The 144,179-nt window shown below is 37.5% G+C and overlaps 1 protein-coding gene across 1 annotated transcript; it reads right to left on the reverse strand.

Annotated features, from left to right (window-relative positions):
• Positions 1-45,665: 45,665 nt before the first annotated feature.
• Positions 45,666-106,634, reverse strand: LOC134747412 (uncharacterized). Its single transcript, XM_063682036.1, has 2 exons — positions 104,440-106,634; positions 45,666-45,704 (listed from the first exon to the last, which is right to left on the reverse strand). Exons 1-2 carry the CDS (start codon positions 106,624-106,626, stop codon positions 45,666-45,668), a joined length of 2,226 nt encoding a protein of 741 aa, XP_063538106.1. The 5' UTR covers positions 106,627-106,634.
• Between the last annotated feature and the right edge of the window lie 37,545 nt (positions 106,635-144,179).

The raw sequence follows: 144,179 nt of genomic DNA on the forward strand, positions 1-144,179 counted from the left end.
TGGTTTCCTTTGTCTTCGATTGGCCCGGTTTTTGTCCAATGTCAAGATGTAATCCTTGTGTTATACTACTAATTAACAGGGTATCAAGCTTCTGTGATCCGGATCAACTAGCTTCTGAATATCGATTCGGTAAATATTGTTGGTATATCAATATTTACAAGTTACTGTAAGTATGAACATATGCACCAATAGAAAATATCCGAACATTCTTAAGTATGGAAAGGGATTTGGATTCTGGGGAATAATTCCGAAATTAACTTTGTTTTTCTGCAAATTTTGTGTTCCTCATTAGCTATTGCGGTTCAATACTTTCAACTTCAAAACAAGTAAACTAGACCTTTTTGGGGTCTCGTTTCTTAACGACGACTTCGCCAAAAAAACCACGAGCATACGTTTTTATACATCTTACTGAAATCATAGTTAGGTAGTAACATACATGATTGGTACGAGTACGTCCGAGAAAGTCTACGACTCGCCTTAAGAAATAGCTTGCTGCACACAAGAATAAATGTTATTGGAGCTTTTTCTACCCAATTACATACAATTTAAAAAACCGTACGTTAACGCTCACCTCACTAATCCAGGCTGTGGACACAAAAGGCAGGTCACATCGGCTTAATTCTCTTAATTCTCAGTTGGCCGCGCAACCCTTAGCTTTGCGGCCAGCGGACAATGCGGTAAGCCTGCCATTGTTGTAAACTTACCTCCTACACATTTACGTCTTCCTAAGACATGAATTACACGGCGAAATATGTACGTAGGTAAACATCGGGTTTCGGCGCATGCACAATCGATTAGAATAGAATAGAATGGAATGGAATGGAATGGAATGGAATGGAATGGAATGGAATGGAATGGAATGGAATGGAATGGAATGGAATGGAATGGAATGGAATGGAATGGAATGGAATGGAATGGAATGGAATGGAATGGAATGGAATGGAATGGAATGGAATGGAATGGAATGGAATGGAATGGAATGGAATGGAATGGAATGGAATGGAATGGAATGGAATGGAATGGAATGGAATGGAATGGAATGGAATGGAATGGAATGGAATGGAATGGAATGGAATGGAATGGAATGGAATGGAATGGAATGGAATGGAATGGAATGGAATGGAATGGAATGGAATGGAATGGAATGGAATGGAATGGAATGGAATGGAATGGAATGGAATGGAATGGAATGGAATGGAATGGAATGGAATGGAATGGAATGGAATGGAATGGAATGGAATGGAATGGAATGGAATGGAATGGAATGGAATGGAATGGAATGGAATGGAATGGAATGGAATGGAATGGAATGGAATGGAATGGAATGGAATGGAATGGAATGGAATGGAATGGAATGGAATGGAATGGAATGGAATGGAATGGAATGGAATGGAATAGTTTTTATTCGTAAACACTCATACAATAGACATACATTAAAAGAACATAGTGAAAATAAAGTGTCACAAAATGGCCCCGTCAGCATGCTTGCATGCATTACAGACAAAAGTACAGTTTTTTCGTAACTGTAAAAGCTACTATTACAAGTATTACAACCTGAGTTTGATAAACAGAGGCTGGAGCATTAGTAATTTATGCACCTCGCTTCGAATGATAGCCCTTATGAGAGTTCATTTTTTATATGCTGTCACGTAAAATGTTTGTAGACATTTTTTGCACATGTATTAAAGAAATGTATCTAACGTTTAAGTAATAAAAATACGATAAAAACATATTTCTACAATTATGCCCAACCAAATGAGATTTGTAGGAGCTATCACCATTCACCGCGGGAGGTATAGATTATAGACTATAGTTAGGTTCAACTTAGACTACAAGTACACGAAAGATGATTGGGGACAATAAAAAACTTCAATTATTTAATTTCTTCTTGTTACAATTCTGGATATTACGAATACGTTTCAGCAAAAAGGTGACGTGACGGCGAAGGTTTGAACGAAACTAAAAGATACGAACAATGTTTAGATTCGATAGTTGAGAAAACTTATATTTTCTTTTTCAGTCCAGTTTCGTCAATACACACGACGAATAGTAGGTACTAATATAAGTAAATAGACCTAATTATACAGGTCGCCAAACATCATGAGATCATACTCATGTGCATAGTGAACTGCTTTGTTTGCCCTGGGATTACAAAGCTCAATACAATACAATACAATAATCCTGAAGAAAGGCCAGGTCAAGAGCACCCTAAACCGGCAAGCGTGTATGAGGAAAGTTATGAAAGTGAAGGAAGCGAAAGAGGTATGTCAGGATCGTAGCAAGTGAAAATCCGTGGTCTCTGCCTACCCCTCCGGGAAATAGGCGTGATTATATGTATGTATGTACAATACAATAATTTTTATTTGCAAAAAAGGGTAACGTTTACAGGTCTTAATGTAAGTAAACAGTAGTTTGTTTCACCTTTTCAGCTGTGTAAACAGCATGCAAATTCACGAAGGTATCTTAAAAATATGTAATTACATTTGAAAATGTAATTACATGCTCATGGGCAAGCCTAAGTTCATATCTTATGTGAACGAGCACTAAGGCAGACTAGCCAATATAGTTTAAGACTTAAATTACCTAAAAAGGTGGAATTAGAGAAAAGGCATTTAGGATAAATTATGTCTAATTGATTTACTTCGAACTTATTTAACAGACAACTGGTTCTATTCGAAATAAGTAATCACACGAATTTAGCGCGAAATTTGAAGAAAATGTTGATAGGAGCCGTGTCGCCAAACAAACGGCAAAAGTTTTTGAGATAAATATCTTAAATTGGTTGTACCTAGATTAATTGAACACGGTGTTTGCTACAAATTTTCTTCTTCTAGCGGTGTCTAGGTGTCTAGGTTTTTCCTACGGCTAGCCATAAGATCCAGGGCAGGGACCGGAACCGCTCTGTGGAATGAGCTCTCTGCCGAGGTTTTCCCGGGGGGCTACAGTATGGGGTTCTTCAAAAAAGAAGTGTACAGGTTTTTAAAGGGTCGGCAACGCGCATGCAATGTCTCTGGTGTTGCAGGCGTCCATAGGCTACGGTGGCTGCTTATCATCAGGCGGGCCGTACGCTGGTTTGCCACTGACGTGGTATAAAAAAAATGAAATTTCTTAAGGGCTTATGGCGTTCTCTGGCCAACTTTAAGATAGAACGGTATGGTTTGTTCGTGGTGGGAATAATTCGAATAGAGAATATTGTAAAAGAAATGAATAAATCGTGAGTGTGGGGGGGTAATTCCACAGAGCCTGTGCGCAGACTTTATCTAGCAGTAGACAAACTAGATAATAAATCCTAGAGTAATTCAGAAAGATTTAAACCAACTTCAAATTTGGCATAAAATGCACCCCAAGCAATCTCGAAGTTTCTACATTGTGCAGTATTCGGGACATACCGCCCGTAAAGTAGGAAATTTATGTACGTCTTTTGTCCGAGTAATAATAAAATTTACGTACGGCCCGTAAAATTACCCCTTGACTTAAATCCTGTGGCACACTGCACAAGGCCGAAACGCCATTGTCACAGGGCGGACAATCAAAAATCATTTGCGTTTCTACGTGTACACGCGTCATGCGTCATTGTGTAAGTTGCTTCTGAGCGGTTGGCAAACGGTCGTCAATCTGCTGTCGCGGGGCGAGGTAGGGGCAAGGTAATTCGCATCGGGGCGGGGCGGTGCGTGGCCGTTCTGTATGTTAATACTGTTACTTATTCTGTGCCATTATACTAAGGTGTGCTATAGTATAGATAGTATGTAGAAATAAGAGAGGAGATAGTTTGTAAACGAGTTAGTCTTAAACTGGTTTTGATACAACCTTGACGCTTGTCTAAAATCTAGACTTGCATGCACCAGTCAGCGTGAGCGATCTTCAAGGTCGTATCAAAATAAGATCAAAATCATAACAAATTGTTAAATCAGAACAAGATAAATAAATAAATAAATATTGGGGACATCTTACACAGATCGACCTAACCCCAAATTAAGCATAGCTTGTATATGTTTCTATGTGTGAACGGCACGTCTGTACACGCGTCATGCGTCATAGTGTGAGTAAGTTGCTTAAAATAGTACTGAGCGGCCGGCAAACGGCCGTCAATCTACTGTCGCGGGGCGAGGTAATTCAAGTCGGGGCGGGGCGGTGCGTGGCCGTTCTGTATGATAATACTATTACTTATTCTGTGCTACGGGTACTAGGCGACAATATAAACACACTTACGAGTATATAGATAAATACGTAGTAATGTACACAGAAAACAACCAAGTATCTGTGTTCATCACACAAATAAATGCCCTTACCGGGATTCGAACCCAGGACCATCGGCTCCCAGTTTGTTTGCACTTCTGTGCTAACTTTATAGCCCTATATCAACACTTAAGGATTGATCGAGAGATATTAATTAAAAATTGTGAACTTAAACAATATATACCTAAAGATCCTAACATATTTACATTTATAAATATCACTACAGATATCCATAACAGGTAATAATTACTATCGGTCGCTTTACATTTGTGTAACTACAACATCACCATAACTTTATTACGTTATCGTTAAAAACGCTCCATAATTTCGCAAATGAATACCGACCCTCATACTTTACATAAAAAGGCCACCGAATGACAAAATTCTTAAAATGATACAAGCATAAAAATGCCATAAAATTCTCCTCATGGCCCACAAAAAGGGCGCAAGTGTTGTGCCAACGAAGAAAAGGTCATGCCAACAAAGGTAGATGATATATAGGGGGTTGAAAGACATTGAGTTCAAAGGCTTTTGTGGAGTTTTGAGGTCAGGTTTGCTTCGTAATGATATGATGACGCGACTTTAATGATGGGAACAGAAATAGATTCGACTTTATTTACTTATAGTTTAATTAGCAAAATTTTCAAATAGACTAAATGTGTAGGGATAACAAGTTAGAGCTCTTTCCCACTGACGTCCAGTTTTTTGCGGGTACGGATTTATGCAGGATCCGTTTTAGTAGTATGCGTGCAGTATCCCGTAAACAGTGCTCGTGTGAATGTTACTATATTAGCACGTATACACTACTAAAACAGGATCCTACAGAAAACCGTACCCGGCAAAGCTATGATAGGTAGGTACGTATATTCCTACTAATGTTATAAATGCAAAAATAACTCTCCGTCTCTCTGTCTATTACCCTTTCACGCTTAACCTCCTGAGTCCCAGACACAAGTTAATTGAAATCGAAATTTCAGCCTTATTGCGTCAGAGCTTTATTTTTCTTTCGGGAAACGATGCCTTCTCCGGAAGACATCGTGGCCCACAGATGGTAGACTTGGTGTGGTTGATCAGTATGTTTTTGCGGCATTTTCGTCCCGATCAAACTCGCTGTGGCACGTCGGACAGACTCCCCAGCACAGTCGGTGATTCATGCCGATTTTCCGATACGCACCCGTTCTCTGGTTGCACTCCGAGCATTCCTGTGACGTAAACGACTCGTCTCGACTCGAACGTTGGATTTACTGTGCAATCTCTTTAGTATCGAATTGTGTAGAAACTTGCGCCCCGAGAACGACGCCGTGTTTATAAACTTGCTCCCGGCGCCGTACAGCACCAGCACGTCGCTCACCGCTCCACTGTCAAACACTTCACTCACAATTTTTTCCTCGCTCTTGCCGATGCCAATGTACTTGTCCAATCCGAGTCGCGTCAGTTTGGAGTGAGTCTCGTACGGTACTTGCATGGCTTCGAACCACTTGATGCGTTTTGGAAGAGACTGGAAAATGAAGTGATACTCTATCTGGTTTCATTGCCTTCCAGCCGCCCGGTTAGCATGGACTTTGACCTTGATGATTGCGCTGGTTCAGTTGCACTGATTCTGGTCAGCACCTCGTATAAATCCACACCCGTTTCTTGCACGCAAAGGATGATAAACTCAAAAGGATAAATATAGGTAAATAAAGGCCCTACACACTCACCCCCGTGGCGCTTGTCTTCGGTTTGCTCCTTGTGCAATGCTTGATAAATATGTTGTTAAAAAACCGCTGTGTAACTTCACTTCACAACAAATCTGCCGCAAGTCTCACTTTCTTTAAAAAATATTATATATTATCATTAAATATTATATCATCTTTAAAAATATTTAAATAACAAATTCTTCCACCTTTTTACAAAATTCACCGCACCAAATCAAAAGTCGACCACGCAGATCTCTGACATTTGCTTTCTTCTGTCTTTTTCCATCAAATTCAAATTTCGTTCTTTTCTTCTGCATTTTGTACGCATCCCCCGAACGAAATATATATATTTATAATAAAAGGTGAGAATGAAATGAGTTCCGAACATAATATTATTAAAGCTAAACACTATCCTTTTGCATCTCGGCTGTATCGGAGCGATGAGTTTGTTGCGTACGCGGTCTCTCTTCCATTCGAGCGTGTGAAAACGTAAATTTAAATCGAAATTTCAGCCTTATTGCGTCAGAGCTTTATTTTTCTTTCGGGAAACGATGCCTTCTCCGGAAGACATCGTGGCCTACAGATGGTAGATCTGGTGTGGTTGATCAGTATGTTTTTTGCGGCATTTTCGTTCCGATCAAACTCGCTGTGGCACGTCGGACAGACTCCCCAGCGCAATCGGTGATTCATGCCGATTTTCTGAAACGCATCCGTTCTCTGGTTGCACTCCGAGCATTCCTGTGACGTAAACGACTCGTCTCGACTCGAACGTTGGATTTACTGTGCAATCTCTTTAGTATCAAATTGTGTCGAAACTTGCGCCCCGAGAACGATGCCGTGTTCATAAACTTGCTCCCGGCGCCGTACAGCACCAGCACGTCGCTCACCGCTCCTCTGTCAAACACTTCACTCACAATTTTTTCCTCGCACTTGGCGATGCCAATGTACTTGTGCAATCCGAGTCGCGTCAGTTTGGAGTGAGTCTCGTACGGTACTTGCATGGCTTCGAACCACTTGATGCGTTTTGGAAGAGACTGGAAAATGAAGTGATACTCTATCTGGTTTCATAGCCTTCCAGCCGCCCGGTTAGCATGGACTTTGACCTTGATGATTGCGCTGGTTCAATTGCACTGATTCTGGTCAGCACCTCGTATAAATCCACACCCTTTTCTTGCACGCAAAGGATGATAAACTCAAAAGGATAAATATAGGTAAATAAAGGCCCTACACACTCACCCCCGTGGCGCTTGTGCAGGTCTTCGGTTTGCTCCTTGTGCAATGCTTGATAAATATGTTGTTAAAAAACCGCTTCACTTCACAACAAATCTGCCGCAAGTCTCACTTTCTTTAAAAATATTATATATTATCATTAAATATTATATCTTCTTTAAAAATATTTCAATAACAAATTCTTCCACCTTTTCACAAAATTCACCGCACCAAATCAAAAGTCGACCACACAGATGTCTGACATTTGCTTTCTTCTGTTTTTTCCCATCAAATTCAAATTTCGTTGTTTTCTTCTGCGTTTTGTACGCATCCCCCGAACGAAATATATATATTTATAATAAAAGGGTAGAATGAAATGAGTTCCGAACATAATGGTATTAAAGCTAAACACTATCCTTTTGCATCTCGGCTGTATCGGAGCGATGAGTTTGTTGCGTACGCGGTCTCTCTTCCATTCGAGCGTGTGAAAACGTAAATATTTGTGCGTGACGCGTTTGTAGGCGTACCGCTTAGATTCGACGGGGGCCAGGGGCACGCGCGAGCCGAGATCCACCGCTAGAACTCTGTCGTACTCGACGCGCCGCTTCTTCTTTTTCTCCGTCCTCTGTGTTTTGACGCATCGATTCATCGAGAGACTCACGCTCACGCCGTCCGTCTGAAGGCAACCGCTGAATCGATTTATATGAAATTTGGTAGGCAGATAATTTGAGGCCCGGAAAAGAACATTGGATAGTTTTTATCAAGCATCATTAACGCATAAGTGGCAAATCTGATGTTGCTTATGTCCATGGGCGGCGATGACTGCTTCCCATCAGGCGGTCGTCTGCTCGTTTGCTTCCTATTACATAAAAAAAATTCTACGCAGACGAAATCACGGGCAGAAGCTAGTATGATATAAAGGGGATCATATAACTGACCATTATCATATTATTGACTGTTCATATCTGTATATGGAATAGTACGAAACTGTTATTGTTATTATTGCCCCCGGGCACCATGTGTCGAACTCCCAAGTAGAGTGACTTATAGAATTATAGATACACTCGTATTGTATCATACAAGTATAACCCGAATAATTATGTATTTACTTGTGTTACAGGATAATGGAAACACCGTACGGTCACAGACTAATTGTTGACCCAATTACGGTTCAAGCTAATTTAGTTTGGTTTGGTTGGGTAGGGTAGGAAACAGTGGCTCAGCTCGAACAGTGGCTCGGTCGCCCCAATATCGCCTATATCTCATCATCATCATCAATCATATCATGTGTATCATGTTGGAATTAGGTTGAGTGAGCCACTGTACCCGGCTATTTTTTTCGAGGCACTGTCCTACCCTACCCTACTAACGGTAGGAAATGTCCAATGTAAAGTAAACCCTAAATGGCTCAACAATTAAAGTCTGTGATTATACAACACATCATTTCATGGCGGCCCTAACAGTTGTTTAGCCATTTCAAGTTCATAAGCATTTAATTTGCATTTGTAATCACTCTGTCCACCTAAAACTCGTTAAATTATACCCAACCATATATTTTTGTTAATCATAATCATAATCATTTTATTCATGAAACTAATTTACATGTCAAAAACTTAAAATTAGAATACAGTTAAAATATAAATTGAGATAAAACTTAAAATAATATCTAACTCAACAATAAATGTACAATTAGGTGTACCAAAAATAAAAATAAAATAAAGTAAATCAAGATCGAAATTAAAAATTAATATCAAACAAGTAATAGTAGGTATTATCATACAGAACGGCCACGCACCGCCCCGCCCCGACTCGAATTACCTCGCCCCGCGACACCAGATTGACGGCCGTTTGCAGGCCGCTCAGTACTGTTTAAGCAACTTACATTATAACGCATGACGCGTCAGACGTGCCGTTCACACATAGAAACTCAAGTGATTTTTGATAGCGTGTCCGCCCTGTGTCGTTGCCTTTTGGATCCGGAATAAACAATTACATACCTATGTATTTTCTATGTGCAAACCATTTTGACGTGATTGGGGAACAAACATCAAGGTGACAATCGCTTGCGTAGAAACGCTTTTACTCTTACTATACTCCATATTAATGCGATAGTGACAGTTGCGTTTCGTTCGCTACGGAGCGTAAACGATTCGCATGTTGGCTACGCAAGTACGCACCCAGATATCTTAACATATCAACTCACATTTATAATGTTATTAATAGGCCTATGATTTTTTTACGGGGTTCGGCGCAAAGTGTGAACGCCACATTAACATAAAAAGCCCGACCAGCATCATCAGGCTTCTTATGTCGGCGTAATGGAGTTTTGAATGGATGTCGATAATGCAAGGAGGCAATTAATCACCGCTGATGGATGATGCCTCGATAAACAAGCGGTTTTAATAACCTTCCAATTCCGCCATCTTGGGCGGTGCAATACTAGCTTTTGCAGGCGACTCTGGCCTTAAAATATGTTATGTTTATTAAGTTCGTCTCCGCAGGTTAGCCGGGACAGAGGCAGACCGAAACAGAGAGACGCCCTCGACGCATTTTGTAGCGTAGAGGGCTAGCATACTCTCCGGTACTAGCATGTACCAAAACGTGAAAAATTGGCGGAAGAAAGAGGAGGGCTCTGCCTAGCAGTAACACACAAAGTAGGCTGTTTAAAAAACAAATTCGTCTACGCTGTCTGCAGTTCTGCACCGATTTGGCAGTGTATCATAGCACTTAGCGCGCACACCTTTGCGTAGAAGGATTATGTATAAGTGCTTGATTTTTGCTTTACGTTTTTTTTACACGGCTTAGTTATTAACTTACTACACACTTTACTGTTTTAAAGATAAGGACCCACCCATGTAGCCTTATAATACAAGACATACAAGACAAGACAAGGTTTCAGGTAGGTATAGGTATTGTACCGATTTCAATAAAATTTGGAATGAACATTTAATCTAGGGATGAACAAACGCAAGCCACATTATTTTTGGAAATTATCCCCCTAGGGCGTGATGAGAAAATGACAAAGACCAAATCCTAGGTGAGCTTTTGATCCTACGGTAATAAAAGGTTGGCGAATTAAACAAACTTTACCTTATCTTTTGAGTAAATACAGAAAATCAATTAGGCACTTTTAAAAATCCTACGATAATATTGTTCAGTAAATGAAAGTTGGCAACTGGTGCAATACAAAAAAAGACTGCACTTAACATGAGCAATCCTAATTTTATTCTTGAAATTTAACTTAAGTTTAATATGAGTGGCACCACTTTACAGTGTTAATTTAGTTTTTAATTGAGTAGTAATTTACTTTTGTATGTACTATGGGTACTGACTGCCTGAATTAAAACATTTTTATTTATTTATTAATTTTTTGATACCTGATGAAAATGTTGATGACACCGACCAAAAAAACACTCTGTATCTATTCTATGTTGTACTGTGACTGTAAAAACGCATTTAAACTTTATTATTTATCTACTCATAAAACCTTAACCAGCACTCAGGTAATAACATTTAGGTAATAACATTTAACCTCTATCCATTTTTAATATTGAAGGATTTTACAAGCCCACTGACTATCAGTCCGCCGGACGATGTCGGAACTGTAAAAATTTTGACAGACTGACAGGCCGATATCGTCCGGCGGACTGATACTTAGTCAGTGGGCGGTTAAGAACGTAGGTGCGTTCAAATTATGAACATGGTATGTACCATTGACTTGAAAGAATAAATGACATGCTGCTGCATGACAAAGGGCTGAATGTCTGAATACCTGATGTACTAAATAAAATAGGAATATTTTTATTGTAAAAAAGTGATCCATAAGATTGAAGACCTAGTGCCTGAACCTACATGGGGCAGACTAAAGCTCACAAACTCCGTTGGTTAGGCTATCTTGAGATAATGGATGAAGATCGTAACGTGAAAAGATCATACCGGGGCCACCCAGCAGGAAGACGTTCCATCGGACGCCCCAAGGATTGCTGGTGCAACATGGTGGAGGCGGATCTGCGCGAACTTCGAGTCAACAATTGGCGAGAGATCGCACAAGACCGAGAAAAGTGGCGTTGTCTTGTGTCGGAGGCCAAGTCTCATTTTGGGTCGCTGAGCTAACGGAGTAAGTAAGTAAAAAAATAAGTACTCCCACCTTCAACTTTTCCGGAGGTCGCGCGGGTTCAAACCTTGGCTCGTACCATGAGTTTTTCTGAACAAACTGTTTCAAATACAATATGTGTAGCTGCCAAAACAAGAGTGATGGTAATTTCCTGTTACGCAGGTGTGTTGTGACGGATCGCTCTGAACTGAACGCACGAAGAAGCAAATCCAAGGACGGCCTATGACTACGGGAGGCCGGTTCAGATTTAACAACTTGTTACGGTTCTGATCTTATTTTGATACGACCTTGAAGATAGCTCATGCTGATTGGTAAGAAATGAAGTGAAAGTCTTGCGTGAGATGCGCGTCAATCACCAAGACGATGGTATAGGTCGTGTCAAAACCAGTTAAACCCAGAACAATCTATCACAGCGGTTCTCAAACTTTTTTGGCGACGAGCGAAATATTTGACGGAGCCTCAAATAATTTTTAGGGTTCCGTACCCAAAGGGTAAAAACGGGACCCTATTACTAAGACTCCGCTGTCCGTCTCTCCGTCTGTCACCAGGCTGTACCTCATGAACCGTGATAGCTAGACAGTTGAAATTTTCACAGAATATGTATTTCTGTTGCCGCTATAACGACAAATACTAAAAAGTACGGAACGCTCGGTGCGCGAGTCAGACTCGCATTTGGCCGGTTTTTTTTTTGGTTCGTTACTATTTATCTATGGACCAGAGATATAGAAGAGCTGGTTATTGATTTGTTTTCGGTTTTTCTCGCGGAGCCCCCACAGAAGCTTTGCGGAGCCCTGGACTCCTAGGAGCGCACTTTGAGAATCTTATTTTGATACGACTTGAGTCTTGTCATAAGGCATCTCACGCTCACCAATACGTGCGAGCGAGATACCTCAGACGATTCCTGATTGCATTTGGTGATCACCAATCAGCGCCCCCTAACGAATTGCTGGCTGATCACAGGGTAGTATAAAAACCATTTGAAATTATTGAAGCAGAATTGGCCTTCTGCTCTGGTTGACTGTGTATTTGTCGGTACACTACTTTGTAGCAACCGAAGTAGTGGAATAGTTCGGTACACCATATATCTAGTATGGTTTACCGTACTATTTGGCCACTTTGACTGCTACAGAGTATTTGACGCTGAGTGTACAGTGTTAATTACCTGTAATAATAACAAAGCGGGCAAAATTATATGGCACTATTAGAGTATTTGCGCTAAGAATAATTATGTCTCAGATATTTTTGCGAGCTTCGCAATTATTATAATATAAACGCAACTAAAATTCTAACCGTAAAATATCAAACAAAATCAATTCAAAATTAATGTTATTAAATAATTATCATTCGAAATCATCATTTAATAGTCAATTTTACCTGCCAACATAAGAAAACAACTCAAAATTTGCATTTGATTACTTTGCCACACATGTGGATAAAATGCAACTTTCTTATCAGTTTTTGAACAATTCAGAGAAGCCTTTTACCAGCTGGTGCGGTGAAAATACTATTTTAGTAGGTAATGAAGGAGTAAGATTGACCTATGAAGTTGAGACTAACACAAAATACAAATTACCCTTTTTATACCTTTCACTCACCTTAACTAGGTAATCTAAGAGTATAGGCATAAAAAACTACAAAACAGGCCCCAATATTTTCTTCAAACTGAATATTTTCCTTCCCACGCATCAACGCAGGCAGTTACTCTCGCCTTTTTATAAATCCATCTTTCTTCAAGCAAAATTAAACTCTCATCGCCTTTTCATAGGACTTATATTTCTTCGTTCTAACATCTACTCGAACTTTTGAGAAGTCGTATCTGATTGGATTTTGATATTAAAAAAGCAACTTTACTCGAGGACCTTAGAGCTCGAAGTCGTTGAAAGTAAAAATGGATTGTAAAACCTTCTGATGATGGTTATGGGTAATGTTTTAAGCTATGCGGCCTGGTGATTTATGAGATAGTACGCAAGAGAGACGGATTCGTATTAGAGATAACCGCGTAGAGGGTAATTGCATTTTTGTTGTGTATGTATTTTGCCATTAGCGGACTTTCTCATTCTGTTGTGAATAGAAAGAGACAGAAAAATAATTAATAACAAAGTCGAGAGACTTGTTGGCCAGAGTTGAAGCACTGGGCTAATAATAGTTTGGCTTTTAATTGGAGCCTAGACATACTTTGAAATTCTAAAAAGGTATTTCAATTGATCATTTAAGCGTTGCAATCAAAGTCACAGGTTCTTTAGAGTATGTTGTAGCAGTTTTTAATAAAAACCGATTTCCGGTAAGTTTCGATAGTTTTGAGTAAACTGCCAAATATTAATTTAAATTACTTATAAACTACTGTTATAACTATTCATAACTTCAGATAATTCATTTATCTAAGCGTTATTTATAATTTTTTACACCACAAAATTCGGAAACTAGAATCGACAAATTGGGACCACTTTGACACATTTACAAACTAAACAACAAAACTTCGACGAAAACTAACCTGACCCGAGACATTGTCCAAGACAGTGTCCGCATTGCCCCGTTGTCTGACTAGCGTTTAGGCGTTACCTGTCGACATTATTCTATATTAAATTGAATAGAACCATTTCGTCTAAGCTGACTCTGCATTGACTATGACGTAAAAAAGCCCACACTTTTCGCCGAGCGCTGAAATCGTGATATCTTCATAGAAATTTTACATTTATGGTGACACTCCCTCACTTTGATATTACACTCTGTGCAGGCAGAGCTAGCTTTGTCCGGCTCTAACTAATCATCGTCTATAAGCGCCAGTGTCTACTATTCTCCATAAGATTCAATTGGTGTCGCGATCCCTAATCTGATTAAAGATTTTCAGAGGCATTGGTAAACGGCCACGCGTCCTTTCCTCTAAATAACCGTATCTTAAAAGTCAATTAAAGTTTTCATAAATCTCCTGCACCTGTTACGCTTTACTTACGATTGAGGGCACTTGTCAAACGCTATTAAGAGGCCGTAGTCGATTTTGGAGCAAAAATGTAAAATTGATAGATTTAGTCGTTGAAATTATACACGTTTTGTTACGTAATATCTAAATAACAAGTATTGATTTCTATTAGCACGTCTTCTTATCTTGCCTTTTAATAATGAGGTCGCGAGCGTGCGTCACCGGTAATGCATGAAGAGAAGGGGCAGTTTTTAAAAATTCATCAAAAAATCATGGTGGTAAATTATACAAATTGATGTATAAGTATAGTTTCAACAAATGTTGTAGATTGTTTAAGTATCAAAATTACGTTGAAATTAAGTCGATTTTCAGAGAAATTGTCACTTGTTTTGAAGTAATTTCTGGAGAAAATTGATTTCGTCTAACTTTCATTTAAACTACTTCAAAGTCATAATAATAAAAATGTAGTCTGATAAACGTCAAGTACAGGATATGTGAAATACAAAATTACCATGTTTAGCAGTCCAAACTTTACGAAATTTACAAATAAGAGCGACAAAATCAGTGCTTTACGCGCATTTACCTAAACGTCCATCAGAAAAGCAAACATTACTAATTTAGTGAGTCTGTTTTCTAAAAACTGATCTGATAAAAGGTAAGATAAGAAGACGTGCTAATAGAAACCAGTACTTGTTATTTCAATTAGGTAACAAAAGGTGTAAAATTTCACGGACTAAATCTATCAATTTTACATTTTTGCGACTAAAATCGACACCGGCCTCTTAAAACCCGGACGCAAGCGTGACTTTGATAAAACATCTTCAATGCCCCGAAACCTCCGGTGTCAAGCCAAGAAAGACGTTATGACACTGCACATTGTATTCAAAGGCGTTATTGAAATCACTCGCCGAGCGCTGGAGAGTTTCCCAGGAGTTCCGAGTTCCGAGTCGGAATGCCACGGAACGCACATTATACATTGGTTAATGGTGACGTTCAGATGACAACACGTCGTTCTTATCGCCGCTGTATCTGTCAATTACCTTGATAAAATAAGTGACGGAATGAACACAATCGCGGCATTACTGCGACGGCGAACGTCACTCATTTTATCAAGGGAATTGACAGATGCATTCACTTGCTGTGATACTTGTACAGGTCCAATCTCGACCGAACGTCAGCAACGAAATTTATCAAGGAATTTGACAGTGACAACGCCTGCGTCAGTGTTGCAGCTAAAATGATGCGACAGTAACCCTACTGCTGTCACCCTCATCATTTTCCTGTCGTCCTTTTTGCCACAGCTCATGGGATTCTGGGGTCCGCTTGCCATTTGGCAACTAATCCTAATGTAAATTCTCCGAACATAAATTTTAAAATTAGAGTACTCGGATATCTCCAGGACACGCTAATGCTCGCCCATCCTTTGGGAACACACTGCTAGGCCTGCAGGCTCGGCCGCCATTATGGAGCGCCATTGAGGCCCCCCGGGACGGCGGTGCCGAAAAATGGAACACGAATTACAATAGTGCAGGTTCGTTGGGGATGGATATTTGGAATATTCGGATTGCCAGCTTTTTGGAAATATAAATTGTGAAAAAAAAATTAGAAGATACATGTTGATGAAGATTGTCGTAAAAGGCTATTAGAATTTTGAGGAACGAACTGGATAATCACGGGAACTGATGCCGATACTGCCGTGTTCCAAATTTTAATTTAGATAGAAATTTGGTACTCGCAGGTGACTACCCCGTTAGTCCGTAGTCCTCGTCTATATTTCCAAAACTTAATCTTCTTGAGCAGGTTTTTCAACTTTCTTGTTAGAGCGGCAGGCGGAGATAATTAACTTAATCGGGCTTTGCTTCTTGTTTTAATATGTAAGTGAGCGGTGGGCCAAGATCGCCACAGAGTGGCAGACTCGCTCAAAACTGGGATGTGGCAGACCACGTCGGTGATGGCGGGACGAGCTAGATTCCTATTTAAAAGAATGTCCAAAGAATGCACAAAACCGGGAGGAATGGAACAAGCAAGAGGGGCCTTGATTACCATATTCTCTCGATAATCGATCGATAATAGTTTTTAATTTTCTATTATTATCGAAAGACGTTCACTACTGATCAAAGGCCTTCCTATTCGTCATTCATTTTGTGGTAAGCTTCGGCTCAGTTGGTTAAGAGCTATCGGACCGGTGTTTCGAAAGGTCGCAAGTTCAAATGTTGCCCCAAGGGGTGATTTTTTCTATTTTCCTTTAATAAAATGTAGTAGGTAGGCTTCTAGACGTTGATAAAAATTTGTTTGTTATAAAGGCGTCAGTGTACTTACTTTTTTTATTTAATTTTCATTTGCATTTATTTATTCTAAAACAATACAATCATTGTGTCAGTATTCACATCTCTATCGTACCATTCAAAAAGTTTCAGATCACCTTAGCTATCCTGATTCCCGTTTTTCTCGAGATTTATTGAGTTGTCAGACCCTAGGTGCTTGTTATAAAAGGGGATATTTCGCGCGTCGGTTATCCGGTTAAATGCATTAAAGGAACGGGTCAAATGGGTCCTTTAAAATCCTGTTTTTACGACTTCTTTCCAGAGTTCTCAATCTGATTGAATTGTTTTGTTCTGTAATATCTATTGACTCCTAGGCGCCAATCATTTATTACGAACAACGATTTTTGTCAGATTTTGACCCCCTCCCTCTCCTATGTAAGAAAAAATAAGAATAGGCCGACCCTCACCCCCTTGTCTAATATTTATTACGTAAGAATCCGAAGGAAAAATTATTACAAATCGAGTTTGTTTTTATTTAGATTTTGAAAGAAACAATTTTAGGAACTTTTATTTTGTATCTGCAAAAGTACGAAAAAAGTTTTCTTTTTTACTTTGGCTTAATTATATAGGTAGTTTTTCTTTGTCGGCACTCCTCAAGACTCCCTTACACCCCCTGTAGGAAAAAAATAAGACACGGTCGACCCCCTCCCCCCTATATTGCCTTACGTAATAAATGAATGCCGCCTTATTGACTAATAAACTGATTCTCTCGGCTCGCAAAGTTAATCAATATGGGTTATCTATATAGTAATAGTAGTAGCAATGTGCAAGAACCTTTTTAAAAATTTCCGAGAATTTCTGGAAACTCATAAGAAAATTCTCATGCTACTTTCCTCTTAGAGAGTTACCCGTTCGAAACTAACTGCAGAACAATACTGAGAATATTTCATGGGAACTGCAATCTTTGAATATTCTCTTTGGCACAATGCTAAGTAGTATTTAGTAGTAAATTGTACAAGAAATAATATAATCTTTACTACGTCATGTTAGCATTTCCCAACTATGGGTCGCGATATTGAGTGGGCAGTTTTTGTTAGATGGGTCGGAGCTGTCAACTTTGGGAACCAGTGCGCTATACGTAGCGCAGTGGCACGGCAAAAATCACGTTTGTTGTATGAGAGCCCCACTTAAATATTTATTTTATTCTGTTTTTAGTATTTGTTGTTTTAGCGGCAACAGAAATACAACATCTGTGAGAATTTCAACTGTCTATCACGTTTCATGCGATACAGCCTTGTGACAGACGGACGGACAGACCGCGGAGTCTTAGTAATACGGTCTCGTTTTTACACTTTGGGTACGGAACCCTAAAAAAAGGGGGCATAAAATATAATTGTTAGCGCTCAGATGTTTTAGGGTCCTCTCAATATTGGGAAATGCTTCAGCGTATAGTAAAGAAAAAGTGACCAAGCCTTTCAGTGCCCGTTCATTTTAATATTAAATTTCACCTAGCATCACAAAATAGGTCGTAGAATATTCTAAAAGCTCTACAAAGCTTAAACTAAAAAAGGTTAAGCTGTAAAAAGTTAACTACGCTGAAAGTCTAAAGCGATCCCTAGCCGCTGCTGCCCGACACGTATGCGTCTGTGTCGGTTTTCGCTTTGAAACTAGCTCCACTAAACTAGAACCATAGATTCTTCCCTACTAGATAGAGTTTTGCCCCGAATTAAATATAACAAATGTTATAATTGAATTCAAATTCAATCTAACTATCAGTGAATATCGTTCACTTCACTGGAGAAAGGAAGCACGCATCAAATACATTTTCACCTCAGCAGCTCGAACAAGCCTACTTTAGTCACTCCCTGGAGTGGTGTGACATTCCTCACTCCAGGGAGTGAAACAAAGTAGCTTTTTAATTTAGTAACGGCCATGAACTGCCACTTCATACTTTTTTTTTCTGTTTTATTTTGTGTAATTCGAAATACATTTTAACCTTTAATATGTTCTCACTACTGAGGTGAAAAATTATATGTGCAACACGAGAGCAAAGTTACTTTACATCTCGTGTTTTTGAGTCCCTCGCTACGCTCAAGATTCTAACTTTAGATTCACTCGCTTCGTTCGTGGTTCAATTATAGAATCTTTCGCTTTCTCGGGACTCAAAATAAACACTCGCAAGAAAAACCAACTTTTCTCTCTTGTTGCACAAATAACTATTTCTTCTGCCCGCGACTTGGTCTGCGTGGGATGATAATGATGATGATTGATAAAAACTCACCTAATATGTCCTTCCTCTGGCTTTATATCTTCATACCATTATCATTAAATGTGAAGAGGTAACCAGGCAGGCAGAGTTACATTCGCATTAATAATAATAGTAGGGATTCTTTCAATACGTGCTCAGCAAATAATAAACAACCTTCTAATCACCGACACGGCCCTTTACGCGCTGGTTCAGAATAGTACATTATGATACAAGTGTGCTAAGTTGGTCATTACACACGAGGCGATATTGTGCGCGCGAGCTGTAAGCGAGCGCGCAATAAGAAAGCCGATGTGTGTAATGACCAATGCACACGCGTTTCATACGACGTTTTTCAACACACTTGCGAGAAAAAAAAGAAACTTTCATATTAATCAAATTTTAATAGTTAAAACAGTTAGTATTGTGTGTTTCGTTTCATCTGTCATACTCGTACTGCCAGCCGGCCCTCGCTCGCCCCGGCCGCGGGCGGCGCGGCGGGCGGGCCAGCCGGGCCGCGCACTGCGCAGGCGCGAGGAGCGCGCAGGTGCCCGCCAGTCCGACCAATTAAAGAAGGCTCCCTTTCCATGCATATTATTAGCAATCAGTTAGCTTCTTAACTCAGTCGGATAATATAATGAAAAAGCACGAGTGGAATAATACACTGAAAGAGCACGCGTGTTTAATATCTAGGATTATGAGCCAAAAATCGGTGGAATAAAAACGTCGTTTTGAGCAAGTGTGTTGAAAAATGGACTTATTATAGGGTCTAGTAAAAACTTTGTGGTTTATTGAGATAATATAACAAAAACTGCATTGACATGTAAACAAAGTTGGTTTACTAAATTTCAGCTCAAAACCAGTTCCAAAGTTACGTAAGATTTGACCTAAACAATCACACTAATTATTGACCTTAATCTAACCTTGAAAAATACACATTAATAAACCGAAATCAGATAACAACTCCAAATCTATAAATCGTGTAGGAATACATAGCTTAATCATCCCCCTGAGCCCGCAATTCACTTAAAACAGGGCCTACAAAGGGCCAGATAAAACTGTCTATTGGGACGGATAATGATTTATTTTGGGCCCGAATATCTGTGAATTTCCCCAACGCCCGCTTTTTATAAAAATAACGAGGATGCCAGAGTGCCCAGAGTATATGGAAAAAAGTAACATCGTTGGAAACACGTATTAAAAAAGTCATAAATAAATATTTGTGGACAATATTACACAGATCAACCTAGCCCCAAAAAACTAAGCAAAGCTTTAAGTGTGATATAAAATAATAGTTACAAATAGCGAATGAGACGAAAAACGAAAGTGACGAAATCTTAAATCTTAACCAAAAACTTAAGAGACTAAATTACGAATGTGACCAGCACCGAAAGTATAGTTGGTCAAGCAAATCTTGTCAGTAAATAGAAACAAAAAAAAACTACACTCATCCCCTTCTTCTGGGCGCCAGCACCAGTGCAAGACGAAGACAGTATGACTCTCTCCGTCTACCCCCGAAATGAGACAATCCCTTGACAAACTATACAAAAGATTTTTCGGCGAATAAGTAAATGAGAAAAGAAACGAAAGAGACGAACGACGTATGGGACTAAGGAAGACCATGATGAAAAACGAATAAGACTCGTGAGTCTAAATGATGTCATTCAGTTATTGTGCATTTCGCTTGTACTTGTCTGTACATGTATCGGCGCGAGCGAGACGCAAGACAACTAAATGGCATCGGTCAGATGTCATTCCGATGTCAGTGTACGTCCGAATTGGCCTGTCTTTCGGCCTGATTCGAACTTTAAGATACGTCAAAAATTTACTAGATACGATATAGATCAGATGATTTTGTTGGTTTTTGCAACAAAGGCAGGCAGGGCAGGAAAGAAAGCTCCCTAGTTCGTCAAAACTCGCTTACAAGACGAAACAAACGAGTCGCTCCGAACTCCCCCCCGGCATCGGCATCCCCAAAAGACCCGGTTTCCAAGGACGACGTCCAGGACGTCGTTGAAGACGTCCTACAAGCCCAAATGTCTAGTTTCCTCATGCAAGTTAGCAATCAATTGAAGGTGTTCATCTCTAATGAACTACGTCCCATTAGGGAAGAAATTCGAGATCAATTAAGTGAATTTAAGTCACTCTCAGAAAGCATTAAGGAGACACAATCGCATGTTAATGCCAGCTTGTCTGATTTTGAGAATAGAATTACTTCGGCCGAGAAAAAAATTGCCTCTGCAACTACAATGACAAAATCTCTTGATGAAGCTCAGGAAACTATTAATCGCTTAGTCATCGAAAATAACTCAAACAGACAATACTCAATGCTCAATAATTTGGAGATCTCTGGCATACCGTACTCCAAGGGAGAAAACTTAATGACCATCCTTCGTGACATATCTACCAAGGTCGGTTTTCAACTAGGAAACAGTGATGTTGACGTTATTCACCGGGTACGCCGCTTCCAATCTAACCAGGATGAAGCGCTAAAGAATAGCAGACCGCCGGCCATTATTGTTAGATTTACGCAGCGAAATCGTAAAAATGAATTACTCGTTGCCGTGCGAGCGCGCCGCGGCCTGACAACAGCTGACATCGGCCTGCCGGGGCCCGCCGCCGCTGTGTACGTCGGCGACCACCTGACCCCAGCTAATAAGTTATTACTGAAGCAGGCTAGACAACTGAGGCTGGAACACAATTATTCTTATCTATGGATTCGCGACTGTAAAATTTTTGTTCGAAAAACCGACCAAAGTAAGGTTATAATAATAAGTAACGAATCTGATCTCAAAAAGATCAAGTGACTACCTATAACTATAATACTATCGGCTATATATCTATTGTTGTACCTATATCCCTCTGTCATGTTTCACATTTTGATATATACATTCACATTCTACACCGGTTTAAAATGCACTCAATATCATTATTGCATGTTCCATTATATGGCCGTTGAATACACACTATATAAACGTAACACTAGTAATATTGGAAACATTTTATTACGTCGATATATTTTTTATGTACTGCTACGTAAATTCTGTGCATGCACGTCTTTTAAATATATTATTCAACACTATAATATATTTTTCCTTACCTACAACAATGTGTCAAAATTAAACCCCTATTTATTATTTCTGACTGGCGCTATGTACTTAATAAATCTAATATCAAGTTTAGAAACTTTTTTCCTAAATGAAAATGGCTAATACTGTTTTTAATGGTTATTACCAAAATGTGAGGGGATTACGAACAAAAGCTAGTGAGTTTTTCTCTAAAGTGGCTCAGTCAGACTACGACTTCATCTGTTTGACGGAAACCTGGCTAACTGCTGATTTTTTTGATGGAGAATTTTTTGATTCAAGTTTTAATGTTTTTCGATGCGACCGGTCGGCGGAGGAAAGCGGCGCGATGCGCGGCGGTGGCTCAGCGGTGGCGGTGCGCGCGCGCTGCCAGCCGGTGCACCGCGATTGGCCAGTGCCGCCGCGCGCCTATTGTGATTGTGTATGGGTGTCTGTCCCGCTCGACCCGTGTGAACGAAGCGCTCACAATACACAACAACAATCCTTTTTCAATATAGCTTGTATTTATATCCCTCAAGGTACTGGGCATAGGGATACACTAACCTCATTTTTTGTTGAGAGCGTTAGCGCACAAAGCGTTAACCATAGATATAATTTTAAGATTTGAACCCACTCTTAAGCCGATTCCTAGTTTTATTTATAATTTTAACTGTGGTGACTATAGCAAGATTAACTTGGAATTATCTAAAATAAACTGGTACTCACTCTTTGAAAATAGTGATTTGACTGGCTGTGTTACAAAATTCTACGATATTTTAAATAAACTTATTAATAATCACATCCCTAGGCGTAGGATTAATGTGTCAGCTTCCGTCCCGGTGTGGTACACCAAACCATTAAAAAAGTTGCTAAGTGAAAAGCGTAAGTTCCATAGGTTATGGAAAAAATACCGTAATCCTTTAGACTACGAGACCTTTAAAATATTACGTAAACGCGCAGAAAAAATGGAATTACAATGCTACAACGGTTATATATACTACGCGGAAAACAAAATTAAATCATATCCAAATTATTTCTGGTCGTATATTAAGTCGATTAATACTAAAAATAAAATACCTAAGACTATGAAATATAAAGATCGCACAACCTCAGACGGTGCAGAAATTTGTAACTTATTTAATGATCACTTTCACTCCGTTTTTGAAACGTCAGATACTAATTTGCGAGTTGATACATTGGTGCCACCAACTGAACCCTTAATTGACGCAAGCAGTATATATATTGACCGTGCTATTGTCCACGGGATATTGAACACAATCAATACCAACAAAGGTGCAGGCCCGGATGGTATCCACCCAATTTTTATTAAAAATTGTTCAGCGAACTTATCGTCCCCACTCACTATTCTTTTCCAAAAATCCATTAAAACTGGTTTCGTTCCTGAAATTTGGAAAAAAGCTTTCGTAACTCCAATCCCCAAGGGTCAAGTTAGCCAAAATATTGAACAGTATAGGCCGATTTCAAAATTATGCCAATTTAACAAAATTTTCGAAAAGATAGTCACAAATCAACTCTCCCAAGTAGTCAAAAATCACATTAGCCTTAATCAACACGGTTTCTACAAAGGTCGTTCAGTAGATACTAACCTATTGACTTTCACTAATGATATATTAGTAGCGATGGATGGAGGCGCATGTGTAGAGGCCGTGTATACAGATTTTGCCAAGGCTTTTGACAAAATATGCCACAATACACTTTTACTCAAGCTTTGGCACCTTGGAATACACGGAGACTTATTCCGCTGGATAAAGTCATATATTGAGAATCGGAGCCAATGTGTTGTTCTAGCAGGTTACGCCTCTCAATGGAAGTCTATTAGTTCCGGAGTACCACAGGGATCTCATTTAGGCCCTTTACTGTTTACGCTTTTTATTAATGACATAGATAAATATATTAAAAACTCGAAAGTGCTGCTCTACGCAGATGATACAAAAATTTATAAGATTATCAATTCTGTTGAAGATTATTATTTGCTCCAAGATGATTTGAAAAATTTTGAGACATTTTGTACTAAAAATAATTTATTTTTAAACTTAAATATATGTTGTGTCATCAGTTTTTCTAAGAAAAAACATAATGTTAACTATAATTTCACATTAGGCAACAATAATCTGAGTAGAGTAACACAAATCCGCGATCTTGGAGTTATTATGGACTCAAAACTAACGTTTATACCTCATTTAGAATCGGTTATAAAAAGGGCGTACAAACAACTAGGTTTCATTTTACGGGTGGGAAAGCCATTTAAAAATAGTGTCACTTACAAAATCCTTTTTAACAGTTTTGTTCGCAGCCACCTAGAATTTGCCTGCGCAGTATGGAAACCCTATCATAATGTTCATATTGAAAGAGTGGAGCGAATACAAAAAAAGTTTGTAAGAACCCTCGATTTTAGAACTGGTCATACTCACCTTAACTATAACGAGTCGCTGATACATCATAAGCTCCAAACTCTTGCTAGTCGACGAGACTGTGTAGATTCTGTCCTACTTTTCAAAATTATGAACAATGTATTAGATGTCCCCTCACTACTACATCAAATACGTTTGAGAGTTCCTCGCAGACGTCAGCGCCACTGTCAGAAGAAAAAAATGTTTTCCATTCCCTATAGTAGAACATGCTATGCACGAAATGTATTTATAAGACGTGTTTGTAAACTTTTTAACGAAAATGAAAAACTTAATAATTTGGATTTGTTTAACTGTTCCATTAATTCATTAAAATGTGTTTTTCGGTAGTTAATTAATTATGTAAATTTTTCTTATGTATACTTATGTCACATTCCGGAAATCATGTCATTACTTATTAATTCCTACATTACTTATTAACTTTATTACCTGTACCTACTCATGGGTCGATTCACGAGAATCGGCGAGGATTTTCTTTTAGATATAATTTACAGTTTCAGTACAAATCTTCCGCCGGCTCTCGTGAGTTTTACCTATACCTACCTTCAAACTATTACTACCTAGTACCTACCTACTTTATGTTTTTGTTGTTTTATAGACTGCAATTTATATACAATAATGAAACTCCAGGTCTTAATTTAAGAAATATTTGTAAACTTGTTTGTAAACGACTGTTTGTTTCTTAAAAAAAAAAATAAAAAAAATTAAAAAAAAAATTTTGATTGAAGAAACGTCACTTTTGACACTGACATATCCGATCCATGTCGTATCTTGAGCAAATTTTTGACGTATCTTAAAGTTCGAATCAGGCCGCTTCTCAATTTTTCGTAACAAATGTTCTTTCTCACAATTTGCCGAACATTCTGGTCTGAAATTTGATAATAGATGCAACAAGCTACAAATCAGCTACGAGTCTACGGAGTAGCAAAACTTTGGCGTAGCTAGCGTCATAACCTTCGCAACATCGCATCAGACACACGACATTCATTCAAATTTACTCTCTATTCACCTAAGCTAGAGGTAGCTTTTGGTTTTGCAAATAAATTAGGTTAGGAACACGCTAGCGTATCAAGTAGTATTATATCAAGTTTCTTAATGCATACGGGCATTTCTCTATACGTATAACTTTAAGGTTTAAATTGGTTTGTGTGGTCGATAAAATATAAACCATGTGAGATATGTAGAGGAATAAAGTTGAGATAGTGAGGATCGCATCTTCATTATAGTATATTGGATAAATTGACGTTTTCTGTGGAATAGACGCCTCATTAAGAGAGATACATGCGTTTGTTGAACTTGTGTCGATATTAGTAACTTACCGAGGTCAAAGAAGATTGAAGTTTGGTAGCATTGTAATTATTTTGTCCCATTCGTAAACTCAAAGGAAAATAGTTTTATAACCTGTAACGGATTTTATGCCATTATTATAACATTCCTGTAAACTAATGGGCAAACCATAACCATTTGAAACTATCGGCATTCACGCGAGGTTGCGAGACTAGGTATTATAAAAATTTACTAATCTTTAAGCTATTTGCATGCAAAGCTAGGTATTGCAGATCTTAATGTTTATTTCTTTATACAAATGCTTCAAATATTATTAACCGAGCGTTAGCGAAGCTTGGGCAAAATTTATTTCGTATATCGTTATGTTCTCTTGAAATGCTGTGAGCAGGTTCGGTAGTTAGATAGAATTTTTCCTTTCGTTTTTTGGAAATAAATCTAAATGGCGGAAATTGGCATAAATAACACTTCAGACAACTGACTAATGTTGAGACAGCTCGCCTTGTGTATTATAGTTATTTTCATAGTGTAATGTCATATGGTATTCTGGTTTGGGGCAAAGCAGCTGACATACATACAGCCTATACACACTATACAGACACACAGACACATACAGACTATATTTGTCTTATAAAAGAGAGCCATTTGTTCTATATATAACTTAAGAACACGAGAATCACTAAGGAAACTTTTTAAAGAAATTAATATTTTAACCGTAGCTTCCTAATACATCTATGATAGTATTATTTATGTTGTTAAGAATCTAGACTCCTTCACTAAGAATTCTGATGTCGTGATGTCCATAACTATAACACTAGAAATAAAAATATGTTTACTATCAAAAAGTTTCGTGTCCTTAAAGTACAAAGTGCGTTCTTGATTAAAAAAAGTGTGTTAGAGCGGTATGCGGAGCTAAGCCGAGAGACTCTTGCCGACCTTTGTTTAGGAAACTTGGACTGCTAACTTTATTTGACATGTACATACTAGAATTAGGTTGCATTGTACGGAAACTTCCACTTTATTTTAAACCGTCAAATTACATACATAAAAGTCATTCGTTGGGCAATGCATTCATTTTTAACAAGTTAAGTTAATTTAAGTTAAGTATTTATAACAAGTTAACTGACGCGATGCTTTAGGATTAGGCTTTCCAGCTCTTAAGAATTACTTAAAAAAGTCTTTGATGTTGAAGGCTTATTACAGAATAAGCCTTCAACTTTTTTTAAGCCAAACACTTTTTAAGTAATTTTTAAGCTTATCGCGAGGTCTACAGCTCACAGAACCACTAGTATGTTTATATATTAATGTCTATTTTATTCGTAAACATAAACGAGAAAAATTACATAATTATTATAGGAAATATTTAAAATTAAATGAACTAATCTCCAAAACTAAACTAAACTTATAAAACTTAAAAAACTTATAAATAAAAAATGCTCCCCAGGTCGCTATCATGTGTTATGGTGCCCAGAAGACTGGCAGCGTTACCTCTTTGGATGGCCAGACTATGTCTATTTATATTTCTTATACCTAAGCGTATTTGTTTACTGTTATTTGTGTGCATGAAAGTGGGCTTATGCAACACCTACTTTTTTGTTTAACTCTCTGTTTTCGTTACCCAAAGATTGTCTGGAAGAGATAGCTCTATAGCGATAGCATGTTATCTGCCTCTATCTTTAATCGATTTCTAAGTGGTATCTGTTACTAAGGTGTATCAGTAAAGAGCATTATGTATACCTATCTATTTATATTATAATAATGCTATGCTAGTAGCAAATTTTTACTACTATTTTATTGTTTTTTTTTTTTTTTTTTATTTTTTTTTTTTTTTATTTTTTTTTTTTTTTTTTTATTTTTTTTTTACATTCAATACCAGCAGCCACATACCTACTCAATTCAGAAGCATTTTCTTAGCACGTTCGCTGCCCCATCCATTTGACTCAGCCCCCTACAATTATGCTAATTGCGCTGCCAAATGATTGCTACAGCACAGCGAGTGTTAATTTTTGAAAATTGTGCGTATATCGCAGTCAAACTTAGAATATTTTAATTTCAAATGGATGATACGAGGGGAGAAAAAAGTTCCTTGTCGATAGGTGTTTTTTAACACACGTTTCAGTCCATACGTTTTGAGTTTTCAGTGTAATGAAGTTTCAGTACAAAGGCCAGGGCAAACAAAACGGCGCAGAATCGCAGATGGAGAGCAAACGCACTCCCGATATAGCTTTGCTTTCAGACCGAGGGCTGAGTGACGCGGAATGACATGTAGCGATTTTGATAAGGTTCATTTAGGGCTCATTTAGACGGCCCACGAACTCGCATGCGAGTTTAGTTACATTGCGGACTATTGTAGTCACATTTAAACTGTTGTGAGACATACTAACATTAAAACAAGTGAGTCTAAGCCGTGAAATTGTTTATTATTGAAGTCACATCCAATTCGGCCCACCCATCAAATGCCGCAATATAATGAAATTCGCATGCGAGTTCTCGCACTCTCTGAATGAGCTCTTAACGGTTTTACATATACTATACCTGTGCATAAACTGTAGGTGTCCTGTTTGCCTCTTACGCCCTTTATGCTTACATCTTTTGGCATCTTTGGTCAGCAGGCGTATGACGGGCTTGAGGCGATGACTTGTAGTCATTGAATTTAAATATTTGTTTATCGACATACACGCACGGTTGTAGGTATTTGTTGCGTGGAACCTAAATGGGAAGTTTTGTACCTTCAAACGCCTGACCTTGAAGTTTATTAATAGGCTTTAACAGGCTTTAATTAGAACAATTAACTTTAATTGCACTTTGTTTGTTTACAATTTATCCATTTTTGTTTTATTTTTCCATTCTTGTTTTATTTTTGTTAATATGAAAGAGTATTTTTGTAACATTGTTTTGACAACTTGGAGTTTCTATTTCTAGTTTAATTTAGTATTTATATAAGTCACATGGTTTTTTTGGTCTGTAGGTCTATCAGTCTATTACCCTATATTGTAACAACTTATTAATATAAAAGACTGTTTGTTTCTAAATAAAATAAAATAAAACACAAAGGGAAGAGAGTACAAACGCGCGACGTTTCTACGATGGCCAAACAGCCGCAACGTATGCTTCCCCGCCCGCTACAGCTATCAACATATCCACGCGCACTCCTCGCAAAGCAACGTATAGCTCACAATGCAATGCCATCATAGACGTATTTGCATACATTTTCCGACTTCAAAAAAGGCGATTTTTTTTCAATTCAGCGGGAAATTGTGTAGCGATTGGGGCTTTGTTCCATGTTGACACCATTTCGTGCCAAAGTTGGACCAATGTATGTAGATTTAATTTTAAATCAAGAGTCCGTCGCCTGTTGTTTTGAGCAATCATGTAACAGGTACCAAAAACAAATGGAAATGTTTTTACTTGCTTACGATGTTGCAAACATTTTAATATAACTTTAGGGCTAAATGAAGTGAAATCGAGGGACATAAGGGAGCACAGATTCTCTGTGCCAGTTATATACGTTAGTAATAATTCAATGGCTGCAGTTGACATCCGAACGTCATATTAATATACCTGTCAGCTTCGCTACCGTCGACTTGATTTTAAATTCTTTAACTCGGTACCTCCCTTGACATTTTCCATTTTAAAAACTCTCAGCTTGAATAAAGCTCTAGAAACTACAACATTAGGAAAATAAATGCTATAAATTTTGTCCCTTAGTTTAGTTTTAGGACAGAATAAGTAATAGTATTATCATACAGAACGGCCACGCACCGCCCCGCCCCGACTCAAATTACCTCGCCCCGCGACACCCGATTGACAACCTTTTGCCGACCGCTCAGTACTGTTTTTAAGCAACTTACTCACACAATGACGCATGCCGCGTGTACAGACGTGCCGTTCACACATAGAAACGCAAGTGATTTTTGATGTATAGCGTGTCCGCTGGTTTTAGTCTAGTTATTAACGTGCGTGTACTTACTGTTTTATAATAGTTCTTGTTTGATAAAAAAATTAAGCAGAAACCTCTGCAAACTATAGTGTTTTCACGAAAAAACGTTAAAAGATCTATTATGCAAATTTATTAAACAACAAGCTTTATCATACAAGTCCATAACGTAATACAGGCCTTTGTAAACTCTAAACCTTTCTTCACAATAGCCTAACTTTGTCCAGCGTCGCATATAAGTACCGTGCCAAAGACTGGCATTGCATAGATAGAGCATGCACAAAAAAAAACAATGATTTTACACATTTATAAATGTGTGTGTGTCTCTGTGTGTGTTATAACACAGATTAATTGATTGAAACGGCCAAGCCACATATTTTGAGTAATGTCTCTAGGAGGTAGGGTAAGGTCTCTATGCTAAGTTATAGAGTTTGTGAAGTTAGGGCTTGTAGAGTCAGGGCGTGTAGAGTTTGGCTCTACCTGATAACTTTTTCACAGTGCGAGCCATTTATGATCTCGTCTTGGCAACATTTTACATGAAAATGTTTTTGCTGGGGTTTCACTTCGTTTTGTAAGTTGCTTATGACAATATTTTTTATTATCTTGTTAATTTTTCTTTTCTTTATGTATATTTCTTGCACGTCAGAGGTGTCTTTTTTGATACAATTTTGCACGATCTATTTCCTCGTACTCTGCTCTAGCGATGCAGCCAAATATTTCGGCATAAGCACTGCAAACTTGCCCTGACCAAGTGCCCAACTTGCAAGATTTATGCGCGAGTTCTGAGGTATCGGATTAATTTCACCCGTATTTCAACCGGCTGTTCTGCCTGCCGTGATTTTGGGTGCGGTTTAGTATGTTCTTCAACTATACTGTACTAGTTGAAGAACATACCAAACCGCACCCTGTACTTACTACTAACTTATTAATTGTACAGTAAGTAAGTTACTTGTATAGTAAACTGGTACTGGTTGGATAAACAGTTTATTGATATACATAATATATGTTTTAAGCATTTTTTTAATTATTGGTCTGCACAAAAATGACAAGCTTACGCACCGTCTATAGCCTCGGACAAAAAATATCTGGAGTTTGCGTTTTGCGAACTGGAGTTTTCTTTTTTTTTTAATACTACGTCGGTGGCAAACAAGCATACGGCCCGCCTGATGTTAAGCAGTCTCCGTAGCCTATGTACGCCTGCAACTCCAGAGGAGTTACATGCGCGTTGCCGACCCCAACACTCCTCTCCCTCGAGCTCTGGCAACCTTACTCACCGGCAGGAACACAACACTATTAGTAGGGTCTAGTGTTATTTGGCTGCGGTTTTTTGTAAGGTGGAGGTACCTCCCCAGTTGGGCTCTGCTCTAGATCTGGAATGACATCCGCTGATTTTCTTCTTGATTTGGATTATTAATAGTCATTCAACCCGCAAATCATGTAATTTAATAAGCATATCGTTTGAAAACGAGAACGTAATTTCGATTGTAAGTCAGCGGCTAGTTTTGTGTGACTTAAGTTTGGACAGCGTGTGCAAGACGGTCGTGCTTTTATCGTCTGTGAACGTCCTAGCTTTCTAACAAATATTACATAAACGACAAACATAAAACGATAGATGTATAGTCTTCATCATCTCAAATGACTTTTTCGTCTAAGACGGTAATCTGTTAAACAAAAGCCATTGTCTCTTTTATGCGAGCGGTCGGCTATAGTGTGCCATTGTGTATGAGCACCGCACGCGCCGTGGCACGCGCCACCACACAATGGCACACAAAGGCCGACAAAAGAGACAATGGTCTTTGTTTGTTTGTCTTAGACGAAAAAGTCATTTGAGATGATGCAGGCATTATTTCCGCAGTGTTTCTTGAGATATACATCTTTTAGTAGCAATGATACAGCAATGCTTCGTAGCAATATTACTTTGATCATTGTTGCTAATGTACAAGTTTTACCCGATTCCAATCACAATTCTAGACATAACGTTCTCCCAAAGAGAGATGGCTTTCATATACCTATAAATTAAGCTAGTCGAACCCCGAATTTGGCACAAAAACAGAAGGCAATTCACCGTAGTTCGTAACGAACAATTGGCCTGCTCACAGAAATAGTACGTTGGTACAGATAGAAAAGAAAATTATTAAACAGTTATTTCATCACACTTGCTAGTAAAAGATAACAAGTAAGTGCACTAGTAAGTGCCTAGGGCTGTAATGTACGGCCGAAATCAGGCATTTTGTTTTTTTCCTCAATAGTGTGATGAAAAACATTGTGTGTGCCATGAGCGGTACAGCAGGAAGTACTAACTCGTGCTAACTAAAGCCCTCGCCGTCGTCTTCGGGCGTCATTTCACACTCGTTCGTAATTTCTTGTTTACCGCCCTTAATACACAATGCGCTAAGGTGAGTGCTATAGTTATTGGCCACTACATAGTAATTGGCCACTCTTAACAATAAGGCTTCTCTCTCTTCTTTTGGTTTTGCCTGTGTTTTCTCTTCCTTAAACTATATTGCCTCACAACTGCTACATTAAAATAATATTCACACCTGAACGAAGATATTCGAGTCAGTTTTGGACCATAATTGGGAGCTTTTAAACTATAGTTGGGTGGTTTTACGGAACTCAGTTTATTTGCCAACGGTATCAAAGTTAAGTAATTCTGAACGGTGCATGAAACTAGTGTGTCTATGTCTATGTTCAATTGAAAGCACTAGACAATGCACCGAACTTATGTACAACTGTGTCGAACTTCGAGCAAACATCTGTGTTGGACTAATACTAAATTTATTGGTGCTCCTCTTTACCATACCTACTTAAGAGGGGGCGATTAGAAGGAAACAAAAGATGCACGCCGTAAGAAATTTACTACGGAAATTTGGACATTGCGCGGGTTTTTACTTTTTACTCCGAAAATATACCTTTGTTTAAAATTTTGCTATTATCACTAGCTAGTTTACACAAAAATAACGTTATACAACTAAAAAAACCGACCCAGTGCGAGTAGGACTCGCGCACGGCCGAAAAATCACGTTTGTTGTATGGGAGCCCCACAAGCATTTATTTTATTCTGTTTTTAGTATTTGTTGTTATAGCGGCAACAGAAATACATCATCTGTGAAAATTTCAACTGTCTCGCTATCACGGTTCATGAGATAGGTACAGCCTGGTGACAGACAGACGGACAGCGGAGTCTTAGTAATAGGATCCCGTTTTTACCCTTTGGGTACGGAACCCTAAAAATGAAAGACATTTTTAACATTTGGGAGTGCCCTTGCAAATTTAGTATAGTTTTCAAAAAACACATACACATCGAGTTTAGGCTCCTGATAAAAGCCTCGAGAAGTAGATAGACATGCAAATGAGAATAAGTACAGTCTTGCACTTCTTTTAATTTAATTTTAATGACCTCTAAGACACGTCCCATTATACGTACTACGTACAATAACTAAAGGGGCCCACTGACTATCAGTCCGCCGGACGATATCGGCCTGTCAGTTGTTCGGAACTGTCAAACTTTTGTTCTAACTGACAGGCCGATATCGTCCGGCGGACTGATAGTCAGTGGGCCCCTTAAGGCTTAACAATATCTTACCTAAAGTCTACAGGGCCGCACTAATATGTAAGAGTGATAGAGAGACAGAAAGCGTTTCGTTGTCGTAACGCAAATGATTGGCATCTTCGCTAAGCCCCCTGTTACGTCTCCGAATCTACCTCACTCGTCGATATTTGCATACATTACACATGTAAGCAAGTTCCGGGGAAATGCATCTTGATCGAGGCTAATTTATTCTCTGTGTTCCACTATACATAAACAACAGTTAGGTCACTACACAGATATAAATATACCATAGATGACGCAAATGCATCTACTTGATGTCCGCGTGTCCGAACCCCGAGAAATCCTCGGGGTTGACTGTCGCTCTTGACAGTCCACACGCGTCAGTTGTTGCAGCCGAACGTCCGTGAAAACTTAAAAAATGCCTCGTTGCATGATAATTAACGGCAACAGCCTAAAAATTGCGAGCACCCAAAGGCAAAAACATATTTCCTATCACAGGTAACAGGTAAGTAATTTTAAAATTATATTATGCGTAAATTCTGTATGAAAACCGGTTAAGTGAGAGTCGGACTCGCGGACGAAGGGTTCGTCTGTCTCAATTTTTCCACGTTCATATAATGAAAACGACGTACGCATGCAAAATCTAAAATTATAATTCATTCTATAAATATAATTCTTATTAAAATAAAGACGAAATAATTGTTTTTGAACATCGTTAAGATAAGATAAAGTTAGTTTATTATTCAAGTAGGCATATTACAATGCGCTTATGAACGTCTTGTTCCATTCTCCTCTACAGTCAGCAACGCATGTAATAACACTCATAACTAATCTCAAAAATTCGGTATTTAAAACCATCCGAAATACAAAATTAAGCACAAAAAGCTTACTGTGAAACGCAATAACAATACAAGTAGACTTTCCGAGCAAAAACACCGGCAAAATGTAAATTAAGCAGAGTTTTAAGTCAAGTTTAAAATTACACTCATTTGGAACTTTAAATCCTAGATTTCTCGCGGAATAAAAACTTAAATGAACGACGACGTGCCAAGCATAGTCTGTGGACAGAACCACGGGTGTGGGCCAAGTGACAAGCGGTCCCTATAAGGCTGGAAACAGTGCTCGACCGACAGTCAGCGCTGACCGTCGGTCGGCGTAGCTATATCTATGCAAGTCTATGAACGCGCACACAGCTACGCTGACGGTACACGCGTGATTTGGTTGCTGGATTTGGTCAGGACCGACGGTCAGCGCTGAGCACTCGAGCACTGTTTCCAGCCTTAGTCTTTGATGATATGACCAAACGGAGACGCCTTGTCTGTAATTTTCTGTACAAAAAGTCTGCCGATTTTTGCTGAGGAGGGGAACGTCAAATGTATATGTAACGTAAAAATAGCCCTGTCAGATAAACGTCAGTCCATACATTGTGTATGACCGTTGGTCGACTATTTTCGACAGAGGGGAACGCCTGTTAATGGCTACTCCGTTTGGTTATATCCTCTAAGCTATTTGTAGGTACCTACCTATATATATACCTATTGAGGTTTATATCAAAAGCAAGGTTTCTTGCTGGCCGCATTACTTACCTACTATGATAACTAGGACATTGACGTGTTCTATATTTACTTACTATTTTTCATTGATTGACAGGTGTACTGATTTTCTTGCTTATTATAAAAATTGTATTTACTTACGTGATGATTTATTATTTATGTGCAACCTAAACGCCGGACCCCTTTGCGCTGCTCTGCCGTAACCTGGACAATACCTAACCTCCTTTTGTAAGGAACTACTATCGGCCTGATTCGAACTTTAATATACGTCAAAAATTAGCTCCAAATACGAAATGGATCGGATATGTCAGTGTCAAAAGTGACGTTTTTGATTGAAGAAAGCAAATGAATGATGAGATGACGAACGACAGAGAGGTATGAAGGAAGAAGACGTGCTACGCTGACCCCAAGAAATGGGAAAAGGGCAATGACGATGATAAGTGAAGCAGAACTGATTCTACCACTTCAGAGGCGGATTATAATTTTACCAGCCATATTGAACCTAAAAAGAGAATGTAAGAAACAATATGTTTTTAAATTAATTTTTAACAAGCAGAAACGTCTGCAAACGATCCAATTAAGCTTAGAATAAATTTAAAAGTGGAAAAATTACTGCCTTGGGTGGGAATTGAACTCACGGCCTTTGGATCGATACTCCAGCGCCAACTCCGGTGGCCGTTTAAGAACTGTAACGCTCTTACGGTAGATGTCGTTAGGGTCCCCTAGACCCATATAGTGGGAAGATTTGCTGACTATGGATGAGGTCTTGGTGGCTCAGTTGGCAGAGCGCTGGAGTATCGATCCAGAGGCTGTGAGTTCAAGTCTCAACCAAGGCAGTAATTTTTCTACAAAAAAAAATTAAACGATATAAATCTTCAAACGCTGATCTCTTATGATTTAAATTTTACAACTCCCAGGAGCAAGTTGCAGACAGGAGGAATAGTGTAGAACATCTGAACGAGGTGCGGGCCGCATACAAGAGAGCCGGCTGTTATTTTTTTATTGTTCAGACCACATACAGTCATACATAAAGACATAGATATGTTACAAAAAAATATAAAAACAGACCTGTAGGTTCATAAATGTAAATGTAAACCTAAACATCAAAAGATACAAAAGCGTTTTTGTGAATAGGAAATAAGTAAAATATTAAGTATAAATTAATTTATCAACAAAAGTTTGGATCTCGTATGTTATAGTGAAGAATAGAAGATGCTGCCCAGGTAGCATTTATACGTCATTATGACTTCCGTTACGTCATTGTGACGTCACTTGTACGTCGCTGACGTCACTTTGCTATCTGGGTTTGGTAGTCTAGCGGTTAGAGCGTGCGATTTTCAATCCAAAGGACGCGGGTTCAACGCCTTGGCTCGTACCAATTTTTTTTTTAATTTTTTTATCACAAAGTACACAACAATTTGCTGACAATTATATTCCTCGCCAAACTGCAAGTGCAGTCACTCATTTTTATATTTTAAGCATTTATTTATGCTATGCACTATGCCCTTTCGGAACTTATGTATGATATGTCATTTGATATTTACTAGTCACTTTTCAGCTAGGAAAAACATAGTGAGGAAACCGGAGTAATCCTAGATATTCATGTCAAATATAGACGCTGTATTCACCAGTATTCGCAGCACGTTCGCCAAATCAAAATGCACCTTTAGGGCTCTACTGTTTCTAGCTATCACAGCGGATAGAACGCGCGTCCCAAGTGTCCTTCCAAGCCAGGTAAAACTTTCCTGTCAGGTGAACAAGAACATTTAATCAATGCAATCGCAGTTTGGCGAGGAATATAATTGTTAGAAAATTGTTGTGTACTTTATGATAAATAAATTTAAAAAAAATAGGAAATCGGTTCTAATTTAACAATTTGTTTGGCTTTGAAATGGTTTTGACACGACCATGACGATGGTCTTGGTGATTCATTAGGCCTGCACCAATCAGCATTAGGGATATTCAAGTTGCGGAAAGAAAGACCTAAGCCCTCCTACGTGTACGTTCAACGCAGCTGGCCAACTTTGTTGTCACGCGTGCAATAGAGTATTTAAGAGCAAGTTCGGCCTGGCCAGCCACATTAGGGCTCACGCTAGACAACGTCCATAATGTTTATTTAGGGTCGCCGTCATCGAAACCGATGAGGAGGACTATATAAACGGTGGCTAAAAATAAGTGCATTCCCGTTGCCAGGGAGGTTTTGGGATTATACTGAGCAACTTTTACTAAGGGACCAACTCCGAAATTGCGAAAAACAATTTGGCTGTTTAATACATTTTGGCTGGTCCATTTTCTATGGGAGGGTATATATTTTTTCGCGATTTCGTGGTTGGTCCAACCAAGTAAAAGTTGCTCAGTATAATCCCAAAACCTCCCCGGCAACGGGAATGCACTTATTTTTTTGCCAACCTGTATATATATTCAAGTCGTGTCAAAACCAATTAAAAACCACAACTAATTGTTATATCTAAAGCGGCACTTTTAGTGTTCTCCGGTTTGTATTTGTAGCCATCACAGCGGATCGAACGCGCGTCCCAAGTGTCCTGTATCCATTAATCCAAACGAATAGCGCATACATATCAACAGGGAGGCATTTTATCCCGAAACGCCGTGTACAGTCGCCATCAGATATATCAAGCCGGCACAGGTACTCAAAAATATCTGAACATGCACTCTAGCGCCTTGATAATAGAGACATGTTCAGATACTTTTACCACCTTGGCCGTTCTCAATTTATTACAACTACAGCCACCAGAGCCAGGAAACTTTCATGTAGAATATTAATAATATCCACGGATTATTTTCGTAAGCCAAGCATACGTGTATAGATATATAATTATGTATATCGTGAATACAGAAAGCAGCAAACAATCGATAATTCAAGGAACACACAAATCATAGCAGTAAAACATAACAAAAACAAACAACTAAATTAGCAGATACGAAAACGAGAGCAGAAACCGTTACAAAACAAAGGACATTCATTTTCATATAATTTCAACTTTAAATAAGTCAGCTACAAAACGAAATTCAGAAGTGGAGAGCGTTAAATAACTTGTGACTTAAAAACATTTCAGCTGACCGGTCGTAGCTAGTAAATTTAAACACAGATTGTTTCCCGAATAGATGGGGTACAGAAGATAACGCTTAAATCTCATAGGTTTCAAAGTATAGAAAGGGTACTTGCGTCTAAGAGTATGTCTTTTATTCTGTATTGAAACTTGATTATTTACATTAAGTATTTGTCATCATCATCATTTAGCCTTCAATCGCTGCTGAGCATAGGCCTCTCTTCGTGTACGCCACTTATCCGGGTCCTGGGCTAGTCTCATCCAAAAGTGCCCCGCTATTTATCGAACGTCATCCACCCAACAAGCCAACGGACGCCAGGCGCTTCTTTCATCCGAGTATTTGTACTATGTGGAAAGTCAATTGTAATATATTATTATCTCTGTTGCCTGTTGTCTACCATAATTTAAGTTATTAAGCATAATATAATTATGCTTAATTTGTATGTCATGTCCTTTTTCTTATTAGTGAGCAATAAAGAATATTTGTATTGTATTGTATCTCGTTAACTGCGAGTATAATTTATGTAGGTATTGTTTGTGTTTATTACATTTCACTGACACTGCTGCGGTTTAAGGTTTTTCTTTTAGCGTCCACTTCTTTAACCTGCTCGCGCATAATCGATACCTGCCAATATTTATAAGGAACAGGGAGAGTATGGACTGCTGTAGTAAAACTTTAAAAAAGTGATATGGCTCGCAACGTAGTACTTTGTACGTGTAAGCACATATTTGAAAGCTCTTATACATAGGACTGAGAGTCTTCTATATGGAGTCTTATTCCACAATATGGAGTCTTCAGGAGGCAGTCTATGGTTTAGGCAGTCCAAGTTCGGCCATTCGTGAACTATTTAACACTTTATGAGAATATAAATCAAATCAACAAGACTCGCCCTCGAGTTACAGAGTTTTTAGCGTCAAGTTTATGTGAATCATAAAAGATAGCGGTTTTTTGTAATTTTTGACTTATGAACACTTTTGCCTCTAGTCAGTCTGTGGTTAAACTTATTTTTCCTTTGTATCCCTTATACTATTACCAATATAATTGGTGCCTACCACTACTAGCCTTACTGCCTTTTGCTTTAGTTAAGTCCTATTTGACTAGTCAAAACAGTAGGAGTTCTGTCCGATACATTTTGGAGACAGGTACTCCTCCTCGATGAACACTTTTGCTTCTAGTCAGTCTGTGGTTAAACTTATTTTTCCTTTGTGTCCCTTATACTATTATCAATATAATTGGTGCCTACCACTACTAGCCTTACTGCCTAGCTGCCTTAATTAAAAAATGTTAAACGATACGCTCGAGTGACCGTCTGTTGTATGTTAAATAGATCCATCATTGGATGTATCTGAACGTGTATCATTATTTGATACACGTTCAGATGATTCATCATCTGAATTACCAGAATCTGATGATGAATACGCAACGAGTCTTTCCTCATTTGATAACTCAGAGAAGACGCAAATTCTCCTTTCTTGTTGCGAGCGTTGCTAATATAAACAGCTTTTTTTAGAAAATCGAAAACCGAAATGTTCTCTTTTTCTAGTTAAATTTTTTAATCTTTTATCAAATTGAAGGTCAACACGTCTCCATTTTTTTGTTTGTAGGTGAGCCTCGGATTGTTTTAATTTTATGTCACAATGTTTGGCTTCTTTTTGATCACATATATGATGTGGTATATGTTTGGCTGTTTTGTCAGTTTTCTATTGATTCGGTGGTTGTAACCCTCTACGTGGCTGTTTGATCGGTATTGCTGTTTGGAACATCCAAATATTTCAGGAGTGATTGTTGTTAGCCAGAAGTTCTAATAATATTGTACATAAACCTTCTTGGCTGTGTTTTGAATGAAAATGGGGTGTTTATCTAAAACAGAAACCCATCCCGAGCGAATGAGTTCTGTTGGCAGAAGAGCATTGTAAGAAATCAATCGTACAACCTCCTTATCCGATTTGCTTTAGTTAAGTCCTATTCGACTAGTCAAAACAGTAGGAGTTCCGTCGGATACATTTTGGAGACAGGTACTCCTCATCGATGAACACTTTTGCCTCTAGTCAGTCTGTGGTTAAACTTATTTTTCCTTTGTGTCCCTTATACTATGTATTATCAATATAATTGGTGCCTTACTGCCTACTAGCCTTACTGCCTTTTGTTTTAGTTAATTCCTATTTGACTAGTCAATACAGCAGTTCTGTCGGATACATTTTGGAGACGGGTACTCCTCATCGGTTCTATCACCATGCGCCTGATGAGGAGCGAAAGCTTAATGTTGTCGATAAGCCACTACTAATAACGCATAAGTATGAATATTAGTAGTAGTAGAAAATAAAACCTTTTATTGCATAAAATAAATACATGTGAAATATGGGGCGACGTATTCGTTCGCTCGAAAAAGCCCTTTAGTAAAGCGAAAAAAAAATAGAAGAGAAATACAGATCCAGTATCTTTATTCCGCTTATTATGCCACTTTTTTCTTAACTATCATTAGAATAGTTTGAGCGTCCAAGTGGCTTGAATTTACTTTGGCTATTTCATGCGCTTGTACTATGGGTGCTAAGGCGACGATATACGTGTTTATATGGATAATTACATACTTATATGCATAGAAAACATCCATGACTCAGAAAGAAATATTTGTGTTCATCACACAAATAAATGCCCTTACCAGGATTCGAACCCAGAACCATCGGCTTCACAGGCAGGGTCACTACCCCTAGTGATAGTGACCAAAGAGCAGTCGTCGAATATGTACTTGTACGGGGTCGGACATTAAAGTTGACATTCTGATGTCGACTATCGCCGCACTGTTGCGACATTACTGATCAATTTCCTTGATAAAATGGTTGAAATTTGTCGCCGTATTCAATCCGTCAGTTTATCACGGAAATTAACACACACAGCAGAGGCACCACCACCGCAGTAATGTCGCAACAGTAATTATGCTGCAGTTGTCATCCAAATGTCATCTTAAGACTAGCTTATATAACTAACGCAGCGTCTTACGTAAGCGAACAACCCGCGAACGCGAAGCGAAGCGGCGCGGCACGGGGCGGCCGGTTCGGGTTCGCAAAGAGATCGCCCACGTAGGACACTATAGGTATAAACCTACTTCTAAGGATTGATTCACCCCGCGCCGCATCGCTTCGCGTGTTGTTCGCTTACGTAGTACGCTGCGTAAGTAATTTCAAGCGGAGCATCGTTGAAACTCAACAAGATACAAATTATCGCAACACCATTGTAGACAAAGTTTCAAGAAGTGTAATCATTTATAACTTACACCACGCGGACGCCTGCAACCATAGATATAGGATTTTTGGTAAATGGACCATAAGTAGTGAGCAGAACATACGCAATGCGACGAAATTGAATACACGTTTTAACATTCCTGACAACATACCAAAGACAACCTACGTAACTTAATCGGGTTCATTGTCAGTTGTCACCCACTAGGATAACATCAATACGTCTACCGTTTTGATCAAAAGTTAAACTATGACAAGAACAAACGACAGTAACGCTTTCTCTGCTACTCCTACTGAAAGTTCCATAAGACCAATGTTCGGTTATTTCTGACAACTTCCTTGTCATATCCAGGAGATACTATACCATGCCTGCAAGTCGGCGACATCTTTGATTTAATTCTTGCCTTACATTATGCTCGGGCCAAATGGTACTAGCCAAGTTTGATCTGACTGAAAAGTTATTCACTAAAATATGGGTTTGTGAAATCAGACAATGTAAATTTTGTAGCAGTGGCAGCATTGTTGAGGAACTTTCTTTATAATCTAATATCTGAGAGACCGAGCTTTGCTCGGAAAACATAAAAACTCAAAAATGCGCGTTTTCGCCAGAGATAATACCTAGCTAGATCGATTTTTCGCCCCCGCAAACCCCCATATAGCAAATTTCATCGAAATCGTTAGAGCAGTTTCCGAGATCCCCGAAATGTATATATATATATATATATGTGCATATATACAAGAATTACTCGTTTAAAGGTATAAGATTTTGTCTTAGTTTGACACAGCAATTAGACACTTTTTATTTATTTTATAAAGCAAATACAAATTAATATGAAGACGCATAAAGTTACATAAATTATTATAGCTGGTAAATATAATCCGCTTGACAACGAAGTGCTAACGTTTGAAAATCGATAGGGACGATCTAATAGTTAGTCATACACGCACGGATTTGCCCGTCGGATCTGCCTGAAAGATGTGTCTGGCGGACACATCCGTCAATGTGTGGCGAGAAATAGACACAGATGGGCAGCGGACGGGCATCCGGCGGACAAATCTGTGTCTATTTCTCGCCACACATTGAGGGATATGTCCGCCAGACACATCTTTCAGGCAGATCCGACGGGCAAATCCGTGCGTGTATGGCTAGCTAATGCAGTACAGCAGCATCCACTTACTTCTGCCGTATTTTGCATTTTAATATTCCTTTGCTATTTCTTTCACTTTATTTTATTAGTGGCTATGCTGCTCATATGAAATGTTAACAATAAGATGAATAAGCTCAATGTGGAGAAGATCGTCTACAGGCTTGTTCGTCGCTTTTAACCCTTGCAATAGGGTAGTTGACACATGTTGAATTTAAGAACTAAATCTAGTTAAATAGATAGAAAATGAGCAATTTATCACAATAAATTGGAAACTTAAAAAATATATGGGAATAATAAAAAAATACAAGACCTCAGTCTCGAAAAAAAACTTTGTTTTTACTTTCGAATAGGAAAAAATTACCTTGTTTTCCATACATCGAAACGGCTTCTAAGCAAAGCAGCTTCTAAGCAAAGTGACACAGTAACGTCACGACGTGTTGTCATTTAGTTAAAGCGTTGGCTCAGTAAAGTGCGGGTGCCAGACTTTGACCATCATTTGCGACTTTTGTATTTCTTTAAGACAGTGGGTCCCATACAGACATTTGATCCTCAAAACAAACCTGATCGACTGATACCTTTCATAAAAAAAAATCAACTACCTACCCAATTGTATATTTAAACACTCCGCTTACAGAAGGTCGGTAGAACAGGAGGAGTGAAGTTCTTCCATTCTGACAGTGTCTGAGCGACGCACGTATACAAATACCTTACGAGAGTTCTCGCCCTATGACAGTCTTACTGGCAATACATTATATATGCCGGTCTTCCCCACATTCACCTTACTTATGTTCTTTTCGTCTATCCCATGTCCCTGTGAATTATGAAGATATCGAACGTAGAAAGTGGAGAAAAGCAGGAGGCTATGACCGTTGAACGAGATGAACTTTTAAGTCGAGGGATCTGTGAATAAACTGGTACTGGTACAATAGACGGACTGGCGTGGAAAACTTATTGAAAGGTCTATGTCCGAATTCAAGTTTATAAAAGCTTTCAAATGTAAAATAAACAATTAAACCATATTTTAGCAAGACATCCACGTGTCTGAAACAAAACAATAGGAGCCGGAAAACAAACTTATTGTTATTGTCATTTTATCATTTAGAAGAGAGAGCAACGAACTAACTTCATGTTTAATTCCACAAAAAGTTGAAGAGTGCTCCAAAGGCGCTACAATTGTAAACAAACGAAGCCTTGAGACAGTAAACAGTTTTAAACAGTAGGTACGTATATTTTGCTCTACATTATCATCATCATCATCACATCATCATATCAGCCCTGCCATAGGCCTGCCTGCTGGTCATAGGCCTGCCCATTATAAAGCAAAAGCCTTAAAATCTTCTTCTTCTTCTTCTTGTCCTAAGCCTTATCCCATCATCTGGGGTCGGCTCTCCTTGTCTGCATTTTCCACTGTTCCCGGTTTTGTGCTACGGTGTTGTCTATTCCTATCTCTTTTAGGTCCTTCTGGACCGTCGTCAACCAGGTGGCGGGCCATCTTCCGGCGCCTCGCGCTGTCGAAAAGCAAAGCCAAAGCAAAAGCCTTAGAATGTCTTATTATATTATTTTATAACACAAAAGTCTTGGGCTGCAACGCCGTCGGTATCGGTATGATTAGCACACAATGACAGCGGGATTCACTTGCACCATCCCACTAACCCGGGGTTAAACCTGGAGTTACCATAGTTACCAGTACAATTTGACACTGGGTTAACGGTTTAACCGGTTAACCTCGGGTTAGTGGGATGGTGCAAGTTGCTCTTATTGAGTTCTAGATGTTCTATTCTATTCTATTAGTATGATAGAGAGGCAGATAGCGTTTCGTGTCGTTTTTTGCGAACGATTTTCATCTTGGCTATGCCCCCTGAGCTGAGCTTGTGATATATTATTTTAAGAGCCAAAACTGCATATCATTTTTTTAAAGTAAACGAAGTGTCGTAACTGTGGTTAATGGTACATCAAATTGATTTAAAATATTTTTACATAATGTCAATAACTAGAGGAAAATAGCGACTACGTTTGTATGTAGAAGCGGTCCATCACCGTCCACTATTCTTCTAATCTTATGCGTACTGTTTTCAAGCTGTCGAGTATTAGGCCTCGGCTTCCGATCCATTTCCGAAACAAACGAGCGACACCCGGGCACAAACAGCGGCTCATTAGCTTTGCCGCGTTTATTTTTATTCTTGCCTCCTGCCTCCTGCCTCTTGCCTCGAGGCTGGAGTAATATATATTTCTTTGTTATAGAGTTACAAGTAGGGTCACCAATAAAGTTTAGAAGCCTGGACAATATTCCTGACTTTATGTATCACGTCGTTGATCAAATGAGTAGGTAGGTATGTTGTCTCATATAATAAATACACTTCTCTACATTTAAACGACGTTATTACATTAGAAAGAAAGAAAGAAAATACATTTATTTGACGCCACAACATAGTACACAAAAAAGAAAGGCATGCAGACAAAAAAACATTTGGACGCTAAAAAGGACTCCCCACTCAGCATAATGCCGCGGGAAACCGTGGCGCTGGTTTCCTGTGGGGACCTGTCTTAATCCAAAAATTATGGCGACACGTACGCCAACGACACACAAATAAAACTGACATTTGACATAAAAACACAAACATTATTAAACATAGAAAATTAAGACAAGTAAAATATTAACTACAGCTACTACATTAAACACATAAACAACTTTTTAGTGGAGGTTCAAAAGCAATGCAGAAAAATGCGCATACTACAACCTACCTATACTACACGTGATACGATAAAAAAAAATACAATTGCATAATTCTGAAAAAACTTCCATCCTACCTACATTAACTAATTTCATGCAAAAACGGGACCCTATTATTAAGACTCCACTGTCCATCTGTCCGTCACCAGGCTGTACCTCATGAACCGTATTTATTTATTTAATCGTATGGTATACATACAAAAACGGCCGTGACCCGTTCTAAGCCTATTGAGCCGACCATTGTTTTCTCGGGAGGTCGCCGCTATAACAACAAATACTAAAAAGTACGGAACCCTCGGTGGGCGAGTCCGACTCGTACTTGTCCGGTTTTTCTCCTCATCTTAACGCTTTAGTGGTTGTATCCTAATCGCAAGAAATGGTACAGGTACTGGATTTCACGATTTCATCTCACCATCTAACATACCTAGAGACGAAACTAAACTTTAATAAGCCATGATAGTTCATTCAAGATTGCCAACCATGCAATGGTTTTCATGGTTAAGGGAATTTAAAAAAAAAAACATGCAACCTGTAGCATACTATTTTACTCAGTTTAAATACGATTGAATTGAAAAACATTATAAAAGATGTCCTAAAAGCGATCCATAGAACCGGACTAAAAGTAATATGTACAGTATGCGACCAAGGGGCGACTAACGTCAGCGCCATCAACAGTCTCGTGAGAGACACAAAAGAAAAATATATGCAAGCTGGCAAACAATGTCAAAAGGAATGCTTCGAAGTAGACGGGCAGCAAATTATACCCCTATATGGCACACATCTACATCTTCTTAAGGGTTTAAAAAATAACCTTTTAAACAGACTTGCTATATAAGGATTCCGATCAAATCGAAAAAAAAAATGGGAATACTGGACAAAACATGAGGAGAGCTTCGGTAAGACAGCATGAATAATTACATTATATGTAGGGATATTTCTAATGTTCGTGCATTCATTTCTTGATTGAACTGTCAAATAATAAAATAATGTAGTCTAAAAAACCGTAATTAACAATGTTTTTTTTTCAGGAGCCTTCACAAACTGACAGAAGAACATGTAAATCCGATGAAAATAAAAAAAGAGAGTCAAAATGGCTGCCTAAATATTTAGCCACAACGTGGCAACTACCACAGATCATTTGATTGCCAGTAGAAAACTCTTGGCCGAGGAGTGCCGGCTCCTGATTACCCCAGTGCTTTTATTTGACCAACTATTTCATAGTTTAAATAATGGCACTCTCCATGAGCCGATTGGAAAAAATTGCAAAAAGCAGTAAAAAAAACGGATGATCATAAATTCTGGAGAAAATAATATTATTTTTCAAAAATTAATAGTAAAAAAGAAAAACGGCAACAAAATCCAATTAGTAGACGACAATACCGTCAACAACTAAAAATATTGTAAAAACTTTAGAGGGAATGCAGGATTTTTGGAAAATTTTAAATCAAAAATATTCTTATAATGTCATATCATATCATCCTTGCTAAACTTTAAAATTGTATAAGTAACAGCGATCTGACCATCTGTATCTGTTTTTAACTTGTGTACACAACCAACCTTTGCTGCATTGCTAGAACTGGCGGTGGTTTATTCCCTGATCCCTATAAGACAGGTTTACCTAGTTTAGGGCTCAGGACACTATTCCTAGGCTGTCTAACAATAGAATAGAATACTCCTAAAAATGTAATTCTACTTTGTAATAAGCTGCATTTTTGATACACAAATAAATCATTTTTCATTTTTCATTTTCATTTTCATTTTCATTTTCATTTTCATTTTCATTTTCATTTTCATTTTCATTTTCATTTTCATTTTCATTTTCATTTTCATTTTCATTTTCATTTTCATTTTCATTTTCATTTTCATTTTCATTTTCATTTTCATTTTCATTTTCATTTTCATTTTCATTTTCATTTTCATTTTCATTTTCATTTTCATTTTCTTTGGACTGTATGTTGACACAAAATTTTAATCAGGACCCGGTTGAAGTATTTTTTTTGAAATATCAGCAGTTTGGGGGCAAGAAACAACTCACCAACCTGTATTTCATTTGAAGGTGTATTTAAATCGCTCCTTTTAAATAATTTTAGCTCGCATCAGTCTATTAATGCTAATTGTGAGGAAGATTTCAATTCTTATTTACAATCTTTAGATTTTTTTTTATGAGAAGAAGGTAACAGAATAGTCACCAAAAAATACACAACTAGAAATAGGCGAAAATCTAGTAGAAACTTTAGTAAGTACAACAACAAATAACTCCTACGCAGGTGCGATATGTTTGTGGCTGGGTCCTGACCCTGACTAAATTTGAAAAAAAAATAGTAAAAACAATATTGGGATAAATCCGGATACTCTATATTTTTTTACCTTTTTTTTTGTAATATTATTATTATTGTAATATTATTATTGTAATTTTAATTTTAAGTTGATTTCTAATCTAATTGTAATGTAATGTAATTTCAATTTATTTTATGTATTATTAAGTTTAATTTGTAATTTTTATCTATGGGTTTTTTGCCTGCAATAAACATATTGATTGATTGAAAAAGCGACTGATAAAATATAAAATAATGTTTTATATCTATGTTCCAAGAAAGTTATTCGACTGAGTTAAAACCCGAAATAAGCCCGAAAAGTCCTGCCGTTGTGGAATCCCTAGTTGTAAGGACCCTTTCAACGTCCGCCTTTTTTCGTCTCTTCACAACCTTTTCCTGTACTATAAGGATAATCTGAACATCTTGACTGAAGTGTTTTCTACACTCGTCGAGTCAATGGTTTTTTTGTGCAAAACAGAAAGACCCGCCGGCGAGGCTCGGGTTTCCTATGGCTATCCGGTTCGAAGGACCTTGTTTACAAAGTAAGATAATTGACGAATATTTGTTGGGCTTCCAAATATAGAATTTTGTAACACATTCCAATTCATTAGATAGAAAATGAGCAAGTAATCACTAAATAAATTGGTCATTAAATAAATATATGGAAATGAGATAAAATATACGAGACCTTAAATTTCAAAATATGGCAATATTTTTTACACCAACTTATAAAAATAGGCACAGTATTTTTAACATTGCCGTGGAAAATACGACCTAAAGTTATGCTTATTTTTGTCATAGTCGAGTAAAGTCTTTTTACTTAACATTTACACAAGCCATAGATTTAATACCTAATGTTGACCAACTCTTTCAATCTAAAATGAACCTTAAAGCACAGTAATACAAATCAAAAATAAAAGCGGTAACTCAAGAATGCCATCTAAGAGATAGATCAATCTTCCTCTATTTCGCTGAAACACAAGGCTATATGTCTTTTATTTATTTATTTTCTACTCGCACCTACCTTCGCTTGAATAACAATTATATTTAGATATAAATAACATTATTACTTATTAGGGTAGGTCAAAATAGCGGCGGGGATCCCTGGCTTTCCAACCAGAGGTCGTGGATTCGAGTCTCGGCTGATGAAATTAATAGAATTTATTTTTCTACGAAGTACTATTTACCGGTTGTTCTTGAGCACAATATTGTGTCAATTCTTGGTATCATTTTGCAAAAAGCAGACCTCGATATAAGGATGGATAATATATACAAAAATCGACAAAACCAACAGTCTAACCCTAACCTAAAGCTCCCAGCATGTCTACCAACAAAGAGTTTGTTGTTTGTTATATCCCTGTATTAAGTTCATGGAATAAACTCTTTGAGTATCGGCGAGATAGCGGTGCATTTTAGATCAGCCACAACCACGGCTTTGCCTCAAAGGCAGTTTGCTTTTAATATCGTGAAGTAGAGACTAAAAACGACGGTGGGTTGAAATTTTCAAGAGTTAACCGAGAACGTATGTTCGAAGTTATTTTGAGAGAAAATGAGAGATAAGATTTGTAGACAGGGTCACTATAGGCTAAGTTCCTACTTAGATAAATAGATAGATAGATTTTTATTTGGTATTGATCATACACTGTCCGTTACATTAAGTTACATAATAATTGATAATAATAATTAATTACAAAAATATCATAAATTAATATTCACATTTCAATCAATTATTCCAATTCACATAATGATTAATGTCAACGATTTTAAAAATTACAATGTATTACCGGCCTCCTTTAATTCGCCAATTGATTCGAAATAAAATAAAGGTCGGCGGTTTTTTTATGTGTGTGAAATTCGAGTTTCTGACCGGGGCGCGTAGCCAATGTGCAATCGTTAACGCTCCGTAGCGAACGAAAGGCAACTGTCACTGTCGCACTAGTATGGAAGAGTGATAGAGAGAGATGACTACGATACGCTACGGAGCGTTAACGATTGGCACGTTGGCTACGCGCCCTGCAAAGCCCGCGGGTCATTGTCAAATCTTCATCAGTTCTCCTCTTTTTCGGATCTGTCAGATCTTTTTTTCCCTATCCCTATTAAAGACTTATGTTACGGTAAAAGTCACTTAACAGACTAAATTTGCATCAAAATGAGTCTTATTTGCTCTTAGATATATATTTCATATTTCATATATCTTTATTGCGTCCATGTTCATTTTACATAGGATGGTATTGAAACATTATAAAGTCGGTACATGGTACCCTGATAGGGCATGTCAACATAATCTTAATACTAATGGTGACTATCTATACATATAATAAAGCGGAAGACGGTCGAAAGTCTGTACATGGAAGATATTCGAAAAAAAATTGGCTGGGGATACTTAGAATCGATAACAGAACACATTCCAACAGTTTTTAGAATTTTTGTCTGTTTATCTGTTTGTCTGTTTATCTGTTTATCTGTTTATCTGTTTATCTGTTTGTCTGTTTATTTGACCGCGCATAAAATGAAAACGGCTGAACGGATTTTGATGCAAACTTTACTAATCTGTCGAAAAAATCCACGGCCAGGTTATAGGCTATAAAAATTTAAGAAATTTTACCCCTAAGGGGGTTAAAAAGGGGATGAAAGTTTGTATGGGGTTCAAGATTTATTTAAAGCTAGCAATTTGAAACTTCGTAAGAAGATATATTATTGAAATACAAGAAAACTAATTTCAGCGTTTTTGAAAATTCATCCCCTAAGGAGGTGAAATAGAGGTTGAAAGTTTGTATGGAGATCAATTTTTTTGAGTGCGTTACTTGAAACTGTATAATGGGCATATTATTATAATACAGGAAAAGTGCTTTTAGCGTTTTCAAGAATTCGTCCCCTAACAGGGTTAAAAGGGGGTTGAAAGTTTGAATCCATTACAAATGCTTTGAAACTTCTTAGAAAGGTATGATAGACGATTACAAAAAAACTAATTTTGACGTTTTTGGAAATTTAACCCCTCAGGGGGTTGAAAAGGGGATGAAAGTTTGTCTTGGGGTGCAATTTTATTTTAAGCTAGGAACTTAAAACTTTGCAAAACGTTAATTATATTAAAAAGCAAGATTTTTTTTTCAGCGTTTTTAAAAATTCATCCCCCATGGTGGTGAAAAAGGGGTTAAAAACTTTATCTTGATAACTATATCATTTTAGCTACTGGGCCGAGTAAGGTATCGTTTTTGTATAAATCGGGTATGCCGAATTCATTTATGATATCAAAATGACACCATTCCCGAGTGAAAACACAAAAAATATGAAAAAAACTTTTTTTAATTTCTCTTCACGCTTAAACCGCTAAACCGATTTAGATAAAATTTGGTATAGAGATAGTTTGAGTCCCGTGGAAGAACAAAGGGTAGTTTTTATCCAAAAAATGGAGACTACGTTTGCATGGAGAAGCGGCCGTGCCCTTTCCTCTTAATAATGGTCACGAAGGTGGGTACTTTAAAAAAAAAACATTTTTCAGTAAATGTCAAACGATTTGGGACTTATACGCGTTACCATGCTTTCCCGAAAAAAATCGAATCTTTCGCGAAAGTCTCGCAATGCATTGCGGCCAAAAGGGGCACGGTCTCAGGAGTCTGAGAAAAACCACGGTGAGAGACTCAGTGGCGCTCTAGCCAGGCAGGTCGCTTCGCTTTCGGCTGACACGGCAAGCCAGCGCGAGTTTCGATTGTGATCCCAAATACATCGTACGCAATACATATGTAGGCGCAGATCCTGACGGAGTGTGGCGCCGGAGAAGCCGTGTTCATCCTGCGTATCCCCCTCATTCCGAGCAACTTCCCGTTCCGCTTCAAGCGCCTACAGGTCCCCGTGAGCGTCTGCTTCGCTATGACCATCAACAAGTCGTAGGGGCAGACGCTACGCAGTTGCATTTTCCACTCCGAAAACAAAAAAAAGGGGCAGACGCTGCCCGCCGCCGGCGTCATGCTTAGACTGATTTGACTGGAGGACCGATTTGGATGACATGATTTTGATGATAACACCCAAATATTCCGAAATACGTTTTTCCGATTTTTATAACCACGACTTTCATAATCCCGATTATTTATAAGTCCGAAATATCAAAATTACGATTTTTAAAAATACGATGGAATAAAATCACGAATGTGCTATTTCCGAAAACTTTAAATCCGATTGTCACTTGACAGAAAGCTTAAAGTTCCGATTTTACACTTTTCCGAAAATATTTTTTTCCGAATTCCTAAATTCCGAAAAATCATTGTCCGATCGGAAATAAAATAATTCGGTATTCAGAAATTCGGTTTTGTACAAGATCGGAAAAATGAAATCCGTGATATTCAAATGAAGACTCACGTTTTAGTAATTATTTAGGGTACCTTACCTGTCGTGCCGCGTCATGTTAAATTCGGCATAAAATATTTTTGCATAAAAATTCGGCATAAATAAATTAGACAGAACTGCGAACCCGAACTGTTGCTAGAAGTGGGTTAGGTTAGGTTAGAACTGCGACCCCCAAGAAAACGAACTGTTGCCAGAAGTGGGTTAGGTTAGGTTAGAATTGCGACCCCCAAGAAAACGAACTGTTGCCAGAAAAGTGGGTTAGGTTAGGTTAGAACTGCGACCCTCAAGAAAACGAACTGATGCCAAAAAAGTGGAAATTTAAAAATTGGGATATTTAAAATAGGAATCACGTCAATTCGGAATAAGGGCAATTCCAAATTCGTGATTTTGAAAATCGTAAATGTTAAATTCGGTGTTTACCACCATCGGAATTGTTATAGTCGGAATTATGTATTCGGAATTTACAAAATTCGGCTTTTTGGGTTTTCGGAAATATAAATATTCGTGATTTTCATCATTCGTAATTATGACAGTCGGAATTTTGAAATCGGAATGATAAAATTCGACATTCTAAAATTCGGAATAAAAATTTTCCGAATTATGTAGTGTACCCGATTTGGATAGGTACAGTCAAGGTCGTAAAAATACAAAAATGGTACTGCATCGTTCGATATACACCTACTACTCTATGGCGTTTAAATCACGTCAAAAATTTGAATAAGGGCCAAAAAAAAATTATTTTGGAGTGTAATTTTATTTAGTGGTAGCAAAGAGGATATAATATTATAGAGCGGTACTGTCATAGTAAATATTGTAACCACAGTAAATTCACTGCCATCTATCGACACACTTTAAAACTAAAAATGAAGATTTATAAAAATACGATAAAATGTATTTAAATATGGATAAATGATTTTTTTTATTTGAATTAATTATTTTTATTAATTGACCCATGTTCTTTCACTGATATGCGTTAAAATTGTTAAATAATAACTAACGAAACCGTTAACGCCCTCTATACGAGAGTAGGCAAAAGGTAGTAGCGACATCTGATCGAGAATCAAATTTTCGTGATTTTCGAGGCACGTTTTTTCCTTAGACTGTATCCATCTATTACGGAGTTATATCTATCTTTGGTGGTAGGTACCTAATTGTAAAATATTTTATCTGGACTACAGTCCTCTAGCGTATCCATCTGTCAACTTTACTTTAAGTTCCGTCTCCAGGGGACAGGGAGATAAATTAGGCGTGAATTAGCCGCTTACTGACACAGACCGGATTCCACGCAGGCGAAGCCGCGGGCACAGCTAGTTTACAAATAATACTAGACTTGATGTAACATTTTTTCAGAGATTTCTGAAAGGTCTTGAGATACAGCTGTCCAAAGTGACTTGATTTTTTTAAATGTCAGTAATATATGTCTGCGGTGTGTGTGTTGTAAATGCTCTAATATTTTTCTGGAAATAAACTATTTGTATTTGTCTAAGAGATACCCCGTTTAATTCCTACATTTTGCCTTGTAATCTTATATAACGATATTTCTAATAAAAATATGTGATAAAATATGTGATTTACCTTGTTATGTAGCTGAGGTAAATCACATATTTTTATTAGAAAGATAGCTTTGTAGCCAAAACAGCCTAATCTAGCACAAATCAATACACGAGCCCCTGATCCCCCGCATTAGGGTAATCCTTCATTAGCTCAGTTTTGGCGTCTGATACCGCTGTAAGCTGGGGTAAGCTTACTACCGGAATCAGGTATGATGCATTAAAAGTTAACTTACAACTAAAATAATGGTATAATAGATGACTGTTAGGTATGAATTCCCTTTTTTGTGTCTAATTAAGGGTTAGTTAATTAGACACAAAAAAGGGAAGGTCGTGAATTCAACGATCCATGGGGCTCAAAAGGCGTAATGACTCTGATAAAAAAAAACATGGGATCAGGGTTAAAGGTCATGTCCACTATTTAAAAGGACGTTGTCGAGTTAAAAGGGTTATAAAAAGTGCTTAGTATTGTATATTGATTGTTTGACAATCCAGAACACTACATGTATACAGCTTCGTCAACACATCTATTTTGGTCAAAGACGCCTAAACTCTCAAAGATTGCAATATTCTCGAGAATTTGGGACGGGTACCGCCGTGGCTGGATGGCTTAGAGGCGCAGGCTTTAGCCATGTAAGCTGAAAACGCCGGTTCGATTCCAGAATTCCTCGGTCACTTTTTCTTTAGTATGATACCTATTTCACTTTAATCTAAGGAGTTATCTACAATATTTTACTGATGGATATGTACCTAGCCAGGTAGGTGTTGGTAAGTACTTAATGAAAACACACGCGTCTTAATTTAATTTTAAGTATTTTAAGTTTGTTTGTACTTACTAACAAAAATAAATACTTAATAAATTGAATTGAAATTGAAATTGAACTAATAAGACTCCATACTCGAAACTTTATGGCAGGTTGTTTATCTTAGAATAGGAATTCAGTTAATAATGTGAGATAAGCCGATGCAGCGACAACAAATACATTGCAATCATTTGAATATATATAGGCCTAGGTATATAATAGTCTGACAAACCAAAGTATCAAGTATCAAGTACGTAATTCGAAAACCGTGTCCACCTTTAAAATTCACCTCCGTAAATTCATACTGGCTAAGCAAAAATGCAACACTTAGGCAACCGTGCACACTCAGTCACTCACACACAAATCGCATAGACACTTACATACATACATACACACAAACATTCATAAGACTTAGGTATAGGCTAATTTTAATTAAGTAATTTGATTGTTATTTGTATTTAAGCTTTCCCTTGTTTATTTTTTACATTGTGTTTACTAGTCCATCTACTGGGCCTTACTGAAAATCAGCGTCGCAGAGTGTGCCATGTTGGCTCACACCGTGACACCAAGCTGAGTAAGGACCATTTAGCGCAACCTCATTCTGTTTAATTATTTCTAGTTTTAGTCTTGTTATGTTGTGCTAATAAATGCTTTTTCTTTCTTTCTTTCTATCAGTAGAAAATCGTAAATTAAAAAAAAATGGGAGAACGTGCCTTCACTTCACTCCTGTGTTTTTCAAATTTGCCGCCTTTTCCTACTAACAAAGTTGGCAACGTATATACGTCATGCGCAGGGAAAGGGTTAGACAAATACTGACGCACCTGTCCGTCGCGTCGGCGGGTCTAATTAATGTGCCCACCCAACACGGCACGGCGGGGGAAATCTGCCCACGGTGCAGATTAAATAATAACAACAAATATGCCACTTAAAAGAGCTTCTTCTAAAACCAAAAATAACTCAAACTACTAATCTTCGAAGTATTTAAACGTAGTATGTTGTTTGTAACGAATACTTGATTAATTTTGAAATCTCGAGATATACGATGTAATGTTTTCTTAATAGAAGCGAAGTGAAGTTCTTACATTCAACTTTGAACACACGGCTGGCTAGAAGCACGTCCCGGCATTTCAATGTTTTTAAGCTGAACTGTGAGAGGATAGTTTGATGGACAATAACTTAAGTAAATTTGTTCTAATTTAAATGAAATTCGGTAAACGTGTAGATGAAGGCATTATATTTTAGTCATTAAATTATGAGGAGATCAGGGGTCTTGATATTCTGGTTATTATTATACCAATTTCAATATTTGGGGATAAACTTCTATAAAAAAATGCTCAATTATATGCAAGAAAGTATGGTCGACTTTTGTATCAAATGAAAGTGCTCGGTTTACACATTTATAATATTTTTTTACTTTACGATATTAAAATAATTGGCAAGATTTATAAAAACTAAATAAAATAAACATACATCTGACATTTGACAAGAAAGATTACGGCTTACCACAGATACAGTTTATTTTAATCTCTATGGTGACGTAAATCTATCAGTTAAGAGCTCCACAGACCTTGCAATAAATCGCACGTAGTTTTCGATCTTTTGCCGACTAGGTAGGTGCATTCAATTTATCTTACTTTTTGGCGAACCGCGAGTTCTCAGTTTGGGGAAAACTACTAGTTAGGTAGTGTCGTAACGTAGGTACTTACTTTAAAGCCTGTCTTCGTCTCATTAGCATAGGGCTGGTTAGTGGCGGCTTAATCTTGCACGCCACCTTTCTCGCGTATTGCGTGTCCACAGTACCTAACTATAATGTCCCTTATTATTTGGAAACTAAAATAAAACTAACAGCAAAGTTATAAAAATCAAAATCACTGTTGGATATTCGCGTGGTATTCTGGTATAATTCATTTTACAAAAGGTATCGTTCGTGGATAATAGGTACATTAAAAGTTAACGATTCGGGTACATATATCAGGATTGTATTATTTGAGTTTTAAGTTTTGAAAGAATGTAGGTATTACGCCTGTAAAGGTGCAGCGTAAAGAATAACTAGAATCACTTAACTTTGCGAATTCTACAGAAAATACGCGATAAAATTAACCATACAATAAAATGTGCATAACCTATTCATTCTTCGGCAATAATACTTTTCGATGACATATCTACCACGTATTAATTAATCTGTACACCTCAGCGGACACTATTTAGTATTCGCGTATTAGATTATACGTGTTTGTGATGGAAATTATGCATACAATGTGTACTGAGCATGTAAAGCCTTCCACTCCCGAAGGTTTCGGAATTAGGGCGTCAAGTTAGTGTACACTGTACAAAATGACGGAGCTAAACCATTTATTGAATTTAAAACTATGCAAAGATAGACTCGAGAAGTCCACAGCTTTTAAAGCCACTAGTTTATTTTCTTCATCTATAGTCGTTCGCTCAATGCTGAGGATTGTGACATCATTTCCTTCTGTTGGAGACCAGATTTCTCCATAGGCTTGTGTTTCTAGCTAACCGTATGGCCTCATCCAGTTTTAACTGCATAGGTATAGTAATTTAAGCACACCATCTAGCAGGGGGAATGCTCTGAGTTCAAGTGCCTTTAACTTTGCCCATCATTATAATTCTCTCCAGGCTTCTCTCTGGCTATCCGGGACGTGAGAGTTGTTTAGTTTCTGAATTTTTTAAGCACCTCAGATTTTACCGCCTAATGTCATCTAATCGAATTCAACACCCTCGGCCACAAAGGCCTTGTATCTATTAAGCTACACCTGTCAAATGTCAAATTAACTTAACATGCAACAAGTTTAATCATGTTGCACAGCATGTAACGCCACGCCGTTGGGAAATCAAGTCTTATTGCTCTGATGGATTGACAACTTGTAAGACAATATTGAGATTATTGTACCGACAGCACCGACATGTGAAGCTACTTTATGAGTATGTTCTATAGTCTACGTAGTTGTTTTGAGCGTAGAATGACACTTTGCATTAAATCCATCATTTGTAATTGATATATTTTGTGTAATATAGCTCAAGGCCGTTCCATCGGATTACCGCTGTCTTTGTCACATTTCGCAAGAAAGAACGGGAAAGAACATACGCGCCAAGTGTCAATTTTGATAGAATTTTGTCGGTTTTTATTTATTTTAAAAACGTTACCTTACAATATCGAAATTCTAAAGCTATGAAATTACTATTTACGTTAAGATTGTTTTTTCTTCTTTTTTTGTTTATAATATCACATAATAAATAACCGAGTAAAGTAGGATTAAAAGTCCGAGTTAGAGGTTACTTAGGGAATTAATTGTATCGAGCGAAGTGTGAAGTGTTGTTAAAGAGAATATAGTCAAGAACTACATATATTTTTTCCACGTCTACGAATATCAACGCTTCTTAGAAAAACATGATCATATAAGGAGATTTTTCGCCTTCTGGCTCAGGGAACCGCCTTAAATTATTAAATACTTATAGTAAAACGTTTTTCTCTGCGTTGCGTTGGTTTTTCATTTTTTCGGGCGAGAAACGGCACAGGACCGGGGTTCAGTGGCGAACTGTCATATTGGAGGCCAAGACACACAGAGGAGTAAGTGAGTAAGTAAGTAAAACGTTTTTCTAGAAAGTCAACTTTGACAGTAGAAAAAGGAGGCAAATATGAAACGTCGGACTGAAGACACGATTTCCCATTAATTTTAGGGTTCCATACCTCAAAAGGGAAAAACGGAACCGTTGTAGGATCACTATTTAATTTTGTTGCCCGTCCGTCCGTCTGTCTGTCAAGACCCTTTATCTAGGGAACTCGTGGAGGTATCGAGCTGAAATTTAAACCACATACACGGTCCCTTGAGGCTGTGAAAAAATCAAACTTCTAAGTTAACGTAAAAAAAAGATAAGGTCATTTATGCCGCAAAAATCGACTATTTCGACATTCAAGGGATTAAAAATTTATAGGGTACTTCCCGTTGATCTAGAACTATTTTTTTATTTCACGCCTTTTCTACTTAGCAGCCTGATATGGTGCTGGAATGCAACGGAGTGGCAAAATATCTCGGATCTCCAAGAAATCTCCCCGAAATCCTAAAGGTTTGATAGGATTCCTTGAGGGGTCGCGCTTCCTGCAAAATAGGCGCCAGCCGCCGAGTAGCAGAAACCTGCCCGTGCTACAATACAATCATATAGCCATACAGCCATAGTCATAGGACGTATTTATATACTATATAGGTCTGGAAGATAAATTACCTAACTAGCTAAGTCAAATGAACTTAGATTTGCTCAACAAATGTTTGACGCGTCGCCACTAATGTGTACTAGGGCAGCATAATACGTAACATCATGACGTATATTTATGTCACATATTAGATGCGAGCCCATTACGTCTGCCTTTTAGGCTACAATGGCGTTACGCGCCATTAACAGTAATTATGCTTTGACGCGTAAGTGCGCCGTGTTACGTAAATATTAATTGAATATTCGTTAATCGAGTCGTAAGATTGTGAAGTGCACTTATGGTAGCAATTTTGTACTGTCCACGCTGTTAACTGACAATTTGTACCTTATTGCTAAGGCATAAGATCTATCGATGATTACGATCACGATCTGTTAAGGGTATTGCTGCTAGCAGGTAGGTACATACGTGCGGGAATCGACCAATATAATATAATTAACATATGTATTAGGTCTCTACTCGTAATTCTTTCAATAACGATTTCTTTAGTTGTAAATGCACCACCTACAGTCTTCTCTGCTTTGCCATAAGGCTGGGTTGACTGGTAGAGAATGCCTCATGGCATTAAGTTCGCCTTTTGTAAATTAAGTTTTTCTTTTGTGCAAAAAGTTTAAATAAATAATTGGTTGTAATCCAGCGTAGCGGACAAGCGATTTGGATTACAATGAATGCTATTCGTTGATTTCCACAGACGTGTGGGCGGGCGAAGATGAGAGACGTCTCAGTGGAAATGCAGCCTTACTGTTATATGCGTGAACGCTGGTAGTCACAATGTGCGACTTCCAAACAGAGATCTTAAGTTCGAATCCTAGTTCGGAGTGTCATGTAATGCTCTAAACATACATGTATATACTTATACTTACTTTTGGAATTGACGTAATCGCATTATAATTATTAGGTAAAGCCTGACCAGGAATATATGATCACGCGCCACACTTAAGTTATAAATTATATCAACTTAGTTATAAGATAGTGACGTGTAAACTGTATTTAATGTATGTTTATAAATAAATAATCTGAATCTGAATCTGAATCTGCCATGTTGCGGAATTTCACTGGAACTAATTTTTTCATACTATACTGAACTGTCACCCTATACATGAGAATGAACAGCGCCCTCTTGACAATGATCATTTATTACTGGTCAGGCTTTACGTAGAGTTGGATATGTCAAATTTTCGATGAGATTTTCTATATAGCGAACCATACTAATTGTGCTAAAATACCATTCTTAAAGCAATATGTTTAAGTTTCGAACTTACACAAGTAAATTAAAGAAAATTAAATCAGAAATGTCACATATACACGGCCTTACCCCAGTGAATTATTTCAAAAAGTCTCCGCAAAATATTCAAAAAACTATCCCCATCAAAGCAGCCATTGTCACCTTGGGCATGCAAATGCCCCATAAAACGCAGCGATTTGTCCGCGTTCGAGGGCCAGTGTAACACTTCTTATCTGCGCCGTTTTTATCCCGGACAATGTGAGGGAGATTTAGGTGTTCCGAACCCGGAGGGGATGGCGCAAGTGCACAATAGATTAGGTAGTTGTATCTTATAAATATATAATTTAACGAAATCTTCATGTTTTTACTATAATGATTCCTTGTATTTTGTATGATAAATTTTGCCATATGGTCATAACAAAAAACAAACAATTGAGGAAGCATCAGGAGGTTCGGCGGAACGACTTCAATCATACTCATAATCTTTATTTCATCATTCACAAGAGCATCGGGAGGTTTCGAACTACTTCGAAGTTTCATGCTAGCGCAGTTGGCAATAGAATGACAGCTGCCGACCGATCGGTGCCTACCTGCCAGTGCTTGCCGAACGTTAGTTGCAATTAACCATAAACCAGTCGATGTGAACCGTAAACCGTAACGGACGGTTACAGTTTACGGTTCAATTTGTACTGGTTATGGTTAATTGCATTAACGTTTCGGCCAACACTGCTACCTGCTAACTGCTACCCTTTGGGGGAAAACATGAATCAAGTATAACTGGATCTTAATACCTTCAACATTCGCCGTCACACTTATATGCATACCCTGGATTTTTGGGGGCAGGAATGATTTCGTGTGTTTATAACTTTGTTTATCTATACATATAATAAAGCGGAAGACGGTCGAAAGCCTGTACATGGAAGATATTCGAAAAAAAATTGGCTGGGGATACTTAGAATCGATAACAGAACACATTCCAACAGTTTTTAGAATTTTTGTCTGTTTATCTGTTTGTCTGTTTATTTGACCGCGCATAAAATGAAAACGGCTGAACGGATTTTGATGCAAACTTTACTAATCTGTCGAAAAAATCCACGGCCAGGTTATAGGCTATAAAAATTTAAGAAATTTTACCCCTAAGGGGGTTAAAAAGGGGATGAAAGTTTGTATGGGGTTCAAGATTTATTTAAAGCTAGCAATTTGAAACTTCGTAAGAAGATATATTATTGAAATACAAGAAAACTAATTTCAGCGTTTTTGAAAATTCATCCCCTAAGGAGGTGAAATAGAGGTTGAAAGTTTGTATGGAGATCAATTTTTTTTGAGTGCGTTACTTGAAACTGTATAATGGGCATATTATTATAATACAGGAAAAGTGCTTTTAGCGTTTTCAAGAATTCGTCCCCTAACAGGGTTAAAAGGGGGTTGAAAGTTTGAATCCATTACAAATGCTTTGAAACTTCTTAGAAAGGTATGATAGACGATTACAAAAAAACTAATTTTGACGTTTTTGGAAATTTAACCCCTCAGGGGGTTGAAAAGGGGATGAAAGTTTGTCTTGGGGTGCAATTTTATTTTAAGCTAGGAACTTAAAACTTTGCAAAACGTTAATTATATTAAAAAGCAAGATTTTTTTTTTCAGCGTTTTTAAAAATTCATCCCCCATGGTGGTGAAAAAGGGGTTAAAAACTTTATCTTGATAACTATATCATTTTAGCTACTGGGCCGAGTAAGGTATCGTTTTTGTATAAATCGGGTATGCCGAATTCATTTATGATATCAAAATGACACCATTCCCGAGTGAAAACACAAAAAATATGAAAAAAACTTTTTTTAATTTCTCTTCACGCTTAAACCGCTAAACCGATTTAGATAAAATTTGGTATAGAGATAGTTTGAGTCCCGTGGAAGAACAAAGGGTAGTTTTTATCCAAAAAATGGAGACTACGTTTGCATGGAGAAGCGGCCGTGCCCTTTCCTCTTAATAATGGTCACGAAGGTGGGTACTTTAAAAAAAACATTTTTCAGTAAATGTCAAACGATTTGGGACTTATACGCGTTACCATGCTTTCCCGAAAAAAATCGAATCTTTCGCGAAAGTCTCGCAATGCATTGCGGCCAAAAGGGGCACGGTCTCAGGAGTCTGAGAAAAACCACGGTGAGAGACTCAGTGGCGCTCTAGCCAGGCAGGTCGCTTCGCTTTCGGCTGACACGGCAAGCCAGCGCGAGTTTCGATTGTGATCCCAAATACATCGTACGCAATACATATGTAGGCGCAGATCCTGACGGAGTGTGGCGCCGGAGAAGCCGTGTTCATCCTGCGTATCCCCCTCATTCCGAGCAACTTCCCGTTCCGCTTCAAGCGCCTACAGGTCCCCGTGAGCGTCTGCTTCGCTATGACCATCAACAAGTCGTAGGGGCAGACGCTACGCAGTTGCATTTTCCACTCCGAAAACAAAAAAAAGGGGCAGACGCTGCCCGCCGCCGGCGTCATGCTTAGACTGATTTGACTGGAGGACCGATTTGGATGACATGATTTTGATGATAACACCCAAATATTCCGAAATACGTTTTTCCGATTTTTATAACCACGACTTTCATAATCCCGATTATTTATAAGTCCGAAATATCAAAATTACGATTTTTAAAAATACGATGGAATAAAATCACGAATGTGCTATTTCCGAAAACTTTAAATCCGATTGTCACTTGACAGAAAGCTTAAAGTTCCGATTTTACACTTTTCCGAAAATATTTTTTTCCGAATTCCTAAATTCCGAAAAATCATTGTCCGATCGGAAATAAAATAATTCGGTATTCAGAAATTCGGTTTTGTACAAGATCGGAAAAATGAAATCCGTGATATTCAAATGAAGACTCACGTTTTAGTAATTATTTAGGGTACCTTACCTGTCGTGCCGCGTCATGTTAAATTCGGCATAAAATATTTTTGCATAAAAATTCGGCATAAATAAATTAGACAGAACTGCGAACCCGAACTGTTGCTAGAAGTGGGTTAGGTTAGGTTAGAACTGCGACCCCCAAGAAAACGAACTGTTGCCAGAAGTGGGTTAGGTTAGGTTAGAATTGCGACCCCCAAGAAAACGAACTGTTGCCAGAAAAGTGGGTTAGGTTAGGTTAGAACTGCGACCCTCAAGAAAACGAACTGATGCCAAAAAAGTGGAAATTTAAAAATTGGGATATTTAAAATAGGAATCACGTCAATTCGGAATAAGGGCAATTCCAAATTCGTGATTTTGAAAATCGTAAATGTTAAATTCGGTGTTTACCACCATCGGAATTGTTATAGTCGGAATTATGTATTCGGAATTTACAAAATTCGGCTTTTTGGGTTTTCGGAAATATAAATATTCGTGATTTTCATCATTCGTAATTATGACAGTCGGAATTTTGAAATCGGAATGATAAAATTCGACATTCTAAAATTCGGAATAAAAATTTTCCGAATTATGTAGTGTACCCGATTTGGATAGGTACAGTCAAGGTCGTAAAAATACAAAAATGGTACTGCATCGTTCGATATACACCTACTACTCTATGGCGTTTAAATCACGTCAAAAATTTGAATAAGGGCAAAAAAAAATTTATTTTGGAGTGTAATTTTATTTAGTGGTAGCAAAGAGGATATAATATTATAGAGCGGTACTGTCATAGTAAATATTGTAACCACAGTAAATTCACTGCCATCTATCGACACACTTTAAAACTAAAAATGAAGATTTATAAAAATACGATAAAATGTATTTAAATATGGATAAATTATTTTTTTTATTTGAATTAATTATTTTTATTAATTGACCCATGTTCTTTCACTGATATGCGTTAAAATTGTTAAATAATAACTAACGAAACCGTTAACGCCCTCTATACGAGAGTAGACAAAAGGTAGTAGCGACATCTGATCGAGAATCAAATTTTCGTGATTTTCGAGGCACGTTTTTTCCTTAGACTGTATCCATCTATTACGGAGTTATATCTATCTTTGGTGGTAGGTACCTAATTGTAAAATATTTTATCTGGACTACAGTCCTCTAGCGTATCCATCTGTCAACTTTACTTTAAGTTCCGTCTCCAGGGGACAGGGAGATAAATTAGGCGTGAATTAGCCGCTTACTGACACAGACCGGATTCCACGCAGGCGAAGCCGCGGGCACAGCTAGTTATAAAATAGTTGCGAAACTATGAATAACAAATAGGTAGTGAGCTCCAGACGCGCTTAGAAATGTTCAAAAAGGCCTTCCGATCCATTGTATTATGAAACTTTATTCTGACAAATCAAATTTGCATTTGCCTTGACAAGTTTTGATTAGAAAGCGGCTACAGAATATTGTAACATTTGGCTTATTACATGTATTTTCGCGCCGTGTTACAGCCGAAGGTTACGTTTTGGTCTAATGCCATTGTAATAGCTTTAATGACCGGGATTTAGACCTAGATTACTTTCTGCAATGAGCTCCCGATATTGTGAACGAGTGTGAACGCGACCGATGGTAACGTTGAAAGCGGACGCAACCGACGCGCAAGAATGAGGGTAGACCGAGCGCGGTCTACACAACTTTGACACCCACCCGCTATCTTCAGTCACCCGTGAACAAGATGCATGTAACTGCGTCGAAATATCCGGAGCTCATAAACAATACAAAAGGTAATCACGGTCTATAACCCAGTCAATATAAGTCTAGCCGAATGATTTATTTCTAATCTTCAAAACGCTACCGCTTGCCCTTTAACAAGGGTATTTCCTGGCAGGCCCTTTATAGATAGTAGCATTTTCTTGATTTACCGCCTCTGCGGAATGTAAGACGAGCCCACACAATCCACATCTATTCATGTAACGTATATTAAATTGCGTGCACAAATGTGGAGTCCCTCAGGCGCTTAATCATTTAAGAGCCTCCTGGAACTAATGTTTTTATCTGCGGAATAGGTTCTGAGGTTAGAGATGCTTGTTGGTTGTCTTCAATCAGTATAAATGATGGAAATCGAGCTTAATGGGCCGATATTTATTTTGTTGTCGAATTCATTTTTCGTCAGATTTCGATATAAATTTACTACTAAAAATTTTATGTTTAAGTATAAAATATACTTGTGGCTGAAGGGCGCTCTTCCATAATTTGAAGGGGTACAACCAAATATAATGTAATATGTTACAATAATATGTTACTTATAATTTACTATTAGACATGCTATTTTACATTTTATATCACAATTACTTCGTGTGTGTGTGTGTGTGTGTGTGTGTGTGTGTATGTGTGTGTGTGTATGTGTGTATTTTTACAGATGATGTATTTTCTGGTGCCGCTATAACAACCAATACTAAAAATTAAATTTGTAAGGAAGCCTCGGTGCGCGCGTCCGTCTCGCGCTTGTCCGGTTTTTAATTAACATTTTGGGCACTATGCCCGCTGCTGAAATATTTCAACCTTTCCAGGGTCACTGTAACTAGCTTGGCAGTTAATTATCCTAGTCTTCTAATTACGGAAGTTTACAAATTAGAGGCAAGCAGGCTCTGGCAATTTTAAGGTGAATAACTAGCTAAGCGAAACTTGTCAGTTAAGGCTGTAAATGTAAAGGTTCAAATCCTGGTAAGAGCATTTATTTGTGTGATGAGCACAGAAATTTGTTTCTGAATGATGGGCGTTTTCTATGTTAAATACATACATTGTATTTATATATTATCGTATATCGTTACCTAAATAAGTACCCACAACACAATCCTTACTTACTTACTGTGAGACGTACTCAAATTGTGTAACAATGTCCTATAATTAGAAACTGTAATAGATGTACAGAAAGAAAAAGTGACGAAGCCCTCCAGTGGTGAAGGCCGGATTATGCTTTAATATATGACATCTATTACAGTTTATAATTTATAAATAGTAGTACTTATTTCAATAAATTATTTGTATTTGTAGTGTGACTACTTTAAAAAAACACACATAAAAAAATATTTAAAAAAATAATTAGGGTTGTTCCCAAAGTTGTTTAATGTCCTATATAATATTTATATATTTAAATATTAAAGCAATGTTACATAAATCTATAGTTTAGAGCTCAGCACAAAGCTATACCCACCAGTATGATCCTGAAAAATCAAGATAAACTAGCTACGGATAGGCCTAATTAAAAGCAAATCTAGTCCCTTAATTCAAGTTGAAAGAAAACGAGAAATGCACTGAGATGTGGTAAGGGCAATACGGGTAAATGGGGCTGCGGGGTAAGAGTTTTCACATTGGGGCCTCTTTACATATTGATTTTAGTGTTTATTCAATTGCTACTTGCGTTAAGTGGTAAATCTGTGGCTGCAGGCTTTGCAGTATCAAACTTTGTGACAATTTATTAATGAGGGAACCTACCGATGAGGGAGGTCTAACCAGGCCTATGGAACTATCCGCGCGAGCGCGAATTTATGCCTACGAATCATTTGAAAGAAGCGTCGGCAGCCCTAGCGTTGTCGTGTCGGCGCGCGCTGTGCGTTTAAGGTCACTTTTTTTTTAATGTGATAGTCAGCAAACGAGCAGACGAGCCGCCTGATGGGAAGCAGCCATCGTCGCCCATGGACGTAAGCAACATCACAGGAGCCACTTAAGCATTTAATATAAGCTACTTCATTGTATTGTTGTGTATCTGTTCGTGAGAACTATTATTTAATCTGTAGCCTGACTAATAAAATAAGTAAGGTAGAAGTACGCCAATGACATGGACATTCCAAGTTAATGCTTAATTATAATTAGGTATTTGTCATCTGTCTTCAAGAGGTCTGTAGTCAAGTAACAGAATTACCGTAATATGTGCCTAATTTTCTTCCCACTGGGTAATTGTGCTCCAACAGTTATTTTTATATGAAAGTTGAAAACTATATACCCTCACCTCACCCTCAACCTCATACCTAACCTCATTACCCTCATTACCTATTAACCTCATTTGTGTTAATTACTACCCGAAGTTACGGAAGTCGGTATTTATAACAAATCAATATACCTACCAAAATATAATAACTGAAAAAAAAACATTTTCAATTTCGTGTTTTAGTGCAAAGTAGGCACAGTTTACTGTTTCTTCTTCCCTTCTTTCCCAATCGCTCCCCTCGCAGTAAAACATTCTTAAACTTCTCTATAATCCTCTATAAGAGCTTCAGGGGTAAAACCGTATAAACCCTCACGTACCCAAAGAAGAAGAAGCTACGTATAAATTTAAACAGCTAAATTGACCGCGACGCTTTAACCTGTTGGATGTAATTGAAAAAACGCGGAAAAGCTGCGATAAATATGTCACGAGTCACGACCCTGGGGATGTCTTTGCACTGGGCTTTCTGTCACAGATAGCTACACAGAAAGTTGAAAACCTATAATTTCCGTTCAAATTTAATTTTCGCGTTTTGACCTTAAATAAATAAGAGAAAATGGGCTTGTGGAAGTCGTGAATAAGCGGTGATCTTCGGTTAGCAACCATAAAACCGTTCTTCAAACTTGACAGTTTTTTATTTTCCTTCACACAATATTTACACAGAAGGTACAGAACAGACTCAGCTCGGAAGTAAACTATTCCTGCTGCAGCAGAGCGCTTACAGTATTTAAAGATTTAAATAAACGATAAGGCAAAATATATGCTAAGTTTTTTTGACGTGACAGAGCATTGACACACAAGACAGATCGACAGGCCTGCGCGATTGCGCGCATCAGCAAGGGCCTGACACTCTTTGATAGAGAAAGATAGTCTTATTGCGATTTTTATAAGAGGAAAGAGAAAATAGTGCCATGCTTTGTCCTTATCACCGACCGGGTGGCATCATAGGTAGGAGGCGATGACGAAATACCGAAATTTGTACGTGAAAGAGAAAAAATCGCTCGCTCGGTGGCGCGTCTATAACTACTTGTATATACTATGTCTATGGCGCATCAGCGAGTGCTCGCCACAGGCTCAATATAACTTGCTGTCTATTTTAACCTGTCTTTAGCAACACACTTATAAACTAGGCAACATTTTTTTTATTCTTAATCTGGATGTTTTTTCAGCTACTGCGCCCTTTATTTTGTAATCTGTGCATCTAAGATATACCACATAAATCACTTAGCTGCCCTCGAGGGTGATGATATTTTTGGCAGCCGATGATAAATGAGTCGCGTAACAGGTTGCTCTCATTGCACATCTTTTATCGGGCGCCCTTGACCTTGTAAAAATATTGTTTAAGGTTCGAGAAGCGATGATATAGGTACCTAATGTTTAAGGTACCATTTTTACTAATGTTAATATATATCAATACATTTAAACTGAAATAAAATAAATAAATTAAATAGTACTACTAATAATAATAATATAATATATATAATAATAATAATAATACGGAGTGCTCCAGAGAGTCGGTCAGGGTCTCCGTCTCCGGCGTGTCTTCGTCGGTCGGAGTGGACCCCAAGGGGACCCGCAGGACTCTCAGCTCTGGCTTGCCTTCATTGGCCGTCCAGAGGGGAGTCGTAAGAGCTATATGCTCCAGGGGTGGAAGTGAAAGATGCATAAGACGCGAGTTGGCACAGTGGCTGTTAACAGTCACTGGGTAGAAAGCGGCGCACACCTCTCGACACCCCTGAGCCGCTCACACCGGTGTTGCTCCTGGTCGTCTTCACGACGGCAGTTTCAGGGGCCCATCTAGTCAGCGGCAAGTCACCACCTGCCTCGATAACGTGTTTTAACATTGTTATGGCAGGTGTCCGGACTTCTTTACAATAGCCCAGTCTCATTGTCCACCCAAACTTCAATCCATAGACCGGTATACTGTTCACTTTTTCTACAATAGTCCCAATGCCTGCTGCGACCGGTTCATGGGTGTCTATTGTTGCGCCTGTGAACGGGTTCCAGCAGGCGTTCTACATGACATTAAAGCTCTCCAAGGGGCCTCTACGTGTTGGATTTATATCCCCACGCAAGCCTATCAAAAGACCGGGATGCATAGGCCCGTGATATCCAAGGAGATAATAATAATACTAATAGTAATAGTATACTTGAAAAAACAATCTTACAACAACAACACCCAACAACAACAACTTGTTTTTTTTTATGTCTGTGTGAGAGTAATTAGAAATGAAACGATGTGATGTAATATGATTAAAGCTAGATTATGGGCCTTTAATATTATCTTATCAAGCTATAAAATCGTTTATAACAACAACAACAATCTTACAATCTTAGGTTATCAATACATTTTTAATAACACAGATAGACACAGACAGATGTTTCTAGTGAAGTGTCACGATTGCAATGTTAGAATTCGCTGTCAATGACGGATGGTCAACTTTTATTACAATTTGTAAAGATACCGTTCGAATCCAGACTACACCATCATTAAAATAAAATAAAAAAATAAAAATAGCCTTTATTCCACCATAATTAAGTACATTTATTTTTTTGTATTTCTTTTGCATGCATAAAGATTCTAGTTGCACATTATTGTATTGTATTTAGAATATAGAATTGTATAACATAGGTAAGTGACTAGTAGTAGGTATTATTTATAAAATATAAAGATTTATTTTAACATTCTATTTCAATTTCATTATCTATTTTTATCACAGTCTTTTAAATTTAAAGCCATTTTCACTATTACAACTAGGTATGAAATATATTATATTAATATTAGTATAAGTTTAATAATTACTAGTACATACTTAAACATTAATTTTAAATACTTAAAACAATTATTCTTCATTAATTATGGAAGTCGCCTCTTTGGCGTAGGCCTCCCCCAGTGTTCTCCATGTGTCTCTATCTTGAGCTAATCTTCTCCATACTGTTCCACAACGTTTCCTAAATATGTCTGTCCATCGTGTCTTTGGGTGACCATGCTTTCGTGTTCCTTTTTCTTTTGGTGGGGTCCATTCTATGATTTTCCTTGTCCATCTATTGTCGTTTATTCTACTAATATGTCCAGCCCACTTCCATTTCAATCTTCGTATTCTCTCTATGATGTCAGTTACTTTAGTTTTCTTTCTTATATTATCGTTTCTTACTCGATCTGATATTCTAATTCCTAGCATACTACGTTCCATCTTTCTCTGTTCTATAGCTAGTTTTGTTTCATGTTCTTGACGTAGAGCCCATGTCTGGCAGCCATATGTTAGACAAGACAGAATTGCAATTTCATATAATTTTCTTTTTGTATTTATGGATATGTCCTTATTTTTCATAATTTCCCGTAAGCTCCAGTACTTCGTTGCGCGACATTACTGCCGACTGCATTGCTGCCGCAAATGTCAATAATTCGGGCCTCATCGATTTTGACATTACCTTAAGGATTTCTAATTCCATCTGAACTTAGATCAATAATTAAATATGTGTGTGTGATCAATACGAATCAAGTAATAAAATAAAATAAAAAAACAGGTTACCCCTCTCAACCTCCTAAATTACCCCCTAAAATAAGAAATAAGCGGTTTTGACTTATTTACAATATTAGTGGTAGTAATTGCTATAACTGTTTCAAATTTTAGGTATCTATGACAAAACGATCTCTGAGAAAAACGCATTTAACTGATTTGCAAGACCGAAGTGATCCCATAAGTGCTCCGTTTGTCAAAACAAAGTTTTGTACGGAACACTAAAAACCGGCCAAATGCAACTCCAAGTTCCGTACGCATAAAACGGCAAAAAAAATCACGTTTGTTGTATGGGAGCCCCACTTAAATGTTTATTTTATTCTGTTTTTAGTATTTGTTGTTATAGCGGCAACAGAAGTACATTATTTGTGAAAATTTCAGCTGCCTAGCTATCACGGTTCATGAGATACAGCCTGGTGACAGTCGGACATACAGACAGCGGACTTAGTAATAGGGTCCCGTTTTTACACTTTGGGTACGGATCCCCAAAAATAAGAAAAACCTATAATAGATTCCATTTCAATACCTAGCTACTTATGTAACAGATATTGGACAGTAAAGAAGGATCTGTCATATAGGATATGTTCTCGCCACAAATGTTTTCAGAACCAATTTCAAAAGCCTCTCTCAAAATGGCTAGGGTGAAGGCGTCCTTTTAGGTCTCAACTAGGCACAGACAACTCACCCTAGATAGCATTTAACACGATTTGGTGCCACCACTCTGGCGTTGTTAACAAATTATTAGAGAACACAGTTCAAATTGCGTCCATGTTTAAGAGGTAAATAAATATCGGCATACATTTAATGTACTGTTTTGATACTTTTTGGGCTGTTTACATGATCATCTCAATCATCTGTCAATCATCTCATTTTATTAATGTGACGTAATGTATTAATAACTCCGTCAGAGTGATAGAGTACATAGGTATGCAGACCGCCAGATTCGAATCATCATATTTCTATGTTATTTGTTTATTTCTTCTTAAAAAGTTTTTTGACAAATAATAATGTAACTAAATAGTTTTAATCCTGTTCCCAAAATTTCCCAAGCATAACATGGTCGCGCGATGTACATGACGATACCTAATTTATGCGTGCCTGCAAAAAGCATGCCTATACTTTTGCAGGCTGTTATTGTACAGAATACGTGTAATGCCGGCTGTATGCACTCTCTCGACGAGTGCATAAGTACATCAGCCTCGGCAAAAAACTGACCCAATCGGAGGGCGAGACGAAAAGAGCAGTACGCACACACCCGCTCTCGGCCTGTCTTGGGGTCTCGACGAGTACAGCCGACATAAGATGCAACTAAACAGTGCATATTGCTTTGCGGAATCTACAAAAGGTAATCTATGTATCCTTTGTACCGCACTCGCCTTCGTTGTGCATACATTTTCTCTTTGATCGTCGATCGCTGTCAAGCCTTTCACTTAGCTTCGACGAAGCCTGCCTCTCCACTGACGGCTTACACTAGTTACACTTAAAAGTCAATACGTTAAGCTGGGTTTACACTGCGGCCATATTCGTGCGTTAGCGCCACTTGCACCATTTCACTAACCCGGGCTTAACCGGTTAAACCTGGAGTTACCATAGTTACCAGTACAATTTGACACTGGGTTAACAGTTTAACAGCTTAACCCCGGGTTAGTTGGATGGTGCAATGACAATCTCTAGCGTCCCACGATCCTAATAGTACACTCTACCTCCACCTAACAGTTACTTTTGTCTCGGGACTGACGGCTTACACTTATACTTACTAGTACTAGCCCACTAACCCGGGGTTAACCGGTTAAACCTGGAGTTACCATGGCTACGACCGTAGCTCAGCGGTAAATGTGTTAATGGTGCGTTTTGGGCCTATGTGCGTTTTTTTCTATCCAGTGAATGTTACTTAATCAGGTTTCGAATCGTCGAAGTTACGAGAGAAAGGCCTCAAAATTGCTCTTTATATTTTTTTGCCAACCGTATTATAATCTAAAAAAGCGCTTCGATTTTGCAAGAAGCTCTGCTGGCTGAGCTCACTGCATTAAGGCGGTTCCCTGAGCCAGAAGGCGAAAAATCTCCTTATATGATCATGTTTTTCTAAGAGGCGTTGATATTAGTAGACGTGGAAAAAATATATGTAGTTCTTGACTATATTATCTTTAATATCATAGCTTCCGATACACGAATTATGAAATTTCGCTCGATACAATTAATTCCCAAAGTAACCTCTAACTCGGACTTTTAATCCAACTTTACTCGGTTATTTATTATGTGATACTATAAACAAAAAAAGAAGAAAACACAAACTTAACTTAAATAGTAATTTCATAGCTTTCGAATTTCGATATTGTAGGGTAACGTTTTTAAAATAAATGAAAATCGATAAAATTCGATCAAAATTGACACTTGGCGCGCATGATCTTTCCCGTTCCTTCTTGCGAAATGTGACAGAGACAGCGGCAAACCGATGGAACGGCCTTAAGAGAAAATATAGCGTGGCATTCAGACAGTCAGACAATCCAAATTCCTAATCCATAACACCAGGTCAATCAACCGGCGAATCCACGACGAATTTAAGCAAGTTAAATCGTCCGCGCCAATTCGGTTCACACGAAATAATGGACCCATTGTTAACCCGGACCCTTTCCCGATTCGATCAAACCTGACAACTTACAGTCGAATTTTAAATCGAAAATTGTTTATAAAAGGACTTTTGTAGGGATTAATGGTTAAAGGGTTATGGGATTTGAAAGGGTTAAGTCAAGAAATCCGAGAAATCGGGACGTTTGGGAAAGGTTAACTGTGATAAGGTAACGATCAAAAGGGAGTTTGTTCAGAGCCAATCTTTTTTAAATTATCCTTTTGTTGCTATGTAAAGATTACCTTTTTGTCCAATTTGTTCCTTTATAACATAACTAGCTTCTGCCCGCGACTTCGTCTGCTTGGAATGATGATGATGATGAAACCATGCTTCCTCGGGCCTTGAACTATTTCCATACCAAATTTCATCTAAATCGGTTCAGTGGTTTAACCGTGAAGGTGTAACATACAGACAGAGTTACTTTCGCATTTATAACAGGTATATTATATTTCGTCGGGTGATAACCAAAACTCACTAATTACTAAAAAATAATTAAACAAAAATCAACCTTATTATGGTACTAATACGGTTCACTGTGGCTATGAACTTGTAGTGGTCATTAGTGAGTTTTGGTTGTCATCTGACGATTTATAATAACGGCTAGTTTTGAAAAACTGACTCGAGTCCTAAAGATGAGTTCTCCCAAAACTATTTACCCATCACCTACTATATTCCAGCTAAAACTTTTATGCAACCTGTGCTCTGCAGGAGGCAGCACTATAACCAACAACGCTTCCAGCTATCTTGAACTATAGGGGGCACTGCTTATTGACGTGAAGTGTTAATGTCAAGTTTTAGTAGTTTCAATGTCAAGGTGGCTGATCGTCCTAACCGCATGGTATTTATACATACAAGTTACAGCTCAAACACTGTCCATCTGCGTCGGATCTTAATTGCTACCCTATAACCACCCAACTATGGTCACTGGGCGGACACGCTATACGTCAAAAATCACTTGCGTTTCTATGTGTGAACGGCACGTCTGTACACGCGTCATGCGTCATTGTGTGAGTAAGTTGCTTAAATTCAGTACTGAGCGGCTGGCAAACGGCCGTCAATCTGCTGTCGCGGGGCGAGGTAATTCGAATCGGGGCGGGGCGATGCGTGCCCGTTCTGTATGATAATACTATTACTTATTCTGTGCTATGGTCTAGTAGGAACTACAAGGTCATTAAGTAGTTAAGTATCAATATAAAGATTCTTATTGGTATTGTCTGTTTTTGAAAATAGCTTGCGTTCAAAATGCGACATACAAATAATAATCAATCCCACACAAATGAAAGATATTCGAGTTAGTGTTAGACAACAGTTGGGAGCGTTTGGACGATAGGTTGGTGCCTGGTGGTTTGACTAGGTACATTGTTTTCTACTCTGTGACGATATTCCTATTAGCAATAACACCTCCGAATATTTGTAAAAGTCTGTATAAATACAAATATACCCATTTGTCGGCTTCAAACGATAACAAAGCGAAAGTATAAAAAACGTACGTGAGCCGCTTTAAAAGCAATTCCCTTTACGCGTATGTATGCGTACGTCGATTTCGTTAGTAAAATTAGGCCATTACCTTTAGGGGGCTTGAAAGTACCTTTAAAAATAAAGGTATATGAAGACTATGAAGACATTTTCATTACTATGGGTTAAATTTCGGGGGTTTCAAAAATAAGAAGGGCATTTTTAGGGAAAAGTGTACCAATTACTGTTTTTCGAAAATCTTTTCCGCTATTATTAAGTATTCAGAATCACGAGGACTATATTGATTTAAAAAGGAAAAAAAGTGTTCGAAAGAAACTGGAAACACTTGTTTTCTTTTTAATCAGCAGTCCTAGTGATTCTGAGTTGAAATAACCCAAAATTAGTTAGATTTCGAAAAAAAAGTAAATGGTACACGTTTTTTTCTATAAACCATCGTGAAATTCCTAGGCCTATCGTGAAACGTAATAATCTTGTTGTCGTTCCCCGAGTCGCGTAGCAGGGCGCCTTTTTCTGGACAGATTGCCCTTCGTGCATCTGAAGCAACCTAAAGAACCTATCCTACCTATCGATTGGTTTAATGTATCTACCGTAAAAAAAAAAAAAAAACTAAAAAAAAAAAACAGGTTCCATAATATGGTTAATAAGTAGTAACTCTTAACTTAAGAACTATGTTAGACAATTTTTAATAGGAAAGGAAAGAAAAAGCAAGCACATACAATTCAATAACTAAAATTAAATTAAATTACATTACATTAAATTAAATCAATTTAGTTCAAATGAAAGTCTTTATTTACATACAAGATGTGGTACTACGTAAACGAAATTAAAAACTAGCTTAAATCTAAAATAGGCCCTTGAGGCATTGTATATATATATATAGTCCTCCTTATCGTTTTCGATGACGGCGACCCCAAATAAACATTATGGAAGTTGTCTAGCGTGAGCCCTAATGTGGCTGGCCAGGCCGAACTTGTTCTTAAATGCTCTATTGCACGCGTGACAATAAAGTTGGCCAGCTGCGTTGAACGTGTACACGTAGGAGGGCTTAGGTTTTTCTTTCCGCAACTGGCGTTTTATGTCTAGGCTGGTGAGGCGGTTATCTTCAAATATTTTGACACCGTTATGGATGGAAGATGACCTTCTTCCAGCAAGCTCCTCCCAACGCTCAGGGTCGATGGCGCAAGCGCTCAGATGCCGTTTGAGCACGTCCTTGTAGCGCAGGTGCTGACCACCGTGCTTCCGCTTACCCACCGCCAACTCAGAGTAGAGAACAGCTTTAGGCAAGCGGTGGTCATCCATTCGAAGGACGTGCCCACACCATCTGAGCTGCCGCTGCATTAGTATAGCCTCCATGCCATACATTTTGGAACGATGCAAGACCTCTGAGTTGGGAACATGGTCCTGCCACTTGATCCTGAGTATAGACTGCAGACACCTCAGGTGGTAAGTGTCCAGTTTTTTTACGTCTGTTTTGTAGAGGCACCATGTCTCTGCTCCATATAAAAGGACAGGAATGATTAGCGCCCTGTAGACGCTAATTTTTGTCTTGTGCTTGAGATCATGGGACCTCCAGACGCGATCTGTGAGTCGTCCGAAATTAGCAGCGGCGTTAGCGATACGTGAAGGTATCTCCGAGACTAAGGTGTTATATCATTAGGTGTTAGGCATGGTACCAAGGATGCTGGCGGCATTTCCTCCCTGTATCGCAATGCTGATACGTCCAGTTACGTCAACCAGACGCTTCGCGATTTCTGCAAACAACTTGTGCGCGCTGGGACCCCATGGACCTAGAGTTTCAACTCCAAATGGAATGAAATGATACTTTAGTTCAAATTAAATTAAAATATAAATAGGTAAAAAAACAAAAACATAACTTAAGAAGATGCGACACCCTTTCCGTCGCTTCATGCATCCCTTGAACTCCTTCTTCACTCTTCTTTCAAAACTTCTTCTTTAAAACATTACAACATGAACATTACGATCTGCCATCTTACGATCGGCTGCCGACATATACCAGCCCTTTAACACAAAAATGCTACACACTTTAAACGTACCTATGTAAAACACCGGTTTTCTTCATACGAGTCCCCTGTTTTCCTTTTACGTAGATAAAGCGAAGTACACCGTCCCCGTAAGCAAGTCTATTCTATTAGGCAGTCACAAAACTCACAAAATATTCACGCAAGGAGCCGGAATTGCTGTTATCACTAGCGTTAGTTTTTATTACGGCGCGCCCACGAAATGTGAATACACGGGTCGTCTTTACGAATTTTTCTGTTTTTTTTTGTGGTAGTCTGTTAACTATCGCACTGCTCTAGATTTAGGTATCTTCTGGTCAGTTGTTGTATACTAGCTATTATGTTTTACCTTTCTTAAAAAGCAAAGAGATAGGTGCGGGCTGAAGAACAGCGCTGTGCAGTCGCCAGACTCGCGGCACAAGCTGAGTCCCGAGCCTATTGTCGCACTTAGCATTTATAATATTGTTAACTATAATTCTAAGGGTCGGTTGCACCAACTGTTCGTGATCGTTAAAGAGTTCGCTAAATTTCATTGTATGGATAGTTTCATAGTAAACCGCCGCGGCGCGCCGGGTGACGTTGATCAGTCTGTCAAGTGCGGATGGTGCAACTGGCACTTAATGTCATAATATGTATATATAGTTAGTTCCTACTTGTATATGTACTTGTATAATACTGCTGTTATTTAAGCTTGTACCTACTACTGTTTTTTTCTTATTTACTGCGACAATAAATTACTTTTTTTTAATGTGTCCAAGTCGTACTGCCATCTCCTCTTAAGAGTCACACGAACCTGCTGCCAAAAAGCCGCTCCCATACAATTGAAGTTACACTCTTATTTTAAAACGGCATGCTTAAATAACATGAAACTTGGCAGGAACATTTACCTTACATACATCTGTATCTGCTACTAGTTTTAGTAAAAATTGTTATATAAAGAAAACAAAGCGAGTTCTCGTTTCACAAAAACGCTCTTTTGTTTGTATTTCAATGAGGGCTATCGTTTTTGTGCTCAACAGTTGGCGCCACTGATGTAGGTCCAGAAAAACAGATCTCAAAATTCTTCTATGGTTATTTTTATAAAATCATAACGTTCTAATATACACAAAGGTATTTTAACGTCTGAATGTGCACATTAAACTATAAGTACAAATGGCGGACTTAATGCCTCAAGGCATTCTCTACCAGTCCACCACTAGAGTCAAAGAGACGGATATTCTAAATTAGAAAAAGAAAAAGCAGAAAAAAATGCGTCTATATTCACAACAACCTGCCGTATATTCCACACCGTGGTGGCATGCCTGTTATCACAGCATTAAGTTTTTACAACCCACGCTGCCCGCGGCTCCGCCCGCCAATCTCACCTTTTTGCTGGCCGGACATTTTACACTGGAAACTGTTATTTTCCGCAAGAGAGTTTTGTTGGGTTTAGAGATCGTGGTTGAAAAGGAGCGTGGAGGTTGTTTGGAGGACGTCGGACGGTACCTTTTAGGTCTTTTAGGTATTTAATTTACTATGTAACTGTTTTTCGTGTTCTTATTTCTATGTACAATAAAGTATATACACACATATTTTAGTTTCGATTGGCGGCGATTTCTATCAAAGATTGACATCTTGGCCAGACCCCCTGACACCAGCTCTGTTACACTGTTAGCTAGAACTCTCGCGCATAAAACATACAACCCTACAACAACAAAATGCAGATAACTCGAGCAAAGCCTCTCGTAATCGTCTTAGACTGAGACTTAACTAAAGATCAGCTCCTTGCCTATTTATTCACGAAACATGGCTACAGTGAACTGGTGTAACTTGATCCCCGAGATCGTGACAGTTATGGGTGAGCAAAGATCACACATCATTTTTGTAACGAGGATCACTGGCTTATTAGATAAAGAATGTATAAGACGACTTGAAGCCAGCATTGGGCAACTAATAGGGTTTGTGTGACATATTGGAGCTCCTGTACTAATTGGGGCTGATTTTTATTTTCTTGTCATTCTTTTCCATCGGATTTCGGTAAAATTTTGGGAATAGAGTTCCCTATTCTGTACAAAATAAACGCAACATCACCATATATCCTAAAAAAAATGTTTCCCTGATTTTACGAACGTGGACTTTTGGTAACTCAACGGAAAATTACATACATTTTTGTCTCAAATTGGATAAGTTGTGGCGTAAAGCCAGTGGACTGTAATTGGTGATTTATACTATATTAATCCAGAAGATTTAGGTAGGCTTACCGGATGGTTTTCGAGTCTGCTGCTGGCAGAGGCCTCTGCTCGTGGCTGCCTGGTGATATCCTTTCTTGGTGGAGCACTTTAAATAGGTTTTTACCGAGTATTATTTTAGTTTCGTGTTAGTTTTTATCACGTTTTTGATGACGCTGAAGTTGTCAGTTATTTGTTTTTCTAGACCTTTTTTGTGTGACCGGCCAGTAGCCGCTACTTCTAATAAGTTAATATAGCATTTAGGTGGAATACTAAACATAAGGCGACAAATTAAGTTGTGAATGTAACTTCATATCATGTAATTGTAAACGATACATGAAGTAGTCTGTAAGTAATCTATGTAACAGACAACGCCGACTGGAAGTGTCGACCGCGATTCCGCCAAGATGGCCGTCTCCCGCCTCTATTGTGTAAACTTGGAAATAGTTGCGAATTTGCCGTGGCGAGTAAATAATGCAACTGTTTACTTGATACAGCCCTTTGAATGGTACTTGCGGTACTGTTCTCTAATAAATAATAAATAAATATTATGGGACAATGTTACATAGATCGACTTAATCCCACAGTAAGCTCAATAAGGCTTGTGTTGGGAGACGACTAGAAAACCACATACCGATATATATAGTTGGTCAAACCAAATTGTCAGTAAATAAGAACAAAAAAAACTATACTCATCCTGAACAAGTTTCGGAACAAATCAAATTATTTTATTAAATATTTTGATTTGTGTTTTTTAAGTAGTCACACTACTATAGGTATATATAAATTAAAACCTAAAATAGATGTCATATATTGAAGAAAAAGTGACGAAGCCCTCCAGTGGTGAAGGTCGGTTCGAATCCGGCCTTCACCAGTATATGACATCTATTACAGTTTTTAATATACTCATCCTTTTCTTTTGCGTGCTAGTACTAGTGTAAGACAAAGATAGTATGATTCTCTCTGTCTATGTTTGAAATGAGACAGTCCTCAGACAAACTATAAAACACTTACATACCTACATAAAAACATCAATATATATCTCGGGAACACATATCCATACTAACAGCCACAGGAAAAGAGGTGCCGCACCTCACAAGTATAGTACCATACATATTCGCTTTGTCTCTGTGTATGGTATGGTATGTATTATTTTAAATTATTTTAAAGCTACTAAATTATGAAAATGTTGCCCCAAGAAAGTTTACACTTTTTTACGCCGTTGGTTTTTCAATTCATAGTAACTTAATTGTCTCAAAAAAATATGGCGACGGCTAAATTCGAGTGACTCTTAACGGTATTGAAATAATAGTATCATAGAGTAACTTATACTAGAGCGGTACTGTCATAGTAAATTTTGTAACCCCAGTAAATTCACTGCCATCTGTCGACACACTTTTAAACTAAAAATAAATATTTATAAAAATACGATAAAATGTATTTAAATATGGATAAATGATTTTTTTATTTGCATTAATTATTTTTATATGATTTTGACCCATGTTCTTTCACTGGTATGCGTTAAAATTATAAATAACAAACGAAACAGTCAACGCCCTCTATACGAGTGTAGGCCAAAACTAGTGGCGCCATCTGATCGAGAATCAAATTTTCGTGATTTTCGAGGCACGTTTTTTCCTTAGACTGTATCCATCTACTACGGAGTTATATCTATCTTTGATAGTATTAAGTAAAAAACCCACATACTTCTCTCCAGGAAAATCTTATCATCTTATGTCACAACATAGAAAATGTACCTCTTAGATACAAGTGCATTCCTCGCGCTTAAGTCTCAGATCCCCCAGATTGTTCCCGACTTAGCCAAGTATTTAATTATATTTTACACCGCTGTTTACAACAAGCTCGAGTTTAACATTTCTTAATTGCTGGTTTAATTAAAATCATGTCTGAAGTAATGGAGGAAAATCGTTAAGGTTTTATATCTCTTTTAACAAGGTACTGTCGAACTGTGAGATACTAGTCCAATAAAAAATAAAACAGTTTACATTATTTACAGTACATATGGTGCTACTTTCTCGCACTAGTGCGTAAAAGAGCACTTTTCGTGCATATGTCGAAAGTTTAAAGGGCCATATGTACTGTAAAACGTTGTACGATACACGTGCGGATGTGTTTTAATTTATTTTATATATTATTTAATTTATCGCCACTCGTTTCGAATTTCCTCTTTTCCGCACTTGTATCGTAAATAACTATTGCAAATTCTATTGAACTCCACTTTGTTATATATATTTCAGTGTCATCAGACTTTTTAATTAGTAAATATGTTTGCATACATTTAGGTATTTCACCAATCTCTTGATAATTTTTTTAAAATTATATATATATATTTTTTTTTTATTTTTTTATTAAGAAACAAACAGTCTCGTGTACGTAACATTAGGTACAAGGGTAGTTAGTAATATTGTACTTACAGTTCCCTTAATTAAATTTATGTAAACCTAAACATTAAAGCATTTAATTTGAAAGTATTTATATGAATTATCGATTTCAATCGTTAATAACAATTTTTAAAGGTGTGTTAATAAATAGTGCCAGAAAACTTGCAGTTATATAAAAACAATACTAAAAACAATAGGTATGTAGAACAATATGTAAAAACAACACACACACACACACACACACAACACAACACATTTTAAGGATATTCGTTTGAAGTTACATAGTGTTTCATGTAAAATATCTATATTTTGAAATGTTTCGTCATAGAGCCTGCACGCTCTCCTAATGAAACCATTCTTTGCATATGAAGTACGACTCAGGGGGATATAAAAGAGGGGTTTTTTTCTACAAGCACGCTCACAACACCGGGGTACCCTAAAAGAAAGCGAGTGTATTAACGAAGGGGCATCGATGATGTTATTAATAATTTTGTACAGTATGAAGACATCAATACGTTCACGACGAGAACTTAATAAAGTAGTATTTTTTATGTCTATTATTGGACTCAATACCTGCCAATAAAGCCTTGGTAGGTATATTCCTAAATAATACCAATGCATCTTACGTCAGAAAAAAACATTATACCTCTGTCAAACCTAATAAAGAGAGGTAACAAATAATTCATGATCATTTGTAACTTGAAAGTTATATTTTTGATAGATGTCTGACATTCGACGCGGGGCCGAAATGCTATTTTTCAAGTATATTGGGGTAATCATTCCCTTGCCCTTTGCACTTCTACGAGCATACTTAGTGGCGGAAGAAAAAAATACAAAGATGTCGACTTTGTGTACATACTGGATGGGAAACTTTTTCTTTAGTGTACAGAAAAAAAAGTTATATAATATAATTATTCATAATAAAAGAAATACATTTCGATTACGAAAGCGTTACTACCACTACCACTACGATGATAGTACCACTATGCTTAATTAATTGAGTTTCTGTCGATGCTGCATTGTTGTCATGATTGGAAGTTCCAACTCTGTCACTCTTTTGATCAAAAATATTAACAATAACATCGCCCAAACGACAAAACTGCGCAATTTAGCTTTGACTGTACCGAGAAATTATGCATTTTTAAACAACGATACCATACAAACAAGTTAAGCACCACAGTAGTAGCAGAGATACCTACGAGTTGCGATCACGCTATAATACTAATTTAACCTATTTTAAAAACCTCCCACGTCAAAAACCTCGTGGTTTGAAATAGCCCTAAAGAATTAATTTAGTCCGACGCGATGGAAAGTCGAACAGAGTACGTATACATTTGAAAAATATTCTCCTATAGTACGTTCGCTATAAGAATGCAGTAAAATCATCAGTGTCCGCCGGCCTAGCGGTGTTCGTAACTAAGCAAATCGTTAGTCGTCGTCGCTAGTTAGACAGTATGGGCGTGACTAGGTCGGCGGACAATAATGTTAAATTGTACTGCATTCTTAACACGAACGGACTATAATTAAATACCTATACACGGCGGCTAAAAATAAGTGCATTCCCGTTGCCAAGGAGGTTTTGGGATTATACGATTATACTGAGCAACCTTTATTATGGGACCAACCCCGAAATTGCGAAAAAAAATTGGCTGTTTTCACACATTTTGGCTGGTCCATTTTCTATGGGAGGGTAAATTTTTATTTCGCGTTTTCGTGGTTGGTACCATAGAAAAAGTTGCTCAGTATAATCCCAAAACCTCCCTGGCAAAGGGAATGCACTTATTTTTAGCGACCCTGTATTTAAACAATAATCATGATTTGGATTGGAATAACCTACGTTTTCTTAATATTCGAAAAACACATAAACCTAGAATCATTCTCAAAAATACCCATTTGCGACCGCAAAAAATGTCGTTGATCCGAAATCGACTCGAAAAAGCTATATTTCTAGCGGCTCGTATTTCTCGGTCCACAAACGAGTTGGTTGAAAGCAAAAATCTATTTATCAAGTATCGGGCCATGATTAATTATCGTGTCGTTGCGCCGCCATGATTACATCGGGAAGTACTCTGGGGAACAACACAAAAGAGCAAATGTTTTATAAAAAACTATGGAAACATATGAAACTTGTGAAATCCAGAAGGAGATACAAATAATTAATGATAGTGATAATTTAATAATAATAATATCATCAATCATCATCATCCTGTCCTGGCCGGTTTCGGCCATGGCGACTGGGTTTGTACTGGCTAGTGAGAGCGACGATCGTGAGCTCTCAGGTGGCTGACGTAGCCTATTTTTGCAGTGAATGTACAGCCATCAGCACCCCTCCGACAAAATTGTAGTTGATGACCTCACCTTTAACACGTCACGCTTCGCGTCGAGTTCCATTCGCCTCTGCTCTTCGAAGGCCTGCTCTTTTGTGCTCACTGTATGCCTCCACTTCGGCCGATCTTATGCCGAAGTCTGCCAGTGCAATGGTAATAATAATTCAGCCAATATATCACCCACCACCCACTGCTGGGCACTCCTCTCATCCGAATAATTAACTTAATATTTTAATAAGATAAGTTTAATAAGATTAGTTGCCTTAATGAAATAACTGTCATAGAATTCCCAGGCTGGGCCGAGATCAAATCTTAGATACAAAAATATGCTGAATGAAACCGTGAAACCTCCCACGGTTTAATTAAAAGAACCGCTAATAATAAATGTCGACGGTAGCCAAGAATATTTTAAATTTCAAATTCATTCGAATTTTAACCTCTAACCACCCACCAATAAAAATTTGCCAATAGTAGATTGTTAACCAAGGGATGAATCATTTCAGCCTCGGACTATTGGCACTCTCACTGCGTTCGAGCGCCAAACTACCTCGGTAGAAATGAGTGCCTTTCACCCGAGTTAAACACTCTACTTTTCATTTCGAATACGAGGAAAGTAAAATGCATGTGTTTTTTAAAAACATGACTAAGTATAAATTTTTATAGTGTTTCTTGAGGGTACTTTCAATTAACAATACAGGCAAAACTATCGTTATTTATGGAATGGAGAGTCAAATATCACATTGGAAATTGTATAGCAAATCCATTTAAACTCAAATTTCGATTGCTTATCGTAAAAAATTAACAAAATCGTACTTCGAACGTAAAATGCTCTGTGCAGACACGTATCATTTTCTTTTCTGCACACCTTTTAGAACAACAATGACCCTCTTTCAGAGCATGAGACGTGAAAAATAAAATGCAATTTTGATTTGTCAGGCCAAGTAGATATAGACGGCCGAGCGTAGACCCCCCCCCCCCCCCCACATCGCACTGTGCATAGATTTGCGGTTTTTCTTTGAAATTGGGCTCGTACGCCGTCCACTAATAAGGCCCACTTTAAAAAAAGCATATTTTGAAGTTTGAAGTTCCAGCAAGTGTGATGAAAACAACGATTTTTTTATTTTTTTTATTTAAAAGGCACACTAAACAGACAACATTCAACATAGTTACAAAGAGTACATGAGTGGTAGGTATCGCATAAGAATGCCATCCAAAGCAAGCATGCACAGCAAGAAAGAAATATAAGGAGCAAAAACTATCCTAAAACTATAAAAAAGTATCCTAAAACTACTCAAAATTATACTAAATTACAAATTACAACATTTCGCAAATATTTAATAATTACATGTCAAATTGCGTACTATTATTGAGAAGTGTGATGATGGCCGAGAACCCTAAGAACCTGCCTCCTAAATACTGCCTGCCGTGAGTCGAAAATGTCAATATCTTTGTGTTTAAATACCAATTCATTATACTGGCGACACATTCTGACGATTGGATTGTAAAAAGAGGTATTATTTCTGTAGACCTGAAGGGCGAAAGTCTTAGGAGCACGGGATCTAAATCGAGGAGTATTGAACGTAACTAGAGATAGTAGGCTTGGCGAGTCAATTTTGTGATGTAGAAGTTTGTGAAGGAATAATAAGTCCTGTGAGAGACGACGAGATTCAAGAGAGGAGATGTCAAGTGTTTGTAGTCTCTGTTCATAACTATGACGCAGGAGATCACGTCTGTAACGATAGGACAAGAGCCTGATGCATTTTTTCTGAACTCGCTCAATGTTGTTAGAGTTATTAACCATATTTTACTCCAAATACAATCTGTCCATTTCAATCCACATCATGCAAAATGACATACCAAATTCCAACCCCTTCTAACAACAATCCGACCCCTCGACTTAATAATTTAGATATACAAAACGAACTGTCACTCATAAAAATCCCGGTGTTAAAAAGTGTCCGGAGACTTGAGCATTTCTCGCAAAATCTGACGTAAACAAAATTAATGCTGCATGGTCAGAGACTAGTTAATATTTTAGACGGGCAACCTCTATACAACGTCACGAGAATAATTATTAGTTTCAGATTTTACTTATTAGCGTATGAAAACTCACCCTCCTGCTAATTTATAATGTCGACACGAAAAATTTACTTGTCTAATCACAGTCGTAGTCACAAACGTAGATTTAAAGCATATTAAAACATCTTATTAGACATAGATATTTTAATTTGATGACGCTCACATTCTTTTACCTTTTCTAAGAGCTCATTTAGAGCTAGATGGTGTACTTAAATAAGGCCAAGCCTAAAATGATTTATTGTGCTTTAAATATACTTTTGTGCATGACAGCAGTCGGGCAAGTCAAATGTTACGTTTAAGTCATAATAGCAGTAGGTGGTAGGTTTTATAAGTTTTAAAAATAGTAAACTGTGCCACAGCAATAATGAGCAAGGCTCGGAAAAACACCCGCCATATTAAAAACATAACCCTGTTCCTTACAACAGAGACTTCCTTATACCAATGTCAATAATTAAATATGCCCCAATGACATCCGAAAACTGTGAACGAACATTTTCAACTCATAAATGTGTCCTAAATTATGGTCATGTTTTCAATGGACGTTTTTCCGAGCCTTGACAATGAGGCTCGCGGGAAACGCGTATTGTACAAAGCGGGGTCCCTTTGTTTGACATAATTATTGAAAGTCATAATGTAATGATTGTCATATTATCATTAGTCATAATTCTGAAACCGGATTTTCCTCAGGTTATCCTATAGATAGGTTAGGTTAGGTTTGTTTTATGGAAATCCTGAAAAATAACGCGTTTCTAAAAAAACCAAATTATGACTAACGAAAATGTGGACAAACATATGACTTAAAACTATATGGGAAACAATAGAGACCCGTATGAAGCTTGTTGTTATGTGTTGTGTGAATATTTACTAGTCTCTGGCTGCATGGTCCAAAAGTCCTTGCACGCTGCATTAAAACTTTCGGTTGCACTAATTTGTTTCAAACAGTCATTTAGTCGTGATTCTGTTTGAGTTCAGCTCATCTGCATTTTAAATGGGTTTTGACTGGAGTTGGGGAATGTTGGTTGTTGCAGCATTATTTCCTTTATTACCTATTATTGTTGAAGAGCAGAGCTATAAATTTTATAATCCTTTTTTCGACTTTCTATTCGGAGGTTGCGGATTCAAAATTCAAATCCCAGCTCATACTGTCAAAGAATTCAATTTCCGTACCATTTCGTATGTCACAGTCAAAGATAATTAAGAGTGCTTCACTGCATACATCGGTTTTGTTACCAAAAAGACTATTATTTTCGTAGTCTACATATACAATAAAAACTTACTTACTTACTACTACATCTAGCGTCAAGTAGCTGAACTATTAGTACTGATGACAAAGGTCATTGAAAATGTCACGCACCATGACCATACCTTGGTTCGACTCTAATACGACAGAAATAAATGAATTTTTGGTTTATAACTCGAAAAATGCAATGTGCAAGCCTCTTAAACCGAGGATAGGAAGCATCACGGCACTGACAAGGGTTTCGGCAAACATACCTACATTCATAATTCCGCAGTATTAATAAGCAAATTTATAGCGACCTTTGTTTGTTTGTATGCTTACGGAAATCCTACATACATTCACAGGTTCTTAGACCTTTTTGCCCCGTCAGAGGCACATCTTCATAGTTATAACCATAGAACCTACATGTTGATTCTCTCCTAACGGATTTCAGCACAGCGACTGTGTGCTGGAGTAGGTAGGTAATAAGCGTTATTGGTGTGTAACAATTCCACTTTCTGGTACGCCTTTGGGCGGCTCGCGTACCTCCTTCTAAAAATTTAAGCGCATTTGAGCGTTTCTTTTTTATTTTGCAATTTTTTAGGGTTCCGTACCTCAAAAGAAAAAAACGGAACCCTTATAGGATCACTCATGCGTCTGTCTGTCCGTCTGTCACAGCCTATTTTCTCCGAAACTACTGGACCAATTAAGTTGAAATTTGGTACACATATGTAAGTTTGTGAACCAAAGATGGACATGTAACGTAAACAAATTAATTTTAAACACGGGGGCCACTTTTGGGGGGTAAATGAGAAAATTAAAAAATAAAGTTTGTCAAACTATATCGTATTACATACCAAATGAAAGAGCTCATTGTGAGAATCTCAAATATATATTTTTTATAATTTTAAAATAAACGGTTTAGAAGTTCTTCAAGAAAATATCCTCCTTTATCTCCGAAACTACTGGGTCAAAAATTTTGAAAAAAATACACAAAATAGATTTTTACCTATAGATCACCGGAAAACCTATTAGAAATGTGCAGTCAAGCGTGAGTCGGACTTAATTACTTAGTTTTTGATCCGACCCCTACGGGTTTTTTAAAGAAATTTCACATAAAAAATACATTGTTTAAATTGTGTAATGTACGGAACCCTTGGAACGCGAGTCCGACTCGCACTTGGCCGGTTTTTTATGTGACCTTTTTTGCCACTTGTGTTATTTCTGGTCAGGATCACGAGCCCTTTTCATCCTTAGGAGAAAAAAGTTCATAAAAAAGTTTTCGGGCCCTTTTAAAAACATTTTTTATATTACAGTTTTAGTGTAATAAAATTGTGTAAATTTTATTCAAAGCTGCATGCTTCGTTTAAAAAATCTTTTAAAAATACCTAACATGTATATTGTGGAAATAAATAAACTGTTTATATATCTAAATATTTTCATCATGGAAAAAGCTAATTACGGTCTTCATAAATATTACATAAATACCTACAAGCTTTATACAATTTTTCTCATAAATGAACTCATTTAAACTCCCAATATTACGTGTAAATTATTAACATAATTCAAGAAAAAACGCGACCGAGCGCGACCGCAGCGATATATCCTCATTCACACAGCATTTAATATTAACGACGGTGTTGCCCGAGTAATATTATTTTACCCTATTAATACCGGTAATTTGAATTAATTACAGCGGAAATCTTATGCGGCAAATTTAAACACGAAATATGAGCGTTATAATACCTGAATTTACGTCTAGTTTTAAATGTCTATCGAGTAAAAATATGTATAATTGATGAAATTATTTTAGTCACAAATTTTTGTCAAAAAGTAGGCGTTAGATACATTTGGAAAAAAATGGGCTTATTTGAAGACCTCTGTACTCTAGGAGGAATAAATACGAATCACAACTTGCCTCAACAAAATACGTAATTTTCCGTTGAGTTCCGAAAACACAAGGTTCGGCAGCGCACATGTGACATCTCTGGAGTTACAGGCGTCCATAGGCTACGGTGACTACTTACCATGAGGCGGGCCGTATGTTTGTTTGCCACCGACGTGGTATAAAAAACTCGGCACAGTACAGTCATACTCACTCGTAACTCAGTTTAAGATTTTTTAGGACATACTCTAAAATACAGTGGTACTACGTAAACGAAATTAATAACTAGCTTAAATCTAAAATAGGCCCTTGAGGCATTGTAGCAAAATTAGGCTTATATAATTTATTCACCTCGCGAACTCAGACGTTTTCAAATTTAATATTCTGTATAAACTAATTTATTAAAAACGAACTTATCTATAAAATAAAACTAAATTAAAACTAAAACTAAATAAAACTAAAATACATCTAGAAAATGTGGCCCCTTTGGCATGGTGCCGAGGATGCTGGCAGTATTTCCCCGCTGTATTGCGATGCTAATACGTTGCGCGAGAAAGCTGCCAGCTCTTCGGTCGCCAGTGAAGTCGACTAATCTTTTTGATAGTTCTTTAAATTATATTATATTGTATATGTCTTATATATATCTTATATTATATTGTACAGATTTATATTCCATAAGTACCAACCTTCGAACGAAAATACTAGATTCCTTCAACAGACATAACAACCCGCAATATCACAGCCTCCCAATAACCACAGCCATTAATAAAAAATACGTGGCATTTTCCGTCACTGGCAACAAAAACTCTCTTTAAAACACCCAATAGAACCTTTTGCGGGATTCTGCAGAATTTATTATTTCATACCTTTAGGGAGCGGGGGTACCTAATAAATAGCTTATCGGAAATCATGTTGCACTAAATTCAATTTTAAAGATGGCGTTGTCGCGTGCGGCTTTTCTGGGGTCATTATGTTGGTAATTTGCAGATAAACATCGCGGAATGCATCACATCGCGGTATGGTCTTGCAGTTTTGGAATTAGTGTCAACCCAGCCAAGTTCCAAGCCATAGTTTTTTTTTTCATAAGACACGGTACATAGGTGTTACATTGAAATAGTACTGCGAAGCTGCGAAACCGTTTGATGGCAGTTAGTTGAGTTCTTGTATTGTGTGAATTAAATATAAACATGCTGTATTATTTTAACTTAATAACTAAGCATGCAAAATTAATTCTAATTATTTAGGCCTTCAGGGCAAGGCCAGCAACGACGGGTCCACTTTTTATATGTTTCCGCAATAAGCTGACCAGTCTCTACTGCTCCTGTGGGCAATAAATATTTTTTAACACATGTTTTAAAAGTACGTGGGCTTATCTCTTCAGCAACACACACACACACACACACACACACACACACACACACACACACACACACACACACACACACACACACACACACACACACACGCGCGCGCGCGCGCGCGCGCACATACACAAACACTTATTTCCAATGCTAAAATTGTACTTAAAGGAAATAAATTGAAATTGAAATTGAAACAATTTTTCTGGAAGTGCATTAAATATTTTAGGTACCAAATATTGAAACGTCCGCTCCCCGTAGTAATTAATGGGAGTAAAATTATCTAACCATAGTTTAGGTTTTCTTCTAGTCTTTATCTTTGTTCTGTGTTTTACATGGAAATGAAGCCAGCGGCAAATCTCTAAGCTTAATTCAGTTTCTATCGCACCAATCCTGTTTGATAAGGCTATCATTCCTGTCCTAATGCTAAAACTTTAGGGTTAATTATGGTGATGTGTGTACAACGAATGCCACTCAAGAGTCCCTTAATAAACTAGAACGTCTCCTGAACAATGGCATACGATTTATCTTTGGCCTGCGTAAATACGATCGTATTTTCTTCTACCGCCGCCAACTCAATTGGCACTGTATCCGTCGCCGTAGATGCCTTAGAACACTTTGTAACTACCCTATTTTCTATTTTGTTTGAGCCTTTTGCTCCTGAATATCTTAAGAATAAGTTCTTGTTTGACACCTCTCGCCCAGGTTGTGAGCTGCGAACCTCTCGTATTCTCGAACTTTTAGTTCCTGCTTACCATACTGGTTTCATGACTAATTCCTTCCCTGTCCAGGCGAGTCGTCTGCAATTATCAGGTCCGCCATTTGTAATTTTTTTGTATTTTGTGCAATAAAGTTTGTAAATATTATAAAATTTACTAAGTAAAGATTCGGTAAATTTTGTATAAAATTTACTAAATTGTATAACATTTACTAAGTAAAGATTCGGTAAATACAAAGAAAAAATTATAATGTTAATTTATTGCACGTGCACATCTTGCACTTTGAAGCGTGCAAAATTTGCTCTACAAATTGTATGGTGTCAGATATATTTTTGCACAAGACTGTTGTTGATATCAGTTATATATCTATTGAATGAACCGGTTCATTTTGAATAAAAAAATCTACTGTGAAATTTTTATTAATAGATGCAGCCATAATAGATTCGTGAATCAAACACGACGAATAACGGCCGGCAAACGGCCGTCAATCTGCTGTCGCGGGGCGAGGTAATTCGAGTCGGGGCGGGGCGTTGCGTGGCCGATCTGTATGATAATACCACGATAATACTATTACTTATTCTGCGCTAGAACCTAAATGGTCGCGCACTAAATATGTGGTTTAAGTTTTTATTATAATTGCATATTCTTAAGACGAGTTACCTCCCGCGAACGCTCCGGCTGTAGAATGAACTCATTCCGAGGTTTTCCCGAGGGTCTACACTATGGGGTTCTTCAAAAAAGGAGTGTACAGGTTTTTAAAAGGTCGGCAACACGCATGTAACACCTCTGGAGTTGCTGGCTACGGCGACTGCTTACCATCAGGCGGGCCGTATGCTTGTTTGCCACCGATGTAGTATAAAAAAAATCGTATTGTATAAATCGAATGTTCTGTCATAACAGACAAAGCATTTTACGTTCTTTCCTGAATACAAAATGGCTGCCCATAGCGAACGTAACGATTTTACATACTATTAATATTATAAATGCGAAAGTCTGTCTGTCTGTGTGTTACCTCTTCACGCTTAAACCGCTGAACCTTGGCATAGTTTGAGTCCCGGAGAAGGATATAGGATAGTTTTTATCCCGAAAATCATCCCTTAAGGTCCAAAGCGGTGTGGAATTGAGATAATTAATGAATTGCCTGATAATTTGTGTAAGTCATTAAGCATATGCTTAAATTTAATGTTTAGACTTTATCTAGGCGCTATTTTTTCTCTAGCTGCGGTTACTAAGTTCACGCAGACGAAGTCGCGGGCAAAAGCTAGTTCTGAATAAAACAATAAACAAGTCGTACAATGTTCAATATATAGTTAAAAATTACGATGGCAGGAAGTCAGAAAGGTTATTTATATGAAAATTTTATTACATATAAATAACCTTGCATTTAAAAGAGCATGTTTTGAACTGAATTCTGGTAGCAATAATTCAATACCGACAATAAGTACCCTTTTGATTGAAGATGACACGTTTGACGGTGTACTTAGAGGCCAATTCCACCTTACATTGTGACATAAAAATGATATCTAAATTATGTCAGTGTCGCGCGTGTAATTCGATCGTACTTGTTTGTAGAGTTAAACCAAGATAAGTCTGCGACGATTTTAATAGCACACGCAGTGCAAGTGTTATTTTTACGTCATAATTTCATAGAAGTTTGACGTTTAAATTAACACTTGCACTGCGTGTGCTATCAAAATCGTTCCAGACGTTTCTTGGTCTAATTCTACATGTATTAGCGCCAGCGAGACGCACGGGCGATTGATATAATTTTGATATCATAATTTAAGTTTGAATTGGCCCCCTACTCGAGAAGTTGCTGAAAATATTTATTATCTTATCAGTTCATAGTGACGGCAACGAGTCGAAATTTGATATTAAACCAGCGTCGCCATAGTAACATTCCAAAATAAAATATATAGGAAACTTTCAACAAAATGAAGTATATTAATAGATTTAGGACTAAGTAATCTGTTTTTCATTTATTTTTTCATTTGAGAATTCCGTTGATGCCTAATGAATTTGAAATCTTACATCCTGAGCGGCTAAAATACACAGAAAAGTATATCAACATCATTTGGTATTTTTACCCTTGCAGATAATACTTGAGGGTTAAAAACAAATTTCAGACCAGACTGACAGATTGACCACAGACTACAATACATGATCTTCCTCTTCTAACTTCCCTATTTACTTTGAAATAATTTAGTTACCGTAAAATGGTCCTACTTTACTCCCCTGTGAGTAATTCTGCTCCAATTCTGTGAATTGAATCAAAGGTCTCCGTTTCAGCTTGAGCAAAAATGCTTTCATATCTCTGGATGAGATGAGATAAGATAAAATACGATAAGATAAGATATGGTATAATATATGATATGATATTATATAATATGATATGATATGATATAAGATAAGATAAGATAATATATCTTTTTTTGTGTGAAATATTGTAGTTAACAGATGTTGAATAGTTTTATGTTCTCTTCTACAGGTCGCAATTCTAAAGCGATTCTCATGAAATTTTGTGCGCAGGTTCGATGATTAAATGTTTTTTTTATGTCTATTCAGTTTTTAGGAAATTTTTCAAAATGCAGCCATACATTTACTCAGTTTTCACAAGCTCTACAGCTCACAGAGCCTCTATATAGTATATTCAAATATTATGTTTCTATGTTATTATGTATATACCTACTAAGGTAAACTAACATAGATATGTTCCTAATATCAATTTACTGATATACTATTTAAACATCAACAGTTTTGAAAAATATTCATAATTTCCTAAATTGCAGAAAATCATGAAGCAAGTAGGACCATTTTGCGGTATTTTTATCTGTAGGTAGAGTTCGATCATAAATCTACTCTAACAGGCTTAGTATTTGTCTTCCCTTCAAGCTGCTGTTAGCTTAGGCCGCATTTCGTATTCATAAGGTCGTTGTGGACGTAAATAAAAACCGGCCAAGTGCGAGTCGGACTCGCGCACGACGGGTTCCGTACCATTACGCAAAAACGGCAAAAAAATCACGTTTGATATATGGGAGCCCCACTTAAATAATTATTTTATTCTTTTTTTAGTATGTGTTGTTATAGCGGCAACAGAAATACATCAACTGTGAAAATTTCAACTGTCTAGCTATCACGGTTCATGAGATACAGCCTGGTGACAGACAGACGGACAGCGGAGTCTTAGTAATAGGGTCCCGTTTTTACCCTTTGGGTACGGAACCCTAAAAATTACACTTTATGCCTTAGAAAACTTGCCGAAGGACTGATTGTTCTATTCATAAAGATTTTATGGCGTTTACTCGTTTTTTACTAAAACACGTTCTAGGTTAGGTTCCTAAAAACTTGACTAAAATGCTAACAAAAAATTTAAATTTCAGTCTAAGGATCTACTGAGCCGATTTTAATTAAAAGTTCCATGGTTGGCTTTCCACAAAAATAACTTAGTTATAGAAGTAACATTCTTCATTTTTTTTTGTTTTAATTTATTAATCTTTCATGCATCTCCCAATTTTCCCAATTAATTCCAAAAATTTGCGCATCAGGGGGATCTACTTTTTAGGGTAAAAACGGGACCCTATTACTAAGACTCCGCTGTCCGTCTGTCCGTCTGTCTGTCTGTCTCATGAACCGTGATAGCTAGACAGCTGAAACTTTCACAGATGATGTATTTCTATTGCCGCTATAACAACAAATACTAAAAAGTACGGAACCCTCGGTGCGCGAGTCCGACTCGCACTTGGCCGGTTTTTTTCCATACACTTTGCCATCGTCATCACCACACTCAATTCAAAATTTCATTATTAATTTTCCAATCCGGCCTTTCAGGGGCGCGCAACCATCGCACAATAGCCGAGTAATAAATATACATCAGCGATCGAAGGGAACTTGCTTTTCACGCCTTTTTATAAAGCGCGCCTATTCACAGGCCGATTGGTGAGATACCTAACCAAATGGCGTGTGAGGCTGATAGGTAAATACGTTTTAATTTTATAACGGATATTTCTTTTGTAAAGGTTTTTGCTTTGAGATTAAATCGAGTATGAAATTAATGAAAGCGGAAGAGACTACACGATCAAGATAAAGATAGTTTATTATTCAAGTAGGCGTTTTGTATCGAAATGAAGGTGGGAAAATACACATTATATTCCCCTTGTCTTATTAGCGTTTATTGTATAAATAAGTTATTGTTTCCCTTTATTTTTATGACAACACTTACTCATCCCAAAACATAATTATGATACCTGATACCTAGCCAAGATATCAATCGTACATCGACAAAAAATTACAAACGAAGAGAAAAAATGTATCGGAATGCAGAGGCTACGAAAAGACGCATGACTTTTTCCATACAAACTATTGTCATCTTCACTAGACCCCTGCAGTTAGAACGAGAGGAGAAACAAATAAATATGTCATTTCTATTAAAATTTCTATTGTATTCGGCTCAGTGCCCGTGAACGTACTAGTCCACTTAGTCGCCCTTCCACAGCTGCTTTACTTAGTCCAGCCGTCGTAAGACTCGGTGAGTGCCGACTCCAGATAAAGTGCCTTTTAAGTGACGTCACTCTCTGTTATTATGTATTCTTGCTGCGTTGAAATTGTTTCACTTGTGGAAAATCCGGTGTAAGGGGCCACAGAAAGTTTGGTCACATAGAAACTAGATTACGCTGTCATTAAAACGACCAGCTAGATTGCTCGAAACTATGTAATTACAATAGGATAAGGTATATCTATGCCTGTAATTAGTTTATGTAGCTTCAGATACCATAATTAAACAAATACAGCGAATTTAAGTTTTTCATACAAAATTTGTTTTTGCTCTATTTACGCTGTTTTATAAGCTGGACCTATATAAACTAATTACAGGCATAGATATACCTCATGTCATTGTATGTGCAAAGTGTCATTACAGTCCAACACGTAGTTTTAAAATGAGAACGAAACTCCGTTTGTATGGGAAGGTGAAATTCGGCTGCGCTATATTCCCACCACATCAGTGTGGTAACGGAGTTAATGAGACTCGTAAGTCGCAACTTGTCTTAAAGATTAGCTACAAATTAACTACCATTTAAAAAAAAAAAAACACATTTTTAAATACGTCTTAGAAATTATTTGGCTGATATAATAGTTACATTTTACGTCAGCAATTCCGGCTTAACCTCAAACTTGATTTGACATACGTACCCGACTCGTAAAAGTGCTTTTCACTGTATCGCGTTATGCAAGTACTAAGTTTCGGCAACAATGCCAAAGGTTCCGCTCCCCTGGCTCCGAATGCGTACTTAATTAAAGGCAAAGTTTGTCTCGGCTTTCTTCTCTTAGACCATAAATTATTAATTGCGGTTTTATGATTTTTAGTCAAGTAATCTTTTGATCTGTAAAAGTTTGGGAAAGTTTTACAACTGATTTTTGTTTTTTGTAAAGTGGTCCTTTGTTGCGTTTTTTTACCAAATTGCTATGGGGTCAATGCCGCAGGCGGAGGTTTTGGACTGGGTGTCCTTCTCATAACTTCGGTATAAATTTTTCTATATCTATAGTTTTTATTTGTATATTTAGCTTTTATTTAGTTTTAATTTAATTTTTAAGTAGGTATTAGCTATATGTGCCATTTTCAACCAAAAGGGTACTTATTGATGCTTGTCAGTAAGGCGCTATTTCCATATAGCTTCAATTAGAAATCAACCTTATCAACAAGCGACAATGTGGTACCTTTTGGTTGAAAACGTCACATATTTATTGTTATTTTTTTTAGAAGCCCTGGTGGCCTAGCGAGAAGCGCTGGTGGCCTAGCGGTAAGAGCGTGCGACTTTCAATCCGGAGGTCGCGGGTTCAAACCTCCGGCTCGTACCAATGAGTTTTTCGGAACTTATGTACGAAATATCATTTGATATTTATACCAGTCGCTTTTCGGTGAAGGAAAACATCGTGAGGAAACCGGACTAATCCTAACAAGGCCTAGTTTCTCCCTCTGGGTTGGAAGGTCAGATGGCAATCGCTTTCGTAAAAACTAGTGCCTACGTCAATTCTTAGGATTAGTTGTCAAGCGGACCCCAGGCTCCCATGAGCCGTGGCAAAATGCCGGGATAACGCGAGGAAGATGATGATGATTTATTGTTATTTTTATTTAATTTATAACTAATTTGGGAATGTCTATTTTAATATTATGTTAATATAATTCAGTTAGTAGATAAAGTTAGTTTACGTAAAAATTGATATTGTAATTTTCATAATTATGGGAGAGCACAGTTTCGTAATAAAAGCTTTAGGTAACTAGATAGCTGTTCAGCGAGTTTAAGATGATCGCGGTTTTATTGTATGTATAATAGCCATCACTTTTAAAAATGTAAATAGGTACGTAAGTCCTCCTCTGCTCCTCCTCCTCTCCTCCTCTGGAGTTGCAGGCGTACATAGGCTACGGAGACTGCTTAACATCAGGCGGGCCGTATGCTTGTTTGCCACCGACGTAGTCAAAAAAAAAAAAGTAAGAGTAAGATCGTTTTCACATTGTCCAATCCGATATCGAATGTCGGTTGTTCTTTGCAGAGTCTTACGGAGTTATATCTATCTATGGTCTTAGCTAGTAAAGAGTACCCTAAGTCGTCGTCCTTTTATAACAATATATTTAAATTGATTAAATTAATACATAAACATAAAAAGGCACTTTTTACATTTTACTTCCATGTAAATCGCGTTGTTATCGCCGCTGTATCAGTCAATTTCCTTCATGAAATGATTGAAGAACTCCTCGACATAATCGCGACTGTAATATGTCGTCGAACGTCACTCATTTCATCAAGGAAATTGACAGATAGAGCAGCAGCAACAACGAGACCGCAACAGTAACACAGCTGCAGTTTACATCCAAAACTACTCTCAAACCTGGAATTCAAGACCATAAATCTACCACAAGATTTCCACTGCAATAAAATGGTATTACAATAGTATTTTCCTTTTTTACAAATAAACACGATACAACACAGACAGATAGACATTTATTTTTTGGTAAGTTTAATAATATTATTACATAGATACAAACCACAATTGAAAGCGAAAGCAAATGTCGTGTCTTACAGGGACCTAAATAAAGAACCTGGCCGAGGAACGAGAAAACTGGCGCATACTCCACCGACAAGAGCCATGCTCTTAAATGATGATGATGAGATACAAACCGCCCTAATAAAAACATAAACGTCCGTGATTTTTAGCCGCAAAGCTGATATTGCACTTGCAACACTTCGGGTATTCAAAACATTTGGTGCAATAATTTACAAACTGGAAATAAGAACAAACTTAGATGTATTTTATAAATTTAATTTATTATTTAGAGTAAAAATATAAATAGCAAATGTGATATAATGTATAAAATTAGGGCTTTTAGACATGGGTTAAAAAAATGCACGCATAATAAATACCAAGTAAGAATAGAATAGTAAACGATTGCGATTAGTGTAAATTAAAATATGTATGACATTACAATGCCCTGCCAGGGCCCATATGACTAATGTACCTAGTTATTAAGATCTGTACTACACTATGGTTTCAATAAATAAATAGAAATAGAAATAGAAATAGAAATAGAAAAAGAAATAGAAATAGAAATAGAAATAGAAATATAAATAGAAATAGAAATAGAAATAGAAATAGAAATAGAAATAGAAATAGAAATAGAAATAGAAATAGAAATAGAAATAGAAATAGAAATAGAAATAGAAATAGAAATAGAAATAGAAATAGTTTATTCGTGGCACATTATAACACAAGAAGAACCAAAAGCAAACTTACACATAACATTACAGCGCATACTTAACATTACATTACATCACACGACCGATATTAGCCCCGACAATGGTCCCGACTCAGCATGGTGTTAGCCTGGATAGGCCAACGCTGGTCTTCCGTCGGGGCCACGAGTGAAGCACGGAAAGTACACAACATAAAAAAAGAATAAATGACTAAATGACTCTAAATAAGCGTTCTTTTTTATCCCCAGATGCATTGGCATCATATTTTTTATATTTAATGAAAAAACACGAAGTGAGTTCGTCAGTTTTAAATAAGAGTCGGCGACAATAGTTTGTACTATATTTTTTTTACAAAAAAAGAACTTAATTTATCAATTGTGATGAAGCCAATATAAAGAAGCTTATTGCAAAAAGGTTGGCGAAACCTGAAATGTTTATTTGACAGTGAAATAAGCGATTTTGACACTTTTGACAGTGACGTATCTGTCGTAGATTGTTTGGTCTTGAATTCCAGTTTCGGGTATAGACTTAACGGGATGTATTCAAATATCTAAAGCTACAAACCCAAACCGGAATCAAATATTCGTGTCAACATCTGAGTCTCCGAGCAAATAAGCCGTCCTAATAAAATTAAGCTTAAAAGCGGCATTAAGCTTCGAAGCTGAACAAAATAAACTCGGTTCAGAGCCTGAAATATGTACCGCCAATAGACTTGCTTTTATTAGCCATATCTCCGTTAACATAAATTCCATGTACATCTGACGGTAGTGATGGGAATGTTTTATTGAACAACTTTAAAATTACAATATCGATAGCGTAATAGTAAACCAAAATCTTAAGAGAGAGCGTAAAGCCAGGAAATTAGAAGAGGACAATTAATATAATTATATGGCGCGCCGCGCGAAACTTGCGACGGAAAAAATGGCCATTCCGCGGGTTTTCACCTTTTTATCTCGCATTACCTACTCTGAATTTTTTTTTTGTTTCAAATGTTTGTTCGGCAGATCGGCAATATCCCTAGCTATTTTATACTAAAATTATACTGCTATGGGATTCAGGGAAACGATATACAGCTGAAAATAAATAAAAATTAGACAATACACATGCTTTCGTGATTTTTTCTCGAATCAACTTTAATTGATTATTGATTATTTAATTGATGTGTAATGTTTTAATCAAATTTTTATGGAATTGAAGCTAATTGATTTATAATTTTAATTTTAATTTATTTATTTTCAATTTATGTGTGTTTACTAATATATTTTTAAGAACTGTAAACTAACAGAATAAAGATTTCAATTTCAATTTCAATTTAACCTTTATTAAAGTTTTTTCTTGGAGATTGCCCTTGCAAGGATAGTCTATTTTCCGTGTTATTTTTTTCATGGCATTTGTCTTCGATTAAAATGTATAAAAGTTATGCCTAAACATCCATTAAAAACATCTTCTTTATTTATAAAGTGTGATACGATATATCGTAGGGTATACCCTAAATGGTGCAGGCCGAGGTGCAGGCAGACCTAAAAGGAGATGGCGGGACGACTTGAATGCATTCTACACAATTGGTGGCCAAGTACAAACGACAGGGTCGTGTGGAGGAAACGAGGGGATGCCTTTTCCAAGCCGGCTATATTAGACTTAATAAAATTTGCGCATCGTTTAATCACGATAGAATACTGTTCAATATACTACAATAACATCCTGTAACTAAAATTAAGTATTCTTGCAAATAAATGATATTGATTGATTGATTGATTGACTAATAAAAAAGTATGATATTATGGTAATATACAGCAATTAGGTTCACGTTTCTCCTGTAAACATACACAAAACATACATAAAAGCAAAATTTTCTTATTTTTTTTATACCACGTCGGTGGCAATCAAGCATACGGCCCGCCTGATGGTAAGCAGTTACCGTAGCCTATGGACGCCTGCAACACCGGAGATATTACACGCGTGTTGCCGACCCTTTAAAAACTTTTTTGAAGAACCCCATACTGTAGCCCTAAACCTTATTGATCCTTCATCCGCATTTTTGATGTACTCCAATTTTTTATTACCCTGAGTGATAAAATAATTACTTATATGCACACACGCTTTTCACTAGTGTCCACAGTAGCGACAGCTTTTACTTTTTAATCTGTGTTTGACTCGTTAAGGGTATCGGGATAAAATAATCGATATCTAGTCTATTCCATTTATTTACAAATATAAATACGGGAGTTGGAAGGGGCAGACCTCGGCGGACTTTCTCTGGTCAGATCGGGGAAATCCTGAAGAAAGGCCAGGTCAAGAGCACCCTAAACCGGCGAGCGTGTATGAGGAATGTTATGAAAGTGAAGGAAGCGAAAGAGGTATGTCAGGATCGTAGCAAGTGATAATCCGTGGTCTCTGCCTACCCCTCCGGGAAATAGGCGTGATTATATGTATGTATGTATGTATAAATACCTATTACTTCACTGGCTTAGTGACCCAAAGAGGATCTTGGCCTTTGATACTAGAGAACGCCACTTTGCTCTACTCTGCACCACTTCACGCCACTGCCTTCATTTAGGGTTTCAATACTCCAGCGGTATCGGCGGTCAGATGGACGTTTGTCACTTGGTTATCGTCTTGGGCAAGAGATTCATGGCTCAATCGTCTAATCTCGCTATCATTGGTCATGTGGGGTAAAATAAACATAGTCTATGTTGCTCGGGGCAAAAGGAACCACGTGAGGAAAGTCCTTTTACAAATATTTCAACATTACATTACAAATATTACAAGTCGGCCAAGCTCACCCACATCATGGGGCCCGCCGTCTATAACAAGCTGCCCGACAGCATCACCAGCGCCCAGAGCTTGGGCAGTTTTAAATGTCGCCTCAAACGCTGGCTTGTTGAGCATCCGTTGAAGACTATGACGAGTACCTAAATTTCCACAAAAGGGATGTTAATTAGCTAATTCTTTTATTTCTATATTATTACGAATAATGTGATTTATGTGATGTTATGTTTATTTCAAATTGATTTTGTGTATTTGTTAACGGCATATGTAAATATGTTCCATTTTTATAACGTGTAAATTAGCTTTATAAATAAATAACTTATGACTTATTTTAAATTATAAACTGGAATAGATATCAAACACTAAGGAAAAAGTTCAAGTCTACCGGTGGCCGAGGCGGGAATCGAACCTGCGTCTTCAGCTTATGCGGCTAACGTCCTGAACACTTGACCATACGGCCACCCCGGCCGGCTGGCTATATAGTAGTGTGACTACTTAAATATTTTATAAAAATGAACAAATCAAACAAAACTGTTCATCCGAAATAGGTGGTTTATTGAGGTTGGTAAACAAAAACATGACAGACTACTTATACAATCTAAGAAAAATCTTAACACCGCGATGTACAGAACAACGCGGAGGGAACAGCGCCATCTAGCGGGACATTGGTACACTACCTTTACTATACAAGTTGTACATACCGCCCACCAAGGAACGTCTTACGTTCTTTAATTATAGGAAGATACCGCCCACCGTGAAAGAATTTTATAAAAACGATGAGTAGATGGGTAAAACCTTCCTTAAGGGCTAACAAAATTAAACTAACAAACTAAGAACGTAAACTAGGTAAGTAATCTAAGTTATGGAAATATACATTTCTTCTTATTGTTTACATAAGAAGAGTACTCTTAATTAGAAAAATGTGACAAACAGAAATCACACTGACTTAAAACTAAAAGGCCTTGGTCCATAATTGACCAAAAAAACATATATAATGTAAGTTAGACTTAAAACTAACATCATATTGTCCATCTGGGACGAAACTTAATAATAGGAAATGACAACTTTTAATTTTACATGCAACTTAATTACTAACTGGCAGAACACACAGTTTGGAGGTTGGGCGTTTCATTAATGACCCCTTTGAACGTAAAGTAACAACGCGAGTTATGTTGTCCGCACCAGGGTGTTTGTTAACAACTCTACCAAGCAGCCAACGACTGGGAGGCAAATCGTCTTCCTTGATTAGGACAACATCTCCAATGTTGGGTTCTGGAGTCTGTTGAGACCATTTATAACGATGTAAAAACCTTGTGAGGTATTCATTTGACCATTTTCGCCAGAAATCTTGGACCATGCGTTGCGTAAACTGCCACCTGCGCAAACTGCTAACATTAGTGTTCGAGTAATTGTAATCTGGCACGGTAACCAGTGGTTCTCCAACCAAGAAATGTCCAGGTGTCAAGACATTATCTGGATCATTGTTTATACGGGTCAGGGGTCTAGAGTTTAAACAAGCTTCAACCTGAGCCAATACCGTCGCCATTTCTTCATACGTCAGCGTGGATTCACCTATGACCCTTTTTAGGTGGTACTTTGCGGATTTGATACCTGCTTCCCACAAGCCGCCGAAATTGGGAGCATGTGGCGGAATAAAATGCCATGTGGTGCCTTCGGTTGCCAAAGCTTCTGCGATTTCTGACAACATATTTTTATTCTCCGCTTGTAGCAATAATTTAAGTTCTCTGGAGGCACCCTGAAAATTTGTTCCATTGTCACTCCAAATTTCTTGGCACGGTCCACGTCTAGCTACCAATCGTTTAAAGGCTTGTATGAACCCTTCAGTTGTAAGGCTGCTGACTACTTCGATATGGACAGCTCGCGTGGACATACAAATAAATAGGCATATATACCCTTTAAAGGATCTGTGTCCACGCCCTCCAGACGTTCGGAGGTGGATAGGGCCGGCATAGTCGACACCACAAAATTTGAACGGACGTGCTGGTGTAACCCTTGCTGCTGGTAATTGTCCCATTAATTGAGATTGAGATCGACTTGCTGTAGAATGTCTGATACATGTCACACACTTTCTGAAGCAGGCATTTACCAAATCTTTTGATCCTAAAATCCAATACCTTGAATTAATGTAATTTTGCATAATTTGTGGTGCACCATGTAAAGTCTTCATGTGAGCGTCCATTACTATCAGACGTGATAATGTAGAGATCTTGGGCAGCAAGATTGGATGCTGCCTATCGTTGCTTAAGTGGGTAGTATTTGCTAATCGCCCTCCAACTCTCATAATTTCCTGCTCATCTAAAAATGGATTCAGAGACTTTAAGTTTGAACCTCGTGGCATTTGTGTTTCTTTGTTTTTTAACTTCTTAATTTCTTCTTCAAAATATTCTTTTTGGCATTGCCGTATGCAAACGTAGAGAGCTTCCTTTAGTTCTTTACTGGTTAAATATTTGGTGTTATATCTTTCAGTGACAGACCTTCTTGAGTTTAAGAAACGTCTGCAATAAGCAATAACTCGGATCAGTCGTGATAACGATGAAAACCTATCCCAAATTGTACAATCACTTGTAATATGCAAGACCTTTGCTACTTCGAGATCTGTGACTATGTTTTTTGGTCTGTCATATTTTATTGGTTCTTTTTGAAGGTACTCTGGTCCATTAAACCACATAGAAGTAGTTGTAAGCTCTGATGGACGTAAGCCTCGTGAGGCATAATCTGCAGGATTAAGCTTGGATGGGACGTGGGACCATTGGTTGGCATCTAATGTAGTTAATATTTCGGACACTCTGTTCGCGACGAATGTTTTCCACCTATTTGGGTGGCTGTTAAGCCAAGCTAGGACGACTGTAGAATCCGTCCACGCATGAATGTCACCCTTGTTGACATTTAGATTCTCCGAAATTTCCATTAAAAGCCTGGTTAGAAGAACCGCCCCACAAAGTTCCAGTCTGGGTATGGACACTTGTTTAATTGGAGCAACCTTTGTTTTTGCCGACACTAGAGTGACCGTTACATCTTCTGTTTCGTCTACTATTCGGACATACACCACAGCAGCAAATGCGATTTTTGATGCATCGCTAAACCCATGGAGTTCTATTTTCTTGCTAGTTTTCTTTAATCTGATCCATCTTGGAATATGAACCTGTGTAAGCATTGCCAATTCTTCACGATAAGTACTCCATTCGTTTATTAGGTTGCTAGGAACTTCCTCATCCCAGGTTATTCCTGTCAGCCACAACTTCTGGATCATAACCTTTGCTAAAATTACACAAGGAGCTACCCAACCCAATGGGTCGAATAATCTCGAAATATCCGAAATTATATTTCTTTTTGTTACCGGTATTTTCATAGGTGTAAGTGACACGGCGTAGTGAAATTCATCACTTTCTCGATTCCAGGTAAGTCCTAAAATTTTGATTATTTCATCCTGTTTAATTTCTATTCCACTCCCCACATCCTCTTTCTCTCTTTTAATCATCTCCAATAAGTCATTGCTGCTAGTAGTCCATTTCTGTAAAGTAAATCCGGCCTTTCCCAATAATTCATTCATTTCCCTGTAAATTTGAATCCCTTCTTCTTCCGTTTCGCAACCTGTCATGAAGTCATCCATATAGAAGTCTTTGAGTGTTCTTTCAGTGGCTAAAGGGTAATGTTCTCCTTCATCTAGTGCTATTTGTTGTAAAGCCTTGACGGCCAAATATGGTGCACTAGCCGTACCAAAAGTTACTCTGAGTAGTCTATAATCTTGCAGCTCTGAATCAGGATTATCTCTCCATAATAACCTTTGAAAGTTGGCATCTTCGTCCTTTACCTTGACTTGTCTGTACATCTTTACGATATCTGATACTAGCGAAATGGGATATAGTCTCCAGCGAAGTACTAAATGTCGTAAATCTGGTTGTAATTTTGGTCCAATCATAAGATTATCATTTAATGACACTCCATTCTTTCCTTTGCAGGAAGCGTCAAAAACAACCCTAACCTTGGTTGTTTCTCTCTCCTTTTTCACCACAGCGTGGTGGGGTAAGTATACAGCGTCTATTTTATTTTTCTCTTTTTCAGGTACTTTCTCCATATGTCCTAATTGTAAGTATTCATCTATTACATTTTTATATTGTGATAGAAGTTCCGGGTTTTTATTTAATCTCTTTTCCAGTGTATAAAATCTTTTTTCTGCTACATCTCTAGATTCGCCATATTTGCAGCCAGGGTCGTCGTCAGCAAACGGGAGCTTTACAACATATCTTCCCGTATCATCTCTAGAAGTAGAAGCTGCAAATATTTCCTCGCATCTTTTCTCTTCTTCTGTCCACAGGTCGTGACCTTTGACCATAGACACATCAGACTCTAATTCCCAGAATTTCTTAAGCAGATCATCTCCAACAAGGTAAGTATGGAACACAGATACATTGGATACATTTTGTTTGGATCCAGTCGCTCCCATTATAATCCAACCCAACGACGTTGCTTGGGCTACAAGAGTTTTTTCTTTGTTTTTCCTTATTTCTCCCGAAACAATCTGGCTATAAACTACTGCACCTAACAAGACGTCAATTTTGTTAGGCGTGTGATAATTTGGATCAGCCAGTGGTAATCCTGTGACGTCTATTGAGCCCAAATCTACCACTTTCTTGGCTGGCATAATAGTAGTAATTGTACTCAGTACATATGCCTTTACTGAAAGCCTTTCTTCAGGATGTATCAATGATTGCAAATTTAGTATCACCCTCGACCTTGGTGTTGCATTCTTTTGTCCTCCCAGACCAAATATGTTACTGCGGACTGGGATACGTTTCAGTCCCAGATATTGAGCCGTTGCCTCCGTAATAAATGAAGCTTGAGAACATGGATCTATCATTGCTCGCACGGGATAATATTCATTGTTCCTCGACTGGGCTCCAACAACTGCAGTGGCTAACAGTACTTGACCCTGATCACCCGAAGAAAAACAAGTCGTAATATCTGTTGGTTCTGAGTCAGTTAATTCTTCCATGTCTTCCATTGTACCAACATTAGTTGTACCTTCAGCTACCTCGTCGGAAGAAACACTGGCACCAGGACCATTTTTGGGATGAAGTAATGAGTGGTGGCGGCGTTTACAAACTCTACATGGTGTGGGATTCTGGCATACCTTCGCTGAATGGAATCCGCCTAAACAGTTAAAACATAAACCCTTGGTTTGGACAAACTCGCGTCGTGAGTCTACGTCTTGCTTGACGAATTGTTTACAGAATATTATTTTGTGAGATTCTGAACAAAACGGGCATTGACTGCCTTGAGCTACATGCAAGGCGCGTGCCTTATAAGTTATAGGGGTGGGGTTATGATTAACAGTTTTCTTGGTTTCTATAAACTCTAAAGCTCTAAATCGATTTGTTATAAAATCTTTGAATTGCTCAAAGGTCGGTAAGGTCTCCTCTGTGGTTTGCATTGATGCAGTCAACTCCCACTGCTTTCTTGTTTCTGGGTCTAACTTGAGAGTGAGCAAATGAATCACTATGGCGTCCCAAGCATTGACGTCTATGCCTATATTTTTTAGAGCATGTAGACAGTCTGAACTAGTATCAATTAATTCCTTTAAGAAATTTGCTGACTCACAAGTTGCGTTTTTTTGAGATAAAAAGCGTTTTAAAATAGTTTGACACATGAATCTTTTATTGTTATATCTTTGTTTTAAGCATTCCCAACATTTGTTATAATTGGAATTAGATATCGGAATTTGACGAAGCAATTGTTCCGCCTCTCCAGACAAATACCCTTTTAAATAGTGCATTTTTTGTACATTGTCTATGGACTCATTATTGTGAATAAGGGACTCAAATAAATCACGGAAAGTAGTCCATTCTGTATATTTGCCCGAAAAGGTCGGAATAACAATTTTTGGTAATTTCACTGAGTTGTTTTTTAACACAGCGGGTGATGTACCTGGGAATTGCATGGATTGTTCTTGAATATGGTCAGTGACCAAAGTTTCAGCAACTGATTTTAACTCAGTCTTAAACTCTACATACAATTCCTGAGTGATATCATACATATCGCTCTGAACATAAGTTGACGACTTTATTTCTTTGTGATGATTTTCCATTAATCTTTTGTGACCCAACAGAAATTCCGTCCACAATTCATCCAAAGTTTCTATCCTAACTTCTATATACTTTACTGTTATACGCTCTTTCGGAGATTTTTTGTAATTCGTTCGAGCTTTATTCATACGCTTATTTATATCCTCTTGGCTTGCAATCAAGGCTTCCATGTTGTATGGGTTCTATGTAAATGTATTTCTAATCAAAATTCTAAAATTGAATAAGTATCCAGCGTAATATGACACTAACTTTCTAAGTTCCTATAATGCGTTAACAAAATTTTACAAGTGTTTATAGGACCTAATGTCTATAGAATAAACCTAAAAATTTTACAAGTGTTTACCGGATGGAATTCTTCTAAGTCTATAGAATAAAGTTTTAAAATTGTACAAGTGTATAGAATAAGTTTTTAAAATTTTACAAGTGTTTTTTCGGATGGAATTTTTCTAAGTCTATAGAATAAAGTTTTAAAATTGTACAAGTGTATAGAATAAGTTTTTAAAATTTTACAAGTGTTTTTCGGATGGAATTTTTCTAAGTCTATAGAATAAAGTTTTAAAATTTTACAAGTGTATAGGATAAGTTTTTAGAATTTTACAAGTGTTTTTAAGATTTAATTTCTACCAGAAATCGGGCATAGGTTCCCCGTCGGAACTAATTTCCTGAAACTAAATTATTCTAAGTTAATAAGCTAATGCACTTAAAGTTCAAATTGACTTGATTCTCGATTCGATGATTAATTTTTTAAAGTTTTCCAATTCTTAGACACAAGGCTCAAATTTGCACAACACTTTTTTACTACTTGACCACTATGAAAACACTGAACCTTATGACACTGGATTAAAGGTTGTTATTTCTTTAACAATTGTAAAAGTACTCACAGTTGTTTGACCATTGATTTTGTCACCTGGCTGTTCACGTTTGCACCATATCCTTCCGTGACGTCACGGATGTAGATTGCTCGCTCGCTGTTGTAGGCTTCCTTCCAAGGCGCCCTCTGTCGGCAGCCTGGATGCAGTCGTACGCTCCTCACGTACTTGCTGAAATCGCCCCGAACAGCAATCCACTGCCCATAGGTGCGCGTTAAACAATTCGTCCAATTGACGAATTGTTTATTTTTATTTACGCAAAAACGTTTCCACTACTATTCCTGCCGGAATCCGGCGACACGAAGGACCATGAACAAATCAAACAAAACTGTTCATCCGAAATAGGTGGTTTATTGAGGTTGGTAAACAAAAACATGACAGACTACTTATACAATCTAAGAAAAATCTTAACACCGCGATGTACAGAACAACGCGGAGGGAACAGCGCCATCTAGCGGGACATTGGTACACTACCTTTACTATACAAGTTGTACAAAAATAATTTGATTTGTTCCCTAGTTAAATATTTTAAAGGTAATTTTGTTTATGCCTTAGTTTTATTTTCAGTAATATAATTTCATTCCGATTTTAATATCTTTAACAATTTATTTTCCGTACCAGTATTTCTCTTGCCCCAAGTTTGCTCTTATCCCACCTAACCTTAATTATTTTCTATCGATAAGCTATGTCACACCACTATGTCAACATTACGGCCGAAGGGACGAAAGAAGGGGTGGACATTAAAGCGGCATTTCGTGTTTTTATTCGAATGCGATAAGGATGTGCCCGCGGATGCATCCAGCAATAACATTAACTTATAGCACATTTTTCTTAATATTCGTATCTTAATACTTGTTTGTTTTCCTTGACTTCACCGAAAACACTTTGGGGATAATATTACGTACCGCCCGGTTATGGGACGTTTATAACGGTATATCTGTCGTTTTCAAGTAAAAGGTACATTGTCGCTCTGACAGGTTTTTCGTATAAAGATAGAAGCAATTTTCGTCCTTATGCTAAGCGACAATGTGGTACCTTTTGATTGAAAACGGCACATATGGCTACGATGTGGTAACATACATCTTTTTTACGCATTCGGTTATATTGTATAACGAAAGAGAGAGGAATTAATACTAGAACAAACCGCAGCGGTTAAACCAAACTTAATGCATCACCATTTACGCGTTTAAGGAGACGTTCGGATATCAAATGCAGTTGCATAATGTTGCGACCTGATTTGAGCTAATTTGACGTTGTAATATATTATTCTTTTGTTACTCATTTTTTTATATTAAATGTACAAAAGCAATGTATTGACGTCACGTCTGATGGTTGGCAGTCCTCAACTGTGCGTTTCTCTGGAAACTTCCTGCCTCGCACAGCTAAACTGTGGAATGAACTGTCGCCTGCGGTATTTCCGGACCGATATGACCTTCAAACCTTCAAGAAAAGAGCGTATTCCCATCTTAAATGCCGGCAACGCACTTACAACCCCTCTGGTATTGCGGGTGTCCATGGGCGGCGGTAATCGCTTTCCATCAGGTGATCCGTCTGCTCGTTTGCCTCCTATTTCATAAAAAAAAAAGTCTCTGCGGCATTTTCACTACATAAGAGGAAAATTTAGCTAGCGTTAATATAATGATATGAATTAACACACTGAACCGTCTTGTACAATCTACGCTGCACCTGGCTAGAATCCGGCGCCCGGTAATAACATCCGTTTCGCAGCAACGTGCCTGATATATCACCTGGCATTAGATTCCTATTGCTAAGCACATGCGAATATAATGTTTAGCAGACAAGTCTAAATAACAGGTAGCAAAATGACGTCAAATGACGTCAAATGACGTCAGCGACGTCGTAATGACGTAATAATGCCGTCATTATGACGTCGCTGACCTGGGATAAATATTAAATCATATTTACAAACGGGTCTATCGCGAAATTATTTTGTTACCTTTATTTACGACCAGTGAAACCTGTGTCGAAACGTCGGTAAATAAAGGTAACAAAATAAATTCGCGATAGACCCGTTTGTAAATGTGATTTAATATGTGTTCAAACCGCGAAAGTTTTAAATGTTATAGTCTAATAAAACTCTTGAAGCTTATCTACTTTATTACAAAAATAAACCACCACCAGTTTCTTTACGGTCTAGTCGGTAAGTGTTTGTAATATCGACCCTAGAATTTTATTCATACGACCATTCCACTAACCATTTTACACAGTTTAAGTGTAATTTGGCCGTAATTTGAAAACTGCACATGAAATTACGTGGCAATTACATGTTCCATTATTATTTATGTAGGTACATATTTAACCAACCTAATTGTATATTCATAGCGCAACTCTGAATTTTATACCTGACTAGCGACCCGCCCCGGCTTCAACTAATTTACACAAAACCTTTACAAATTATACATAACAAACCTTCCTCTTAAATCACTCTATCTACTAAAAAAACCGCATCAAAATCCGTTGCGTAGTTTTAAAGATCTAAGCATACATAGGGACAGACGGACGGACAGACAGCGGAATGCGACTTTGTTTTATACTATGTAGTGATGGGTCTCCCATTTAACTTAGTCTGTTGGTAAGCGCATTCGTTTTGCTATCAAATGGTAGCTTAGTTTACATAATTCATTGTCCGCCAACAAACTGTCCTCATTTGACGGAATAAAAATATGTAAATACCATTTAAGTTTTGTTGTGATAAATGAATTAAAAAAAATCGGACATCAAGTCTGCCTTCTAGCGATTCGTAGGCAATGTATACAGTGTAAAAATTCAATATGGGCGATAAATTAAACCAGATTTACCCCCTTATTCATAAAACTTTACGGGCCTGATTTAGTTAAATTATGTTATGTCAAAAATTAATTTAAAAAAAAGTAAAACCGACTTCAAACGGGAAAAAATTAAATTATTATCTCGTTTTATATGCGTTAGCAAACTGATACGTTTGAAGTCGGTGCTATAATATACATATATTATATAGTGTATAATAAAACATAACACTATACTAAGCAGAATGTATTATTAAAACACTAAAGTTAATTTAGTGTCCGTGGGACGCTCCGGGCACTGTTTGCTGTCCTGCTGTTCAACGTTAGCCTTAAATAGATAGAATATTTTAAGCAAGGGGCACTTAAGAGGAAAATAACGCAAAACTGTACATTTTATATTAAATTTTTACATGTTTATTACACGGATTCATTGATAAACTTACACACATCTACTTAATACAAATAAACATACATACATAGATACTATATAGGTACATATTTATCAGAGTCTCTTAGAAAAATATGATTATTTGGAGATTTTTCGCCTTCTGGCTCAGGGAACCGCCTTAATTACACAATAATAGGCCATACTTTACAAAATCTATACTAATGACATTTCCTTTTACTTACGTCTATGAAGTAGCTTTATTTATTAGAAATAACCCTGACCTATTTCAGAGGCAAAATTCAGTGTGTGCCTCACTGGATAATAATAGAATTCACAATCAAATTGCTAAGAAAAACTATACTTGGTATACTTGCTTGGTATGCTGAGAAAAAGAATACATGCCATTCGCCAGTCGCTTTCGTAAAAACTAGCGCCTACGTCAATTCTCGGGATTAGTTGTCAATCGGACCCCAGGCTCCCATGCGTGGCAAAAAGCCGGCACAACGCGAGAAAGATGTATATGTATGTGGTAAAACGCAAAGTGACAAAGGCTATCTCACATGATGGAATGACACCATTCAGTTTTTGGAACGCATACATAAAACTGTTGTAGAAAATCAGTCAGATTCAGATTCAGATTATTTATTGGTAAAAATAAAAAAAAAAATTACACGTCATATTTCCAAGTGCTTTAAGATTAGACTTAAATGTACGATAGATATAATTAAATACAATTTCAATATGTCAGTTATAGGCACTCTTATATTTACAATACCATAAAGCAGGGGTCGGCGACAGGCGGCCCGCGAACCTCTCACTTGCGGCCCGCGAGCCTCCTTGGCTATTTTGTACATAATTTTGACAAACAACAATACCTGATAAAGTCATAAATATTAACAAAGTGCGGCCCGCGTCAATTTCGTTAACTACTATGTGGCCCTTGGCTGCTAAAAAGTTGCCGACCCCTTCCATAAAGCATAGAAAAGTATGTTTATCATAGGACACAAAACCTTTATCTTAAAAACCTCCATTCGACACACTGCCTTGTTACATTGATTGTGTTCAACTTTCATTAATAACTATACATTTTTATACTTTACTCCTTTACAATAAGGTTCTAAGGCGTATATATATTTATGATGATATTGTAGCAGAAATTGGAGTTCGTAAAGTCGGTACATAAAATACGCCCCGTAGAGGCTGCTACGAGCTACGCCTCGTAGACGCTACGCGTAGCGTTCAGCCTTAGCGAAACATTTTCTCTTCAACTTGTATGCTTGTCCAATGTAACTTGACACCTAGACTCTTACATACTATAAAAGATTTTAGAGATATTTATACTGGTCGTTCGGATTGGTGAGATAGTAAGGTCTTGTAGCAAGGAAATAAATTAACCCCTCTGCTTTCATTGAGTAAAACGGTTAGCAAGGGTTTGCTAAAATTGGGTGTTTTTGACCTAGTTTCGGCTTGATTAGACTACGAAGGTAAGTGGGTTTAGTGAAGATAGCTTATAATGAAAATAAGAGCTAAAACATTGGGCGTATTCAAAACCAAAATATGATAAAAGGAGGATTTCGATGCGATTTTAAGGGTTCCGTACCCAAAGGGTAAAAATGGGACCCTATTGCTAAGACTCCTCTGTCTGTTTGTCCGTCTGTCACCAAGCTGTATCTCATGAATCGTGATAGCTAGACAGTTGAAATTTTCACAGATGATGTATTTCTGTTGCCGCTATAACAACAAATAATAAAAACAGAATAAAATAAATATTTAAGTGGGGCTCCCATACAACAAACGTGATTTTTTACCGTTTTTTACGTAATGGTACGGAACTCTTCGTGCGAGAGTCCGACTCGCACTTGGCCTGTTTTTACGTACGGAAACCTTCGTGCGCTAGTCCGACTCGCACTTGGCCGGGTTTTTTACGTGATACCGAGTTTCCTTGCGTTGGTTCTTAGCTATGTTTAATATAAATTGATCCAGCAGTTTGAAGAGTATCAGCTTTTTCCCAATATGGTGTATTTTTGGTATAAAATGGGGTTTTCAGGCATAATGTGAAGGGGTTTTTTTATAAGATGCCACCGAAAAAAAAATGATCTGTGAAGATATCTCGATTCTTTTTAACTCCCGTACTTGACAAAAACTCCCCAGGTAGCATTTACACGTCATTATTACGTCATTATGACGTCGCTGACGTCACTTTGCTACCTGGGTCCAATTCCAAGATGGCGAACTGAGATTGCATTTTTCTCGTCGCGGTTTCGACTGCCTCTGAATGTTTTATTTGTAAGCTCGAACTATGCTACCGATATACTAGGGTGTCCATGATTCTGGTAAATATCAGAACATATACGAATCAGGAGGTCCCGCGTTCGAATCCCGGTAAGGGCATTTATTTTTGTGTTTATCACGAATATTTGTTCCTGATTTATGGATGTTATCTATGTATATAAGTATGTATTTATTTACTTGTATGTACATCGTCGCCTAGTACCCATAGTACAAGTTTTGCTTAGTTTGGGGCTAGGTGGTCTGTGTAATACTGTCCCCAAATAAAAATAATAAAATTGTAATATAAAAATTTTAGTTTTTTCTAAGACTGGAATTTATTGATAAGTTCTAGAAACAAAGAAGTTGATTTTAGAAATCGTGGATAAAATGTACTAGCGCGATTCGAGTATATACCTAGTTGGTGAAACTAAAATGTCAGTAAATCAGAACAAAAAAATATACTCATTCTTTTCTTTTGGATGCTAGTACTAGTGTAAGACAAAGCGAGTTTGATTCTTTCTGTCTATGTTTGAAATGAGACAGTCCTTTGACAAACTATAAGTAACAGTCCGCATTTTTAAAGCAAAAGCATGTACCTACCCCAGTAGCATTTATACGTCATTATGACGTCAGCGACGTCATTATGACGTAATAATGCCGTAATTATGACGTCGCTGACGTCATTTTGCTACCTGGGTACATTTTACGCTAATAACATTTCTTATGCGTACGCACTATTACGTTACACATTATTGTTTTAAGCTGGTCCTACAGCAGAAGTCGTTCAAAATTGAACTACATTTTCAACTTGTGCGGCATTAAAAGCTAGGTACAACGTGGCTTTACAGTAAATTAAATATTAAAACTTTCCGATGACATAAGTTAATTCATAAAATACCCGAGCCAATCAGAACCGTTGACACCGACTGTACTTTTGTTCGTAAACTTAAGAATTATTGCACAATGAACGCCTACTATTCGGTAAATGAGTTTCTGGACGAATGAAGTATGTCCAAATCCCCGTAATAAATGTAATTGTGACCATTATTTTCGTCCATCTAATTCTAATGTAATTGTGATTATTTCTATTGTAATTGTAAGTATTTAATTTGAATAATATTTTACTGATTTCCTAATGTAAGTATTAGAATCTCAAAATTGTCGACATTAATTTTTATGTGAATTTAAATAATTTTAATTTATTATGATTTTTGTAATCAATTTTTGTATGATTAATACCGAATAAAAATATATCTATCTATCTATCATTCGTTAATTTTATTAACGAAACGAAATCCCTCTTAAGATTGAACTGTAAAGATATCACAAAGGTTGTCCCGATTCTGTTTGGCGCGTGGTGACCACACAGCGTGAAAATCCCGGGCGCGGCCGGGAAATAGGTAATGCGGATTGGCACCCCGACTTCTCTGCAACTTATTATTATAGTGCAAGAGATTCTGGTTAGTCCACGTGATAAGAGCTTACATTAAAAAAATATTGTGGACCCACACAGATCGACCCAGCCCTAAACAAAGCTTGTACCATGGGTACATAGATAACATCCATAACTGAAAAGCAAAATATTCGTGATACACACAAATAAACGCCCTTACCAGAATTCGAATCCGGGACTTCCTACTTCGTAAGTAGTGTCACTACCGACTAGACTGACGGCGCGATTCGAGAAATGAATTAGAGATTCACTAGATCATATCACATTTCACGGCAAAAGGTACCTTACGGCGGCTGGCGCTTAGGTCGCATAGTGTCGCAAATTATTGCGGCGCTATGCGACGTAAGCGCCATCCAATATTAATTGGAGCGGCGTTAATAATAGCGTAAGCTCCAACTGCCATAAGGTACCTTTACCCGTGGGACGTCACATATCTTTACTATTTCATATCTAGTGAATCTCTAATTCATTTCCTGAATCGCGCCCTGAGGCTGTCATACAATAGATAAAATCAAACTAATTATCCCAACTCTAGTCGCAATATGGTGACTACACCAGGGACCGGAAAACCTCTCTTTAAAATTAAGTAATTCATGTGGAATAAACCTATCTCCAATTGATCGTTTGTTTGGGTTGACATCTGATGTTCATTTTATATGAAGTTAATCTCATTATTAAATTAAGCTTATGATGAAATCGTTTAACTGACATAAGCGCTTTGATAGGGTTTTTGATGGGGTTAATTCTGAAATTAAGCGCTTAATTATGTCGGTTGTCATGGTAACATCTTTATTATGATATGGATGTATTATAAATTCAATATACGCGATATAATCCGTTTTCATAGTTTTATTTTATGAGTAACTATCGCGGTAACCAAAGACAACATCACAACTCTATGTTTATTATGAAATTCAAGAAAGCAAGAATCTCATGAGTAAAATCCGACGTCTTCCCTTCTTGCGTGAATAATATGTAAAAGAGTGCTCCTCGTGGTTATAAAGTGTATTCTTGCTATTTTGTTGTAGTATCATTTTCCAAGAATCGTGAAATTCTGCAGATATCTTCGGAGCAGCAGCTTCGGATATAAACAGTGAATACTTATGTACACTTACATTTTGTATCTAATGTCATTATAGGTATATTAAAGTGAGATTGTTAGTGTCAGCAACCTTTAAAGGCGCCCACTGACTATCAGTCCGCCGGACGATATCGGCCTGTCAGTTGTTCGGAACTGTCAAATTTTTGTTCTAATTGACAGGCCGATATCGTCCGGCGGACTGATAGTCAGTGGGCCCCTTTAGACTAGAGTCTTATAGTTTTTGACACAGCTGCATTACGTTGCGACATTATAGAATAGCATAGTTCTTTTTTATATGTAAATACACAGAAAATAGACATACATAAAAAGAACAGTGAAAATAAAGTGTCACAAAATGACCCCATCTCAGCATGTTGCTAGCGACTTCCAGCACTTATCTTCCGATGAGACCATCAAGTGAGAAATAATCACGGAAGGTAACAGACAAAAAGAAAAAACATAAAATAAGCCGAAAAATAAATTACACACAGTTTACACAAACTAACACAAAAATGTACTGTACTATCTTCATAGGTCTATAGGTCTTCACCTTCGCCGATATTTTAAAGGGTATTAATAGAAGGATGTCGCTCAAATTGCCGAGGAAAGGTCACAATTGAAGGCACCATTCAACCCAGAACATTCATTCACAATATGGATACCCTTTTACACCTGCGAGACATCGAGTTTCATACTCAAAATACTTATATCTACCATCTCTATCTTCGTAACTCTAATCTTGCAAGAGTGAGAGAAATGGAGCTGATTTTCTAATTTCAGCGTTCGACGTAAGGGTTTGGTAATCGAGACCCTTTCATCAAGATTCCTAGCGTTAAATAAGCCATTGGTAACAGTTAATATGTTATTGGTAGGTAATATAGAGCAATTTGTAGGGTTAAAGTGCAAATGGAGAGTTTAAGCTAAATAGCCTGCTGAAGGCTTTATCGACTGTCGAATGATGTGTGTAAATTTAAACACGATTTTGATGTATAATTTCTTCTTCTTCTTCTCGTGTCGATGGTTTCGTATACATTTCATATTAAGCGGGACCAGAAGGTAGCGACGCTTAATTCCCTGTCTGTTGCATCCCGTAGATCTTGCTCGGAACATGTATAACTATTACTTAAGGCCGTTCCATCGGTTTGCCGCTGTCTTTGTCACATTTCGCAAGAAAGAACGGGAAAGAACATACGCGCCAAGTGTCATTTTTGATCGAATTTTGTCGGTTTTTATTTATTTTAAAAACGTTACCTTACAATATCGAAATTCTAAAGCTATGAAATTACTATTTATGTTAAGATTGTTATTTCTTCTTTTTTTGTTTATAGTATCACATAATAAATAACCGAGTAAAGTAGGATTAAAAGTCCGAGTTACTTTGTTACTTTGGGAATTAATTGTATCGAGCGAAGTGTCATAATTCGTGTATCGGAAGCTATGTAAAGATAATATAGTAAAGAACTACATATATTTTTTCCACGTCTACGAATATCAACGCCTCTTAGAAAAACATGATCATATAAGGAGATTTTTCGCCTTCTGGCTCAGGGAACCGCCTTAAAGATTTATTAGTTTCTGCCCGCGATTTCGATGCGATAGAACTTTCATATCACACTATAGCAAATTGCACCCCCCCTTTCCTCCCCCTCCACCCCACATCCTTGAGGAATGTTTTCCGCAAACTATCCTGTCCTTTCCAGGGATTTAAACTACCTCCATATTGAATACCATCTTAATCGCTGCAGCGAATTAGCAGTAGAGGTAACAGACAGACATGTGTAGCGTTACCACGGTTTGTTTCGCATTTGTAACATAAAGTAACTATTTCAGTATGTCAGACAAGTGTCAGCTCTTATGCAGTCTGTTTTGCGAAGTCAAAAATGTACTGAGAATTTCATTTATATGCATTCCGTCGCCTTCTCAAACCTTATTCATAAAACGTTGCAGTCAAACGAGTTCACACTCGTTCGTGTGAAAAGGACCGTTAGCCATATTTTCCCAACCTTCTAAGGATTTTCCTGAAAATCTCTGTTTAGAAGCGTATATTTTCGTAACCAGTGAAGTGCTAAAGCCGAATGCGTACATTCCTAAAGCTTTAGTGGTGATAGCGAGGCGCCGTCGCCCGTTCATTCGGACATTGCATTTTAATCTCTAGTTTCTAATATCGGTTTGATATCAGGCGCACGTTGAAATTGGACTGATAGTCTCAAAATTCTAATTCACTGCAATGCAGTATGCTTACATTTTATGATCAAGATTCTTAGTCATACGGCAAAATTCCAGAGAGAGAAACAGATAACCCAATAATATGTACCACCTTTATAACTGGTTTGTGACATGCAATAAATGATTCTATTCTATTCTACCTGGTTATCACGAACCTACAACTCTTACTTGCTTTCGTAATAGTAAAAACTCTGTCCGACCCCCCGGTTAAGAGCCTCTATCTACGATTCAATAAATTAAGCGATACACCGTTCGTATCGTCCATTGTTTTTACGATTTTTATTTGTTTATCGCCGTTGAATTACTGCGGAGATAGGGGAAGAAATGTAAATTAGAGTTTTTACTGGGGACATTTTTAAAGGAGTTAAGTTTTTCGGCGAACATGGACATTAACTCAGATAAAAGTAGATATCTACTACAGTTAATGAATACGGGTCGCTTTTCATGGGTTTTTTTTATATAATATGATACGATCTTATTGGTATTTAGCAAGTATTTAGTATAAAAGCATTTGAAATCTTTTAAGATGGATGAATATCTTCTGGAGTTGTCTAAGGTAAAAATGCTTGATACTGAAACAGGAGGGGTAATTATTAATCAACATAGAAAATAGTAGGAAACTTATGGAATGAAAGGAAACTGTATATGTAAAGAGAAAAGGAATGAAGAGGAGGAAGGAAGGGATGAAGGAATGTTTGAGGAAAGAGAGAAGGTTCATCATCATCATCATGTCAGCCGATAGACGTCCACTGCTGGACATAGGCCTCCCCCAAGAAGAAGAGAGAAGGTTGGTTAGATAAAGTGTCAAGAATTAATCTATAATAAATCACTACATAGTATAAAACAAAGTCGCTTTCCGCTGTCTATCCGTTTGTCCCTATATATGCTTAGATCTTTAAAACTACGCTACGGATTTAATAGATAGAGTGATTTAAGAGGAAGGTTTATATGTATAATTTGTAAAGGTTTTGTGTAAATTAGTTGAGCTACCCATGCGAAGCCATGGGTTGCTAGTCTATAATAAAATACAGCAAATTAATAAAATAATGCAAACGTAATCAAACTCTGGACCAGATTTTACGTAATAGCAATTTTAAAAACTGCAAGACATTCTACGCTGAAAACGGAATATTCGCAGTACCCGTCAGACAGAAGTTTCCATTGTGAACTTTACAGAACACTTCGCAACTTTAAGAGATTCCTTGGAAATTACTAGATAGGTTCATTAAAACGAGAAGAACTGTAAATAGCTCGGTAGTGTTCAAACTAGATGAATCTTAATACTACAATGGGTGTTTGATGGTAGTAGGTAGGTAATAGGATGGTGGCCCAGATAGCAAAGTGACGTCAGCGACGTACAAGTGACGTTATAATGACGCCATTTATACGTCATAATGACGTAACGGACGTCATAATGACGTATAAATGCTATCTGGGGGGTATGGTAGTTACATAGTTGCATTATGCGAGACAATTTATTTACTGGTGGGATACATTATTTCAGTATTTGAGACTGAAATAATAACAAATATATAATACCCGTGTAAATAATGAATGAGCCTGCCGATAAAAACAACATCCTATATTTCACCTTATTCCCAAATATGAGAGCAATTTAGGATAAATATGCAATATGTTAGGCACGCTGGGTACTCCTATGGCATGGCAATAAAACCTGCCCTAATGCGAATGTCCAGGACGTGGACACTAGGCAGCCCAGTATAGCGTCAGCTGGCTCGGAATAGCCTAGTCCATTTCAGAAAGAACACTTCTATTAATTCACCGTATCATCTAAAACAATATTGTCTAGTATGACACATATGACCTTTATTCATTTATTGGCTAGCTAGCGTTCCTAGACAGCAAAGTGACGTCAGTGACGTCACAATGACGTAATAATGACGTAATTATGGCGTCATAATGACGTCGCTGACGTCATAATGACATATAAATGCTGTTAGGGTTAGTTTGCTTGCGGCAACCATAGCTACAATGTCCTTCAGAAAGAACATTTGTTTTAATTCTACGATTCTGCCACAAAACTCACGCTCCAAGCGCACACGCTCGACGCGACAGTTGGCGTCAGGTTTCCGTGCACGTTCGGAGCATACGTTCTATGGCTTTTTTTAAATAATAAGAATAAGAAACCATGAAATAAAACTATGAAAACGGATTATATCGCGTATATTGAATTTATAATACATCCCGACGTTTCGAACTCTTTACAGCGTTCGTGGTCAACGGGTGACTGAGGAAAAATTACAAAGTGCAAAAATACCCACATACTAAAATAATGAACAATCATAGACTACAAACTTTAAGGCTGGTTGTACATGCAAAATCGGTTCATAAGGCTAGTTATACACTACAATTTTTTTCAAGTAAAGATATACGCGATAAAAAAAAAAAACCCGTTGACCACGAACGCTGTAAAGAGTTCGAAACGTCGGGATGTATTATAAATTCAATATACGCGATATAATCCGTTTTCATAGTTTTATTTCATGAGTAACTATCGCGGTAACCGAAGACAATATTAATAAGAAACCATTTATTGCCACACACAATTAAAATCTGTTCGTTTACAAAGTATAACATTAAAATAAAATAAAAATTGCATGTGCGGCAAAAGGAACGGGCTCAACATATGCTGCTTCAGCCATTTCATTACAAATTGACTGCGCAGCGCTGATTTTCAGTCCGTCACCTTATTTTAGCTTAAAGTTTAATTTCTTGAAAGCCTAACTCTTAAAGTCATCTTTCCCATTGCGTCCACAATAATCCAGAATGCTAATAAACGTTACATTTTACGATGACAAAGCAACTGTCTAAAATGTATCTGAGTGTGCTAAATATAAATTAGGACGTAAAGCTTCCTACAGAAAATGCCCTTATATCCTTTATAATTCCCTTAAAATCTCAAGTATTGTAACAATAGAAAGCATCCGTATCCGAGCAATATATTTTGGATAAATTATTAAAAAAATACGGTTTTAGTTGTTCTAATGGATTCCAGATAATGAACCTAACATTAAATAGGGTAGTAAAGCGTCGCATATCGCCAGGTGGGCAGACATACATAGTCTGTCTTTCAGACCTAATTCTACCCAACTAATCTAACAATAGGGAGTATTACTGCAATGTTCTGCCACCAGAGCTAGCACACATCTTAAACCATAGAGTTAGTTGTACATACTACCCCTTAAACACATTTTTGACAAGTTTTCACACATAATTTGTTGCGAATAAATATGACATTGGGGCTGCAATAGCGTTCTGGCTGATCCTTTGTCAGACTCCGCCATGGCGCTACTGCAGCTTGTACGAAAAGCTATTGTTAATAGATTAAGTTAATTGTAAGAACATTGTATTGCTGTTTTCTATGGAGCAACATGTTCACCTCGGTGACAAGCTTTAAAATAAAGAGAAAAAAAAAATATGACATTGATGCATCAAGGCGGTTTGTTGACTACCTAAACGCATTTTTTTTTTTTTAATTTAGTTACCTGGCCGCGTAGCCAGCACGCCAATCGCTAACGCTCCGTAGCGATCGAAACGCAACTGTCACTGTCGCACTAATAAGGAAGAGAGAGAGACACAAAGCGTTTCGTTGTCGAAGCGATGGCGAATATCACCTTGGCTAGGCCCGCTGCTTATCTATCGTTCGAATATGCAAGACTCACAGCAAGAGTGATAGAGAGGTATATTACGAATTTTCGATTTTCATATTTACAGTAGACCCTCTGAATGTGCTTGTAGCTCCCCCTACACAGAGTTTTGCGTAATACTCCCTACTAGCTTTTGCCCGTGACTGCGTCTGCGTAGAATCAGTAACAGCAGCTAGAGTAAGTTTAGCGCCTGGAGAAAGTGTAATAGCAATCATTCAATTTGAGCATAGGCTTATTGCTTCACAACAATTATCAGGAAATTCATTAAATCTCTCAATTTCACCCACCTTTTCACTCTCTTTAGGGATGATTTTCGAAATAAAAATTATCCTATGTCCTTCCCCGGGACTCAAACTATCTCTATGCCAAAGTTCAACTAAATCGGTTCAGCGGTTTAAGCGTGAAGAGGTAACACACAGACAGACAGACAGGCAGACTTTCGCATTTACAATATTAGTATGGATTAGTATTAAAAACCCTTTAAGGAGGTAAAAGTTACCTGCGGACACGCTCTTGCACGGTTTCTTACTACGTCGGTCGTTCGCTCATTTTTCACTTAACACTAGTAATTCTATTCAATCCCACAATACGGCCATGAATAACTAAAACATGAGCAATAAAAAGTAATATACCTCAGTAAAACTAATACAGCGTTACGTGTTGAAATTGCACTAATACAATCTAACGTAGCGTGCTAACCCCCAATAAACGTGGATCATGAGCACTAAACTGAAACTATAACGTACGTATTCGTATTGCCTTAGAATCGTAAAAGATATGCCCACCGTTTTGTATTAATTTTATTGTCTGCGGTTAGTCTTTTTAGGGTTCCGTACCCAAGGGGTAAAAACGGGATCCTATTTCTAAGACTCCACTGTCCGTCTGTCTGTCTGTCTGTCACCAGGCTGTATCTCATGAACCGTGATAGCTAGACTGTTAAAATTTTAACAGATGATGTATTTATGTTGCCGCTATAACAACAAATACTAAAAACAGAATAAAATAAGTATTTAAGTACAACAAACGTGATTTTTTGCCGTTTTTTGCGTAATGGTACGGAACCCTTCGTGCACGAGTCCGACTCGCACTTGGACGGTTCAGCGTGAGCGATTTTCAAGGACGTATAAAATAAGATCAAACCCGTAACAAGTTGTTACATCTGAATCGGCCTCAGTGTTGTTTATCATTAATTATGTACCTTAACTAATTTTTATGATGCAGAAACTTCCGCAAGTGATACTCAAAATTTACACCTCTGGCAGGACTCGAACCTGCGACCATTGGATTGTTTCGAGTCCTGCCGGAGGTGTAAATATTTCAATTTCTCCTTTAGTTTAAATAATGTATGCTCGCTTAATTTTATTCCAAGTCAACTGAAACTTATTGATATGGTATAACGTTATTCCTACATAAAAATATTTCGAACATAAACGCAAAAAATGCCGCCAGCCTTTTAGGCACCTTGCCACAACAAGGCACCAAGTTGGAGCCAGATTTATATTTATAAGTTACTTTTAATCTTTCCACTTTTTAGGGTTCCGTACCTACCCAAAGGGTAAAAACGGGACCCTATTACTAAGACTCCACTTTCCACGTCTGTCTGTCTGTCACCAGGCTGTATCTCATGAACAGTAATAGCTAGACAGTTGAAATTTTTACAGACGATGTATTTCTGTTGCCGCTATAACAACAAATACTAAAAAGTATGGAACCCTCGGTGGTTTGTTAAGGTTATATTTTATTTGAAATAGATAATTACATTAACGAATTATAAAGCGCTGAATAAAAAGTTTGTGTAAATCGTTTAGCAAGATTTGTGTACAAACTTACAATATTTCATTGTTATTCTAGATTCTAAAGCACGTTCAATTAATCAATCTAGTTTAGACCGAGTTTTGGGACTAGATCGAATTCCATTACTAACAATTAAACGGCAATTAGGCATTCGGGACTATTTGGTAGGACAAATTCATTTCAACTTGACCGAATTAACAGTTTATTTCATTACCTAGTCCTCAATTGAACATTAAATAGAATGATGTAGGTATTTATTTATACACCATGGCCAAAAAATAAGAGCATTCCCGTTGCCAGGGCGGTTTTGGGATTATACTGAGTACTTTTACTATGGGACCAACCACGAATTGCGGATTTTTTTTTTACCCATCCATAGAAAATGGACCAGCCAAAATGTATGAAACAGCCAAATTTTTTGCACTTATTTTTTAGCCACCGTGTACAGGCTAAATAGGCTTATACTACATTATGTATGTAACGCATCATCATCATCATCATGTCAGCCGATAGACGTCCACTGCTGGACATAGGCCTCCCCCAAGGCTCGCCACTCCGACCGATCCTGTGCCGCTCGCATCCACCGAATTCCCGCGACCTTCACCAGGTCGTCGCTCCATCTCGTTGGAGGCCTACCGCTATGTAACGCATACAATATTATATACAATTTTTTCTTAAATTCGAACTTGAAACAATAGTACACGATTGTTAACTTTATCGACAAAGCAGCGATTACTTTTAGTTTCAGCAGTCAAAAGCAGGTAGGCTCTATTTCCTACGGTTGGGAAAAAAACATTGGCCGTATTGCCCTTGCCTATTTTTAAATAAGTGACCACTCTGTCCCAGTTCCCTGTGCCAGAGCACGAACTATCGATTCGATCGCGATTGTACCTCCGATGAATCGCAGACGATCCGCAGGGAATAATTACCTGGATATGTCGCGCCTATTACGCCTATTTGTTTTTACTAGAAAAACATTCACCAATGTTTTGTTTTACTACACATTGGCCGGGGCTATTTTATGATACGTACTTATGCTGTTTGGTTGCTGGTACCTAAATATGTAATATGTACCTATGTACCTACATTTGTATTAGCTGTTTCGTCGCCAGTGCGTGCCAGTCGCGTCGTTGTGCTTTATACGTTGCGTGTATCGTAGCGGGTTGCCAATTTAAAAGTAATTACTTAGTTACAGTTTTGAATGATTCACGGTTAATTTCACTAGACTTATGACCGGGATATGGACCGTGATTACCTTTTATATTGTTTTCGAGCTCCCACAACACGCAGTTACAAGATGCATGTAACTGCGTCAATACAAAAGGTAATCACGGTCCATATCCCGGTCAATAAGTCTAATTACTTAGTTAATGAGGTCTCAGACCAGACTCAGACCAAGCTGACTCGGGAGCAATTTTAATAGCACATAAATCATAAATCATAAATAAATCATAAATCATTTATTTGCATTAAATGTGGTTTAACAATAGGTCTTATTATAATTATAAGTATCACACATTTAGCCGTATTTATAGCATGCAATATATGTACATGTTAATCTTACATTTACAAAAAATCTATTTACATTTCATGCAATTTCGTTATTCAGTCAACAACAGTGATAACAATTAAAATGATAAAAATAACAATAATAATAAAGGAAATGTCATTAGCTAGTGCGGAAGTCAAAAAAATCTTTAATATTGTAAAAATTATTGTCTAGTAGCCAGTTATACAATGTCCGTTTAAATCTTTTTATATCAGAAATTTCCTTAATATCTAATGGTAAATGATTAAATACTTTAATTGACATTACGTGACAGTTATTTTTAAATAATGCACTTTTACACATTGGTCCTATTAATTTTGTAGGATCTCTGGAGCGTAACCTTGGATTTGCAATGAATTTTGGGAATAAATTAGAGTTAGACTTAACAAATATACCGATTTCCAAAACATACATACTAGTTAAGGTCAGCAATTTAAGTTTTTTAAATAGAGGTCTACAAGATTGTAAAGGTCCTTTCCCGCATATAGCTCTGATACATTTTTTCTGGCTAATAAACACCTTTTTTATATCAGTTGAGTTTCCCCAAATAATTAGTCCGAATCTAAGCAATGAAGCAACATAGCCGTGATAGGCAATAATAGCAGTTTTTTCGCCCGATAAGCGTTGTAATCGTTTCAGAGCATATGAAAATTTTTCTAATCTGATACACAAGTTGTCTATATGTGATTTCCAGCTACAATTTCGATCTAAAAGTAATCCAAGAAACCGTGTTTCAGTATCTTCTTCTAACGTATGTCCTCTACAAGTAATGTCCAAATTTGATGTATTAGCTCTAGTGTTACAGAACTGTATATATTTAGTTTTGCTTAAATTAATCGTCAAGTTATTTAATTCTAACCAATTACATATAGAGTTAATAGTCGTATTAATATTAGTCATATACATATTTTTATCGAGATTATCACCTGGTATCAGTATAGAAATGTCATCAGCGAATAAAACTGTCTTATAACTACTGGTTTTTGGTAAGTCATTAATATAAAGAATAAATAAAAGCGGACCTAAAACACTGCCTTGAGGTACTCCTGTGCAGTTTCCTTTTTCTATAGAATGGTATGTGATTACATCATTTTTGTCATCTAGCCTATTTATTTCTACGCACTGTTTTCTGTCATGAAGGTAACTTTGAAGCCATGCTAACGTTACTCCTCTAAAACCGTATCTTTCGCATTTTGCTAGTAATATGTCATGACTAACATAATCGAACGCTTTACTCATGTCAAAGAATACTCCTGTAACGGGAGTTCTTTGGTCAATCCTCTGAGTAATGGATTCCATAAGTGAGTAACAAGCATGTGTATTGACTTTCCCTTTTGGAACCCATTTTGTTCATTAGCAATTAATTTATGTTTTTCTAAAAATTGTGACATTCTATGGTGCATAGCTTTTTCATAAACTTTCGCAAACACAGATATGAGCGTAATAGGACGGTAGTTACCTACGGCTTCTTTATCGTCTTTCTTAAAGAGCGGTTTTACTACAGAGGTTTTAAGCCTTGAGGGAAACCTCCCCTGGCTAAAAGACTCGTTTACTAAATGAGTTAGAATTGGTGCTATTGCTCTTGAACACAATTTAACTATATGAGTCGAAACGCCATCAAAGCCTACCGCTTTTGTATTATTTAACCGTGCAAATGTTACTTTACACGTTTACAAGTTTGACGTTTAAAATAACACTTGCACAGTCTATGCTATCTAGAGTTGTGCCGTTCCCGGTAACATTACCCATTTAGTATGGGGAATGTTACCGGGAACGGCACAACTCTAATGCTATCAAAGTCGCTGCCGGATTAGCTTGGTCTGACCCTATACATATAAACAGTGTTTTTTTTTTTACTTGAAATTTTCATGTGTTTTTTTTAGATAAGAGCGGTTAAACTAGTAGTAATCACTTTATTGTTGGAAGTACATAATGCAGGCTAAGGCCATAAGATTTTACAGAAAATACGTTAGATACATCATTCATATCAATTTCAAAAGGATCTCTTCCTTTCCTTTGCTTTAATTAAGACGAAAATTCCTGGTTGAGTGTAAATTGTTCTGTTCTGTAATAGGATATAAAGAGATGTAATAATAATAATAATAATAAATAATTCAGCCTATATACGTCCCACTGCTGGGCACAGGCCTCTCATACGCGAGAGGGCTTGGGCTATAGTCCCCACGCTAGCCCAATGCGGATTGGGGACTTCACATACACCTTTGAATTTCTTCGCAGATGTATGCAGGTTTCCTCGCGATGTTTTCCTTCACCGAAAAGCTAGTGGTAAATATCAAATGATATTTCGTACATAAGTTCCGAAAAACTTGGTACGAGCCAGGATTTGAACCCGCGACCTCCGGATTGAAAGTATAATATATATAAATTAATATTTTACCCTTGTTTGACACACGCTGAAACTTATTCATGAAACACACATCTTCGTCGACGTATAGTCAGACAAGGAATTGTAGAAAATTATTGAGAGCGCCACTTCCTACGTAACTGTCACATTTTTGACGTGAAATGCTTAAACATGGCAACAATTTAGTATGAACATTGTTTAGTTCCATTTTATTAAATTTCTACCTACTATTTTTTATGTCACACTATGAATATTCGTTTGAAGTTCAAGCATGCATGAACTCTTTTCATATAAGTTCAAAGTAAAATTGTATGTAGGTTGAAAATGTAACGTTTAAAATATAAACCGCTTTGAAATCCTTTGACATGCAGTTATACGTAATAGCATAATTTACCGACTAAATTCCATTTTTAACTGTGCAACAAATTAAATCTTATTTTGCGGGAATTTTCTCCTTGTCTGTAGACTTCGCTTTTACTGGCTTTGCATTCGGTTCCAAAGCTTCAAAGTTTGGACTTATTCGGCGATTCAAATAGAACTTACTAAGTGATGACCAAGCATTGATCTGATTGGATGAAGTTAATTAATTACTAATCCAGGCTAGTACTTCATACTATGCCGAAGGGGCCATTTTTAGGCTTTTTTACTTTCTATTTTAGATTTCTTTAGTTATAGTTCAGTTTTTATTATTAGTTTAAATCGTAATGTTATTTAATATATTAAGTTCTTGTTTTAATGACTAGATTTCAGATATCTAGAATTTCCTGATAAGGGCAAAATAGTAAAAAAAGAATCAAATAGAAGGCTGAAGTCGACAATGAATATTTTTTTACCCGTAATTTTGATCGTTATGTACAGTCGAAGGCAAAAATATCGATCTAGACAAATGGCTCAAAAATATGTGAACACGACTTTATTGTCTAAGGTGTAAGAGCGTAGGTACACATATTTTTGAAACTTTGGAAATGTATATATATTTATGCCCTTTACTGTACAGTCAGCTGTAGAGATAGTTGACCCCCCCCCCCTTGCAAACAAATTTATATCCAGGGGAGGTCAGTTATCTCTGCAGCTGACTGTACGTGGGTATCTGTGTATGTTATACAAAAACATGTTTCAACATGACATGTATCAATGGGAACCTACCTAATGACAGTTTTTCGTGCACGAAACGATAAAAATAAAGGCTAAATACAGTGTTAGTAGAAAAAAGTTTGTGGGTTTTTCTGCAGTTCTGCGGCGCTAATTGTGATAAATGGACTACTTCCGCTTGGCATCCAGAACCGCGCCACAGCGGAGATGGATACAATAGGTAAAATCGAGGACATTCCCGGTGAACCACTTCAGAAAAAAACTACCTCGATCCTTACGAGCGAGCTAAACTCCGCCTCCCATAGAAATAACCAATTACGATGCATTTAGGATTATTTATCTTAATACTGAAAAGGGTCAAAGCAGGTAATGAAACAAACAACAGGTAGTAAGGACAGTTTATTAGTTGTTGTTGTTCAGGCTAATCTTCGCCTCCCCATAAAGATAACCAATTAGGATGCATTTTGGATTCCTTATCTTAGTTTGTGAATGCCGCCCGTCACAGAGACAATGGACGGCAATAAACTTTACGGGCTAACCTTTTTTTTCGACCCACTTTTTTTTTGTGTGTTTTTAAACATAGATTGGGGCAGGTGCCATAGTATTTCCATAGACCCGGTAACCAGTACACTAACATCTCAACACAATAGCCTAGTTTATTTTGTTTCTTATCATTGCAATAGTCCTGCACTAACCGGGGCTTGTCCTTGGGTGCACTACTATAGTGCATACAGGGATAATCGTCGGTTGGTGTCACATCACCTTTTAGAGTAAATTGTCTTTATACAAGGGGCCTCTGCGTGTTGGCTTCGGCCCCACGCACGCCTTCCAAATGTCCGGGACCCCATGGTCCCGAGATTATGTAAAGGACGAACATAATAATAATAAAATGTTTTATTGCAGGCATAAAAAAACCCATACACTTCTTAATAACTAACTATAAACTAGCTAAACTATTTTATGTACCATGCTATTGGTTATCACTTTTATGATATCGCCTGACCGTCTGCAAGACGTTTAAACGATTTTTGCCCTTAAGGTAGGGAATGTCCTCGATTGTACGTAACTTGTTTTGATGTTTTCCACAAAGAAGCGCGTATATTGTACGACATCACGTCCTACTTGTATTGTTCATCTGATATGTTCACGCGCTTCGTTGAGTGCCGCTTGTCTGTAAGCTGTATTTGTGTCGTTTTCAACAAAAACGTTCAGCTTGAAAACGGCGCATTAAAAAAATCGTAATAAGTAAACAAAATAAGAAAATGGAATCGATAATTTGAAATATATCCTCCTAAGGCCCAGCCATACAAATGAAAAATCCAAAATTTGCCACTGAAATTTGACTGAAATGTGGAAATGGAGTTGATTTTACGTTGAAAACACAGTTGAAAAGCTACTCTGTTCCAATGGTATAGATTAAAATTTCATCGAACTGAAGAGGTACTATAGGTAGGACCTTGGGCCTCAGGAGGATATTAGGCCTCGACCATGTTGTCAACTTGATCCCCCCAATTTTGGTTAACCCAAATGTATAAAACAAAACTAAAACTTTACTTATTCGTTTAAAAGAAATAACGTGTCGTGAGCAGAAAACGCAAAAATAAATGTTTTTACAAATTTTGACTAAAACTCATATAACATTTTTTGTTCCTTATGACCTCAGGAATGCGTGGTTAAAATCTGTCGGGTTTTACCAGCCCACGGTGTATAAAGTGAAACTAAAATAATTTATCGGCCTGCTGTGTTCTTGCCCACTGCGGCTGCGACTTGCGTATTACAGATTCTTTTAGCTAATTTATATTGCAATTTACCCTCAGTGTTTCGCTTATTTTTTATTTACGCCTCGGTTGCGGCTGTTAGGCTTTTTCCATCGTCACCTGTTTTTTGTATTTGGTTTAAGAAAAAAGTAATTCTCTCCTCTAAATCTTAGGGCGTATGACAGGACTCAAGGGTATTTTACCTTAGGCATTTTCATTAGGCGCGGACAAGATCACAAATTGTATTCCTAATAAGTACATTTTTACCTTATGTTTTTGAAGTTTTTATACCACGTCGGTGGCAAAAAAGCATAGGCCCTGCCTGTTGGTAAGCGGTAATCGTAGCCTATGGGCGCTTGCAACTCCGTTAAAACACTTTAAAAACCTATAGGTACACTCCTTTTTTGAAGATCTCCATACTGTAGTCCCGCGAGAAAACCTGAGCACACAAACAAATAAATGTGTACACAAGTGTGTACACATGTGTACACATTATGTGTGTGTGTGTGTGTGTGTGTGTGTGTGTGTGTGTGTGTGTGTGTGTGTGTGTGTGTGTGTGTGTGTGTGTGTGTAGTGTGTGTGTAGTGTGTGTGTAAGGTATACGCCTATACGCCTGTTCTGTATTTCGAGCATAGTCCAATGAATCAGTGGCGTAGCTAGGCATGGGCGAAGTGGGCCGTCGCCCACGGCCTCGCGCCCCGAGGGGGGCCTCGCGCTTCAGGCACAGTGAAAGAAAATGGCCTTGCAGATGCGATTTCGCCCACGTCTAGATTAGTTCACGCTACGCCACTGCAATGAATAATGTTGAAAGAGCCTAGGAAGGTGTACCTACTGGTATGGAATCATCATGATTTACATATGTGGTTTTCCACGTGGAGAATAAGGACCTTTAAACATATTAATAACGGGTCACTCACGTATTTTAAGTCGAAAACGTGACCCGTTACGTGACGTGATACGTGAGTGACCCGTTATTAATATGTTTAATATGTCTGTGTCTCACGGAAGTTTTGTTATTAAAATAAGGACCTTTCTCTGATGGAAACGTTCCTTATGAACATGGAGTATAAACACCCTTTTCTGAAGCCACATAATGTGTTTACATGCGCATTAGCTTTGACTCGCCAGATGCCGTTGTTTTATTTACCACCGCGGGTTCAAAAATTTAAAAGTCATAAATTAAGTAGATCTTCGACTTTAATGACTGTCAGTATCAAATATATATTTTACTCATACTCATACTCATAATCTTTATTGCATATCAAATTGTATCTTAACCTATACTTAACATAGAATTGTGTACAACATGACACCCTGTAGGGCACAGCAAACAGTTTATTTAATAAAAAATAAAATAAAATAAAAAATAAAAATAAATTAAAAATAAAGCTCACTCAGCGGTATTAAGCTCAATAAATATATTTGATAAAATTGCACCTCTTAAGTGATTAATTTACAACGAATGAAATTACGGAATTAATTGAAACTGGAACTTTTATTACTCAAGTAAATAACAGTTCAATTAATATTTCCAAATTTTCCTCGTGAATCAAAATATAAAGTCTAGTGTACACTAAGAGCAGTGATTATTAATATGATTATGACTTTTAGTATTTTGCTGTACATCTGAGGCTGCATTATGACACCCTCATAATATATAAGCACGTTACGTAACTACATCGAAAATTTAAAGGGCTATATGTACTGTAAAACGTTGTACGATACACGTGCGAATAGGTAATTCGCAACTCGTGTCGATTTAAAACACGACCGAAGGGAGACCACTCGTTGCGAATTTCGTATTTTTCGCACTTGTATCGTAAATAACTAATGGTACTAAACTAACATTAAAAATAAGCTTTTTGTGTCGGTATTGTCCAAAGTTTTGACAAAAATACGTTTTTACCAATCAGTTAACTCTAATTTAAATTAATTTTAATTTGTTTGTATTAGATACGTGAGTAATGACGTATTAAATACGTGAATATATTTATACGTAAGTACCTAATAACTGTTTAACAATAATACAGTAAATTGGTATCAAATAAAATGAAGAAGCCTGTTTCGGATAGGGAGCGTGCATAAACGAATAGCGTGGATAGGGGGCAGCACAGGAGACGTCAGATTTTTGGCGCGAGGCGTAAATGTGTAGTTTATGCTTCCAAAGTAGCCTACAAGATGGCAGCACTTGCTTTGGCGTGAAGTGTCAATGTACATGTGATGTACATGTTTATGGTTCCGATTCAGGCCACAAGATGGCAGACCGTCCAACGCGCACGGTCCCTTAATCATATCAATGGTTTGTTTGGGACGTAGCATGTTAACTGACTTGCATTTAAGTAACTAAAAAAAAAAATATTTATTTCAGACTTTAAAAAATGCATATTTGGTATTCACCTGAGGAAACCTGCGTTTCGGATATCTTACGTTTGTACGTAATCCAGTTTGTACTGGATTATTTTTAAGGTGCTATTTCGGTATAATCTAAGTCATAATGATAATAAATATTTAAGTGTACCCAGGACTTCAATTACATTTATTCGCGTATGAAAGGCTGGGAGCAGGAAGCAATTTAAACTTATTTTAATTTATTACTCATTCGGCACTCCCCTATTCGAATCGTGTTTGACATCTTACGAGTACATTTATTTGTTATTAACACGCTTATATTAATTTGTAATAAAATCTTGGAAGTTGATTTAAGACCTAGTTTTAATATATCGGTTTGAAATGATAAAATGAGTGACGGAATGAACGTCATAAATAGTCATATTCGTTTAAGTAATGCGCCAGCAAACGTCTCATTTTATCAAGAAAATTAACAATACAACGGCGACGACAACAATGCCGCAACAGTTAAAAAAAAGTTTATTTATTTATTTAAACCTTTGGGAAACAAACAGCCAAAAACAACACACATAGTAAATCAGATAACACATTCACAAGCCACACAGTTTCTACTAATTAATGATTACAGTTATCAAAGATAGATATAACTCCGTAATAGATGGATACAGTCTAAGGAAAAAACGTGCCTCGAAAATCACGAAAATTTGATTCTCGATCAGATGGCGCCACTAGTTTTGGCCTACACTCGTATAGAGGGCGTTGACTGTTTCGTTTGTTATTTATAATTTTAACGCATACCCAGTGAAAGAACATGGGTCAAAATCATATAAAAATAATTAATGCAAATAAAAAAATCATTTATCCATATTTAAATACATTTTATCGTATTTTTATAAATATTTATTTTTAGTTTAAAAGTGTGTCGACAGATGGCAGTGAATTTACTGGGGTTACAAAATTTACTATGACAGTACCGCTCTAGTATAAGTTACTCTATGCAGTTATGTTGCTCAGAAACTAACATTAATAATACAATTTAAGTTTAATTCAACATTAATACAATTTACAACATGCAAAACTCAAATACCTAATTCGAATTGTTGAAAACAGCATTTAAATGTTGTCAAGTACGATGATAATATAATTACTGTTGTGGGTAATTATTATTTGTACATGGTACCCGCATTCATGTTGAACAGTTGCTGTTTTACATTGACGTGTTTCATTTCATGGTGACAGCGGTGTTAGTTATTAGTAATTCTATGGTGCAGAGATTGTAAACAACTTCAAGTGTAGTGCCCCAACACCGGACAACTACAGATAACTAAGTTCTTTTGTGTAAGACAATGTTATTGGTGTAGTTAAAATATGGAACACGCCAGACCACCACCGGAGTTAAACATGGAGGGCGGTCCCGTTATGCGGGCCGATGCGTGGAAAAGGTGGAAACAGCAACTGTTTATTCAACATGAATACCATGTACAAATAATAATTACCCACAACAATTACTAATGGATATTATTTTTATTATTAGCTGTTTTTATTATTAGCTGTTGTTGCAAGTTGCAAGTTAAGTAATAACATCGGAACGTCACCTTAGTCATTTTAGGTTTAAAATGATCATACTTTTTATCCTGTAGGTACCTATATGTAATCTCGCCGCCGCTCTTTAGATGTCAAGACCCAAGATCTACCTCGGATCCTCACTTTGAAACAAAAACATCGTTTTTACCTCCAAATCGATATAATCCATACCATAAGCCCGTTAATATCCAATTCAAAATACAATAACGTACGTTGTACGTATTTCACCCCGACAAAAAACACGGGATGCGCAATTTTGGGATTCTCCTAAGTCCCGGGATTCCAGGTAATCCCGCGTAGATACGCGCGATAATAGGTGCAAATACGGTTCACTCGTTGTAGAACAGAATTGTTTCTAAATATCAAATCGAATATCGTTTAGTTTCAGGCTATTAAGACTTAATGACATATATAGTTAACGCTATCTCTACTGAGCTCGTTCACTTACCTGTACTAACAATGGCATTCTGTCAAACAAAAGCCATTATTTCTTTTGTGTGAGCGCGTGGCCTTTGTGCCTGAGCGCGTGACCATTATGTGTGAGCCTCAGGCACAAAAAGGCCACGTGCTCACACAAAATAAATAATGGCTTTTGTTTAACAGAATGCCATTGTTAGTACGTAAGTGAACGAGCTCAGTAGAGATAGCGTTAACTATACCTACCTTAGACTAACTAAGATACATACAATATTAAGGGCCAGTTGCACACTTGACTGATCAAAGGCAATCGGCCGTGAACTACGAAGTTTTCCATACAATAATATTTTGCGATTGTGACAGAGTTTTGTGCAACCGACCCTAATACACTGGAAACTTCATATCTGCGACGCAACCAACAGTTTACTGCTGCGGAGGTGCTAGCTAAGGGTCTCCTAAGATATATCGACGCGGAATCGGCGAAAGCCGATAGGAAAAACCTTTATGTCTGCGCAATAAAAGCTAAAAAGCCGCCGACGCGTCGGCCGATGCGAGCCGAGCCGAACGACGACTTTTTCACTCTTATGGGTCTCCGGCAAGCTCGGTTCTCCATGCAAAAGTAATTCCGCTCTCATTTTAAAACGACTAGCTAGATTACTCTGCAACCTTTGTACTTACAATAAGGTATATCTATGCTTGCAATTAGTTCATGTAGCTTCAGATATCATAGTTAAAAAAATACAGCGAATTTAAGTTTTTCATACAAAATTTGTTTTTGCTCTATTTTGTTTGTTTTATAAACTGGAGCTATATAAACTAATTTTAGACCTAGATATACCTCATGTCATTGTATGTGCAAAGTTTCATTACAATCCAACAAGTTTAAAATGAGAGCGGAACTATTGTATGCGAAGGTGCAATTCGGCCAAGCTTGCCGGGGACTTATTGCGCAGACATAAAGCTTTTTACTTTCAGCCTTTGCCGATTCCGTCGATATATCTGGGGAGACCCTTAGATGACAATCGTACCTACAACGACACAACGACAAACGAAAAGAATCTGTATCAGGATGACAGATGCTACGAAAAGTCATGTGACTATTTTCATACATTATTCACATTTCAAATTTTGAACATACGGGCCTAGTATGTACAAAATTTGATTTGCATACTTGTTTTACCCGACTGCAGCAGAAAAAATGTAAGTAATGTGTTTGGCACGCGCCCATATGCCTGAAGTATTCATCCAGTACGGACGTCAGTAGATTTGTCTTGATTACAGACGAGAAAGATGCATGTTCGTTTGCAATGCCTCATCGGGCTATATTCAAGAGGTTTTCGTGACATTAATTTTCTTGTCACAAAATTAAGCATATAATAAAAAAATTATACCCGGATGGCGAAAGTTAAGGCATAATTAACATAGGTGATGTCACTGGCATTACAGATTGAGTTAAGCTAAATTGGATGGTAGACCTTAGACCCAATTATTCCGTACTAACTAGTGCTTATATTATTTTGCCTTTGACCCGCCTTAAAGCGGAAGCATTTTTGCCCAAGCTGAAATGGAGAACTTCGCTCGGTCAAAAATCAGCCTATTAATGAGGGCTAACGCGTATGAATTCGCCGCTAGGGGCGCTAGTGTAGATGGTGGTCTTTTCCATAGTTCGAAATGTCAAATGTCACTTGTCACTTCAATGACTGACAGCTATTCTTTAGTCTTTTGGACCACCATCAACAGAGGCGGGACTTCCGGTTCGAACGCCATCTTGATAGTAGCCTCGTGATTAATTACTTTGTTTTTTGCTCATTAATATTGTTTAAAGTGTAATATCGATAGCTTTATTATACAGTAATCTAATGTAGTAGTGTGCAGTGAATGGAGAATTAATCTCAAAGCGTGTTTAACCACCATTTTGGAGTCAACGGCCGGTAGTCCACGTGCTTCTCGTAAAATCCAGCTATCGGTTTTACGAGTCAACTACAAATAATAACTACCGAACAACGTCGTGCTCTAAGAGCATTTGGTATTTCTACCTCTAACCGTGTCTGGCTAGAGCCCTAGAGGCCCATTATTTTATTATTTACCGTACACTGGCTGAAATATTAATTCGACCCCACGTGGATCCCACTTTGACGTTGGCGAAATCATCGACAGTATCGATGGAGCCATACTACCTAAAGATTGATTGAACAGAGGCGCCAACTGGTGAGCAAAAAAACGATGGCCCTCATTATAGCAACAAAACTCAAATTTTCCTAGCAAAACCATGTATGGAAATAACACATTGAATTGCACAAATACCTTTGCATTTACTCGCATACATATCGGCATTGGAATAATAAATCGAATCATTCTTAACCAAGCTTTATTGACTCACTTTAAATCTGAATTAACGCAATTCAGCTCCGGTTCGTAATTGAGCAGCGTATTTGGACCAAATGGACATATTTATTCATAGTCAAAGAGGCCGTCAATAAAATTCAAACTGAATTTTACGAGATTTTATTTAACTTGCAATGCATTTTTTGTTTAATTAATGTGCGGGCAGGCGTGGCTCTCTCCGCGATTTCGTCGCGTCACTACAAGTACATGCGGCCTACACCAATTTTGGTGTCTAGCCATAGTAGTTGCCACGCACCGCTATGGAACGGACGCCTGCTCTCGCTTGCGCCACCTTGCGGTCATATCTGTCGTATTAGACGCGTTTTGTTAGACAGTGAACCTTCTGTACCCAGTACTACTATTTTATTCTGTGGTTCAGGTCAAATCTTTGACCCACTTCCCATTATTCGATCAAGCTAAAACTTCACATGCATAATGCGTAAGATAGGTGATAATGCAATATTATGGTACCATCGAGCTGACCTGATAATAGACACAGGAGGTACCAGAGGAATATGTGATAAAACTACACAACCTAATTGTGTTTGGGTTTGTTAGAATTGTCTCCGTGAGTATTATAGTTGCTTGTTGAAATAAATTACAGCTGCGATAAAAGCTTGTATCAAAAATTTTAGTTTTGACAAAAACTTCTTATTTTGTTATTTAGCACATTATACAAATCAATCGAGTGTAGCCAAAACTGTAACCAACACCGGAGTCTGAGTCTGAACCGCTCTGCTACCATTTTTTTAGGTGGGTGGGCGTCGTTGTAAATCCTCTTAGGCCCGTGGGCCAACGATACCTAATTTTATTTCATTTATTTAATATGTAATATTACTTTGTATTGTTTTGTAGTACTAATTACCTCAATGTAATTGAAACCATTTTCAATTGGAACAGAATTGCATTTCTTTTGTTTCGTTCGATTTCAAAATTAAATAATTTCAGTCATTCTTTCACTATTGATTTCAAATTCAAATGCCAATTTTTTGTAAAGTGGGCCTTAGGAGATTATAATTTAGGATTTAGGAGGATAGTATTTTGTCATTAAACGAAAACAAATCAATCTGAGAACTGACGAGTTTGCTGTGTCGGTTGCATCTTACGAAATCCCTAAATGTTTCTATTTAGTGCCTAGGAGCGTATTCAAAATCTAAAATACCGTTCACGCGCTCGCTTGAGCAAAATGCACTGCTGGTTGTGTCAAAAGGCATCTTGCTCGCACTTATTGGTGCGAGCGTGATGCCCTGCGAATATTAATATGATTGTATCAAAACTAAACAAATCAAATTAAAATTTTAAACTTACAATCGGCTAGCTCTTGGCCTACACCGCGCCGCATAGTGCGGGGTGCATTTGCGAGTATCGATATAAAGTATCGATGGTAATGCGATTTTAATGCGGTTGCGCTGCGGCCAAACGATTCGAGACGTTACTACGCGTAACGATTGCGTTTTTAATGTGGTTAAATTCGCTTTAATGTTGAGTAGGGCTTCTGCTTGAGATTTCTCGAACTCGAGACTAATGTAAAATTTTGGCTTCATTAGAAATGAGAAAAAAAACGACCGGAACTCGACAATGCTCGAGATCCGAACTTGAAATGCGAACTGAAGCAAGGCGCGCCTTTTCTCGCGCGTATACGAATCTACGAGGAAACGGACAACCAATCTTGGGCAGCCAAGCCAAGCCATTCTGACAGTAAAGCCCACTACAACCGAAAATAAGCGTGTTTTCAGGCTGGCTGGAAACATCGTACCCAAAATAAGAAACCGAAAAGGAAGAAACTTTCGGATAATTAATGCTTCTTTTAAGATCTATTATTTAATACAAGAATAACTTTTCAAAAAGGTCTTGCTTCTGATACCTTTAACTGATTACGATTATAAGAAAAATATTTTAATCAATATAAATAAATATCAGCATTGCGATACAGCGAGGAAATGCCGCCAGCATCCTTGGTACAATGCCTCAAGGGCCTATTTTAGATTTAAGCTAGTTTTTAATTTACGTATAAATTATTGTTTGTCCTTATCATGTTCTCTCTTTCACTTTTGTCTACTTTTAAAAAGTCGTAAATGCCACGTCAAAACGATAGACATCTTGTTGTTCTCGCCGAACCCCGGCCGCACCGCACTTCCACTTACGAAATTATCGTTGCCCAACTTATCAGGGCTGTTTGTAGCATTACGCTCTATTGTGTCGCAAAACTCCCTGAATTGCGTTCCAGAACTTTCTGTTGCTTCAACTATCGTTAACATCTGTGGATGGTAATGAATATAGAGGCACGGTTCCGAACTTATTATCTTTACTCAGTGTGTCAATACGTTTGAAGATGCTTAGGCATGGTGCTTTCCAGAACGAAAAATGGCAATATATACAGAGGTACGGCTCTGAACTTATGAATTTCAAGATTCAAAGAGTTCCAATGTGTATTTGCAGAATGTATGTATTTTCATATCACAACGACCACAGATGGATAAAGCTCCAGGGATTCCCACAACGACATGACCAATGCGGGCGCTTAGCCAACATGCCAATCGTTAACGCTCCGTAGCGTAGTGTAGTCATCACTCTCTCTCTCTCTCTATCACTCTTCCATATTAGTGCGACAATAACAGTTACGTTTCATTCGTCACGAGTGGTATGTTGGCTACACACCCAGCTACCAAGGCGGTTTTTGCGGATATTATCATGTAATCATTGGCTGTTATAAAATTTTATATAACATCGTGTGATAGGGACAGCATGATAGTAAGTATGATAGTGTTTTATTATGTTATCCCTGTCACAATATGTTGATAACAGCCATTGTGGGAGCAACATAAGAGGTACTGGTACATAATATCTCAAGCACAAAGCATAGATAACAATTTTATTATTTATTGAATATTATAAGGTTAGATGGGGTAACACACATGACCTTATCCAAAACAATATTCAGTGCTATTTTGAAATATTTTACTTAGGTAAGTACTATCCATACAAGACTCTCACTATCATCACTATCCCTATTTTTCCCTATACTTCGTCCCACTTTTTATTTCTCTGATTAAAATTAAGTCCCACTATTAGGAACAGATATTATAGATCGTTTTATCACTTTTATCGCCACAGTAAAAAAGCAAATAGTACGGCCCCAGCACTCGTAAGTGGAAATTATCGTTCCCCAACTTATCAGGGCTGTTTGTAGCATTACGCTCTATTGTGTCGCAAAACTCTCTGAATTGCTTTCCAGAACTTTCCGTTGCTTCAACTACCGTTAACATTTGTGGATGGTAATGAATATAGAGGCACGGTTCTGAACTTATTATCTTTACTCAGTGTGTCAATACGTTTGGAGATGTAAGGCATGGTTTATCTTTATATCAGCGAAAAGATGTCCACAGCTGAACAGAGGATCAAGGATCTCCACAACAGATCAAGCACTACCCTCATCCAACTGCTCTCTGCAATGTGGTACCAATCGTCGGTTTATAAGCGTCTTTTCGCATTTAGATGACGGCCAGTATGAGGACCTGACGGGTTGTATCTAGGCTACAAGTTGATCACGGGCAGAAGAAACATAACAAAATACTGATAAAGAGTATTGAAGGCGTCAGTACTTCAGTTTTCTATAGAAAACGCCCCTCTCTCCCTTTGGAGAGAGTGTATGGACTCACCAAGGTTTTAATATAAACACAGATTCAGGTCTCCAACTTGCGTCTCAATATGGCGACCCCGTCAGCAATATCAGCATCTGTCCGTTGAACAAAAATAGTCTTATTTGATGATCCGCTCTCGAGATTCGACATAATTATTTTGCTATTAAAAACGTGATATTTACCAAGTATATTTGTTTTTGTTCCCGATATTTCAGTACAGTTTCATATGCGATCTTCACAAAGTGACGTGCTGCGAGTTAAGAGATTAAATTTGTGTTAGCTTGAAATCGTATATTAAACGTAATATGCACATTTTTTTAAGTAAAAACTGTAAAAAGTTTCAGGACAAACGACACTTCATCTACGGTCAAATTGATTTCCCGGCATCGCATACCCTAACCCTAAAACCGCTTTAATGAACTCCACTCCCCAATCACACCCCACACAAAACAAATGATACGTCATAAGTCACTCGTGGGCGGATAACCGGATAAATCAGGATGGGCCGGCTGCTGTGGCCGCGACGTTTTTAAATCGCTAAACAAAATGGCCGGTAATGCGGCAGGTAAAATGGCGCCGTGTTATTAATTTAATTATCGTGATTGATTTAACAGCGTCCTCGCATAGTCGGTAGTGACCCTACGAAGCAGGAGTCCCGGGTTCGAATCCTGGTAAAAGTTTGTTTATGTATTTATCGCAAATATTTGTTCCAGAACTATGAATGGTTTTTATGTACCTATGTCAGTATTTAAATATACTTAACTATAAATAGTAGTAGTAGTTGTAGTAAAACTCTTTATTGTACAAAAAGAAACATAAAACAAGAAAAAACACATCATTTGTACAAAGGCGAACTTATCCCATTCAGGGATCTCTTCCAGTTAACCTTTGAGCAATTGAGGGAGAATTGGAAAACGGTAGACATCAAAGCTGTACTAAGCGGCATAAAAAGAAAATATTTAATTTCCTAAAAGATAGGTTGAGCTTACCGTGTATTTATATTTAAGTAAATAGTATTTGAAGTAGGTATATACTTCCAAGGTGAACAATTCATTCTCGTCTATCGATTTAATTTTACAGCATTGATGCCCTAACCCAGAAAACTCGCTTTAATGAGCAACTAATCTTCCCAATCACACCCCACAAAATAGACGAATAAATCATAAGTGACGACTGTGGCCTAGACGTTTCTTTCTCAGCTCATGAAAAAACTACAATCCTTACGACTTTAATAGGTACGTAGCGGTACGCTAACAGAGGTATAGAAGTATTGTTTATTTGCCGCTACATTCCTCTTTCATATTCGAGAGATCGTACAGCATTCATGTTTAGCAAAAGCAGCCTGTGTACTGCACAGAGCACCTATAGCCGCTATTTGTCGCCATGCCCACTCGCTTAAACGTTACGCTAGGGTTGACGCTCGCCACTCAGATTGTACACTTGGGTAAGTAAGGCCAGGATTACACTCGTAAGTTTTACTTACGTAAGTAGGGACAAAGCTATTTGATAGAATGAGATAACGATATTCATATCTCTTTCTGTAGTATAGCTGTGTCCCTACTTACGTAAGTAAAACTTACGAGTGTAATCATGGCCTAGGTAGGCCAATCGTAAGATTGACAAACGCAAACTTACGAGTACTGATAGCGTTAAGTACTATACGCTATTACCTACATATTTCTGGACGATTCTCGTTGCACCCAACTTGTAATTTTTCTGTTTGGCTCTGTGTTGACTAATAGAGAATGCCATGAGGCATTAAGTCCGCCTTTTGTACCTTTTCTATGTGCAACAAAGCTTAAAATAAACAAACACGTAATGAAAAGAAAAGATGCACCAGGATGATAGATATCACGAAAAGTCGCATGACTGTTTTCTATCAACTATTGTCATCTTAGCTAGTTCCCCAAGGGCCTGACACTCTTTGATAGAGAAAGATAGTCTTATATATTGCGATTCCTATAAGAGGAAAGAGAAATAGTGGCATGCTTTGTCTTTATCACCGACCGGGCATTTTTTCATGGTCGGGTTATGGCATCATAGCAAGGAGGCGATGGCAAAATACCGAAATTTATAAGAGTGAAAGAGAAAAAGGATTATGCTGCCATACATGAAACTGTCAATACATGAATATGTCTTACTCTTACCCCTGATCGCTCGGTTTCATGTCTATAACTATAATAATAATATAATAATAATGTCCTCCTTGCCGTGTCCGACGAGGGCGACTCCAACTGTTTTTAATGGGAAACATGGAACGCTCTAATGTGGCTTGCGAAGCCAAACTTGGTTTTGAAGATGCGATTGCATGGTACGCAATGGCGCCATTTTATCCCCCTCACTTCTAATACAGGAAGGGCCGGCCCGCCGTCAATTTATCGTTTTAATTTGTTCCCGTTAATTGTGAACACCCTCAACTGAGCCTTTGTCAATACGCATATTGTTCATTAAATTATGCCTCTTAAATAATACAGTTATTGTTAGGGTGTAATTATTTCATTTGGGCTCCAATAAGCAGTAATTAAGTTAGGTAAGTCGAAAACAATAATTAGTCAGGGGCTATTTGATGACTATTGTCTATTTGAAACGCAGAGGATATAACAAAACGGAGTAGGCATTAACAGGCGTTCCCCTCTGTCGAAAATAGTCGGCCAATGGTCATACACAATGTATGGACTGACGTTTATCTGACATGGCTATTTTTACGTTACGTATACATTTGACGTTCCCCTCCCCCGCAAAAATCGGTGGACTTTTTTTGTACAAAAAATTACACACAAGGCGTCTCCGTTTGGTTATATAAGATTTGAAATTATGTCCAAAAGAGGCTTATAGACCGATTTTTCAATATTAATCGGAAGGAACTTTTAACTAAACTTATAACAACAGGGTTGGTACTGTTGGTAGTCAATGGTAGTGGGAATGAAAAAAAAATTGGTTTATTCCCAGTACCCATTTTTTTAATGCCCATGACAGACCTGTCTGTCTTTGTCTGTCTGACCTCGTAAATATTTTTTTTTGCTTCCTGCTCATTAACGTTGTTTAAAGTGTAATACTGATAGCTTATTATGCAGTAAACTTATGTGAAAGTGTGCAGATAAAGAAGAATTAATCTTGAACCGTGAACTAACCGTGATTAACCATTTTTAACCCGGCAGCATAGATATCTTATTTCTATGCCCGGCAGTCTACGTGGCTGTTTGAAAGTTCGTCGTAGTACCTACGTTTTTCTCTACGAGCACACTTGTGATATGGGCAAAATCGTCATATAAATTTGATATTTCAACCTTGACGCTGGCAAAATTGTCCCACTGGACAGATGCCTTAAATGCCAGATGATTTAAAAAAAACTGAACTTTAACAAGGGTCAGCTGTAAGGCCCGGGTCTGCAACAAACGCCGTAGGTCGCGTCCGGCGTGACGCTGCACAAACACGGCGCACGGTGTTTGGCGTTTGAGAGAGATCACTACAGTGCATTTCCATAGTAAGCATTCTTACGTCGCGTACAGCGTCACGCCGGACGCGACCTACGGCGTTTGTTGCAGACCCGGGAATGGACAGTGAGAAGTTATAAAGCCAATAATGCGAGAAAGGCCGATTATTAGCTACCGGAATTAATCTTCTAAATATATTACTTATTCGACACAAATACCTATTCCCAACTATAAATAGGAAAGTCCGGCTTCCGCTCCGACAGTTACAATGCCAACTTCTCGCAATCGCCTTATTTGGTCTACGCACGAAAATAAGAAAGTAACTTTTTCGCTTCCGAACTAATATGATGACATTTAGACACGCCCATCTCGTGGTTATTATAAAGGACAACTTGGGACCTTGGGTCATAAAGATTGGTTGGAATCTTGGACATAGCATGACATGTGATTGAAACTTTATTACAATAGGTCTATGAGTGTCAAAAGAAATGACTTCATTTTCCGAACTTGCCGTAAATTATATTACTTATTATTGATTTAAACTAACACGATTTTCACTCATAATTTTAAAACTAACACTTGTGTACATGTTTTATATTGTGTACATTTACGGC

This window comes from Cydia strobilella, chromosome 14 (assembly GCF_947568885.1).
Source record: "Cydia strobilella chromosome 14, ilCydStro3.1, whole genome shotgun sequence".
NCBI classification, from domain to species: Eukaryota; Metazoa; Arthropoda; class Insecta; order Lepidoptera; family Tortricidae; genus Cydia; species Cydia strobilella.

Bases quoted from the DNA above. Each gene is read 5' to 3' on its own strand.
- LOC134747412 (XM_063682036.1), bottom strand. From the start codon at position 106,626: ATGGAAGCCTTGATTGCAAGCCAAGAGGATATAAATAAGCGTATGAAT. The intron at 45,705-104,439 runs GTACCTGAAAAA...CAGTTTGTGAAG, and splicing joins AATTAGGACATATGGAGAAA to GCTCCTGAAAAAAAAACATT.